This window comes from Oryzias latipes, chromosome 19, assembly GCF_053564925.1.
Source record: "Oryzias latipes strain Hd-rR chromosome 19, Olatipes_Hd-rR_3.1".
NCBI lineage: Eukaryota > Metazoa > Chordata > Actinopteri > Beloniformes > Adrianichthyidae > Oryzias > Oryzias latipes.
Window position 1 is genome coordinate 14,462,557 of NC_136255.1, and position 144,179 is coordinate 14,606,735.

General features: G+C 41.0%; 5 protein-coding genes and 2 long non-coding RNA genes across 35 annotated transcripts in view; 4 read left to right on the plus strand and 3 right to left on the minus strand.

Moving 5' to 3' along the window:
• The first annotated feature begins 3,817 nt into the window (after positions 1-3,817).
• Positions 3,818-27,950, plus strand: si:ch73-127m5.1 (neurotrypsin). 2 transcript variants are annotated; one of them, XM_023949636.2, is made up of 14 exons: positions 3,818-4,243; positions 9,243-9,285; positions 19,119-19,361; positions 19,467-19,605; positions 19,685-19,863; positions 19,969-20,116; positions 21,992-22,170; positions 22,355-22,496; positions 23,019-23,239; positions 23,360-23,501; positions 23,577-23,855; positions 23,962-24,096; positions 24,202-24,470; positions 26,245-27,950. In XM_023949636.2, exons 1-14 carry the CDS (start codon positions 4,172-4,174, stop codon positions 26,730-26,732), a joined length of 2,679 nt encoding a protein of 892 aa, XP_023805404.1. In that variant the 5' UTR covers positions 3,818-4,171; the 3' UTR covers positions 26,733-27,950. The 2 variants fall into 2 exon arrangements, with proteins under 2 accessions (XP_023805404.1, XP_023805405.1); XM_023949637.2 differs by having other exon boundaries at positions 23,974-24,096.
• Positions 10,393-17,877, minus strand: LOC101158059 (E3 ubiquitin-protein ligase TRIM21). Its single transcript, XM_004080582.5, has 2 exons — positions 17,741-17,877; positions 10,393-15,064 (listed from the first exon to the last, which is right to left on the minus strand). The coding sequence occupies exon 2, from the start codon at positions 15,060-15,062 to the stop codon at positions 13,383-13,385; it is 1,680 nt and encodes a 559-aa protein (XP_004080630.1). The 5' UTR covers positions 15,063-15,064; positions 17,741-17,877; the 3' UTR covers positions 10,393-13,382.
• Positions 27,951-34,470: 6,520 nt separating the features above from the next.
• LOC101170226 (calcium/calmodulin-dependent protein kinase type II subunit gamma) lies at positions 34,471-75,761 on the minus strand. 27 transcript variants are annotated; one of them, XM_011488295.4, is made up of 23 exons: positions 75,432-75,761; positions 72,885-72,979; positions 62,289-62,348; positions 56,827-56,881; positions 56,644-56,709; positions 55,749-55,821; positions 54,609-54,711; positions 54,123-54,206; positions 53,092-53,186; positions 52,586-52,708; positions 52,341-52,424; positions 50,614-50,656; positions 49,777-49,839; positions 47,384-47,424; positions 46,727-46,810; positions 44,833-44,877; positions 44,694-44,739; positions 44,411-44,491; positions 41,611-41,751; positions 39,556-39,631; positions 39,370-39,464; positions 38,463-38,699; positions 34,471-36,944 (listed from the first exon to the last, which is right to left on the minus strand). In XM_011488295.4, exons 1-22 carry the CDS (start codon positions 75,494-75,496, stop codon positions 38,467-38,469), a joined length of 1,851 nt encoding a protein of 616 aa, XP_011486597.1. In that variant the 5' UTR covers positions 75,497-75,761; the 3' UTR covers positions 34,471-36,944; positions 38,463-38,466. The 27 variants fall into 27 exon arrangements, with proteins under 27 accessions (XP_011486597.1, XP_011486595.1, XP_078793782.1 ...); XM_011488293.4 differs by having other exon boundaries at positions 44,685-44,739; XM_078937656.1 differs by lacking the exon at positions 49,777-49,839.
• A 6,742-nt stretch (positions 75,762-82,503) lies between these two features.
• On the plus strand, positions 82,504-82,975 carry LOC144987894 (uncharacterized). The gene is made up of 2 exons (XR_013651581.1): positions 82,504-82,635; positions 82,716-82,975. It is a non-coding gene; the product is annotated as an uncharacterized LOC144987894 (long non-coding RNA).
• A 29,312-nt stretch (positions 82,976-112,287) lies between these two features.
• Positions 112,288-115,350, minus strand: LOC144987790 (uncharacterized). Its single transcript, XR_013651456.1, has 2 exons — positions 112,683-115,350; positions 112,288-112,519 (listed from the first exon to the last, which is right to left on the minus strand). It is a non-coding gene; the product is annotated as an uncharacterized LOC144987790 (long non-coding RNA).
• Positions 115,351-134,289: 18,939 nt separating this feature from the next.
• Positions 134,290-137,924, plus strand: LOC144987746 (uncharacterized). Its single transcript, XM_078937063.1, has 4 exons — positions 134,290-134,404; positions 134,659-134,754; positions 134,818-134,975; positions 137,242-137,924. Exons 1-4 carry the CDS (start codon positions 134,290-134,292, stop codon positions 137,803-137,805), a joined length of 933 nt encoding a protein of 310 aa, XP_078793189.1. The 3' UTR covers positions 137,806-137,924.
• A 1,430-nt stretch (positions 137,925-139,354) lies between these two features.
• The window catches only part of LOC101157574 (NACHT, LRR and PYD domains-containing protein 3), a 7,395-nt gene continuing 2,570 nt past the window's right edge, over positions 139,355-144,179 (plus strand). For both annotated transcript variants that reach the window (XM_004080580.4, XM_078937942.1), the window contains exons 1-5: positions 139,355-139,438; positions 139,516-139,643; positions 139,777-139,914; positions 140,738-140,806; positions 140,919-142,707. In XM_004080580.4, coding sequence (XP_004080628.1) covers positions 139,604-139,643; positions 139,777-139,914; positions 140,738-140,806; positions 140,919-142,707 — 2,036 coding nt within the window. In that variant the 5' untranslated portion in view covers positions 139,355-139,438; positions 139,516-139,603. The remainder of the gene's footprint in view (positions 139,439-139,515; positions 139,644-139,776; positions 139,915-140,737; positions 140,807-140,918; positions 142,708-144,179) is intronic.

Consider the following 144,179-nt stretch of genomic DNA (forward strand, 5'->3'; position numbering starts at 1 on the left):
AAGAAAAAAGGTTCAAAGCACTGTGTAGTGGGTCTAGATGACCCAACTCCCAATGTTAAAGTGCCTAGGATAGCACAAGGGTTACATGGAAAACAAGAGTTAGACGCTGCAGGACGTTCATAAATAATTAAATAATTATCAGCCTGACAGCATTTAAAATCGATACAAATATCGACGAATCTCCACCAGTCTCACTGCTTTTGGGAAGAAACTGTTCCTCAGTCTTGTGGTCCTGCTCTTGATGCTCTGTCACTACCTGCCTGAGAAGGGCAGGGAGAACAGAGGGTGCAAGGGCTGACTGGGGTCTTTCAGGATGCAGGAGGCTCGTTTCCTGCATCCAGATTTGTAGATCTCAGTGGTGGACTGCAGGTGAAACCACAGTCCTCTGCACAGCTTTAGCCAGCCGTTACAGAGCTTTTCTCTCTGCCACAGAACAGTTGCCGTGCCACACAGTGATGGAGGAGGTCAGGACACTCTCCACTATGCACATATTGGTGGACAGGACTGAGATTCTAATCACAGCACGCTTGAGCCTAATCAGGAAATAGAGGCGCTGATGTGCCTTCTTCACCAGGCAGGATGGGTTGGTGCTCCAGGTGAGGTCGTTGGAGATGTGCACACCCAAATACCTGAGGCTAAAAACCACTTCCACCTCAGCCCCACCGATGTAAAGAGGAGGAGGAGGGGGATGTCTGTCCTTCCTGAAGTCCACGATCATCTCCTTGGTCTTCTTCACATTGATGCAGAGGTTGTTGTCTCTGCACCAGCCCTCCTAATGCTCCACGTCCTCCCTGTAGTTGGACTCATCGTTGTTGGTGATTCGTCCAAGTATAGATGTATTATCTACAAACTTCACAATCAGACTGCTGGAGTGACTTGCTGTGAAGTCATGCGTGAGCAAGGTGAACAGGACGGGGCTTAGCACACAGCCCTGTGGGAGGCCCGTGCTGAGGGTGATCGGGGGGGGGGGGTCACAGATCTTCACAGACTATGGTCTTTCAGGAAGTCCAAGACCAAGTTGCAAAGAGTGAAGCACAGTCCTATGTGTGCAGTTTATGGATGAGGGTATTTGGGATGATTATGTTGAAGGCTGATGTGAACTCCACAAAGGGCAGGCAAACACACGAGTTCTTATTCTCTAGGTGGGTGAGTGTTGTGTGGACCACAGAGGGGATGACATCTTGTGTGAATCGGTTTGACCTGTATGCATATTGGTGCAGGTCCTTGGTAACACCAATGGATTCTGTGATGTGGGTCATGAACAGTTTTCAAAACATTTTATGACTATTGGAGCTAGGATCACTGGCCAATAGTCCGTCAGACCTGTCACTGAGGATGTTTTGGAGTTTGGGATGATCGTTACGGTCTTCAGGCAGGTAGGGAACACTGCCTGCTTCAGGGGGGTGTTGAAAATGTCTGTTAGCACCTCTGTGAGCTGGTGTCTGTCAGGACCCGTCCAGTGATGTTGTCAGGTCCAGAAGCTTTGTGAAGATTGATCCTCTGGATGGTCTTCCTCACTTCTGCGGGTGTCACACTGGAAGGCTCTCCACTCTTCAGGGTTGGAGTCCTCAAAGCTCAAAGCAGCAGTACAAAAGGTTGAGTGCGTCTTGTAAGTGCGTCTTGTAGAAAGGGGTCTTCGGAACAACTCTGGTGTTGTAGTCTGTGATGCACTTAATGCCCTTCCACATACTACGGGGATTATTGGACGTAAAATGTTGCTGGATCCTCTGAGGGTATGCTTGGCCCTGTTCACCCCAGCGTGCAGATCCCTTCTCACTACTCTGAGTGCTACCTTGTCACCAGACTGGAAAGCAGCATTCCTGTTTTTCAGTAGAGACTGCACTTCTGCGTTAAGCCAGGGTTTCTGGTTGGGATAGTACGTTACAGTCATGGTGCTGGTGAAGTTCTCCATGCACTTCCTGATGTACCTGAGGACACCTGATGTATAATCCTCCAGGTGCTCCTCCACCTAGTGCAAAGCTGCCTTCTGAAGACCTGCCAGTCTGTGTCTTGGTTAGCTGGGGCAGTCTCATTGGGCTACACTGTGATGGTCCTCTGTGTTGGTGCCTGGCATCTGGGGAAAGGGCAGTAAGCAGGAACCAGCACGATTGCGATGTGATCGGAGAAGCCCAAATGAGGACGGGGACAGCTCTGTGTGCATCTTTTTTGTTGATGTCGACACAGTCCAGAGTGTTATTTCCCATGCTGGTGGAACTTGAACAAAGTGTCTGTCAGGTTTACATGGTTTAAGTCTCCTGCAACCACGTAAAATGCCTCCGGGTGCTTATGCTGGAGCGAGCTGATATTGTTGTGGAGCTCTGGCAGTGTGTCGTTAGCATAAGCATTATGCTAATGCTAATGCATTAGGAGGGATGGTGTTCTGTACCTACACAAAAAACCCTTTTTGGATGGATATTAACAAAATGCCTTCTGTTAAGGGAAAGAAACACCTTTAGTGTTTAAGTTAAATTCAAATTTTGAACCCAGGCTTTGGTCACTGGTTCAAATGGGCCTGTGGGGGAAAAAATCCATCAAAAAACATTTTGAGAATTGCTGTTTTCTTTCAGAATGGGGTAACTGTGTACGTCTTCCTGATTTTTCTTCCAAGGAGTTTGGGGATGAAAAATATCTAGGGGTTTCTGTGCACCCACATTTTTAACATGTTGTACAGTGGTTCGCAAACTGGGAGACGTCTGTTTTGCCACAATCAGACATATATTTTTGAAACTGTGAACCCTGGAACTTCTGTTTTTCATGTATGTGGAGCTGCCCCCTTGGGCCAATATTGTTTAAAAACAGGAGAAAATTCACATGAGAGCCCCTCATGGGGTGCTTAATAAGTTCACCAAATTTTAGATTGCTTGATTGACTGGTTAGATAGTTAGCTTTAGCATCATGCTAGCAACAAACAACAAAGTTATTTTGCATCAGGGGGATGAATGATACAACATAGTCAAAGATGGGCTTTGTTGGCCAAAGGGAAGCATTTTTAATCTTGATTTCACACTTGAATTGGAGTAGGCCGAAACAAGCGTACAGGGGGCTACCAGAACAATGCTTTGACCTGGGGAGCTGAAACTTCTTGCATTACGTCAGGCTGTTACCCTAATGCACCATCCAGAGTTTTGAGTCTCTTGCATAAACTGGGCCACCAAGGGACACGCAAACGTTTACAATAAGCTCATCCTAGATTTTCCTGATGAGGTGTTTTCTTTAATTTCTCAGATCTGCTTAGAGTGAGAACTACCAAACTTACCAGTATTGGTTAAAACCTTGTCCTTAGCTACTGTACAAAGTGTGATGCTCCTACGATCACATTTCCCCTCACAAGACCCCAAAAGGTGTTGTTTCAGGACTAGGCCTCAAGCCTCACTTTTTTACCTTTGACATTTGAGTAGAAATTGCCTGGTTATCCTGGCTTTAAAAATGACATAATTTGTTTCAACTAAGTATATCTTTTTTACAATACAAATATTGTCACTGTCCAAAAGTAATTTCAACATTTGTAATCATAAAATATGATATTAAAAAAGTACACACTTTGTCAGGAAAATGTCCCCATTAGTCCAACTTCACACACTGCTATACCCTCTCTGACCACTAGGGTGTCATGGTGAAACACACCTTGTCATGAAAAGTCATCTCCAGGGGACCGATTTTACTTTGCAAAAAAAACAGCACTAGGCATATCAGGAGGCTTTTTTCTATTGATTCCAATGCTTGTGCCTGTGGGGACCGAGCTTCGGTCCCCACGGAAAAAATTGGTACCCACGAGGTGGGTGAAATTTCAGGTCCCGGATCCCACAAGGGTAGAAATACAAACGCACACACACACACACACACACACACACACACACACACACACACACACACACACACACACACAGTTGTGTGACTGTATGTGTGTTAGAGCCAGGTCCATTTTGCAGAGCTCAACACTATTGGATCGCACTGAGTGTTTCCAGTCCCGCTCTTTGTGCCGCACCCTGTCCTCCGCGCGTAAACGCTCCTCCATACATCATCACAGAGCGTTTCTCGCAGCAGCAGCAGCAGCAGGAGGAGGAGGAGGAGGAGGGGGTGCAGTGGCTCACCTCGCTGACAGGTTGGACTCAGAGATGGGAGAACATCGGCGGCTCCTCTGGCTCTGACACGGACACTCCGGCCGGGAAGGATGGCTCTCATCAGCCGGGAAATGTTGTGCTTGATCGGCGCCGCCTGCCTCTGGCTGCCGCTGCTGGCGGAGGTATGTGTCCTCTGAGGCGCAGGGATGGGGGGGAGGTCGATTTGTATTTATTCCCATCATTCCTCTGCTGTCTGACAGTCACGCTTCACAGACTTTGCTCATGAAAGCCGTCAATATTTACATAGATAATTGATAAAAACTGGATCTGTAGGTTTCTAGCCATTTTGATTTTGGAACAAAGCGCGCGCGGGGTCGGGGCGTTAACGAGCTCCTGACCCGCATTTTAACCATTAAACGGCGCCATGTTCTCCGCGCACTGTCTTAATTAGTCGGAGGTGATCACTGAGAACCACCATCCTCCTCCTCCCCTCCCTCCCCCGCGGTGGTTCTCACCCCTCCACAACCACCACCCTCCCCCTGAGGGAGCGGCGTGAAGCCTGCATGCGCGGCTGGCGCGTGTCACAACGATTTTACTCCAAAAAGGAGCGCCAAAGCCAAAGGAAGGAGCAGGTGCTGCTGTCAGGTGAGGATCAGGAGCGTCACATTTACGCTCCTCACTCCTCCTACAGCGTGGTTAGAACCTCCACAAACTCTCAACTTCATAAACATTTTATGTAAATTGGACAACAGGCCTTTAAACAATTTTATGTTACACCTGTATTAACCCTTTTTCCAACAGAAACTCACCAAAACAGGATGATACAACCTTAGCATTCGGTTCTTTTAACCCTCTATTGTAGCTTTTTGGCTGTGGAAAAAAAAGCACAATATTTGAATAAATAACGGATTAGTTTTAGATCATTTCTTTTGGTTAAATAAGTTTGATCTTTTATGTTAAAAATTTTAACATGTCAGATAACTCAGCAAAAGAATGGTTAAAAGTTAATCTACTGTCCATCAATCCACCATTTCACGTTTAACTTTTTTTTCATTTTTAATTCTAGAAATTCTGCAGCAGGACTCTTTTGTGTGTATTTGAAACACGGATTTTATTTTGAAAGGAACTGGGATGTGCGGCTGGTAAAAGTATAAAAAAAGAAGTTTTATGTAGATAAACCTTGTTGCAATTCAATTTTTAGAAAAATTTAAACGCTACTGGTACATTTAATAAATGAATGACTTGATGACCACAATAACATAAATAAAGATTGTGAGTTCTGGAATAAAGTAAAAACAAAAAAGAATGTTTATACCACTTAAATCCGACATTGTCAATTAAAAAGAGGTTTTGCCTGTATATGATTCTGTTAGATTTTGTAAATGTTTTTTTATTTACTTACTGCAAATGTTCAAATGCAGCAATAAAGCTGATCACGTTAACACAAACCTTAAAAGACGACACATTTCCCCTCGTCTTCCGGCTGCTCCCTACATTTTATTTCAATCATTTTAGCAGGAATTTGCAACCATGAATTACCAAAATGAACTGTCCAACTGATTGAATTGAAAGCAGCGACTCTCCTCATTCCAACTTGAGTCTCTTAAGCCTGAAAGTCATAATAAATTGTACAAATCTCCTCATGCTTTGCATTGTTTTTTTATTTTGCTGACACTGACAGTTTGGATCAGAGTGACTGAACTGAAGAGAATCCTTGAGGATTGCTCTTTTGTAAAAAAACGGTTTTAAGTACATTAGCAATACTCCTCCAGACCCATTTACGCAGTTTTAAGTGACACTTATTAATTCTGATTGAGACCAAAAAAAAAAAAGGTTTTTAGCTGTCAGGCTTCCTCTGTTTCTTTGACCCCAGCTTTGTTGTTTTTCTCTCCTGGTTAAATGTAATCACAGCTTCCCTTTCGTTTTATGAAGAAGCTCCTGTGATCCAACTGGGGAGATTCCCACATTTAGAAGAACTAGAAACAGACAAATTTGTCTTTGATTAACTGTAATCACTCAAAAATCGAAAACCTGGTCTAAAGGTTTTTTAAGAATAAATCATTCAAACTCCTAAAGTCTGTGTTTGTGTGAATCTGTAAAGAAGGTTAAAGGTCAATCGATTTAAATAGGCACAAGAATCAGCTAATTTAGTTAAGAGCCAACATAAGAGTCAACAGCAGGAAGATAGAAGGTCTATGTAATTACATGTTATAAATCAGATGTTTGATTATTTTATCCGTTGGATTTATCTATTAAAATCCTCCATAGCAAACATTTGAACAGTTGTTCTTGGAACAGTTTTAAAATACTAAGAAAATTAATAAAAAATGTTGTTTTTTAAATAAAATCCAAAAATGTTACTGATTCACGTGATTACAAGTAAGACTTGTTTGTTTTAACTATAATGTTGTATTTATTTATTCTTTTTTCAAATAAAATCGGTGAGACTATGGTTTAAATCATATAGAAGTAGTTAAAGAGGAAAATGAAAGGTTTTGAGCTGCAGCCCGTCTGCAGTATTTACTATTTTATTACTGCTCTGAACATTATTTAATCAACATGAATACAGTTTGAAATGAGGCAATAATGACTCTTTAATTAAAAATCTGTGAAAATCACTTGATTTAATTTTATATTTTTATATTTCATTTCTTTAAAGAAAAGAAAATGTGTCTGAGTATTTTGTCTGAATTGTAAACACAATTTTCTTGCAGCTCATCTGATGTTGGTGAAAACTGTATTTTTGATATTTGTTTTTTTTTTTTTTTTTTTTTTTTTTTACAAACCGCAAACTGAAGTGAAAGAAATACTGAGAAGTGACTCAGGGCTTCAACATATCCAACCCCCAATACATTTCGGCACATTTACAGACTACAAAGGTTGCTACCTCTATTTTCACACCTCAGATTGTGCTCTTCGTTGCAAAAGGACCTTGACATTATTCTGACTAAAGTGTGTGGATCTTCTAAACTGCATCTAAAAAACCCATTAAGATGAGACACGAGTTTGCCTGGAAGCATCGCTCTTCCTTGGAGCTGGAATGGGTTTGTTTATTGGCGATTTGTTTCCGTCTGCCTCCGCGCCTCCTCCGGTCTGATGTCTGTGTGTTTGCATGGCGTTCTGTGGGCGCAGGTGCTAGAGCGTCAAAGCAGATTAGGGCTTTAATCGGACCATGTGAACGGCACAAATGGAGATATCACGAGCCGTGTTCAGCAGCACGGGTCACCTGCTCCTGCTCTAACGTCATTAGACTCATGGATTCCTCTGGGAGGTGTCTGCATGTTGATTCTGGTGCAGGAGTGTTTGTGCATTAGTGCCTTAAATCAACAGCAGAGAAGGAGCAAGTCGTCTGTGAAGATCACGTCTCACTGATGGCATTCCACACATGCAGTGTTTTTGAGGGTCTGTCTCTCTGAACAGATTTCAGAATTGACAAACTCATGCTGGAGCTGCATGTGTGTGCTGCACATTCACACTCAAACAGACAAACGTCTCAGAAACACGAAAAAGCCTTTTGATCAAGAATAGATTTTTTTCACCTCTTTTTAACCCTTGTGCTATCTTAGATGAGCCCACCCTTACATTGACGTGTTCTCCCTACCATGACAAAGGTGGAGAAAGGTGGAAAGATTTCATGTAATCCATGGACACCAGTGAGGTTCACAAATCATTGAAGAAAAAAAGGTTAAGCGCACTGTCTAGTAGATTACCCAATGGTAAAGTGCCTAGGATAACACAAGGGTTACATATTTCATCATAACCCTTGTGCTATCCTTGGCACTTTGACATTGGGAGTTGGGTCATCTAGACTCACTAGACAGTGCGCTGAACCTTTTTTCTTCAATGATTTGTGATCTTCACTGGTGTCCATGGATTACATGAAATCTTTCCTCCTTTATCCACCTTTGTCATGGTAGGGAGAACATGTCAATGTAAGGGTGGGGTCATCTAAGATAGCACAAGGGTTAAAGATCCACTCTGATGAAAATTGTGTTTTTTGGTGCTTTTATCACGTTCTTTCTCATGATGGACGACATACATAAAGAAAATTTAGCTTAAAATTGCATTTCAAAGTATTTTTTTATTCAAAATGTTGTGAATCAGGGGCAGACGGTAAAAGATGCTGTTTGAAAAAGCTTATTTGTTATGTAGAAAATACACTAGGCTGGCCACAAGCTCAATGCTCCGCTCATTTCTAATGCATCCACTTGTAGACAAATAGATCCATGTACGTCTTGGTTTCCTCGTCTGAGCTGTCATCTGGATAGCTTGCCATTTTTGTTGCGCCAGTAATTTTAAGTTTGGGTTATGAAGGGCTTTGAGCTAGCAGGATATTGCGTAAACCAAAAGAGATCTCAGCAAGGGATAAAGAAAGGGGGGCCAGGGTTGCCCTGCGCCAATGGTCCCGCCCACAACACAGAGTAAAATTTCCAACAAATAACTGTGGCTCTGCAGAAACTATGTCCTAGAAAGCGATGCAGGTATTTTTTTGTTTTCTTCTAAAAACCATATAATCATAATGAAAAGATGTCCGGGAACATTTTTTATAATAGATCAAAATGTGATCAAGTGGGTCTGTCGGGAAAAAGCAAAATGATTTTCTGCATTTAAATCTTGAATAAGCAATAATCTGTATAACAACTTGTCTGGAAAGAATTAATTCAGTTTTTTTTCACGTAAACAAAAGTCAATCCAGACGCTTCTTTGGTTGCTGAAATGTGGGTGTGATGGAAAAGATGGAGAAACTTATAACTTGCACCTTTGCAGCTGGTTGTATAACAGATCAGTCATCAGCGCTCTCACTTTCTGTGAAGATGCTCTGTTCAAACATGCCTTCCATCTCACAACCAGCACGACAGAAAAAAACAACAACACGCTTTTCCCGCTGTTTGGAACTACAGAAAACACAAGTTCTTCAAAGTCTGATTTAAATTCTATAACCAAGACGTAGAGTCATGTGATCTACTGAAAAACGCTCATTACATTTATAAAGTACAGTAAAAATATTTGTGTTTTTCCTATGACACATATTTGCCTTTCATACAATACGTCTGTGCCCCTGTTCTCTGCTTTGTCCTGACATCATCACCACAATTCCCAAGCTGATTTGTTCAAATCTCCCCCATAATTCATTTTTCTCTAACTGAATAAAAAAATGTGGTTTTTATTTTTAATTTGCAGGTGGTGGCTGAGGACAACTATTTAAACGAGGTGCAGAACTCAGGTAGGCTGGAGATGATGCTCTTCCACCTTCATCCACCCATCCATCCCCTCCTCCTACACCTCTTCTCCCTTTCGTTCTGCTTTAACCCGTGTTCTGACTCATGAATCTCGTCCATCTTCTCACTCCTACTCTCATCTCCTTAGCATGGACTCCTCATTTTCCATCCTCATAACCCAGGATTTTTTTGTCTCCTTTGTGAAGAAGACGCACCCACCCCCCATACAGCGAAGCCAGCAAATGTGAACCGTGTCAAATGCTCATTGTGGCTGAGAAATGGATTATAGGAGCAGGGAGACTGAGCGTTCCCATGGCAATGGGCAGAGTGTGGTTGTCTTGGCAATGAGCAGGGTGTGAGCGCTGCGGGTGTTGAGATAATTTACAGAGGCTGAGTGAAATGCGGGGAAGACTCCGAGATGGAGGGTCGTAAAAAAGGGAGGGAGCTAATTTAAAAAGGTTAAAAAAAAACACCAAAATGTTTTCTGAAGAATAAAACAGATGGAAAAAACAGAAAACGTACTAGAAGTATCTAAAAAAATTAGTTCATAAAAAAATTGAAATTTTTCTTATCCGTTTCAAATGAAGCAAATAATCCATTTATTAAAAATTTACATTTCTGTCTCTTTAGGTGGATCACTGTATTTAAAAAAATAAAGGAACTGCAGAAAAACACACACTTAAGTAATTAACATTATTTTCTTCTGGTACTGGGCTGATTAATTTACACCAGTTTTCTTAATAAATTCAATGCAAAGATCTCCAGTTTAGTAAAGATCCACAGTTGAAAGATCAGTGTTTTAACCCCTATGTACCTGAATTCATTTCAAATTATTTGGAAAAAAAATTCAGTGGTGTTTTTTTATTAGTCAAGGTGATGTTAATTTAATTAAAACCCTAGATTCAATTGTACGTTGCAAATTTGCGACATATTGAGGATGAAGAGGTTGCAATGCAGGTTTTGAAGACAGTGATGGAGCAATTTATATGCAAGGAGCACATAGCATATATTCCGAAAAACAAAAGCTAAAAAGAACAGCTATGTAGTAACAATGAATAAAAAAAAAGCTAAAAGGGAAATGGAAAAAAAATGACCAGAATTACATATGTAGGTTTGTTTTTATTTATTTATTTGGGGTGGGGGGGGGGGGTGAAAAAGGTGAGTCAAATATATTGTAAAACCCACAATTATTTTGTTCCATAATTTTCCACATTACCCAGGATATTTCTAGATTAGACACTCCTGGTCCTTCATAAAACATCAACAGTGACAAATCTGTTTGTTGTTTTATGCAACATTTGTTAAAAATTTAATAAAGACATGCTTTAAAGTTTAATTGCAAAGCAACACTAGGTCTTACTCAGCTTTTTATTTATTTAAACTACAACAGGCATAAACAGAAAACATATGCTACATGAGATTATATTAGTTAAATATCAGTACATGGATTATTAAATGTATTACAATGGCTTAAAACATTTGAATTTTACATACAGACTAAACAAAACTATGGCATTTCTTGAAATACATGTAAAAATTATTTAATTAAAAAATAAATTCAAACTGGTTAAATAAAATCTCATGTTAATTGTACAAGGCACTTTGACTCATCTCAAAACAAACAACAGAAATGTTGCTGTAGATTAACGCATACCTTTCTTAAATTTAGTATTAAATAATGTCATAAGGTGCAGAGAATATAAAGTTTTAGAAAACTGTACAAAAGAGACACTTTTTTTCTTCTTTAACATTTATTCTTCAGCACTCAGTGACGTTATATTTTTTAAAATATAAAGCTTCTGCTTTTAGCTGCTCTGAAACTGGGTTTAATTATTTACTATATAAAGTTCTGCTTCGTTAAATCACCCATATGTACTCCATAAAAATGAATAATTAATGAAAAGCTGGTTCCAAACTTAACTGCAACTTTTTGTCTTGTTGTGGAAACCCACCTCTGGTTTTAGGAGATAATGTGGATAAATTAGCGATTACTGTTTGCACTATCAAGCTCAGGTGAAAGGTTCCTCTTTAGAAGATTTGTTATTTTTGCCCGCGATGCTAAGTGAAGCCCATAAAGCCCTAAGCTTCCAGAACAGGAACATGTGACCTCAAGCCTTTGGTGGCGCTACTTCTTCATCATATTCCCTACTTTAAAAAAAAATCACAAGGTTGGGGTTTCAGATTCAGATTTTTGAAACTGCGCTCTCTGTTTACCAATCCGTGCGTACAGATTAACCTTACTCACAACCGCCCTAACGGGGAGATACGGCCAGTCTGTAGGTAAAACTGGGCAAACCTGTAAGGGACATGCATGTGGCTTGCAGGAAATATCAAGTTCGTAGACCAGAGAGAGAAAAATGTTCATGCACATTTTTTTTTTTTTTTTACAATTTAAAATGTAAGAATTTAGACAGTCTGAGTGTAGTTTGTGTGGAATCCTACGGGCGCACTATGGGCACTCTTGTATCACCTGCACACTCTGTGCATGCGGCACTTCTGCACATTCACTAAGAAGCCACCACTTGCACCTCACCAACACTTAGAGCAGGGGTGGAGCAATGGGGGCGAAGCTGTCAGTAGTAGTATCATTATTGACAAAGATTAAGAAATCATCAATTCATCAGATCTCATTTTCCACCCTTCCAAAGTCTTTTGCCCCCCACCCCCCATACAAAATGTTCTAGCCTCTACACTGGATTAGAGTGAGGCATAATGGCACCATACGCCAGCATCACCCATGCGTCCTAAGTGTGTGTAACTTACATTCTCCTTCCAAATCCTTTATGATACACTTACCACACCTTCCATTTTCATGGCCTCCCTTGAGGTGAAGGGGACCTCAGACTAGATGGCGTCCAGACATCATTAGCCGTAAGCGGAAATTCCACAAGTTTTCAGTATTGTATCACCATTTATTAAAACTTCTTAATGTGAATAACGGGTTTAGTGTGCAAGATGGGCTTAAATTGTTAAAAATTGTTAAAAAACAGTGATTGGTTCATTTCTTTCAAAATTGAGATTAACAAAAGAGTTTTGATTTGCAAAATGGTCACCAGAGCTTTAGCTCCATTGTTGACATTCCTTCCACTACAGCAACTTTTCAACACTTAACCCAATCAACGTGAATCAGCTCATTCTGTCGCAGAGAAAAGTGGGTTTGGGTCGGCGTCTGCAATACCATATATTTGTAATGTGTGGCATATCAGTGAAAAGCCTTTTTACTTTGCAAATCAGCAGATTCATATTGATTGGGTAAGAAGGTACGGAATGTCAATAGGCATAGCAGGTTTTGGCAGAAACGTCTCCGGTGTTAAAGGTTTAAACCTTGAAACAGGGGGGGAAAAGGTCATGTTAAGGTTGCCAGTTAAATTAGTTGTTACCAAAATGGGGGGAGAATGGGAACTTCCAGTTTCCGTCGATGATGATGTCTGGGTGCTATCTTGTCTGCAGCCTGGTCCTCTTGTTTGAGCTGACCGTAGGAGCCTCCTTGGGCTTGGACTACCCAGAAACCTACAGCATCCCACGTGCGGACTAAGGAATTGCCTAACCCTGTTCTTTGTTGTTTTGTTCTTTGCACAAACTCTCAAGTTCCTCACCTTAGAGTTTGGACCTCAAAAGTCTGCACCTGGTTGGAGTCCAGTCTCTGTGTTGTCATTGTACACTTAATGAAATAGTATATGTTGATCAGGGGGCTACATAACATACAGCTTGACTGTATGAATATTCTACAGTAAATTCATACCAAATTTAACAGATTTATCTGTGCACACATGGACTCCAAAAACAAGAGAGTAGTTTTATCATTTGTGCACACGGATTGCATTACATTATTCTTTGTGTTTGGATTGCTACATTAAAAGCGCAGTTTAAAAAAACTGAATGATTTGGTAAACCTCCAGCATGAAATTCTTAAGCCTTTTTATTTTTTTAACCTGCCAGGCACTATGGAAATCCAAAATGTCCATTTTTCTTAACGCCAGGGAATCTGAGAATTGAAGCTGTCACAGTGGTTAAGTTCCTATTATTGGAGAAACCTTTAAAGCTTGCCTTTTATGTGAGATATTTCTCACACTGTAAGATTTTCCTGCCATTCTTTAGTGTGCTACTGGTCAGATGCGGTAACGATGACCATTGGATCCAGGTTTGAACCATACTCATTATCACAGGGGTTAAAGTAGGGGTAGAGCTCTTCTGTAAAGAAACACCCAGTATAAGAGTAAATAGGAGTTGCTTGGACTACATCATAGAAGGATATCTCACCTACATCACAGTCAACAAAAACCCCTACCCTCTCCACTTTTCCCACATGCACTGCCATTTCCGGAAAACTGAAGGTTTCAAACTTGTCTTCCAAGAACCAGATGCCCCACAGCCCGGAGTGATGAGTGCGTAACATTGCCCCAGACCGCGGGATCGAGGCTGTGGCCACACCCAGACACCACTCCGTCTTCTGACCCACAAATACCTCAAAGTAAAACTTGCAGGAGGCGAATCCTTGGTCCCCCAGAACTGCGAGCTGTTCCGTGAACATGCTGGGGGTCTCGATTTGTTCTCCCCAGAAATCCGCACCTATGTTGTACTTTACTTGTTTCCTGTCAGAGGAAATGCTGAGCTGGGGGTGAGCCGTGCTGGGGTCGAGCGTGATGCACACCTCAAACTGTTGCATGTATGTCAGAGTGGCGTTGTTGGATAGGTTTTTGCCGCTCGAGATCTTGTTTATTTCTGTGCTCAATTTGCCCAGTAGTGCCTGCAGCTGAGAAAGGGATTTTTGGAACAATTTGCTCATGAACTGAAACTCTCTGTGTCTGTTGTATTTGAATGATGATAGGTCCAGTGTGGGCGGCAGGACAGATGAGTTTGGATACCTCCGGAGGAAATAAGCTTGGTCTTTAGTACTTTTAAGCTCTCTGAGCTTTGTGGCTGCCTCCTGCAGCTCGGAGATCTCCCGCTCCATGTCACTAATAAATAACTTAGCTTCCTCTTCTACCATGTTTTTTCGCTCTTCAACCACTCTGATGAGCTCCGCTTGATTCTTCTTCAACTCAGACACCAGTTCGGTGAAGTCCTGGGTACTATTGGCGATCAAATCTTTGCTTTCTGTCTGGCTTTGTGCCATCGACTGCCTCACATTCTGCACTTTTTGCACTCTTTCTTGGATCATTTGTTCAGCTTTGGCCTGCGCTGTCCCCAGCTCCCTCAGCTTGTCCGTGTACTCCCGTTCCACTGAAATTAAATCGTGCTTCCTGTGAAGTGAGCTGGCACAGAGGTCGCACAACACAACATCGTCATCTCTGCAGAACAGCAGGAGAAGCCTCTTATGCAGACTGCAGACGCTGTTCTCAAAGCTCTCGATAGGTTGGAGCAGAGTGTGTCTTTGTAGTTCAGGGTAGTGTTTGTGAGGTTCCAGATGAACCCCACAGTACGACATCTGACACTCCAAGCAGGATTTGATGGCGTCTTTGTCCTCACAGACGTGGCACATTACTGAACTGGCATAGCTGATCTGCTGCTCATCTTCTTTCTGGCCGTGAGCGCCCATGACACGAAGCTCTTTGAACTGGGACGCCAGCTCAGAAATGAAAGTATTTACCTTGAGGTCAGGCCTCCTATCAAAAGATTCTGTACAGACGGGACACTTGCTGACTGGTATGGCATTCCAGTATGACGTGATGCACGACAGGCAGAAGTTGTGTCCGCAGGGAGTGGACACAGGTCGGGTGAACACATCCAGACAGATGGGACATAGAAACTGTTCCTCAGAAAACAGACTACTGCTCGCCATTTCTAAAAAAACAAACAAAAAACACACACCCAAAAGAAAAATCACATGAACTGAAACAGAATAGTGAAACAAGTCAGTTCTGTTTTTTCAGATGTTTCAACAAGAAATATATTTTTGGTTGTCATAAGAACACTCAAGAAAATTCCCTAAACTACCTAAAGAAAAGTTAATAGTTTGATTTTTAAAACTAAGACCCATTTTAAGGCAGTTTTTCTGGTTATTTTAGTTAAATCATGTTTGTGATATGACATCATGAAGGCGTAGGTGTGCAGAAATAGCTTCTGATTAATGAACAAACAATAGATGGGTAAAAACAGAAAACATAATTCTTTGGTTTAAAGACCAACTCTGAGGTCTGTAAACTTGTTCTTGTGGCTTTGTTTTTAAAGATGGAGGACATATTTAAAGAAAGTTAATAGATAATTGGAGTGGGTCTTTGAGCTTTAGGTGGCTGTCATATAGACCTGGGAGGACTTTGCTACACTGGTGTTTCCATATATGGATAAACAAGGTTAATAGTTGTTAGAACGTGCTCAGTGGGGTTGTTGTTAAATAAAGAATGAATGGTTACCAGCCGATTAGAACAACGCACCCCAGTTTCAAAGGTCAGAAAAAACAAACAAATGCCGTTTGATAAAAATGCTGCTCTTATTACAGTTATTAATAGCCAAAAAAGTCAAAACAGTCTAAAAATATGTTTATTTTCATTGTTACATATAAACATATAAAATGGGCATGTTCCAGAAACACAGTGAACTGCATCTGAGGTTCATTTAGGATCCAGGCTTGAATCCAACAGTAGAAATGAAACCGGAATCTTTTCTTCAGTGGAAATGGCAACTGCTGCCATAAAAATAGTCATGATATCAGTTTCTTGGCAAAGAGAAACGCAGTGAGTGCTTTCCGTTTGATCAGTTAGAACCTCGTAGAGGAGATCCAAACAAACACTCTACAAATGGATCTTTTTAATCCTGTTTCACTTGAAGCCGAGTATTCAAAAATGATTGGTTTGACCATTAAAATCTTTTCATTCCCCAGTGATATATTTGGATGTATCACTGTTGTAAGTTGTAATAATGTTCACTTAATTAGGAATTTGAACTATACAAATGTTTCTGTATGTAGCATTCAAGCCCACCCTAAAAAGAAAAATTCACTTTGCATTACTGATCAAAGGTCTTTCTGGATTGGACTCCCAGTTTTTTCCAATTATAGAGCTGAAAGCAGCATTTCTTCCTCTGCGGATAAATCTTAGCTGCCAAACTGTCATGATATTTGGCAATGTCTGCCTCCACGAGTGAAGCCCCAGATGATCATAGAAGCATTTTCTGAAAGCTCCACACGTCACTGCTGTTCATTTGATAATGTCCTGCATTCGAGATGCCCCAAACATAACTTTTATGGCAAAAAACACCAGACTTTTGCATCATTAAACCCTAACAGATAGATTCATTTTACAAAATGTAGGCAGGCTTTAACAATTTAGACTTGGATCACAGAAGAGAGAACATTGGCTTGGTTTTACTTTAGACTTTTAAGCATTTGAGGAATGTGGGAGAACTCTGCCAGGATGATGTCTACTAATAGGCATGTTGGCAGTTTCGTTGGATTTTTTATCTTTGACTTTCTGCGAGCTTTAAAAAAGATTGTATTTGTTTTTTTCCATCGGAAAAACAAAGAAACCAAAAAATAAAATAAAATTGAGCAAACATTTTTTGGGATCTTAAAGCCATCCAGCTTTTAGTTTCTCCTCTCTCAGGTCCACCTCACTGTCTGATTTCAATCTCTTATAATTCTAAGATCATGCACATCATGAAACCTCAAACTTGGCTGCTCCTAAAATATAAGCAATCAACACGTCTAAGGTAAACAGTGCAAAATGAGGAAAATAATAAAGACAAAACCTAAAAAACAAACATGTTTTATTTCTAGGCAATAAGCAAACATATTTGTTAGAATATATTTTAACATGTTTGCAAGGGAAGAAACGATTACCCATCATGTGCCTGATTGTGCAGAATAAGTCAAATTATTATCCCACAGAAAATTAGTTTATTTCAGAGAAAATAAAAATATAAATAGAAAAAAAAGGAAATTGAATTGTGAGCTAATTCCAAACAGTTCTTTTTTTAAATGCAATTTTACAAACTTAAGCAAAACATTGTTTTAAACTAAAACACTTGTTTATTCTGTGATGATTCAGCTTTAATTAGTTTTAATTCCATAAAAAAATCCTTATTTTTATGCAAGTTCTATGATTGTTTTTCTGTGAAAGTACTGGCATAAGCTTCGCCCTGTACATACAAATAATATAACTTATTAAAGTCCCGAATGCAAAATCATGCTTTATAATTAAAGAAGGAAATAAATAGCCAGAATAGAAAATAAAAGCAACTTAAGCAAAATAAATAAATCCTTTTTTTATTCTAGACACAAAGGTTCCCCATATTTACTTCTACTCCACAATTACCAACCTACTAAGTTAACTTGTAACTTTTTAAGACACTAAACCTGTGAATAAATGTTGTTTCACGACTTCAGCTGGAGTTCCTGTTGATTTATTTGAAAAGCTGTGAGGCTTTGTCTGCTGAAGAGTTGGATTAAAAACAAAACCCTCCGAAAAAAAACACACGTTAGTAATAGTTTAATGTCAATTTGAATAAGTGATACGTACGTACCTCCACCTCTTGAGTAGAAGAAACACTTTTGGGTATTTCCGGGGAAGTCCGTTTACTTTCGCTTTCAAGGCTCTTAAAGAGACAGGACGCTAACATTTGCGCATGCGTGAACAGATAAGCCGCAACTTTTTTTGGGAAGACTTCTAAAAAAGTCCAGTTTCGAGATCGTCTGAGGGAGAACAGACTTCTGTAGCGTATCCAAAAGCTCCGACTCTAGTAAAATTACTATCTTAAAAATAATATTCCTCTAATAAAAGTGAAAAAAAAATCCTTGTGCAAATGTAGATATTTACAGATATTAAAAATATACTATCATCATTAAAAAAAATCATCTTTTTGTTGAACTGTTTTTAGACTGTTGAGAAAGTGTATCTATCTAGGTCATTGTTTGAGTTTGTTAGTTAGATTCACAGTGTTAAAACAAATAATTGGCGACTCCAGGCCTCGACATCTGCATGATGTCCAGATGTCCAAGCCCCACTCATGACTGGTTACCTGGTTCAGGTGTGTCCAGCCAATTAGAACATGCCTGAGCAGGGTTGGAAAACATGTTGGTTAGTGGCCCTGAAAGGCTGGAGTTGCCCATTTGTTACAAATGTAACAAAAAGTGAAAAGTATCTACTAGACAAATACATTAGTTAAATAAGAACGACAAAAAGTAAAATGTAAATAAACCCTTTTAAGAAAATAATTTTCAAAAGTTACCACCCACCTAAGGCGTTTTTTTTTTAAATGTTTTATTCTTTAAAGTTTTGGACTGAAAAGATAATGTTGCTGCGTGACCAAGGTGTGTGCGGCACACAGATAAAGCTGTTGCTGTTAACAGCTCTGCCATTAATCATTGCTTGGTGGGTGCTGAGCTGCAGAAGCCATTGTGCTTTAAAATCCAAGAAACGTTTTTCGCAGAAAGTAAATGTCACACGAGGAAAAACATGCAACTCATTTTTTGAGTGGAGCTGTGATTTTAATATCTTAAAAATGTGTTCATTAAATGCCAAATAAAAGGAAAAATATGACTGATTTGAGTTGTATTAGGGCTCTTGTGCTAAACCCGCAGTTTATGGCCTACTTCTACACTTTGATGTCAGCAGTTTCCCTCAGTCAGTGTAAGCTTTGCTCACTTTCTTCCTTCAGTGGAGAAGATTACAGCCCATATCTGCTCCCCACAGAGTTACATTAGTAGTGGTTGGCTGTCATTCCGGCTGTGGATGAGTGGGACTGAAAGCATTAGACGGGGCCCCGCTGGACGTCGGGTTAAAATCCCTCGTGTCAGCTTTTATTTTCAGATTATAGGCAAATATGGGGATCTTGTGATTGGAAGACTAGTTCCACTTCACTGACTAAATTCATCCATCCATCCTTCTCTACCTCTCTGTAGTGCCTCTGTCCTGCTCTGAGGGGTTCACAGAGTTGGGGTACTACAACGGCACTGTGTCTCAGACGGACTCAGGCGCCCCCTGTCTGAAGTGGACTGAGTTTCCAGATTATGTCATGCAGTACCCGGGTCGGGGTCTAGGGGACCACAGCTACTGCAGAAACCCGGACCGGGAGTCCAACCCATGGTGCTTCTTCCGACAGAGCTCAGGTGCCATCGGCTGGGCGTACTGCGACTGTCACCAGGGTACGTCCTTCATTCCACATTAAAAAACAAACAACCATGAAAACACAAATATGTTGTTGTATGTGTCATAGCTCATAAATAAAGCCTTTGGGTTTGTGTCCTCAGGTGCGGCCCGTCTGGTTGGCAGCTCAATCTCTGGTAGTGGGCGTGTTGAGATTTACCTGAATGGCCAATGGGGGGCGGTGTGTAACTCTCATTGGACAGACAGAGATGCCAGTGTGATCTGCAGACAGCTGGGTTTTGGGTAAAGGAAATAAAATTGAACCTATCAAGCTTTGCAGGTGACGGATCTGGATTTTCTTACAATTCTTTATTGCTTTCAGGGACATCGGCACAGCTTTGCAGCATTCCCAGTTTGGCTCCGGCTCCGGCCTCTTCCACTACGAGCGTTTGGGTTGCCGTGGGGACGAAGGCACCTTAATGAAGTGCCAGAGCAGGACGTTTGTCACCGGTGACTGCAGCCATGGAAATGAAGCGACGCTGGTGTGCGCACCACCAGAGGGTCTGTTAGATTTCCATCCACACATCTTTGGTATTTGTTCAAATCAAAGTCCAGCTTTTCTTGAAACGATGGAGTCATTCCGACCCTTTCTTCATCGCTCCTCAGGTAGTGGTCCCCCACTGCGATTAGTCGAAGGGGAGGAAGACTTTGAGGGTCGCGTTGAGGTGTTTCACGCAGGACGGTGGGGCACCGTTTGTGACGACCAGTGGGACGACAGAGATGCTGAGGTGGTGTGCAGACAGCTTGGATTCGGGTACGTTTCACACCCTCATCGTTCTTGTTGACAGCTTCGTACCAGAAAGATGTCATGGAAAACAGTTTTAATCATTAGCAATGTGCCTCCTCGATTTTGCCTCTTCTAAATTTAAACTTAGACAAAACTCAAGAGATTTAAAATAAACATATCATATTTTCAGTTTCAGTGATGAATACTCGTTTGAGCTTGAGTGAGCTTTCAAAGCAGCGGAGACAGAATCTGTGTTTACCCTGCGAGGCAGATCGATTCTCAGAAGAATAGTGGAATCAAATTCCACTCTTCTGAGCAAAGCAGCAGTTCAAACCACAACACTTTACTTTTAGCAGCAGTTGACTCATTTTATTACCGAGAGACAAACCAGAGGATTTTATTGGTTGAGACATTTGTTTTCTCATTTAACATTTTTGCAGCTGGTGTTTGTCTTACTTATGAACTTGACCAAGGTCACCTTCAAAGTTTTATCATAAATTTGCGCAATTTCTTTAAAATATTAGACACACAAATCTGTGCAACTTCCAAGCTTTTACATTGACTTTAATTATTTTTAGCTCATTGTGGCCGCTAACTTTCCCTTTCTTTGTTGTTTTTTGTATGAACTTTCTAAGAACTCCTACGAAGCTCCAGAATTTTCAAAATAAAACCAAAAATTTCTAAAACACACAATTATTTTTATTTGAACAATGCAGCTTGGAAAAGAAAAGGGAAACCAATAATCACGCTACATGTCTTTATCAAGGTACATACTTTAATTTGCTTTAGAAATCAACCAACATTTTTAAGCCATTATTTTCAAGCATAATTTTCAGATATTTCTTTATTAACTTCTTCTTTTAGACATTTTTTCCAAATCTTATATTGCAAAAAAATCTTTTTTTAAATAAAATTGTAAGCATTAATCAACTTATTTAAATGAACAAACATGTGTTTTTGTGTGCACTAAAGTTAACAAAGCTGTGCACATCTCTGCCAATAAGCCTGTAGGTTACGCCCTCCTGCCAGAATTCATTTTTTTTATTTATTTTTAAAAATACACCAGACATTGTAAAATGAGCTTTTTTCGTGGAAAGAAATCTTTATTTAATAATTTTAATTAAAAATGTTTGTATCGTTCCGAAAAGCACTGTGAAGGAAGCTGTTATATTGTAAAATCTCCTATTCAAGTATTTAATCGAGGCTACTCTAAAATGTCTTATCTGCCAAACTTTATTTATTTTTTATAATTAATTTTACAAAAAGCTCAAAGCACAATTAAAATTGAAAATGTATGTCAGCGTTTTTCAGAGAAGGTTTTTATTGAAAAACGCTGACATACATTGAAAAATCTCCAATTTCTACACATTGAACAACCTTTCTATGCAACATTTTGTTATTTTATTGATTTAAAACTGAATAAAATGTAGAAGGAAAAAGTCCTTCCTGCTTTATGGTGATCTACAGTGATAAAACATGAAGGTGGAAGTAATTTGTTGCAGTATTTTCTTTAGAAGGACAGAACTGATCAGAAATGCTAATTAAGGAGGGAGAGATCACCCAAAGAATAATTGTGTCATTTCCTGTCCTCATTGTGCGATTAAAGGATTTGTGAGCGCTGGTCAAAACAACAGCACCCCTACAAATGCAAAATTATGCATTTTTTTGTGAGTAGAAATCATTTGTGCAAGTATATTTTGTTCTTAACTTCCCTTTTTAATAAAAGAAAACTGTTTTTTAATTAAAATCAAAGACAGGTAAGCAGGGCATTGTAACAAATAGGATTTTATTAGCTGGTATTGTTTCATGCAATACTGAGGGGGAAAAAGGATGAAAGATTTGTTAAATTAGGTTCTTTTTCTCATGAATTGGGATCGTTTTATATTTCTATGAAATTTGTAGCGGTATAGCAAAGGCCTGGTCGTGGGCTCACTTCGGTCAAGGTTCAGGACCGATCCTGCTGGATGCGGTGAAGTGCACCGGCAATGAGCTCTTCCTCGATCAGTGTTCCCATGGCGACTGGGAACAGCACAACTGTGACCACATGGAGGACGCCGGGGTCTCCTGCAGCCCTTACACGGGTACGCACACACCAACTTCTAAATATATCTCATAGGCATCAATAAATCATCACTGCATGAAGCAGCAAGATTGGGTTAGCCAGCTGGGAGGAAACAAGGCGATTTAAGTAACACAAGCTCAATAATTCATCAGAAACTGAAAAAAGAAAGTGGTTTTATAGTAACGGAGGTGGGTCTCTTTTAGATGGTGTGGTTCGTCTGGTTGGAGGAGATAGTCCCTGGGAGGGTCGAGTGGAAGTGTTCCACAACGGTGACTGGGGGACGGTGTGTGATGACCACTGGTCCCAGCAGCATGCAGAGGTGGTCTGCAGACAGCTGGGCTACAGGTACCAGGAGAAACCAGTCACTCATCATCATAAATCCAGAAAAAGGACACTTTTTCTTTCAGTCAACTGCTTTGTTCGGATTCATTCCTGCAGGCTGACCGGATTTATTTCTGTCCAAAAGTGGCGTAATTTTTCATCAAAACTGTGTCAGTACTGTGTGCTTAAATATAAGAAAAAATGTAATGCTAACTTATAAAACAGTTTTTTTGAATAGATTTTTCCTCATCCTAACCTTTCTGGAGCCTCCAATGCTGTTTTTAAACCATGCACATTAAAAGTCAGAAATTATTTAAGTAAAAATGAAAAAAAAGCTAAAGAATCTTACAATGTGGTAAGAAAAAAGGTCTTACCAAAAATGTTATTTTAAGGAAAAAAAATTCTAGCCAATAAGACAGATTTTATTAAACTAATATTATTGTGCTCCTGAAAAACTTACTTGATAAGTTTACTTTATTTTCTAATGATTAAGTTTTTGCTGTGTACAAATATCTGAGCAGACTTGAAGTTGTTCTGCACTTCCAGGGGTCATGCAGAGGTCGTCACAGATGGGTTATTTGGCAAAGGCGCCGGGCTGATTCTCCTGGACGACGTCCACTGCGAGGGATCAGAGACCTCCCTGCTGGACTGTCGTCACGGGATCTGGGGACGGACCGACTGCTCCCACAGTGAAGATGTCGGGGTTCGCTGCAGAGTGAGATCCAGTCAGGAGACCAACGAGGTGCCGGTCATTTCACCTTCCACAGGTGTGTCCTTTGGGATTACAACTCTATCAAAAAATGGGATTTTTTCGAATGCAAACCGTGTTTATTCCTAAAAGGAATTCCAGATCAAACATGAATATGAATGAGTTTTATTTCTGCCAGGGCCCCTGGTGCGGCTGGTGGGTGGCAGCAGCAGGAAAGAAGGGCGAGTGGAGGTTTATCTCCATGGAGACTGGGGGAGCATTTGCGACTCGGGTTGGAACGACCTGAACGCGGCTGTGGTGTGCAGACAGCTCGGACACAGGTTTGTGCAAACATGAAGAGAGCTCAGGGAAAAACATTTCTAGAATGACTCGTCTCTCCCACGCCTCCTCCTCAGTGGCAGAGCGACAGCAGCTGTAGGCTTTGGTCAGGGGAAAGGACCCATCCACCTGGACCAGGTGAGGTGCACAGGGAAGGAGGAGTTCCTGGGGGAGTGCCCCTCTCTGGGGCAGAGCATCCAGGGCTGCGGACGCAGGGAAGACGCAGGGGTGAAGTGTGATGCTACACCCCACGAGGCGGCGGTGAAGACCAAGCCTGAGGAGCTGAGCTGTGGGTTAAGGAAGATGGTGGAGGTGGAGGGCAAGAAGAGGAACCATGAAGAGGAAAGCATGTCCAGGTAGAATGATTTAAAATAAAATACTGAAAAAATGGTAATCAATTATGCATATTTTCTAATATTTAAAGTCTTTAATTTTCAAAGCCAAACAAGAATGACTAAATAGTTCCCCCCCCAGGACTACGTGGCCTTGGCAGGTGTCAGTGTGGCTTCAGTCTCAGAAGGAGGGCGAGGGGCCCCTTTGCAGCGGCACGCTGATCAGCCCCTGCTGGGTGCTGACGTCTGCGTTCTGCCTCAGCAGGTAAATCCCACACTTCCTTCTGTATCAGTTATGGGAAAAGGCTGCTCATTTGGACTCACAGCTCCTTATTTGTAACCCGAACCTCCTCCTGCACGTGTCCTGCAGGTTTGGCAGCGATCCCACCATCTATGTGGTGAGAGTCGGGGCGTCGGAGCAAACGCTGACGCCCGAGCGGCTAGTGCTTCACAGAAAGTTTAAGGGACAGAGCGGAGGTCACGATCTGGCATTGCTGAAGCTGCCCAGCACCAAGGGTCACTGTCTGACCTTTGACCCCAACACCAACGCAGCCTGTCTCCCTGGTACTGATGGGGCAAAGGAAGGGAACATACCTGCTTCTTGTGTTGTCATGGTTACCACTGGATGGGCAGGACCAGGTAAGATTATGATATGTATTAGAAAGATCTAAACAAAATAGCACAAATTCATTTTTATTTTCATTTTCTTTAAACTCAAAATAAAAAAAAAAGCACCAAGATAAAGTTCAAAACTATTGAAATGATCCATTTCTTAACTTCTGCTTCTTCTATCCAACTAATAGATTTATTCACAAACTTAGTAATTGATAATAAAGAAATAAAATGACTTATTAAATGTTTAACACCGTTAGACACCTAATTGCAACTTTGTGGCTTAGACAGACACACAAGCATAAAAAAACAAAAATAAAGGCAAGGCAAGTTTATTTGTATAGCACAATTCGTACAAAAAGTAATTCAAGGTGCTTCACAAAACAGAAAAATGCATTAAAAATCACAATACATCATAGAAATAATCAACAGAAAATTTACTTTAAAAGAAAAAAAAAACTTTTGAAAGTTGATTTAAAAATAAAGGAAGGAAAGGAAAGAAAAGTTCATAAAAACAGGATTATTGATTCTGCTTATCAATCTGTATGAAGGTGAGTGGACAGTGTCTGTGTGGTATCCTCTAAATGACATGCAATTTGACAAAACAGAATAAATTAAATGTATAATGGGTTAAAAAAGTAATTTATAACTGTCTCTATCTAGATTCTCAAGGACTCATATCTGCACAAAATTGAAAGTACAGTATAGTATACCTAGAATAGCATACAAACATGTCAGAGGATTTTCTTTAAACAAATTAAAAATAAAACAGTTTAACAACGCCTTATGTAAATTAATTAACACAACATGAAACATTAAACGAAATTTAAAAAAATAAAATTAAAATGGGGCTTTGCTAATTAGAAGTAATACATTTAAAAACTTTAAATTGTCTAATTTTTTTCAAAACTTCTGATTCTATATTTTTCATTTTTCTACAGAGGCCACATATATTTTTTAATCTGTTTATTTTTGTCTAGATTGGTGACAGAGATTATTTCCTAAAGATGTCACTCTAGTGCCCTCAAGTGGTTGATTCTGGAAATGCATGTGTGATTCAGCCAAAGAGGCTGATGGAAGCACTTGGATCATCTAGTTCAGGAGTGTCAAACTCATTTTCACCAAGGGCCACATCAGCATTGGGCCAGATATAACTCATACATGTAACTAAATGTAATGATAAATAAATGTAACTACTCCTTAATGTTAAATAACTCATTACAGTTGCATAGAAAACCTATGTTTGCTTTTTACTCTAGCATAAATCCTTTTTAATTTGATTCTGTCAGGTTAGATTAAATGGACAAGTCCTAATGTATAGTTGCCCAGTCTGATATTTCAAGTCAGATTCCCCGTAGATATGAATAAATACACACCAATGTTATTTTTTATTCTAAGAAATTATAAACTTTTATGCTCTAACGGGCCACATAAAATGACATGGAGGGCCACATTTGGGCCGAGGGCCTTGAGTTTGACACATGTGATCTAGTCTGTTTGCAGCTCCTGTATTTTTTCTCTCACTTAGATCCTTATTTTATTGACATGGGGTGCAGAAGTAGAGCGTCCGATCGGAAAATCGCAGGTTCAGTTCCCCTTCTTACAAGTTAAAGTGTTTTGGGCAGGACACTTAACCCCACGTTGCTCCTGGCGGTAGAGCTGTGGAGCCGCCATCAGTGTGTGCGTGGGTGAATAGGGCAGTGACTGTAAAGTGCTTTGGGTGTTCTAAGAAGGTAGTGAAATGCTATATTAGTGTACCGATACACTATTTACCATTTGTGTGTTTGCTTTTTTCTCCTAGACTCTGTAGTTGCTTCCTGGGTTCCTCTGATGTCGCCATGGCAATGTAAGAAACGCTTCGGAAACAGCTTCTCCAGCCACGGCACGCTTTGTGCAGCCAGTCCTCCGGACACCAGCCTCCTGCGTGGCGACGGTTGCCAGGGCAACTCCGGAGGCGGGCTGGTGTGTCAGGACGAGTCAGGACGATGGGTTCTGACCGGGGTCGTCTCTGGAGGTTACGGCTGCGCAGACCCGTCCTCTCCTGCACTGTACACGCGGGTCAGCCGCTTCAGGAGCTGGATGGACGAGGTCATCAACCCGGAGGAGAAGCACGAGCACAGACAGAACGGCCACACAAACGCCAACAACGACCTCGCACTCGCAAATGAGGAGCACGCACACAACCACGACAAACACTCACACATCAGTGGGGTCAAAGAAAAACACACATTTGCTAAAAACACACACATGCAGTACACAAAAGATGCAAACAAGCACGATGTGGTGTGACTGATTGGTTTAATTGATTCATTGATGCAATTGGCTGCCAAGTGTGCCGTGTGATCACCTGAGGAGAAAGGATGTGAAGAAAAAAAAACATAAAGCCTCAGTTAAACCTCAGCTGTGCAGATAACGTCCAGCATTGTGGAGGAGAGTCAGAAAACTGCTGCAACTTTAATGTATAGGAGATCTTTCTACAGGCCAGTCAGAACTCAAACTGAAAGACCCAAATACAGTCCAGATAACGCTTAAATCTTCAAAATCATACAATAATTAAAGTTTATTTCACTCATTTGTATTTTGAGTGAACTTTAAAAACAGTTTTTAAAAAAATTTACCATCCGTCAGAATGTTTTCCAATTGATCTGACTGTGTTTCGTCAAACTTTTGTATATTGTTTTTCTTCAGACAGGGCTCATCTCTTCAGGCAGACGTCTCAAACATGTGATGCTCTAAGTGCTGTAGTTAACAGAAGGGAGCTGCTGACCTCGGGAGCAAACCAGTGCTTCAGCAAACTCAAAGTGTACTTCTGAGATTCAGACGAAAGCAAAAATCAGGGCAGGATCAAAAAGTATTTGTATTATTCTAGTCTCATTAATGATTTCTTGGGTTAGATTGTTATTTGAACAGGTTAAATCAAAAGCAAAGTGACGTATACCTAATAATTTAAAACGGTACATCAATAAAATTGAAAAATTACCACTTAAGGTCTAAATAAAATGTTGTGCACTGCTAGAGGAGCGGAGTGAAGCAGTGGCTGGTCCTGCCAGCACAAACCTCTGCTCTCAAAGCCATCAGAAGCTGCCCTTCGGGTCGTGAAGCTCTTTTGTTTTTGTACTGCTTTAGATAGATGCATAGATAGCTGCTGGCTTTAGATAGTGCGTGTTTAAATATTAGCCAGTTGTGTGTCATCTCTTTTCGTCTTTGGGGATCCGTCCAGAAGGTGGCGACCTTGCTTCGTTTCCACAGGGGTGACCTGTTCTTTTGATACAGATGCTGTGAGTGTGTAGATATGTCCCGTGACCCGTCGTGTCGTGAAGCATCATCCTGTAAGCCCCTCCTGCCTGTCCTTCCTACTCTGTACATAAGCCCCGCCCTCCAGACGTCATGCTGTCCCTTGTAAATCCTGTAGGTTCCTGTAAATAAAGGACGACTGGTGGTGCAGAGGCCACCAGCAGCTGCTTCAAGTGTATTGTGCTGAGTCATGATTAAAGCATTTACCTGCCACTGCTGTGCCTCTGTTCAGCTTGGATTTCTCTCCATTTGTTTCCAACTTTGAGCTGCACCAAAGGATGATGCTGGGTGGGGGGATGCTGTTCATGCTTTTATTTGCTCCAAGTAATTGAAAAGTAAATCTGCTTAGCGACTGCTCTGGATCACCCATGAGTGCTGCTAATCGTTTTGGTTTCTGTGAAAAGGGAGGATCGGGTTGGCCCGGATTGGCCTGTCCTGCCCCAGAAATGGCCGTCTGTGATGAGTGTAATGAGGAAGGCTTTTGGGGAAGTGGCTAATTATTCTAAGCTTCAGCTGGAAACAGCCCTCTTTTGTTTAAAATCAAGCCACAACACTTAAAAAGTAAAGATGTTTCTGTTGTGATGTGAGTCAGGACAACTTTTTACTCTTTTTGTGTGTGTTTTTTGTGTTGCCATCAGCCGTTTGGAGATTTCTTCCAAACCAGGACAAGCTGGTTGGAGTTGGCAGAAAAGGTTTGTAACAACAACCATCAAAAAGATTAGTTTGCACTTTAACTCTACATCTCTAAATCAGCGCCACCTTTTTCTTTTTTTTTCTTATTGGCCTCTTTGCCCAGTACCTGTTTGGTCTAAGAGATTTTTTCGAAATACTGATTTCTGTAACCAAAACCAAAATATTGATGCAAAAAGTAGTTTGATAGGAAAACCCGTTAAAATTTGAAGTGATCATTTTTGACGTAGAAGATTCTGTTTGTTTGTTTGTCCTCTTTCTTTGATATGGAAACTACAAGGCCTGTTGGTCTAAAGTTTAACACGTAAAATCAATAAAATAAAAACCAAAGCCAGAAATACATTGTATTGAGTAGGATAAATATGATATTTAGTTATATAAATGCATTAATTTGAGTTGTATAAACAAAAAATATTAAGTTAGATCAACATATTAAATTGAGTCGGATAGACACAAAACACTAACTTAATTCAATTACGTGTAACCAATTGAAGTGATTCATTTAAGTTGGATCAACTTTTTTCTTTTTAGAGTGTAGCAGCTCCACTTAAAGACGTTGGCATCAGTTCCTGCTTCATGTGTGTCATCTGTCCGCACTAAAACCTCATATATGTGATCTGTTCGGAGACAGAATCCAGCTGTAGTTGAAGGAGAGGATCAACTAAATCAGAACTATTGATCTTGACTGGAATTCTCTAATGGACTGGCCTCGGTATCTAGACACGCAATTGAAAGGTTTTGATGAATATCTTGTTGGGGAAAAAATGCGTTTGCTGCTGATGGTCCTGTTAAGGTATGCGTTTAAAATCAACTTGTGTCTTTCAGTTTGTTCAGGATAGATCTTTTAAAATATCTTTCATGTTTAGAAACTAATTTATTAGCTAACGTTGCAAGGAAAAAAAAGTTTGTACAAAGATCAACTAAAATTTTACTTGTCACATACATTAAGGTCAGTTGTAAATAAATGTAATGTTCAGATATGGTACAATCTAATAAAAAAAATCAGCCAGCAATTGTGCGAGATTTCCCACTTAAAAAAATTAGAGAGAGACCTGTAATTTTCATCATGGTTAGAACTCAACACTGAGACAAAATGCGGGGGGGGGAAATCCAGAAAAATCACATTGTCTGATTTTTAAAAAAAATTTTTTGTACATTTTGGTGGAAAATAAGTATTTGATCACCTTCAAACAAGCAAGAGTTCTGGCTCTCACAGACCTGTAACGTCTTCTGTTAGAGGATCCTCTGTCCTCCACTCTTTACCTGTATTAATGGCACCTGCATGAACTGGTTATCTATATAAAAGACACCTGTCCACAACCTCAAACAGTCACACTCCAAACTCCACTATGGCCAAGACCAAAGAGCTGTCTAAGGACACCAGAAACCAAATTGTTGATCTGCACCAGGCTGGGAAGACTGAATCTGCAATAAGTAAGCAGCTTGGTGTGAAGAAATCAATTCAATTCAATTTTATATGTACAGCTCAAATTCACAACAGTCGTCTCGATGGGCTTCATATCGGTAATTGAAAAAGTAAAACATAAAATCGAAAGGATCATAAATACATAGGAAATAGGAAAATACTAAATTGAACTAACAAACTGACTAAGCTAAACTGGCATCCCTACCCTTAGACCCCCCTTCGCGGTAAGGGAAAACTCCTAAAAAAACGGATTCCGGAAAAAACGAAGAAACCTCAGGGGTGCCCACATGAAGGAGGGATCCTCCCCCAGGACGGACAGGCAATTTACCAGAACTCTTAGAGAAGAATTAACTTATCTAACTCTACAACTGCATATTTAAAGTCCAGCAGATGAGCGTCATCCTTCATACAGACCTCTCTCATCTTTTTAAGTGGGAAAACTGACACAATTGGTGGCTGACTAAATACTTTGTTTGCCCCACTTTATGTTTGGATAAAGTACCTTTTGTATGTTTTTATTTTAAGTATTCTTTTATTTTTTAAAGTTTCTTTCTGTTCTCTTTTATTTCCCAGGTATAAGGTCTTTTGTAAGATCTCCTTTTTTTGAAAATGAAAAGAAATAAAATAACTTTAAAAAAAACAGTATTACATCAGCACATTTGTTACGTTTGTGTGTAAATAAGTTGTAGCACGTACTTAAGCGCCCCATGCCTTCTAAGCAACCCTAAAGTCTTCACTCCTACAATTTTCATTAAATATAAACATAAACTAGCAGATAGTGTTTGTCTCATTTTCACACAATGCTTAAGAACTGAGCAAATATTGTGAAAGGAGGGGAAAAGTACCTGCTTTCCCATTTTTAGGGATGCAAAATAGCAACAAAACAAATGCTTTTTTTTTAAAAAAAATAAAAAGAAGAAACCTCAACCTAATCTTTAGTAGAAAACATACATTTTCAGATTTTCAGAGTGTAATTGCAGTCGAAATGCACAGAATCAGGTGAATGGACGCCTCAAAGGCTGAACAGGAAAGATCAAGCCTTTGGATCTTGATGATCTACATCTATGTAGTTGTTTTTCAGCCAGAGGGGGAGATGTTTCTGCTTTAACTAACAAAAGCAGAAAATAAAAAGAAGACTTAATTTCCAGGAAGTAACGCTGTGGTTTACATGATGTTTGCAGGCGCAGCTTCCTGCAGCTGCGTCTCCTCTGCGCCCGGAGGTGTTCAGAGAGCTCATGTTCTATTTATGCAGCGGCCACAGCGACTGCAGCTCCTGGTGAGCTTGCTCCTTCTGTCACGGGAGGCCGTTGTCACTGACCAGGCCTATTTCATCTCAGGGATGGGGGGGGCTGAATCTGGACCAAAAAGATGCAGCATCTGCATCATGGGCATTCAGACTCATAGGATGACAAAAAATGCATTTTGTCCTTAAAGAAAACAGCGTAAAAGGTCAAAAGATGAACTCGCAGGCAGGTGTGCGCTGATCTCCTCGCTAAAAGGGAACCAGTGAGAGCTCATTTGGGTGATTATGAAGAAGCAATCAAGAGAAGATGGGAGGTTGCCAAAACCTCTTGAGCAAGAAAATTAGCAGAGTGCGGCAAAGATGCTCACAGTTAAAGAGGAACCTTTTCAGATCTGCAGCCTTTCAGACGTGAATGACGTGGAGCTCTGCCTTCCCGTGCAGTGGGGAGAAAGCAGGAACCAGAAGAGCTGCAGCCAAACTGTTGGAGAAAAGCTTGATCAAAGTCACCGAGCCCGTAAACAAAAGTGCGCTCAATAAAGTTTTGTAGAAGGCCACCAAAGAAAATTGAAATGGAAGACTTTTGAGCAAAGAGAGGTGAACTCACTGGAGGGGTTTAACTTTCAGGAGCAGGTGGAGGGGAAAGGCAGGGATGAATGGTTTCCAGTTTCAAATGAACACAGCCACAATAGGGCAGAGGGCGTCCATTACTGCGGACAGCTTTGTTCATCCCTAAAAGACGGGGTAACAGAGTTTTCTTTCTGACCCCTAAACCTTTTTATTGAAGTCCCATACATTGAAAATATAACATTTTTATAAAAAAAAAAATCATTGTCCTGTGTGGAAAACAACAAAATTACATCTTTTTCATCTGCACTGAAAGAAATAAAGGGTCAGCAGAGGTAGAGCCAAAGCAAACATGTTTTTCTGAACTGCTGTTTGACTCTGATGAATCCATTTCGAGCTGCTAAATGAAGATGTTGCATGCAGGGACACAGACTTTAGACCGAGGACATCGTAACGTCAATTAGCCATGAGAAAAAATAAAGATTTCTGCACAAAAAGAGCTTCTAGGGGAAATTTTCCATTGGTGGTCACAGATATGGAATAATAAAAGTGCAGGATAGACCTAAACCGTTTTAAACGTCGACTAAAGACTTTTAATACTCTGTAGTTAGTGGCATCTTTTTCATGTACTCATTTTAATTTTTTATTAATTTTATCACCTTTTGCTAATATATTTACATTTTTGTTCTTAATTTGCTCGATATTTAATTTTTCTTTTATCTCTCTTTATATGGTAAAGCACTTTGAATGAAACTTTATTAATGTAGCACTTTCCAACATCATCAGGGCATCATCAAATATGATGACCTGGAAAAATCCACAAAGAACTAAAAGAATAAAAGAAATAAAAAGTCCAAAATTTCACAAAAAAAACATTTTTTAAATAAAAGTTAAAAAAAGGTAAGGATGGAGAAACAGACAGATAGAAAAATAGCCAGACATAAAAAGATAAAAGCAGCGTCATCAGGACACAAACCAGCATCCTACTTGTGCCTGTCCCAAGCCCGGTAAATGCAGAGGATAGTTTCAGGAAGACAATAAAACTTACAAGACAGATGTATGGATAGATGAACTGATAGGATAGCATGGTTTTTTATGCATTTTAGGGGCTCGGAGGGATTATGACACCCCAAACTCTCAGCAACAGCATAAAACAACAGGCAATGAAATACATAAAAGATAAGAACTCAATAAAAGGAGTAAAAGACAATAAGATGCCAACAACTACTTGTTATTAAAAAAACATTACTTTGACAATCTGATGGCTTTGTAAAGCACTATAAATAAAGCTTTTTTCATTCATTTATTCTTTTAGCATATTTTACATTATGAATGGTAAATGGTAAATGGATGAATTGTAAATGGTAAATAGCCTATACTTGTATAGCGCTTTTACAGTCACCGACCCATTCACCCAGTCACACACACATTCACACACTGAATCCCACTCCTGGGAACAGTGTTAGCTGTGTCTAAAATGAATCGAAGGACGCTCTGTGTTAGTTTATCCGTGAGAATAAGCTTTGCAGGGCCGGAGATGATTTGAGAAGACTGTGGAAGGATGGACATGTTGTAATAAATGCTTTCTGATAGCGCTGCAGTTGTGTTTTTATCTGTTTCCCCTCCTTAGAGCTCAGCGCACGTGTAACTTAGGGACAAACCAAAACAATTTATTAAAAGAGGAGGCAGCAGAATATAGGCCAGAGTGGAGACAGATTGTTTACTGGGTAGATCTCTGTCTGCTCTCCTCGTAAAGGTACATTTGTCTGTTGGTCTTTCTTTCCTTTTTGAATTGTTATGATGTCGCAGGTTGTTTTAACCCAACATCTATGAATATACATGCATAGATGTGGTGTTTTTCTAGGGTTAGACACGAGTTCATAAATTGTATTTTTTTAAACTCAAAAAGTATTTTTGTCTATTTGTGCAAAAATGAAAATGTAAAATGTTAAAATCTATTTTATGTTTTTTTTTATGCTAACCTATTAAAAATTTTGGACTAAATTGGGTTGAGGTGATGCTCGGAACACCTGCAGAAAGAAGCTCGGAGGTGATGGACAGGAAAAAGTTATAAGTCCTTTTCCAAAGTCAAAAGTAATTTAGATTCAGGAGAGCCTTTTGGGCTTTTTTTCGTAATTTTCCCGACACGCAGAGGTCAAAGGTCGGAGAGAAACTAACAAGACACGTTCCCCCGAGTCCCCCTCCCCTCATCTCTGCGTCTTTGATAAAGCTGGAGAGAGTGTCAACGCAAAGCAACTGCTGAGCTCTCCTCATTACTCACACGGAGCAGAAGAGCCAGGGGGAGCTGTCCTACTTCCTAGAGACGCACTGGAAGCAGCAGAAATAACAGCCTTCTGCAAACAAGGTGGAGGCATTCCGCTGCAGCTGGAACATGAACAGGACAGAGGAGGGTTGCAGGGACGACGCTGCTGCAGACAGCTCCAAAGGCCGTGCACTCACCCACAGCCTAATCTGACTGTAGGAGATGACAGATGAATATGGAGGCTAAAGGAACCAGAAAATGTTCAGACTTTATCAGGCTGGTTAGTAGCCGCACATTCTTCTAACTTGATTGACAATTGTAATTCAGATTTAGGGCTGGAACGATACATTTTCATCATTTGTGGTTGTCAGTACGGTTTTGAACAATCCGTTTTCCAGATGCCTTGCATTTCTTGCAAGATAATCAAGGGTAAATGAAATGTGCGTCAAAACAAACAAGTATACAAGAACTAATGGCAAATCCGTTCACATTTTAGCTTCATCCAGTTGAATCCACTGTTAATAAATGTCAGACTGCAGAGGCCATCCAGTGCTGAAATAGTATTTTTATTAAATACTTTCAAGATCCAAGTTCCAAGAATAACAAAGCTATGATGAAGACCAACTAACACTCAGACAAACACTTGATAGTCATCAGTTCATGGTTGTATTTCATTGTACATCATGATCATGCAAAAAAATAAAAGAAATTAAAATATCCAGCATTCGTGTTAAAGGCTGGAAGGAGGAGGGGGGGTGGGGTAAAAAGCGCAGCCCAAATAGTATATCATTACAACGCAGGGAAAATGCGAACGTCAAGGGCCTCATACCAAGCTACGGCTCCAGAAACCTTGTTTTTTTTTTTTTTTTTTTAACTCATCTTTTTTGTAATATTTTTTTTTTGTAATTTTGATTTTTTTTATATCGTCATGTCACCTATGAAACATTCTGGATGGAGAAATTTCATATTTCAAAAGATGCAAATACCATATATTAACACTAACTCCATCCTTAATCATGTAGGTACATGGTAGAAATGTGTAACTGAAACATGCATATAACTAAGTTTCCTGCTGAGGTCACATGACCTGCATCCATCTGTTCCTGTAGAAACTGGTTTAAAACCACCCGGGGTAGATTACATCGAGAATTTAGATCCAAACCTATCTTTTTGTTTGACTTCCTCTTTTGTCTTTTTTTTAAAAATCTTTTTCCCTGTGTGCAATCGAGAGTGCAGAACTCCAACTTGGCAGATCGGCAAACAACAAAGTTAACGGCAACGACGACGACGACAAAAAGAAAAACAACAACCAAAAAACAAAAACTCAGTAACAGAGGAACAACGGAGAGAGGTACAAATAAATATCAAGACTTGTCAGAACACGGAGGTGGGAGGGAAGCGAAGAAAGGGGGAGGAGTTACCATCCTGATGGGAGACGGTTTAAGCAGCACGACGACAGCAGCGGTGCGGATATGTTACAGAGCCGAGACGCGCCGGCGGGGGCGCCTTTGCAGGTGATATGGAGGGAGCGTCTCACAGCGTGGCGGGATGAGGAGAGGCAGGCAGGACTTTGAAGGCGGCGGTTAAAGTGTGGGGTTCGCTACGTCCATCCTGCTCGTTTGATCCCCCATCTTCAAAAACAGTCATGCGGCCATGGGGCTTGGGGCGCTGGTTGGATTCCATCGGGAGAGACCAGCAACTTCTGCTTTAGTACATTGTTTCAGATGATGTTGCTCCTAAACTACGGTGGGAGGGGTCACAGAGTCGCAAGGGGGGGGGGGATCCCCCCAAATGCACAGGATGAGTGTCTCTTAGATACATGTACATATATTACACCTTTCTACATATATCTATACACACACTGTATTTACACAGTGAATATTAACAAAGCAGGCCTTGGCAGAAAGCAGAGAAAGAGTGGGAGGAAAGGAAGGCTGAAAAAGCTTAAAAAGAACTCCGCTGGAGGTGGGTGGGGGTGGGGGGTGGAGTGAGAGGCAGCAGGCAAACATGTGAAATGCAGACGCCTCTCCTGGCCTCCCTGTCCGCTGCATATAGAAAACGCACAGGAAAAAACGTGTCGACACAAACCGGCTGGCTTTAAAGTTGCAAATTAAAATCCCTCTTTGTTTTTAAAAGAAAAAGAAAAAAGGCTTCTTTTAAATAGCCTCGATTTTTGAGTCAGTTCGAGCAAAACGTAAAAAAAATAAAACACAACACGCACACACAGATACATAAAAGGCTCCGGTTTTTTTCACAGGACACTAAAACACGAGAAATAAAAAAACAAACGAAAAAATAACAAAAACAAAACAAAACACGGAACCTAACGTCGGATGACCAAATCCCACAACCACATGTCCGTTCTGTCGCAAAACAAAATACACAAACACGTAAAAAGCCTAAAGTTCTACACTTTGGTGCTTCGTGTTGTCAAGTTTCTGGTGATGGAGCAGACTCCATCACTTTCCCTCTTTAATTCACTTGAGGAAGATTTCCCTTCGTCATCCAGATAAAGCAGAACACTGTCTACCAGGTAATCCCTAAACGAGTCCAGAAAAAACTTCACATTCTCTGCTCCCTTTCCTTATCAGATGGTAATAAATGCTAGGTTGGGTTTTGGTGGGTTGAACATCTAGTCATAATTTACACAGTATATTCATAACTCATACTCATAAACTGTTACAAGCTCAACTGTAAATCCTCTCCTCCCCCAGGATGTCTCATCTTGCGCGGGCAGAAAAATATGGCTGCCAGGGGAGGGACAGAGGGCAAAGGTGCGCCCTCCAATCAGGCGCCAGATGCATGCATCATCCCATGGGGGGGGCAGGGTTCTTGGACTCAGCCTGCCCCCATCAGGTCATAGGAGGGACAAGATTGGTTGGTAACACGGAGAGGGACGCGATCTTGCCTGGCCGGGCTCCTGGCATGAGCCAATCCACGCAGAGGACGGGCCTCTTAAACACGCTTGCTGAAAAACTGCCCCCAAAACACACACTCCCGTAGACTGGAGGCTCCAGACCGCTGCGGGGAACAAAGAGGGGTCATTACTAATGAAATACCTCAACAAGAAGAGTAATTAAGCTAACTGAGGCAGCTTCACCTTCTTCTGATATTTGTCATATTTCTCTTTTAGAAAAAGCTTTAAAACTTCTTAAAGCTTTTCTTTTCTGCAGTATATTAAAGAAGAAAAGGAAAGGCATTAAATGAGTGAGGTGTTTTCTGATAAATTCAGGAAGCAAATCAGGAAAATGATGGATTTCCTCCAATTTCATCTTTCAACTAGGAGTTAAGTTGAGCCCTGACAACAGTAAGTTTTAAAGAGTCGCTCCGATGGAAATTGTGTTTTTAACATGTTCTTGGAGCATCTTTGCTTTTCCTCATCTGAGCTGGATCGCTCCAGAATTGCTCGCCATGTTTTTGTTGCACCGTTAATGTTAGGTTGGTGGTGTGAGGCGCTGTAAGCTAGCGGGAGAGCAGATAAACAGAGAATTGTCAGCAACGGGGAAGGGGGAAGGAGGACTTTTTGACTTGGTTGCTAAATGCAATAAAGCTGATGAGCCATATGATGGAGTTTTGGGAAAGAGTAGTTGAAACTAGACTAAGAGCAGAAGTGAACATTTGTGAGAAGCAGTATGGTTTTATGCCAAAAAAGAGCACTACAAATGCAATATTTGCCTTGAGGAAGCTGATATAGAAGTACAGAGAAGGTCAGAGAGAGCTACACTTTGTTTTTGTAGGGTGACCAGAGATGAACTGTGGTACAGTATGAGGAAGTCTGGAGTGACAGAGAAATATGTTAGAGCAGTGCAGGACATGTATGAGGGCTGTAAGCCAGTGAGGTGTGCTGTAGGGATGACAGAGGAGTTCAAGGTGGAGGTGGGATTACATCAGGGATCAGCTCTGAGTCCCTTCCTGTTTGCAATGGTGATGGACAGAGGAATGACCATGGGCTATGATGTTTGCAGATGATACTGTGATTTGTAGCAGGGTGGATGAGAAGCTAGAGGGGGGAGGTTTGTCCTGGAAAGAAGAGGAATGAAGGTTAGCTGCAGCAAAATGGAGTACATGTTTGTGAATGAGAAGGACCCAAGTGGAAGAGTGAGGTTACAGGGAGGATTTGAAGTATCTAGGGTCAACAGCCCAGAGAAATGGAGAGCGTGGAAAAGTGAGTGCAGGCAGGTTGGAATACAAATTCCTCCCAGCAATAATTTGTTTAAAAAAACAAACAAATCCAGTAACTTTGACTTAAAGTGCTTCAATTTGGAAGTCAAAGAATTGATTTTTGGTATTTTACGGCCTAAGAGGACTGCAGGGGCTCAAAAAAAGGGCTTCAAATAGAGTTCAGTGTTTATATCTGTATATGTGTAGCATGTTTCTGATGAAAATCCTGATCTGCTGTCAGGTTTCATCATTTGATCTCAAAGCTCAAGATTTGATGATGTAACCACAAAGTTTCACAAATTTAGAGCCGGCGAACCAGAGAAAACCTGAGAAGCTGCCTCTTCTGACGGACCTATCCTCTACTGTTGGAGCTCATACCGGATCACTGGAGGGGTGCAGCAGGCGCTCCTGAGCAGTGAAAGTGCACGTTCAGCCACTTCCCGTCACGGCGATGCCACACCCTGGTCTCCTCTGATTGGCTGGAACGAGGGCGGCCCATGGAATCCACAAATTGAGTGAGCCGGATGTAGGCTATGCAGGCGGCGTCCTCGCCGATCAGGTGCACGTGGGGGTTGAGGAGGGTGGTGTGCACAGGTTTGCTGTTCTTGCTCAGCACTAGAGAAGAGGACAAGAAAGCAGCTGCATGTAGAAACAGTTAAAGCGCAAAAAAAGAAAAATGACACCTGGGTAAAATATCTAAAATAAATTATTTTAACGAAGAGAATCATATTTAGCTGAAATGTAAAATGAAAGAGTTGTAAATTGTAGCAGACAGAAGGTGCATTCTGCTCCTTTAGAAAAGTAATCCTGATTTTTCTCTAAAGGTATCACCACTCATGTCACCTAATGCTACGTCGACAACAGGTGCGTGATGTGTGTTCAATAACGCGGGTTCTTGAAGGTGTTTTTAATGTTTATACTGGACTGTTGCTACCCGATACTTTAGCACATGTTCTCACAGTTACAAGAAGCTCTGTGCAAAATGGTGCAAACTTCCTGAATCTTTCTATTCCGATTTATATGTCACATAATTCCGTCTGGGAATAAACCCCAATTAATAATTTCCTCCATGACCACATTTTGAAAACGCGCGTTTTGTACAAACAGCTAAAAAAATGGACTTCAAACCTTAGTAGCTGTGTGTGAACATGAGACTTCTGAACACAGAAGCCTAAAGCGCACATATACGTGCGCTTACGTTGACTTTTCATGGGAAGTGGCCGTTTCTGAGCCTGTGTGAACGTAGCATGACAAACAGTGCAATGCAAAGCAATAAAAGCCTCACAGTTTTCAAAGTAGAACTTGTGGAAGTCCATGCCCTCCACCAGGTTTCCCAGAGCCTCCGGTTCAAACGAGGTGAGGCCGGGATCACAAATCCTCCTGGAAAGAACAAAAACGAAACGACCTGTCGTTATTACAGTTCCTATGGCGCCTGGCGTGTGTGGAGTTTTCAGGATCAGCATTAACTCACGTGTAAGCTTCAAAGTCTCCATTGTTGATCGCTTCGATCAGCTGCTCTGTTATCTTAATGATCTCTTGTTTACGAGCTGCAGAAACCACAAAACAGAGACAAAGAGGGAGACAGGTCACCAATCTAACCACTTTCTCCACCCCGCTGATTCCTCCTTCCTTCACAAAGCTCCTCTTTGACCTCCAGCTACGTCAGTGCCTTCAACCCAGACACTGTTTCTTCCTGTAAATACCACAGCTTAGTCCGACAAAAATCTTCACGGAAAGGGCAAATCTCCAGCCTCTCTGCTCTCATCAACTGATAGAGACGTACGAAGCCTGCAAAATGATCGCCATGACAACAGAGCACAGGTTTTCCCTCACTGTGCCACCATTATTCACTGGATTAGCATGAGCTTCAGAGAAAAAAAAAAGGCTTCACCAAAAGACAAAATGCATTTTTATTTATTTCCCATCAAATTTGATGTAGTTTAGAAGATATTTTATATGTTTGTTCTTTAAAACAGAATCATATCACCAGGAAAAACAAAACCCAACTGTAAAACTAGGAAAAAAGAAATGTTTTTATGAGCTGCAACCTTTCTAAATGTAACAAATTTGCTTTGTTACATAAACCAGACCAAATCTAACCCTAATGTAAAGCACAAAAAACAACTCCGTTTTAAATAAAAAAAAAAATCAAATAAGCCTCTTCCGGCTTCACTCACGCCAAGCCATCAAGACAAAGCATCAATATGAGAGTTAGGACAACACATGAAACTGACGAAGCACCTTTCAGACACAGCGTCAACATCGACAGTTTAAACAGCCATTACGAACCGCAGCAGCGGATTATTGTGTTTTTCTGCATGTTTAGGCTAGCTGGAACCTTTAGTCCAGGGGTCTGCAACCCGAGGCTCCGAAGCCACATGTGGCTCTTTTATGTGACTCTCCGATTCAAGAAAATAAAAATGTTTTTAAAAAGTAAAGTAAATCCACTCAAACTTTATCTGACTCATTCACAAACCGCTTATAGACAGTCCTAATCACTCCACAAGGTTGCAGAACATGGTAGCTGAGACTCTCAGGCTCTTAGTGTTTTACCAAAGGCGTGCCAAAAAACAAGACCGGTTTTTGAGCTCCGTGTAACCCAGACAATACGTTTGAAGTCAGTAAGCACAACCAGAATTCACAGTTCAGAGCACCGGATTATAAGGCGAACCATCTACAATTGAACATATTTAAAGATTTAAAGTGCGCCGTATAGTTTGAAGAATGCAGCAGGGGTCACTTAATTAGCTCAGATTTACTTTTAGTGTGTTAGATTCTTAATTTTCGGGGAATTTCTGCATCATAAACAATAAAAAAAAATTTTTTTTCTTTATTACTGTTGACATTACACTACTAATACATTTGCTGCATTGTGATGAGTGGCACAGAGTGTCTTATTTTAAAAAGAACCTTTGTCAAAAGTTATAATCTATTTCATATCATCCTGATTTACTACTGCCAAAGTAACAACAGTTCATATATATTTTTCATAACAGTAACAATAACAGAAAAACAAATCAGTGTCTTTTTTTCCTAACGGGTGAAGTCAGACTTTGTGGTGGGGAGAAATCAACCTGGATGGCTCTATCAGTTTGATAAAGAGCTGTTTCATCTGCTTTGGCTGCTGCAGGGAAGAAAAAAAAAACAGTCATAAGATGTGAGTTTTGAGGTAGAAACCTCCAAAACAAAAACCTAAGAGCCTAGAAAAGACCCACTACAAAATGAACCGCTATTTACATGGAAAATGGGGTCAAATTCCAAATAAAAGTAAAGCTGCTTGTTTTACATCATCTCTTTACAAAACCCATGTGCTATAGATACATGTAAAGGCCAGGATTTTGGATAGTAAGAGTAACGGCCAATATTAAGGTCAACACTTCCTGTTTTGGAGACCAGAGCTTGATTTTTGTTGTTAAACTCAACCACAGCTCATTTAATAGATGTCATTCAGAGAGGAAAGCCTTGGGTGAGCTACAGTGAGAAGAAAACAGGGAAAGCTGGTTAGTAAGTGCAGATGTGGTCTTACTCGGCTTAGTGTTGCTTTTAGCAGCGACAGCGTTGCTCCCTAGTGGAGCAGCAACAACTGAGGACTGTGAGTGGTCAGAGTCGGGACAGGAGCTGTTGACTGTGCTGTTCCATGCCATGCGCTTTACGTCATGCGGTGGAACTGAAACACACAATGGATGGTCAGCAAACACATGGAGGACAACAGAAAAAAAAATGGATGAGCCACACACAAAATGCAAACGGTTCATGCAGTAAAACAGGAAAGGGAGAGATTTCAAAGGAGAAATGTAGGTGAGAGATGAGAGGAATAGAAAATGGACGTGGAATTGAAGTAATGCCAGCGTCTTCACCCTTAACGCTCAAACACATTAACAAGGCTTCCTCTGATGAACATCAAGCAAAGAACAGATCGAAGCCATCCCTGGTTATTAGCTCACACTATGCCTGTGGGGAAACCGCGTGTTCAGGAAGGAAGCTGAGGGGAAAAACAGGAAGGGAGTGAAGAGTATTGTTGACTCTCCCTCAAAGTATGTTAGCAAAGTCCTGCACAGTCATAGTGGAAGGAGGAGCATTGATGGAAGCCATCGAAGAACCATCCTGCTGAAGGCTTAAAGGAGGAAATATGAGCAATGCATGAAGGGAAAAAAACCCAGACGATGCTCTATGGAGGGAATTGTTCAGGAAAGTCAGACCAGGAGGCCGGTTTGGGTGAGCCAGTTCTTCAGCTGGGGCTGCCAGGTTAGGACGACAGGGAGAGAGGTGCAGTTGGCACCAACAAACACACGCACACACATTTCAGGGTTCCCACAGTGGCCCTTATTGACTTGAAAATAGATCCTAATCTACCAAAGGAAGACAAAAAAAACCCTGATGTTTTTGGCTGATCTAAAGGCTGAAACAGCTGTGACTAAACATCTGCAATCTATGGTTTTGCAGCTCACAGAGAGAATGATGAGATCTGGGAACAAAGTGACTAAAAGGTTCAAAACAAACAACAAAAATAGACTCAAAAGTGGGACGTCACCCATAGAAAACGACCAACTTCCGGCTCCAACCAAATAAAGTAAATTCCGTCGCCATTTTTCCGCGTTACAGCTGTCGCCATGTTGGAACCAGACATTGTCAGTAAGTAGTGATAGGTCCAAATATGTCTGAGTCAAAGTTTCCATGGCAACCGCTTTGGCCATTCAGGATCAGGAGTGAGCTTGTTTGAAGTCCACACTCCTTCCACTGAATGCAGGCTACACGAAATCTGTCGAAAAAACATTTTGAACGTTCGATGTGAGACCACAAAGAAAAATTAGGATAAGGAAGAACATCAGAGCAAGAGTGTTTAATGACCGAGTAATAGTTGTATTTTCTCAATACAAGTCTATTGGTTTTTGGGACCAGAGGGTACTTCCTGTTTGGAAGTCGAAGGGTCACTCAGTCCAGTTTTCACATACAGTCAATGGTCTGTCTCACTGTGTGTCAGCTGCCTGTTCCTCATGTATGATTGTGTTCAATGGTCCTCCACAATAACAACCCTTAAGGTATGATCTCTATTTTGATCAAACTGTTGCCATGCTGGACGCTTTCACTGACTAAGTGCAAACATCTTTACAGATTAAAAAAAAAAAAAGCTTTTCCCCCTCAGTTAGAACAAAAGCAAAGAACAGCTGCTGACCAATGGGATGTAAAAACTTAAAATGACAGCAACTACACTCAGTTCTTCAGGACTGCAAAGGATGATGGGTGCAGTAAAATCAAGGTGCAGCGTGGACAAATCCCATTTAAAACTGATGTGGTTTGTCAGAAAACGTGGATAACCACTGGGTCAGTAAAACACCGGATTCTGACATTACTGCACAGACTGTGGGCGGAGCAGCTCGTCGTGGAAACGTGACTATTGGCTTTGTAGGAGGAAGAGGAGGAGGTGACAGGCTGTCTGCTTTGTTTTACCAGCCATAATCTATCACCTGAATGCAACCCTCAAAGATTACTATGGTAATTTAGATTTAAAGATAATGTTTGTATCTGATTTGATCAAAGCGATTTTCACACATAAAGGGCAAACTGGTACTAAATGCCTGTGAAACCCTACAGGTTTGTAAAATGTTGGAAAAACTAACTTGCTAATCACAGAGATTTTTCTTAAAGAGTGCTTGGGGTTTTTGTTTACTCAAATAAAATGTTTTATTGAAATATTATCATTATTTCTAGCATAACCCTGAATAGTTTCGTACCAGTTTCATGAGCACATATTTGTTTTTTTGGTTAAAAAAAAAAATACCTGATCATCCTAACTACGAAGACTAACGTCTGACTCTAGATAGCCTTGGTCCTTTAGGATTCACAAATCCGCAAATATTCTCACTCTAGTGTGAATATGCAGATCCAACAACATTATAATAAAAGTGGAGGAAATGTATGCTGACAAACAACAAAACCCCTCCAAAAGTGAACAGTTTTTTTGTTCTGCTCTTCTGTCTGGAGAGATTCTCCTGTTCCCAGATCTTTAGAATTCAAAAAATGTGTTTCCAAAAGCCTTTCCCTGCAATGCTCCACCTTTATCTGAACTTCCTTTTGCTTAGAGCAAAAATAAACAAGCCAAAACATAAAATAAATGTTCAATATTCCATAAATCTAAACCCAGTGGGAACCCTAAAAAAACAAAAAACAACAAAGGCTTGGCAGGGAAGTGTTATAATAATGTAAAGAAATCATTGCCGATGTCTTTAAGAAGCCAGGTTGGGAGTGAGGGATGGGTGGTGGTGTTAGGTCCTTGCCGCGGGGACGGGGGGGACCGTAAAGCTTTTGGTTGCCATGGATAAACTTACTGGCAGGTGAGCTTTGAGGTGAGGGAAGAAGTGGAGGCATCTCTTCTGCAGCGCTGCTCTGACTCAGCGCCGAACTGTCCGCTAGAACACACACACAAAATGCAGCCAGACTCACGATAAATACCAGCGCACATCCACACGCGACAAGCACACGGTCAAGAGTGTGGCAGCCATGTGTTGTGTCTCAGCACAGCTGCCGAATCACGACAGGCGAATGGACACAGAAAGAGAGCGCGGATAAGGATGGGAAATAGGGAACAAAGTACGCGAGTACCTTTCCTACCTTTCATTTCCTCCTCGTCATTGGTGGCGTTGCTCTCTGTTGATCCCTAAAGCGCAAAGGGGAGAAGAGGGAGTCAATAGGGACGAGATCTGTGATGTCACCCAACAGGGTCAAACTAGCAGAGAGAAAATAACATCACCTTGACTCCATCTGGAGGGTTGTGCACCACTGTGCTCTGAGACTCCTGCAGAAGCAAAGAGGAGTCAGCTCCAGTCTCAGCTTTAAGCACAGCGCCTCTCAACTGGATTTTCAACTTGGTCCATGTTCTTTGATTGAGTCTCATCATGACCATGCTTTATCTGCCCGCTCCTTCAAAACGCAGACTATTTCATTAATGCCCGAGTCACATGCACTGCTGCTGGTTCTTGGGTGGTCCAGGCCCGTAGAGGGTCGTGCAGAGGAGTGGCTGCATCTTAAGGGGAGTGCAGGTGTGTCTTGCAGTTAACTTGAGGTTCATGCAACCACCTTAAGAGCCGTCATGAAAATGGAACATACGATTGTCTAGCGTTTGGTAAGCGTACTGTGAAGTGTTTGTAAGGATGATGAAAGTTGCCACCACTTATGATAAATGGGGGATGCTGTAATACGGTGCAGGACTCTAGTCATAAATAAGGCGCACATACTGGCTCCTTACTGACCACGCACAAATGCTGCACGCATGGGGTGAGGGGTTGATACTTTAGTGCCCATAGGACGTCCAGACAAACTACACTTTGTCTTATTTCCTTATTTTTAAAAGTGCGGCTGCATGCACGGAACGGGAACTTTTCACTTGAACAGAACTAACCCGTGCGCAGTGTGCAGTGTTATCCCTAAATGATGCACAAGTATGACCTGTAGCCCGCAGCCTGCACGTCAGAAAAAAAAAGTGTAAAACCATTTTAGAACTACAAACTCAGCGAGTTGTGTCTGATCTTAAAATTTCATGAGATTTGCCCATTCTTCGCCCGTATCCACCTGTAAGGGCAGTTGTGACTAAGGCATAATGCAGAGCATTTTCCTTCATATACAGCTGTTATATTATGACCTACAAAGTGTCTAACATGTATTAAAAGGAAATAAACGTATACAAAACCTCCATTATATTCAAAACATACATGGAGTTTGCTCCAAAAAATTCATAGAAATGGTGAAAGACATTTTAATTGTCAATATCTGGCACCAAGCACAGTCGTTTACAAAAGCTAATTTGGGGACCCGAATCACCAGTTGAAATGCACTCAAGTGGAACTTTTTAATCCAACCACACTACCAAATGTGATTCAACGCATGCCAAAAAAAAGCATCACAACAAGAAAACATGCTGAATGGCTGAAAGTGAAGGATTAAGTTTGGCAGCATGAGCAAATGGTGATGAACACAAACAGGTTAGAGCGATAGGCGGGGTCAACTTCCAGGGTTAAAAAGAATGACATCAAGATAAAAAGGATTTAAAAAAAATACCCGGTCAGTTACGGGATGTAAAGGATGTTATTCAGAATGCATGAGTTTAAAGGACATCACTACAATTCAAGAGTCAACACTGCTGAATTAGCCTAATCTTAGTGCTCTAAACAAGACCTAGATAGCTTTCAGAGCTACTTCAGGGGGAAAACGTGTGGAAAAACATGTTGGTCATCCTTTGTTTGAAGCATTTCAAGATCTGATTTTCATTGTTTCTGAGTAACATCTTTAAATATTACTGTATTCATTCTTTATACTGCCTATTGCGAGGTTTTTTCTCCCATTAGCAGAGGGGTGCCAACATTTTTTCTTCACGTGTAATCCTCCCACAACTTCATGCCACTTTAAAGTCTTCCCGGATGCACATGTACTGTCTGAAATTCCACTCAGTTATTCAGAATTATGAGTTATCGCCAGGGACCGTTTGGACGGGGAATGATGGAGTGCAACACCTCCTGAATGGCATAATGAAAACTTAAAAGCAGCAGCTAAGATGATGAGGATGAGGTACATCAAGCTATGATGCATCAACTCGGGAGGTTGGGTGGAGTTGCGGGGCGGGGGACTGGCACTGCGGCGGACTACTGTACCATCTGGGCGTTGGTTGCCATGTTGGTGTCTTTCAGGGCATTGATGGCGCTCACTATACTGTTCTTACTGTTGTTGGTAGAAGGCTGGGATAAAAACGCAAACACTCAAAGTGAAACACAAAAGCTACACAAACAGAGACATTCCAATTACACGCTTTTTTTTTTTCCCTTTCTTTTTTTCGGGACAGGGCTAATGTTGTCTACGGCTCCCGGCCTGTTGACAGCTAAACAGGATAAATGAGGGGGTGAGTGCCAAAGAATGGCCTCTAGATCATCCTTTTTACTGCCTCACTAACCCTCTATGCCTGTGCCACTTAACTACACAGTGATACCCCTGAGGCAGAGGAGATGGACAGGGAAGCGGGAGGAAGAGAGTGCGGAGAGATGAGAGGCTGCTCGGAAAGAGAGCAGCTCACATCTGACTCAGACCGAACAAACCCCCAGCAGACGCAAGACTGACTAAAAGTTGAGAAAAGGAAGTTAGAACAAGTGTTTCTGAAATTTGTGGTAGAGAAAAAGGGATCGTGACTCTTAAGGCACACAAATGAATTTGTAAAAAAAAAAAAAGAAAATCCTTAACACAGCTTAAAATAAAAGACAGTGAGATAAACAAAGTTAGAAAAAGGCAGATCTCAAAGAGATGTTTGACGGCCTTACCTTGGCAGAATCCGACTTCTTGTTGAGTAAACTTTTGCATGCTGTGAAAATAAAGAGAGAAAGGAAGAGAAACGGGTAGAAAACTGAGTGATATGGTTGAGGAGAGCATCCTGGCGGATCTACGCAATTCTCAAGGGTCTGTTGAAACCTCGATCTGTGCTTTGCTATATCTATCAAACTCCATTAACTCGGCTTTTGTGACAAAGTAAGCCTGGATGTTTCCACAGAATCACATGCTTTTAATGGATTACTTGTGCCACTTTCAACCGTCTGAAAAGGTTGCTACACCCTGCAGAACCCATTCACATCTTACACCCTTCACTGCCATCTGGGGATAAAAAGGAAACCTGAGAGCAAAGTAAACTTCCTCAACCTATTTCCTGTCTGGAAGACCCCAGCAGATGGAGAAAGAGTTCTGGTCAGATTCGCTCTGCCGCCAGGACCGACGGTGCTGAGATAGGTTAATGTAAATCATCGATTTCCGTTAAGGGCTCCAGTCCGTTTCCTGTCAGTCTAAAGCTCTCAACTCCCCCTAGCTCCCATTTCGCTTGTTTTCTACCGACACAAACACACAGGTTCCCAAACCCTTATCTTGTGTTTCTTACCTTCTACAATGAACTGAGGGGGAGGGGGGGGGGGGGAGGGGGAGGGTTGCAAGAAAGGGCTCAACATTTGACCACAACAGAGCAGAGATAAGGGCCAGAGCATTTACTTCAGCAAACAATATGAAGTGACAACTCATGCTCCCTGATCTTGGTTGAAATGTAGCGTTTATCTTGGCCTGGCCATGCAGCATCCAAAGAAAAATAAACATGATGACAGAGAAACTGTTTCGTTTTTTCAAATTAGGAATAGAAATACTGATTAATCAGAGCATAAGCATCTGCTCTTCATCAAAATGAGTCTTCCAATCGCCTGCTGTGTGACAGTGGAGATGCCTCATTCATGTGCTCTTTGAAGTCATGTGACTTCTTAAGGAGACCAACTTTAGGAAAAAGGTGCAACAGCTTGCTAAAGGATCAACCGGAGCATCTGAATGGGCATCTCCCCAGAATCTTTTTAGAATTCCACTGCACAGGTCACCCACATGCAAGAGGCAGCAAGACAAACAACCTTTGAGAAATATACAGAAATGCTGCATATGAGCACACCCCACACGTTGTACTGAGAAGTCATTGGAAGAACAGAAACACAAGCTTTGCCTTCACCAAACTTCAAAAAGTGCAAAGAAGCGGTTGTAGTAAAGTGCTGGATATTTTGCAGTGATGAGTGACATCTGAATGACAAAAAGCCAAAGAAAATAAAACCAGACCTAGATGAGTTTAAAAAAAATAAAAAAGGAGACTAGTCTGTAATGATGGCACACATGATATTTACAGAAACTTACAACTTGGTCCAGTCTCAGAGGAAGCCCGCATTTGGAGGGCTTTAGCTGACAATCAAAGCACCACACACAACCTGAATCTCATCACAGCATTCACACACACACACAACCTCATCTTCTGGAGCTGTAAGGATCTAGGTCATCTCTTGTTAGAGTTCCCTAAAAAGGAGCTATGGAGACATCTAAGCACACTGTAGAGCAGGGAAGATTCTTTTATCTAAAGGATGACAAAGAATCCAGTCTGCTCCACATTGCCTATCTAATGTTCACAATCCATGGAGCCACCGTTGGAATCGCAGACCTTGGTCACCACCTCCACTTGGCAGGAGGAGAGAAGAGCCTGTTTTCACTACTTTCAATGGATCTTTGGAAGTACTGAAACAGGCCTCGACAGAGGGAATGAGACGCAGGACGCCTCCATTCCAAAGAGGGTTGCTTGATTAATAAAAAAGCATCGCTGACAGCAGCCCTTCATTCCTCCGTCTGATTCAAACCCTCTCCCTGCCTCCGTCCTCCAACCTGACCCAGGTCTGACGATGGCAGCACGCCAACCCAGCTCTTGCCGGCCCCTGCAGTGTCAGTTTCCCGCCCTCAGGATACATGCCCCTCCTCGTCCCCTGCCTCAGTCGCCCTGTGCCTACTGGCTCGAGGGGAGGGGGCACATGGTGGGCGTATGAGTTCAGTTGGAAGTAGGATGGAGCTTTCTAAAGGTGATGTGGAGAATGAAATGTTGAGCGTGACTGAAGATGAATGGCAGTTTAAAGGTAAAAGTGTGTTTGGCAGAAGCTAAACTAAGTAAATTACTGAAGGAGTTTTTGCTTTGAAGCAAAATCCTAAATTACAGAAAATAAGTATGCATGCATATATGTATGTAAATGAGGAGGAAGGTGGCAGAGGCTGCATGCAGGAGTTTGGAGAGAAGAGTAATGGGCCCTGCCCTGTACCATGGACCCATGATGCAAGTGAGTGTGTGAAGAGGAAGTGGATGGGCGTGTCTTCCGGGACGTACCTTCCTGAGCCAGTGAGGCCGTGGAGGAGGCGGCAGCAGCAGAGTTGGTATGCTGCCGGCCCACTATTGGACAGAAACGCTAAAGTTGGGAGGAGCTATACAAAATAGGTAGGTCTGTCTCACGGTGTTCAGTGGTGGGCCAAGAAAACTACAGGGGTGCTGGCTACAGCCCGGGTGCATCCATCATTTGAAGGAAGGAGGGGCTAAGGCAAAGATTAGCACCCCTGTGGATTGCTAGGCCCAGGGTTGAACTTTTTTTTAACCTCTAGACCAATTACTGGTAGACAGAGTACCACTTTGGGGAATGCCAGTTACTCTGAGTGGTGGGAAAACAGATTATAAAAAAACAAACACAAAATCTTAAGTCACCTTTTATAAAACACCACAATTGCCCAAATAAAAGAAACCTAATACAAGTCGAGGCTTCCTTCTCTCAAACATGCAAATGCTCCACACTCACAGGGAAGAAGATCACACACAAACACACAAAAGGAGAGATACATTAGTATGGACAAGGACGCAACTACAAACAACAGATAGACAACAGAACATCACATTTTTAAACTGTAAACATACATTTGTATTTATATATTCCATCAATAAAAAAAAAGTAATTTCTGGTTGAACACAAGAGGAACATCGCTCTTTACTTCAGTTTAATGCTGCAAACAAGCAAACTCCTGTGCACACACAAAAACCAATTGTTATTCTGAGGACGAGTGGGTGAGTGTGCATGTGGTGAGGGGGTTAGAAGAGGTGCAGAGGACTATCCACTCTCCTTCCTCCACTCCCTCTGCATGTGCTAAGTGGGAGGCTGAGGGCGAAGGCTACACCCACCTGAGAAGTTTCTGGACACCAGCATGGTGGTGAGAATGGCTCCCTGGGAGAGGAAGGAGGAAAGCAGGATGAGAGGGAGAGCAAAGAGCTTTGTTGTGCTTTACAAAGACCAGCTACTCCTGCAGAGAGTTTTGTATTTCATTTACAGGAAAATTATCAAATACTGCTGCAGCTGGAGATTTTTTCTTCTAAGTCTCATTTTTAAAGTGCTGAACTTTGAAAGATTTACCAAATGTCCGCTTTTGTATCTTTAAGTCCTGTCAGACATTCCTCCATGCATATTCAGTTAAATACTGTGAAGAAGAGCTGCTGCTTGATCCATCCATTAGTTTGCATGTGTAGCTGTGAATCCAAACTACAGCAACGAGACGTGGCCAGAACTCCAAGTATCGGAATATTGCTTCATACAGGAGAGGGGATGGGTTCTCAGCAATCAATGCTTTTGGAAAATGCAGATGTTCAAAACTGAATAAGCCAGTTTAAATACAGCTTATCTAACACACTAAACATTTTTTGTGATTTGACACTGCACCTGATTAAAATCACACTTTTTGAGGTTTTAAACACCTTAGCAACAATGGAAATGTTGCCTTTTTATATGAAATCAGTATTTAAATCCATGTATTTTTGGTGTTTTTAGCATGTTCTTGTAGCATTTTACTGATTATGAAGGACATATATAAAGAAAATTCAGCTCAAAATTGCATTTCTGAGTATTTGTTTATTCAAATCGTTGTGAGTCAGGAGCTGACAAAAAAAAAGGTTGGAAAAAATCTTATTGTTTACATTAAAAAACCTTGCGCAGGCTAACAGCTCCCTCTGCCTACTGCTACGGTCACATATACAACTGCCACCGCGCCATGGGGAGGCATCAGCAGATTCTTCAAGATTAGCTGCCGCCGCCCGATTATTTTTTTAAAAACTTTGGCGTGGTCATGAATGCAGATGGTGGGAGTCAGTCAGGGATGACTCTTTTACAAAATCAGGCGACAGCCACAGGGTGGTGGCAGCCAGATCGCCGGCCAGCAGCAGCTCTGATTGGACGATGTGTAAATGTCTCCGGATGGCGGTTGTTCAGATCAAGTGCCACCGGCCTCCCAGTAGCCGGGGGATATATAGAAAGCGGGCCATTCTGCAAAGCTGCTCATTTGCGACCCAGATTCTGAGCACACATTATAATCTTTTCAATTTACACATTTTTGGAACACAAGAAAGCACAATGTTCTGTCTTCATATTCTTCTCAGCATCAACCGCAGCTCATCAACACACAGGTCTTAGTCACTGTGGTGCTATCAAAGCCATGGTGAGTTTTGATTGAGTTTTACTTTGAACTTTTCTTAAAACCTCAGTGGCTGCAGCGCTGCCTGTAAAAAATGCCACCTGCTGATTTTGCTGAAAAACTTGCATTTAGGTCACCAAGCAGTGGCATTTGGGCAAATGTGACCATAGTCTAAACAGAGCTCTCAGCAAAGTGGAGGGGAAGTGCTGTACACCAACAGTCCCGCCCACATCTGGCTTTGTTTTCCTCCAGACAATTCATGACAAAAAGTCATTTTGATCAGACTTTCCATCAGTTCAATTATGCTCTAATTGTAGAAATCTTTTAAAAATTATCTTGTTTATGTATTTAGTTTTGCAGGATAAGTGCATAAAAATAACCTTCTAGATAAGTGATATTGTTGACAAGTGAAAAAGGAAGAGGAGGGTACATTTTAGGACCGCCAACCTTGAGCTTTCTGCGAGCGTTGAATTTACGGAGACATTCCACAGTTTCTTGTCTGTGCATCATGGATGCCACTGTAGAGCGGTGCTGCAGGGGAACAGAACCACAGTACATTATAGCAGAATATTACAGGATGCTTTTTCCAAACTACTTTTTGAAGTGGCACGCCATTCAAAATCATGACACAGCTCTTTAATTAAAAGAATTGGCTAAAAGAAAGTCTGAATTTGAACGTGGTGGATACTTACGCAGACCCATGGGTGTTTGAGGGCTTGTTCAGCAGTAATTCTCTTTGCTGGATTAATGGTCAACATTTGATTGATCAGATTCTTTGCTTCTGGAGTCACCGTGTCCCACTCTGGGGAAGGAAACTGGGAACATGGGGAAATATGAAAACATGGAAAGAAACTGTTGAAATTGATTCGTGAAGCCCTAAATCTGTGAGATCGTGGCCAGTTCTTTGCCACCAGTTTAAGGGTACTTTGTTATCCTTTGCATTGAAAAACCTGAGACTACATTTAAAGAGTGTAGAAGAACAAAAATCAACAAGAAAACTGCCACAGAACGTCTCATTTTCCCTCCTTAACACACACACACACACACACAAATCCCTACTGCAATGCGTCAGGAAAGCTCTGATTGGATCAATAACATTGGACCAAATCTCAATTGGAGACTATTAAACATTCAAAAAGTGCTTAGCAAACCTCTGCACTGCCCCCCCCCCCCACACACACACATACAACACACTTACATCGTATGCCCCTGCTTTGATCTGCTGATAGAGTTTGTGTTGATCTTCATCCCAGAATGGAGGATATCCAACTAACAAGATATAGAGAATAACACCTGAAAGAGTAGAGAAAAAAAAGTCTTGTTACAAAACCGTCCCATGTGCTGCACATCAAAGGAAGCATAATAACAAGTGTTTTGTCACATGTGCAGCTCTTTTGAAGAACTGAAACTTCAAATTATTGATAGTTAAGGGCAAATGTTCTATATTAGCTCATTAGTCAATCTAAAACTATCGTTTAAACTGTGTTGCATCACATTTATAGTTACTCTTCATCAGACCTTTTGTGTTTTTATCTAAAATAGAAACTGAAAACAGAGACACCTAACATTGGGAGTGAAACTATGACAGATCTAATTCCTTAGTCATAATTGCCCTTATAGGTGAATGCACGTTACGTCTGGATACTCTCGCGTTCATGCAGTGCTAGGCCAGTTTTAAGTCCGTTTTTAGGCTCTGCGTACAAACCCAGCGGCCATTGAGCGCCTTTGACCATGAAACCAGTTGAACTTTGACCAATCAGGGACCCGGATTTGGTAGAATGGGTAGCATCTTTTTAATTACACGGAAGTGCCAACCATTTGAAAATTGATCATGGAGGAGACATTAGCAATTGCAGTTTGTGCTCTGCTTATATGACACAAAGTCTTTCATTTATCGGAAAAGAGTAGTGGAAAAAAAAGTCCGGGACAAGATTTACACTGCTTCAACATTTCCCTCTAAGCCTCTACTAACTGTAGGTACACAGGCTAGTATCGGGTAGCGACAGTCCATAGTGAACATGGTATGCTAAAAGTGCATTCAAGAACCCGCACACAGCCTGTTCTTGAATGCGCATCACATGCCCAGTGAACATAGTATAACACTTTTAGGCCAGCCCCAGACAGATTAATACATTTCTTAAAGCTTGTTCAATTTATTTAATGTTTGTTTGTGTTTCTTTACCAAAAACGTTAGCATCCACCGGCTAAATGTGTGAGGTTCAAACTCACCGCATGCCCAAATATCCACAGGCTTTCCATAGGGATCCTTCCGCAGGACCTCAGGAGAGAGATAGCCGGGGGTGCCGGCAAACCCTGACCAACAGAAAACACAGGCAAAAGCTAAGGGGCAGAGGGGATTGTAAAGGGATGCTGTTGTGCGGTTATATGAATGGTTGATATAACCGTGGTCTGTTGGACTGTTACGCAAGAGTGGATTATGATACTGTGGAATCACAAGCAAATATCCATTAATCACTTCACCCTGCAGGAGAGACGGCCAAAAACTGTCAGCTCAGCTGTTAGGCTAAACAAAATGACCTAAGCATGAACTATGCAGGAGCCTTTTCAAGCAAGATTTGAAAAAAGTTTGTATTTAGATGCATGAGATGTGGTGACGTCCACGGTGATACTTTGCTGCAAGCTATAAAACAGATTCAGATTAGATAACAGTCCAGTGCATCTGACCGATGTATGTCACCGTATGTGTTTTCTTACCAAACCAAGCCTGCTGGTCTCCTTGCACCTCAATAGCAAGGCCAAAGTCTGCCAGCTTCACTGCAGCGCCCTTCATTTTACTGGCCAACAACAGGTTCTCAGGCTGACGGGCAAAATGTGAAGCAGAATGTGGGACAAGAGATCAGAAAATGTGAGAGACACATAATTGCAGACACTCTTCAATAAAGCTCTTTCTCAGAAATATTTTTATGCATTCAGCACAGCTTGTGTGGGGGCGGGGTAAAGGTGTGATGGAGAGACAGAGCATGGGAAAGGATGGGTGGGCTGAGAATCTCCACAACACTATATATGGACATGGGTTCGTAGCCATAGAAACCACTCGGGAGTCATTTAGGCAGCGCTGCAGACGGAATGCTAAATGGAAAGTGTACTTAGTGAGAGGCAGGATGTGTGCTAGTGTTCTAAATGGCAGTTGTTTGGGCCGTGGGACATAAAGGGACAAAGTAAAAAGCCCAATCAGGATAAAAGGGCAACAAATCAGACAGCCAGCGCTTGAGGTAATAGCACTCTTCTGTTACACAGGAAACATGCAGGCATGGAAAAGATGCACACGTGTCCAGACATCCTTTTACAGGAGAAAAGACAATATTCAATGCATATCATTGCTGGCTAATATTTTATCACCTTAAATTGAGTTTAACTCTAATTTTCTTCCTGTGTTCCTTGAATCTGAACCAATCAGCAATTTAGGACAAAAAAGGCCCTCCCATGTTGCTTGATGTGATGTCACACTAGTTGTCCTGGCAACTTCATTGGGCTTGCCCTGCCTGCGTATGTCACAATAGCTCCCATAACAGTGTGTGTGTTGCTTAAGTCCTTGCCAGAGGTGAGAGATGAACCCACTGCACGTGCTCATGAGTCACCAACTCTGACCACATGTGCAGACACACACAAAGCGCTTTGGTCAAGGACAGACAGGATGACAGATGTGGGAGCAGATAGTGCAACGGAGGGCAAAACAAAAAAATGCAACACAGGGAGGAGGAATAAAAAAGATGCAAGCAAAACTGCAGAGAGAGAGAGAAAAAAAAAAAAGACAAAGCCGAGAGGAGCTGTTGCCATGGCCACGAGCAGAGGTGTGCGAGTGTGTGGTTGTCACGGCAACGGGCAGCCACTCACCTTGAGGTCTCTGTGCACAATATCGTGCTGGTGGATATGATTGACACTCTCCAAGATCTGACTAATGCAGTGACTACAGAGGGAGAGAGAAGAGGACAAAATTGGAAGATAAGAGTCGGCTCCTGCACTTCCCAACAAAATCCTCACATGATTTCTACGACTTTTACACCGGAGCGACAAAACGTTGGCGTAAATGAAAAATACTATTTGATCTTAAGAAAAGACTGATTCGCTTTTTTTTTATGTACTGTATGCGATTTAAAGGATAACAATGGGATAAAGAAATATCCGAGAGCCTTTCACAGGTTTTCCCACAATTCCTCCCACAAGAGACAAAAAAAACCCCCAGAAGCCATTTGGCAGAAAGAACTGAAAACACACTTTTTTTCTAAAAAAATGGCTATAATTGCAATGTTACTTTAGCAAATGCTAATACCAATGTATCCATCTCCCTATGCTCTTCTCTGGTGTGGATGAAGGTGAATATACCCCATCATCACATTCATCTGCTCTGAAGTTTCCATCTGTATAAATCCACTGTTTGAGGATTAAGTGAATGCCATGACTCTGGTAAAGTTAATAGGTCAGAGGGCGGGCTCAGCTTAAGAAATTATCTGAATTTATTCCAATACTGTGTGGATTAGCAGGCGTGTGGAACTGAATGTTTGTGTTCAAAGTACAGCCTTTAATGCAGCTGCTAACAGAAAGAACAGCACCAGAAAGAGTCTTCGTCGTACTTTTTTTTCTCTCAAAACGGAGCATATTTAGCTGCTGTGTGACTTTCTTTGATATACTAGCTAAGAAAAAAAAGGCTTTTTTGTTTAGTTCATATATTTTGTAAATATAAAAGACACGGGGTATTTAACATGACAGCAGCTACACAGGAGGTGCTTACCTTGCATCAGCCTCACTGTAGTACTCCCTGGCTACAATGTCTTCAAAAAGCTCCCCTCCTGTCACACTGGGAGAGGAGGGAGGGAGCAGGAGGAGAGGAGAAAGAGGGTGTTAGCATACAAACAAAGTGCTGTCGCAGGCATGGATAAAATGTCAGTGTGTGCGAGTGTCAGAGAATACTCACAGGTCAAAGACTAGGTAATGAAAGCCTTCCTCTGAAATGCTGTCATGGAGCCTCACTGCAGGAAAGGGCAGAAAATAAGAAAAAAAAAGCAATGAAAACTGCAACATAGAAACAGAATCGTCTGGATTATTATTATTCTATTAAAAGATGCATAGCAGATGAAAAGAAAACATAAAAAAGTCTATGGGGTAAAAATTCAACAACACTTCCAGTACTTTTTGTACTCTAAGCATTTTGGCAGGACTCTTCCTGTTGATGATGTGTTTTGTCTGCAGTTTCTAAACCCCTGACAGTGTGGTGAAACATTAATTGGTGCAATATGTATAGATTATCCAATATAAACCAGAACAAACTCATTGAACAATGTAAATTGTGTTTTGGGTGTGCGGTTTGAAAAAGATTGATACACAGGAAATAGGCCACTTGATCCATTTATGTCTTTTTTTTCCTCGTGCGAGGTGGGATCTGGCTCAGAACTGTATGGTTGGATAGCATCAACGTTGCTGCCATTTTTGTTGCACATCTAAAGTTAGGTTGGGGGTGTGAGAGGCTGTGAGCTAGCAGGAGAGCATGTAAACAAAGAGCTCAGTTATGGGTGACAGGAAGGGGGTGTGGGATTGCTCTGCGCCAACGGTCCCGCCCACAACTCAGAGGTGAATTTCTATTGAAGTTATGTCGCTCTGCAGAAAGTATGTCCTAGAAAACACCACAGGTTCTTTGCGTTCCGCTAAAAACGGCATCCTCATCATTAAAAGACCACTGGGAAGACTTTGAAATTAGATCAATAGATGATTGGGATGCTTCTTTAAAATAAATAATTACCACAAACAACTTTAATTGGTGCTAAAAATGACAGAATAATCATGTAGGTAGTACTAACATTGTATGTACTGTACTAATGTTGTACTATCTACATTGTAATTCACATGTTTTGCAGAAAATATACTCTGTGTAAAAGTGTCACCTACATCTGCTTAAAAACACAAAGAGTGTTAACTTTTTGTTGAGTTTTTAGAACAGATCGGACATGTGCAGCCCTTTTCAACGCCTGACCTCCATTGACCTCTGCAGAGGAATTATGTGGCAGCAGCTGCTGGCATAAGCCATGAATGAGAATGCAGAATGAATGCACGGCCTCCTGGCCAGGTCGTCAGTGTAAATGAGAATCAGTTCTCAACTGACTTACCTGGTTAAATAAAGGTTATATAAAATGTCTAAAGGCTAGAATAGGTTTGTCACATTCCCGTCCTGGTCATCAGGCATTAATCTGTAATCGCTCTTTAGCCTCTGCACAACATTTTAAATCCATGTGGACATAAAAAAAAGCATAGAAGATGACTGTTTCCATAGGAATGCATGTTTTAATCACCAAGGGACATTTCTTTTAGTCCAACTCTCATCAGTTAATATTGGAGCAAAAGTTTCCAGTTTGAGCCAAATCATGTGTGTGCCAGATTTTATAGGCCACCGGGACGCCTGCTGACCTACAGATACACATCACACATATTGTCTTAATTTTTTTGTGATTGAAGATGGGTCAACTTTGTATTAAACTTGTACAACAAATGCAGAAAGAAATGTGTTAATGCAGTGGTGTTTGTGTAACATCAGTTAGCTGAAGACAGAAAGAGCCAGAGGCAGTCAAGTTACTTTAAATTGTAAGTGCATCTACATCCTGCTCCTCAGTCTAAACTCTAGGAAAAAAAAAAAGGCTCAAACCGACAAATGCAAATCGGCGCTAAATGCAGAAAAGACTGATGGCGGGTTGTTGCGTGTCAGTGATGAAACTGGCTAAGGCTTACAAACGCAACATTGTATAACACGAGTTTGGCAAAGCAGCCGCGGCTGCAGAGGAGTCTATTGACTGCAGCAATATTTCCTGGTTTAAACAGCCCACTGTCCAAGTCATTTGCATTGCTAATTATTAATATATTTAAACTCAGTGGAAACCATGCTTTCTAATACATAACTGAGATGTGCTTTTGCCTTACGTAAACGTGCTGCATGTCTGTATGAGGCTGTATTCTCAGATCATTGCTGGCGGATTCTGCAGCAGGCGGTGACACGAACACTTTGCTTTGACTGGACGTGGCTCACATACAAACAGCAATTTAGATGTAAAGAAGAAGTACATTTAAAACATTTTATTGCTGCTAAAACTGTCCTCGATGGCGTTAGGTTGTTCCCCAATTTTTTTGCATTAATGCCAGACAGCAATATTATATACAGAATTATATTATATTCAATTAAATAAGGATTTATTTGTCAAATATTTGTCCTAAAATACATTTGTTATGCTATGATGAACAGTTTTCTATACAACTACCTATTAACACTGAGCAACGGTGGAATTGTTACTGATACAATTATGAATTCTTAATAAAAAAATAAAACAGAAGAAATTTTTTTACTTCAAAGAATACATAAAATGGCTTTATATAATGAATTTAGTAAAAATCAACATTACATTTTCGAAAAGAGGATGAATTCGGTTTTGGTACAGGATCTTTTTGAGCCCAGCATTATTAATTTTTAAAATGGTTGAAATGATATTTCTTGTTTTTACAGAGATTGGCTGAATTAGTAGGAGAAATGCTGCATCCAGAGGTTTTATAATAGCGCAGTGATGTGGTCACCATCCCAGCTTTCCTGTCATACAGCAGCAGAATGACAAAGGGAGATGCAGCGAGGAGGAACCAGAGTATGAGGCTGAAATACAACTTAGGTTTGGCGTCAGCAGATAAGACAGTTATCATCATGTAAAGTGAATATCAGTTGTATAATAGGATGAAGATGGATGCCCCTGCAGCAAGAAACAAGAGCGCCTGCCCCCTTCCTCCTCCTTCGCCTCCTCCTATTTTCTTGTGCTCCTTCCATCTGCCTCATGCTATTTCTACTTTCATCTCTCCATCTGTCTTTTTGTGCGTGTCCTCTTTTGGCCAAAGTTGACATGCTGATGACACGGAGATGTGTCAAAATGTAGAGAAGTGACATGACAAAAAGGGAAGGAAAGTCTATATGAGATACAAAAATGATTAGGTCAGAGGCAAGTGAGTGTTGGCGAGGGGCAGGAAAACTGGGACATGAAAAGAAAAAAGAAAAAAACGGACAGCAGCAGTAAAGATGTCATTGATTTTTTTTCTCCTGTTGTGTCAATCTCCAATAAAAATCTTTGTTTCATAATGTCTTTATTTTATCTAAATAGTAGCATCAGCAAAATAGAAGCTAAAAACACCAAGACTCCATTCAGAAATCTAAAGTTAAAGTAAAAAAAAAGTATCAGAAATAATATAAACGATAAGAATATTTCTCACAAACACCATCACAAACAACATTAGAAAATCTGTTTATCTATCAAAAGGAAGTGGAGGCTGTGAAAACCTTAATGTTTCGTACACACCGGGCTTGTTTAAGAATGGGCTCTTGAACCCGTGTTCAGGATATGCTGTTCACGCTGAACGCCACAGTCAGAAGATGCTTGTCCAAGCAGTGCGAATGTCATAAACTTCACTCTAGGCTTTTCCTCCACAGCTCTATTCTGATATTTGAAAGACTCGGTGTCATATATTTCTGGTCGGCCACAAACCGTAATTATTAATTTCTTGTTCTTTGAGATCACTTTTCAAACGGTTGGTTGGCACCTATGTGAATTATAAAAGATGGCGCCCATACGTCATTAACAAATCCGAGTCCCTGATTGGTCAAAGTTCAACTGGTTTAACGTTACACGCGAGTTCAATGGCTGCATGTAAAGTTGAAGTAATGACTTAAAACTTTTGAGCGCGATAGCCCGAAACGCCAACCATTTAAATAGACTTTCCATTGGAAGTGTCCGCTTAAATACACATTTCAGATACTGGTGTGAAAGTAGCATTAGAGATCTCTTTTTTTGAAAGGTCACTTATATTTAAACCCTTTTTCTTCCTGCAGAATCATCAGTTTTATAATCATACGCACAAAGTTTGTAAAATGATTGCATGTCTAAAGTCCATATTGCTTTTCTGTGAGACTGAGATCATCTGATGTATATAACTAGAAAAGCTAAAGTGCATATTTGTATTCATTCTATTATAAAGCAGCTGCAATTTAGTAAAAAAAAAACTGGTTTAAACCTTATCGAGGCCAATTAATAGGGCCATGACAAATGTCTGCCACTTTTTGGGTGAATTTGTAAAAAAAAAAAAAACCTAAACAGTCAATTCAGAACCTCTTATATCAAATGCTGCATAAACAAGAAGTTCCTTCAAAATATCATACAGTAAATACAATGATTGGAATAATAATAAATACCACCCATCATTGGGATTTTTATATTCAGCACAGCTACTCTATTAACCACAGTTGCATTTTGCAACCTCACCTCACATTTAGGGCTTTCAATAAGGCTTCTAGACAACAGTTCATCATCCTAACAGCACAGCTGCATATTAAATAAGACTTGTAAACAAGACTCCTAAGCCTGAATGTTCACCAAACCCTTCTTCAGTTTCTCCCAGGAGGATGAAACCTCCTGAAGGGAAAGCACATCTGATGTCAATGATTCCATCCTAGGACAGTCTAGAAAATACAGTTACTATGGTAACTCATTAACCAGTATGCATTATAATTGATCAAAAACCGAAAGCCAAAATAATTCAAAGTATTGGTTTGATGTTGTCTGACTGAATATTTGATAAAATGTTGCACAAAATCAGTATAAAGGATGAAACGGAGAACATCAAAGACATTTGGTGTGTTGAGTGGGAAGCAGCATTAACTGAGGAAACTTTAAGTTTGAGTTTCAGGTTTCTTTTACAAGGTTCAACAGAAAAAATTTCACCGCGCACAAAACGGAAAGATAAGAAATCCACACTTATAAAACACACACAAATGAGTAAAAACAAAAAAGCCATAGTCTTAATATCACTGAGAAAAATATATGAAATTAATCTCTGCATTAGGAAACAAAGGCTTTGTGCTTTTTCAGTTCTTAATTCAGCCTTTATGTTTTAATATACTGAAAACTTTATTTTTGTGTCAAATGCGACGCTAAAACAAAAAACACAAATGCACACAGATGCAAAGTTGGCATATGGACTGATCCAACCAATAGTTAAGCAATAACTACACAAACCATGGGGTGCCTGCCCTTTTCTTTAAAAATGTTAATACAGAAGTTCCCATTAGTTAATGTTATGAGAATTGAACTCTGGCCCTACATTGTCTTTTTTTGTTCCTTATTATTCAGACTACAGTCAAACAATCAGCCTCCTCATTTACCTGCTTAGTTAACTAAATTATTACTGTTCTAGTTACACAACAAGCCATGGTCTTCCTTTTCTTTGCACAAAGTAACTTATACAGACGGAAAAAATTCTAATGTAGCAGTTTGGATTTTTAAATAAAGCTACAAACACAGAGGGAAAAGTCCAAAGTATTTCCACTAAATGCTATGTGTTTTTGGACTTGTGTTCAAAACTCACCAATGTTGGGGTGCTTCAGAAGACGGCAAATCCGGGCCTCCCTCTCGAGTTTCTGATGGTCTGAGGGGAAAAAAACAGACATGATGGTTAATATAAGATGATTGTCTTTGAAGACGGAAACAACAACACAATCATTTTAGTTAATTCGTTAACCTGTCTGATAACTTGGAGTCAAATAGCAAACTAAAACTTTTTTTTTTTTTACATTCCTCCATCAGTGCCCATAGAATTAAAGCTATAAAACTGTACAAAATGAATAGTAACCCTGACTTTCAATTACAAGGAAATCTCATGTCAGAACTACAATGGAACTTCAGGTTTCACAAGAATACAAAGCAACTAATAAAAATAAATTTGGATAAAACATGAATGGAATATTTGAAATAAAGATTAATTCACACAATTTAGTCCATTTCCCCAACAAAACTTGAAATAAATGTCCCTGTTAGGCACAAAGTGACCTTTGTGGCTGATGGCTAGGATTTGCAACATGCAGTCATACTGAGTAGAGGGTGAAAAGGCTGAAAATGACTGATAGTTCATAGACTTGTAGTTGGTTGGAAACCATTTAGGCAAACAAACATTAAAGTTTCTATAGACACATGCACTGCGCAACAGGATATGAGGTGCTTTCTGTTCATTTGAAAATGCTTCTTTGCATGTATATCAGTTATGTAGACACCAGTTCCAAACCAGCACATGAATCTGAATACCTGCAGCTCTTCTCACTGCTGTGCATGCATCAATGATATTAGGACCCTAAACTCAAATACTGTTAGCATTTGCTGACCATGGTTTGAGACAGGACATGACTCTTTAGCATGAATGAGAAAGTGAGGAGCTAAACATCATCTAAGGATAAAAGAACCAGATGCTACACAGGTTTTAGGAAGAATAGAATGAAACAGACCATAGGTGACCAAGTCAGCATTAGGGGTCATAAAGGTCTAAAATCAAAAGATTTGAAGAAGAATAAAAGCCTACTTTCAACATTGCTTTTTGCTCAATTCCAGGAACCAATCCAAGAATTAGACACCAAATTATTGCTCAATCCAGAGCTTTACCTCCAGTGCTGACATTCTTTTGGCTACAAAACTCTTCAACCAAGCCTTCTTCAAAGAGCGTATGTTATTTAGGTGCTGCCGACGACATCTCTGGTGTTAAAGGATTTCAACTCAAATTCTCAAATTCACAGCTAGTGGCCAGACTGTCCCAACAGACAAGAATGACAAAAATGAATATTACTTTCAAATTATGGAACTCTAACACTGATCGTTTTCAGAGCTCCATTTACTCTAGCAGCATTACATCAGTCTTACATGGATTACCCTAAAAACTGTGTTGTACATGGCCCCAAACATTATGTAGTAATCTTATTATAAAACAATAAAGTTCACATGTGTAAAAAAAGGCACTTTTTAAATGACATTATATACTTTGTTCAATAATAATAATGCTTGATAAAGTTTACACATTTCTTGTAGTAGAGAAATGAAATATTTCTAAATTGGAGATCGTCTTTCTCCCAATAACCTAATAAATATAAAAAACAGAACAAGTTCACTTCTAAAGATGCTTCTATTGTCACCTTAAATCCACCAAAACTTGAAATTAAACCAAAAACAAGATTTTTCTTACAGCTTGTGGGCCCTCAACTACAGTTTGGGACAAACTGTTCAACTATTAGCTAGTCCTTTTTTTGGATAACATTTTAGTGAATATTGTTCTGTGTGTGTTGCGCAAACTTCAGCTGGGAATTAAACTAAGATTTAGGGTTTCTTCAGCTAACCAATATTTGCTTTTGACGGAGAGCATTTAATCCATTTAAAAACTTCTTAAGACCATTTTCAAGATTTTGTGAGCAAAGATTTTGTACTTGGTTGCCACAGGTTCAGTTTTGTGTCATTTTTCTGTCCTTGTGTTAAACCACTTCACCTTTAATTCAGTAAGCATTAATAATGAGAAATTAAAAAATTGTTGCCACTGCTGGTACACAAGGACACTTGTTGAGCTTCCTGTGGCTCACCTTCAATCTATTCAAAGATAGAAAACTCTAATATCCCAGACTCCTCCTTGTTAAAATTGCCATAGCTTAGCTGCTTGTTTGTCTGAATGTTACATGCTGCTTATATGGACAGCTTTTTTTTCAAAGCACCAATCCTTTCAGTGTTCATATGCTTTAAATAGCAAGCGCTGACTAATATGTCAGAAGGTCATCATGGAGCTAAGCATTGTGGCTGCTGGGCTCCAATCGAATGATGAGTGCTTTTTTTGTGTTCCAAGACCTCATTTGAGTTTGTAATTAGTGCAGGACATTACAGAATGTTGTGTAAAATAATGTCTTTTTTTTAAAGATGAGTGAGAAAATACTGCAGCATTTACACTTTAACATCACCTAATGGGTAAAACCAGCAACCTTAATTGCTGTTTTTTTCTGTACCCTGTTGCGGGTTTTTCTGTGTCTTTTCATAAAAATCATCTAAATATAGTACATTTGTTTCATCATTAAGTGATGCTGCAGTTGTGAAAACATCCTAAATCTTTGCAGATAAGGTCAGAGGTCTGGAGGCAGAACTGTAAAAAGATCCTGCATGACTCAGTGTAGATGTGCGTGCATGCGAGTGTTATCGCTATTTGAGCCAACTATCTCCACAGCTCCATGGCGATTACATGACAAAGAAGCTGACTGGCTAAGATTTGCATTCATTTCCCCAGAGCACCAACACCCTTAAATAAAATCCTCATGCTGTGGCTGAGCCATTAAACGCCACCTTATTCAACTGTTTTTCTACAGGAGCTGCATGCATAATGAAAGAGCAAAATATTAAAAGGAAGTGTAGTTCCCTGCATTGTTTGAGCTCGTCTCTGAATTGTACGTCTTTCATTTCATCAAATCCTTCTCTTTAAATTTTGTCTAATTTGAACAATGGAGTCAGCTGTTTTAATAAACTGTTGTGACGCAGTGCTACACTTTTCCAATCTACCTTCTACTAAGCTCCCTGTTGTGCTCCTGCTGGAGTAGATTTCCCTGTTCTCTGGAAGAAAGCGAATTAACACCAGTGAGAACTGAAGCCCCTAATTACACCTGTGATGCAGGACGGAGGAGCAGACAGAGTTGGAGGGAGGATTACATGCACCGTCCATTTGCTTGAAGAGGATCACAGCTCCCTAGTGTGAGTGTGTGTGTGTTGTACAACTGTCTACCTTGGTGCAGTGTCACTGCAGCACTGACTAATTCATTCAATCTCCTTATTTGTTGGTGTGTGTGGTAAAAGTAGAGAGGAAAGAAACGCCGGAGGGTAATTACTGGCACTTCCTGCTGCTCTCTAATTGGCCATCTGCTTCGCCATGGGGCGGGCCCACGGCCATCTAACATTAGCTTAGGAGGATGGAGAGGACCTGACGTGCACACAAACATTGCCTGAGCACCCACATGAAGTCGGACTGAAGGCTTGGAGAAGCGGTTTCCTCCATAAAAGGTTATCGCTTGCAAATGCTGACAAAAATCAGAAAGCGTCGATACTGATACAGTCACTGAAATTTTAGAATGAAGATGGCATTTTCAGTCTTTCAATGGTTCCCCCATAGATCCATAATACTTATTACGAATAAAAAATACAAACTTGACATAAAAATGTCTATCTATTCATCAAAATTGAGAGTTAACTTCCTTTCGAAAGTTTAACCGTTTTCAGAGTCAGTAGTATGTGAAAACCTTTTATACCAAACAAAACTGGCAGTAAAATGAGAATTAGACAAACATCAAAATGAGATTAATTTGGAAATGAACTTGAATTATGAATTTGTGAATCCAAATCAGATTGATTCAGGAGTTTGACAATGGGTTTAAGCCTCATCATTGATCATATTTACAGTTCTTAAAAACCAAATGGAAAAAAAATACAAATTTCACTCAACAGGCTCTATGGAACAATGACTGAAAAAGATGAGAGCAAAGAATAATTAACATGCAATTGTAGCCTTCAACAAATATTTTGCCCCAGAGTTTACAATAGTGAAGTAATAGGATAAAGTAAATTAAGAGTCAGATGGAGTAGTGGGATTAAGACTTGCATCCGGGCAATAAAGTATTTGTTAGTCAAGAATTCTTCAAGATGTCCAAGTCAAAAAGATGAGAGAGGTCTCATCATGGGTACACTTTAACTGTAGGAACAGTGGAAACATTCAGACAGCAACCTTTCCACCATGACCAAGACCAAAGAGCTATCAAAGGACACCAGGGACAAGATTGTAAAGCTGCTTGTAGAGCTTCAGCTTTAATGTTAATGATATATAATAACAATAATCAAAAACATTATACTGTTTTCAGGCTGTTTTTTGGTATGATTTAATACAAAATGTATTCACCTGGAAGCACAACAAGGAAATGAACCTGTTTTTGTTTTCTCAGAATGTTTGAATTTGAGTTTTTAGTTAGATGACAATAAAGACGTGTTCATATCATATATAAATTAGTTTTATACAATTTCATTAACTTAAAAAAAATTACAAGGTAGAAGATATTTCTGTGTTAAATAGTGTTATAATTCAGCTGGTAATGTTTGGCTGGTAGATTTCTTTTTAATCTACCAGTCAACTTGGACGGTCACTCAAAAATTTAATTTCGGCCACGTCTGGAAGTATTACAATTATTTAAAATCCGACAAGAAAACAGAGTAACTAGCATTGCAAATTGTGCAGAAGGCATGTTCCTTCTAAAACTATAAATACCACCAACTTTTTTTTAAATCACCTGAAGTTGAGCCACCAAGCATGTTCAATCTCAGACAGTCTAAACTAGCTTATTCACAGGATGTTGACGAAACCTTGTCAATTTTATGTTTGTTCTGCAAAACTTGAAAAATGTAGAATTTATTTGTAAAATTAATGTTTTGTTTTTAAATGGAACTGATAAGACAATTTAGGATTCTGTTTATTTATGTTCTCTTTTAAAACTTGAAGCTTTTGTTATAATCGTGTTCCTTTAGTGCATTTTTTATGTTTAAAGTATGATAGGAAATAAATAATTAAATCTAAACAACCTGCTGATGATAACACATTTCACTTAAAAGCAGAGTGTTCAAATTTGACAAATATAGTTATTTGGATTATATCGTGATGTACATAGTTATTGCTTGATATTAAAAAACTAATTCTATATCGCCCAGCCCTAGAACAGGGCCATAGATATAAAGTATTGAGGTGAACATTTTTTATTGAATACATAATTGTTTTCTGTATCTTGACACAAAAACATTTTTTTCAATTTTTTTCTTTTTACAAACTGTTTTTCATAGTTAAAGTGCATCTATGATGAATTTTACAGGCATCTTTTTAAGTGGGAGAACTTGCAGAATCGGTGACTGACCTTTTTTCCCCTCATTGTATTTATATCAAACATCTTGACTACATTAGGCTGTTAATATCTCCGACGTCAATGGTGCAACTAAAGGGCTTGCATTTAAAGGGGACATTTTTGAGATGCACACAGCTCTACACGTATTTTTAGGTTCCCAATACATACAAATAATATTTGAATGTATTGCTATTGGTTCTTATCTTGTTTTTCGCCTCTATAACTTTTGTTACCATTTCCATACAGGAAAAGATCTGGTCCGTTTTTTTTTTTTTAAATGGACTGATAAATAAAGGAAAGTAAAACATTTTCACTAAACAAACTGGACATGTAGGTACAGCATCAGCAGTGTGGGAACTTGGCTGTACTTTGAAGGCAAAACAGCTAAATCTAAGCGGTGTGCTGTTAATATTAATAATAAAAGACTTTAGCTACAGGAGAGGAAAACCCAAGCCCCTACATTGAGGTGTAAAAGCAGAAGACTGCTGAGTGATAAACACAATGAAAATCATTTTAAATTAAATGACTACACAGCCCCGGAGAATGGCAAGCGGCCCTGAAGACTCGTGTTTGTGGAGTTTACGGAAAACACCAGCAAGCACTAATTCAACCTACAGAAACTTGCATATCATCAAAGCACTGTAAAATATGTGTAAGCGTGCATATCACATACAATTTAGAAGTGAGACATCACCTTTATAAAGCTGAGGTCAGCATTAAAATCAGCAACACAGCTACAACCAGGCAATCCTAAAGTCCCATGAGTTTATGTGCACTTTAATGTTTCCTTGTGCTTTGTGCACAACATAAAGACCAGAATCCTCTGCGGCTGCCACACATTTCAATTGAGCCTTCTTACAAAACCCAACCACCATTAGGAGTGCGTGGAACACAGCTTACTGTGCTCCAGATAACAATTACTGCTAAATACTGGAAACTTCACAAGAGGGATGGCGTGTAATTATCCAAGCAACACCATTTTAGATTTTATGCCTAGGTGTCTATAGTTTCCTGTGGTCTAAACAGCAGCAGATGTTATCAAGGACAAAAAAAACCCAAACAAGGCATGAATACAAATGTTCTTGATGCAACCCATTTCTACAAAAATGTGACATTTTCTCCCATCTACTGAAATGATAAATCATTATGTGGGAAGACATGATTTGTGTAATTAGCTGAGTTTAAAGCCTGGATACAACAACTGAGGTTGGAGTGTGTATTGTAAAACAACAGTAGATTCTAGTCAGCGAGTATGCTCGTACCAGTAGCGTAGCATCGCGATTAAAAAGCATCCCAGCACACAGATACGCTTACAGTCTATTTTGTCATGCTGTTGAAGATGAAACGGATCAATAGCCAGAAATAGGATGCAGCAGACAGGAAGAACGGCATGAAAAAGCAGAAACTATCCGTTCGATTTTCAAGGTAAAGTACCACACGTGGACTCTGCATGACACAATCCTAGCCTTCAAAGGCCGCCCTCCTGCTTGTTGACTTCTTACTCTGCCTACTGCTGATTACCTGTATCAGTTACGTTCCACCAATGAGACGGTAGGCACAAATGAAAAGGAAGCAAGATACTCCACAGCTTTGATTGGACACCACGGCTTTAGACAGACTAGTGATTTTATGAATCCCTTTCTGCTGGTTCAGTTCCTGCTCTGCCCGCCCACATGAGTTTAAGAGTCCTTGGGCAAGACACTGAATTTCACATTGTTCCCAGTGGCCTGGTTAGCGCCTTGCATGGCAGCTCTGCTGCCATCTGTGTATGAATGTGTGTGAGAGTGGGTGAAGAGATTTTAAAAGCACTTTCATTATTGAAGGTGTAAGAAGGGCTATACAAGTACACGCCATTTCCCATTCCCATTGAATAATATGTAGGTTGTACAACAGAATATAAAAAAACCCATACCATTCATGCTAAACCACCTCACTGTCACCCACTGTGTAGAAATCTTTACACTGAGTAAATAGTCAGAAACACAAAATGAATATCAAACATATGTTCTGTTAAGAGATAGAAAATAAAGCTAAGCATTCTATCATGTCTATGCACAATGAGTGGACTGATCTCTCTGGTTGAGGTCTGCATTACTTGAAATGTTGAGCCGCCAAAGTATAATCGGTGTGATACAAATGAAGCTATTTTTCATCTCTTTTTAAGGCATGTGCTCTTTAAAGGGCATTCAGTTAAGTGGAAAACAAAAATGTAGAACTATTTATGTACAAAACCCTTTCCTCTTTAAATGGAAACAATATCAGACGGTTACCAAAGCCTCCTGGCCCGAACAATAGGAAAACAAGCTTAGTAAGTGATTTCAAAGTTAAATGGGATATATTTTAAAACTAGCTTCTAATCAATATTTCAAGCTAATATGCAAACTGATTGTCTGTTAGACCAGTGGTCCCCAACTTCCGGGCCTCCGATCGGTACCGGCCCATGGGAGAGCTGGTATCGGGCCGAAGAGAAAAACAAACAAAAAATTTTTCGGCTTTACTAATATTCTGGTTCTAAAGGAAGTTTTATTTTGGAAAACTACTGGATTCTCCTTACCATGTCCGACTCATTCTTGACGCATGTCGAGTCGCTCGGTCATACAGCGCAAAAACATCTGCTGCCTTTTTAAAGCGGCTGCGCTGACCGCTAAATTGAAACTCCAGAGTTAACAAAAAATTTAGAATGTTTTTTTTTCTTTCTGTTTTTACATAAAAGAGCCAGTGAGGAAACGTTGACTTCAAATGAAAAGAAAGCTCCATTTAAAAGACAAAAACCAGGAAACTTTAATCCAAACATACATTTATTGTTGTTCCCACACACTATAATAAACACCATAATAATAATGCATAATATTCAGCAACCGGCTGTCTAATGTTACAGATGCCACGTTTAGTGATGTTTTTTTTTTTTTTTCGTGAGTATTTATTCATCATACGTCAAAAGTCAGACGAGGCTGAAGTTGGTATCTAATTTTTTTGTTTCCACTGTGATAGTTATGGGTTAGGTGAAACTATACCATATTTGAATGGCTTCTATACAATATCTAGTGTACAAATAAAGTTTAAACCAGCTGCAGATATTTTACAGAGGATGAAAATAAACTTTACCTTTAAAAGTTAAGGTGAACTGGAAGCTAAAAAAAAAAAAAAAGTAAAAAAATCAAACACCCACTTGAGCCTCGTACAGACTGCTCCATGAAAACAATTGTCTGACGTAAAACCGGTCTGTGGCCTAAAAAAGGTTGGGGACCACTGTGTTTGACAAGGTTTTGAAAAGGTATTACTGGGGTTGCTGCTAATTACATGTATCCTTCCTGACAAACTATTGCAGGACCAAACACCACAAAAAAAATCTTCTACATCATGTCTTCAACTCATGTTTCTTTCTTCTTTTCCTTACGTTTTTCCTTCCTCCTCACCCCAGCACAGATTACTGCTGTGTTCACCAGAGCTTTGAGAGACTTACCATCCAGGTTACGCATGAGGCCACACTCAGGCCGACAGAAAAACTCACCCAAATCCTACCGGGCAAGCTGCCTGCTCATGCAGAGGCCACCTAGTGTAGCTATTTTGTTTTTGTGTGCCTGCAGGCATATGGCGCATCGGCAAAGCAGCTTTTTTCAAAGCTTCTTGGAAGAAAACTTGAAGTTTCAGCCCCCAATACATCTTCCTCAGTCTCATTTCATTAGTGCTTGGTTTGTTTTACTGCTGCAAAGTGTGACTGAGCTCCACGCACAACTATGCCGATCAAAATCCTCCTCTGCCTTAGCCATTTTCTTCTCTGAGGCAAACAAATATACTAAGGCTGACACTGTACTTCCTGCCTCTGCAAAAAGCCCACAGCTTTGTGCTGAGCCTTTACTTTTCCTTGGTGGGACATTAATGCTAGAAGCTGCTCTATGTGGACACTTTATGGCAGGGATTGAACAATAATAGCATTACAACACACTCACTCAAAACAGACATGCTCCATTAGTGTAACTGCCCGCTCCCTCTGTCTTCCTTTCACACACAAATACCATCAGACATGGACAACAACAAGGTAAACACAGAGGCGCCTATGGAATCTGTGGGGTCTTAGCGGTTGACAAGATGCATTTAGCGTAAGTGGATTAGCCTCGAAACAAACCAATCCACCTTCATAGAAATACGACGGGCAATGAGGAGTGAAGCCACGAAGGAGGGAGGTGTGAAGCTAAGAGAAATAAAGGACATCAGGTGTGTGGAGCAAAAGAAAAATGTACACATACAATCTGGGTGATTCAAAGAAAAGCCAATGACATATCCATGCCTGTAGATAGATAGATAGCCTCTAGTAGAATGACAGACTCACAACATTCTCTCAGACATCAACATCAATCTTTAACGTTCCCATGAAGCGGGAGAAGAAATTAATTGTAAATGGATTTTTCAATGCAACCAAAGAGCTGGGATTGAGAGTGATCCAATACATGATTCACGTTTTATTTAAGGCTTCATTAAACTATCAAGAAGTTGCAGAGGAAAGCCATCAACAGACACGATAACTCGTGAGATTTTGGCCACCACTGGAATTACAGGACAGATGTTTATGTGCACAATTTACAATAAATAAGACCAAAGCGGGAACATGTGCATTTTCCACACAACAGCAGGCTAATTGTAACTTCATTATCTCTGGGAGGCTTTAGAATCTGACGCTGACAGTATATCAGTAATACTGCTTTGAGGCAAAGACCCACTGCGATCATCTTTTAAGCTATAGTAAAAGTGTTCCCAGTGGTCTTATAATGATGATTGTGCAGTTTTTAGCCAAAATCAAAAAATCAGTGTGGTTTCCCAGGACAGTTTTTGCAGAACAGCAGAAGTTAATTAGAAATTTACTTTTGTGTTATGGGCGTGGAGTAAGCCTGGCTTAAATTTCCATCATCCCTTTGTTTAAATGCCTTCCAACTAGCTTACAGCCCCTCACACCCCCAACCTAACGTTACCGGTGCAACAAAAATGGCAAGCAATATTGGAGCTACTCATTGAAAATACTCAGTAATGCAATTTCAAGCTTCAATTTCTTAATATCTGTCCTCCATCATCAGAAAAATGCCACAGGAACATGTTAAAAACACGATTTTCATCGGAGTGAGTCTTTATAGTGCTTTAGCATTTGCAATATCAACCCGGTCGTACTTAAAGAAATGACAGATAGAAAAGTTGCAGACATAATTAAATCACAACATGCATGTGTGTGTTGATGGTAATAACCATACCTCTTGCAGACAGCTTCTTAGTGTTTATGATTTTTGCAGCATATTCTTGTCCTGATGACTTCTTTACACACCTACGCACCACTGAAAAAGCTCCCCTAAGAGAGAACACAAGCAACCAAAAATTAGCTCCGTTTCACACTCACACATAAAAGCACAAAGTGCGACATTTCAAACCTGCCATCCAGCCGTGTGGCAGGGGTTTGTGAATGTATGGCAACAGCTCAGTCTCTCTCTCTGATTCATGCTGACTTTTTTGCGAAAACAATGATAATAATCATCTCAGCTCAGCGTGAAGCCGCAGTTTGACATAAGATGCTGAACTGAAAGTAAATAACCAGGAGCCTCTGGTATTTTTTTGGAACGATAAATGTGTTTTCTATGGCGGTCAAGAAGAAAATCTCTCCATTCTTTAAGAATTAAAGATTTAAATTGCTAAAAAATATTCTAGACTGCATAATTTTTTAGCAACCTAAAATATGATAATTGAGAAATTTCCCTCAATTAAGGAAGGCTGGGTTTTCCTACTGCAGATATAATGAAGTATTGCTACATGGCATTGCTCTCTGCCCCTGCAACTCCCCTGCAGCTCTAAGTCTCAATTATTTAGCAGCAAACGAGAGGTGACAGGTGACACAAGTACAAGTCAGGGCCTCGATGTTAATAACTTGTGACAGAGCAAAATGGATTATCAAATGGATACAGTGACAAAAACAGAAATGTCCAGAAGAAGATGAGGGTGGGGGTTGTTAGTGAAGATCAACTTGTCCGAGCGGCCCTGCCAGCCCTCGCTGCCATTTAAACATGACGGATGCCAAGAAATGTCAGCAAAAGATCTGAAGTTAGCTTGTTCTTAGTGATAATGGTGGGAGGGTTTCACTTGTTAAAGCACATCAGGGGTTGCTGTGATGGAGGAAACGGTGGTCTGATTAGTTGGCCACTTTCACACCAGCATCCGACCCACAACGCCCACAGGTTTGACCGATGAACCCAAAAGCGTCAATTTGCATTTAATTTCTTTGTGTTATTTCTAATCCAGCGTTTACCATTTCACTTTCAAGGAGATATGTGGAAGTCAAATTGTTTAAAATAAAAATGGAATTTTATACTAAAATTGATTTAAATAAATTATGGATTAATCTGTGGCATTGACAAGCCTGTTAAAGCCCCACTCTGATAATCTTTTGATCCATTTTAAAATAGTTCCCAGTGGTCTTTTAATTTTGATTATGCTGTGTTCAGACAAAATCAAAAAAAATGTGTCGTTTTCTAGGACATCGTTTCTGCAGAGTGTCAGTAGTTCATCAGAAATTTGCCTCTCCATTGTGGGCAGAACCGTTGCAATAGAATGAGCCTGACTTCATTTCACATCATCCCTTTGTTTACACTCTCTCCCACTAGCTTACAGCCCCATTAAAAACCCCAACCTAACATTACCAATGCAACAAACAAGGCCGCAATATCGGAGCGATCCAGCCGTGCAGTTTTATTCCAGATGTCAGCTCAGATGAGGAAAACAAAGACGTACGTACATTTACACATTTGCAAATGAATGCATCAGAATGCATGGGTGACTGTGGTCCACCCGGTTTATTTTCTATGTAACACATAAGGTCTTTTTCCAAATGGCATTTTCTTGTCTCAAAGATTTAAATAAAGAAATAACAGTAATGCAATTTTAAGCTTAATTTTCTGTATTAATGTCCTCCATTATGAGGAAAAATGCCACAAGAACATCATGTTATAAACATCAAAACAAGATTTTCCGTTGGAGTGGGTCTTTAGCAAACAGATCCATGTAAATGTAAAGAAACGTAATCATCCTCCCCTTGATCGATCAATAACCAGACTTCTGGTTACCGATGATAATGGGGGGAGGGGGGGCAACTGATCAGAGTATTGAATTCTCACACGTATAACTTCCTGAGTGATCCAGAGGTACGGAGCGTTACTCAACACAGCTACACAAATCATCTGCAGCTGTTACCCCCTAAAAAAAAGGCGGTAGGCCTAGTTAGCTGACGAACACAGCCGCAGATCGAGCACGCCTGCACGGAGCTGTCAGCCCCGCGGGCCGGTGAAATGTCAGAGGGCTACGTCTCCGGCGTCTCTCGGGGCTCCAATTACAGGTTCACGTCAAAAAAATTACAGTATAGGAAAAAAATGAATAGTTTAATATGTTAAATAAACTATTTAAGTGAAACGTAGGCACACTCGATAACAATTCAAAAGAAAGAAAAAGCGCAATGACAGGAGGCTAACTCGGCTAGTTTATCAATATCGGCATGGCAGCGCGTTTGGCTAGTAACTCACTGAACCGTAGTGCGCCGTTACTGCGGGAGCAGCTAGTTAGCCAATAGCGGAGGTGGCTTTACTGACTGCACCACGACTCGGCGTCTGTTTACTGACAAATCTCCGGAGTATTTATCGCTCCTCGACGATAAGCCGTCCCAGCTACATATCACCTGCTAGCTGGCTAAGCAGAAATAATGTGAGGCGAGGTTGCGGGGGTGGGGAACAAGACAAACACGATGCATTTTCGCTGCTTACTTCCCGAGCTCCTCGTACAGCTGATACTCGTCGGTAAACCGGGTGGACGTAGCGGTGGTTGCCATTGTTGGACCGTGTAAAGGGAGGGGGGAGCCCGAGCCTTGGGGCACGACGGCGGCTGGCTGTCGTACTGTGTCCGAGAGGAGGGTAGCCTAGCCTCCAACACCAGGGTATCTTACTGACAGGCAAGCAAGACTGAAGAGGAGAGTCGAAAAGAGACGGAAAGGGAGGGGCTGGGGAGAGGAGAATGGTGATGATAGTGTGTGTGTGTGTGTGTGTTTGTGTGCAGTGAAGGGCATGAAATCTCGCGAGAATTGGCGGCATGAGATCAGTGTCATCAGTTCAATGAAGTCATTGAAATCCTTGTCAAGTTGCTTTTTTAACCTCCTCCACCCTTCTTTATTTTATTATTCATTTTTATCATTATTTTTTATTAAAGGGGTTTATAGTATGATGTAATAACCGGTGCACAATGCGACCCGTACATCCTCCAATTATTGCAGGGAACATCCCTGCATCATTTTACTGCACTGGTTGGGATACACCCAGCCTCTGAGCCAAACTACAATGCAGCAGAAAAATGCTCCTAGACAGGCTTCTGGGGAGAGAACCACATAGAAACACAATAATTCCACTAGAACATCTGCACACAAAAAAAGCAGTCTACAAAAGACGTTTTAATGTGATTTATTCTAGTATTTTATTTATTTTGAACAGGCAAAATTACACATAAGCACAAAAAACAAAAGTATAACTATGAAAGACAATTCCAAAGGACTTTTGATGAAGATTAACTACTTATCAAGTCCAAGCCCTTTTTTTTAAATTCAATCCAAACTTTAGTTTATACAAACAGTATTTTTACATAAATAAAAAAGCACATTTTCGGGGGGAAAAATCACAATAAATCAAAAAAATTGTGCTAAAAAAACACAATTAAATACTATTGAGTTCCTTATATCTACTTATTATAAGAGCCTTTATATTTGCTTAGAGTGTTTTTATGGATGGACAATTTTTTAATGCCTTTTCTGCTGCTAATCTGAACTCTTGTAGAGATACAGCGAAGTTTATCATTTGGTCTCACAGCTGATATAAAAATATTTTATCCTTTTTTTTTCCACGTTTTCTTTTACACATTACTAAAGTTAAATTTGAATTAAAAAACTTTGCTTTCATTCCAACACATTATTTTATTTTTATTCTATTTTGATGCATTTTGGTCTTTTTACATGTCTGTTTCATCATTTAAACTGTGTGTCTCATATTTGTTGATTTAGAGTTTTTTTGGCTTGTTTGCTTTAAAAAAAATTCACGCTGATTTCCTTTAATAGCATGGCATGTTTTGTTGTCTTCTTGTTTTGTTTAACACAATTCACATTTTTACATCAACTGTTCAAACGTTTTGTCTCATTTGACTCTGTCCAATTGTGAACATTTTGAATTTGAAGGCAAGTAGGTTTTTTTAAGGGTTTTTATTTGCGTCATTTTGTTGTACATCACCTATTGTGAAACCTTTTGGTGTCTTTTTTTATACTGTTAACAGTTTAATGAGGTCTTGATTATTAAACTTACTCCTGTGAAAATTATAAGGCAAGAAAAGACCTATTAATGGGGTTTGTATGTATGTAAACACACAAAGACACACTATAGGTATGCACTGGTGTTTTTGCCAGATAGTTTCATAATTTTTAATTAACTGTTAGCAGTTGTACACGCATGAGGGAGGCTGGAATGGGCAGTGGGATCACTGTGGAAGGTTTCTGGTGAGGAGCATGAACCTATGCTTTTCCACAGCATGAGTGTTGTTAGTTTGGCGGCACTAAAAGATGGTCTCCCACAGATCCAGAGTGCTCCACTAAATGTTTAATGTGGCGTGAGTAAGAAGCCATCAGAGGACAGGCCGGTGGGACTGCAGGGCAGAGATTAAGATTTACACTTAGGGCTTGTGTGAGCGGGGCTGCCTGCTCAGCACTCCAGCTCAGAGGATGGGGAGGTAGAACATCACTGAAAGAAAATAAGCCAAATAATGATTTAACATTAAAATTATTATGCGTGGTTGTCAGCGTGGGATCACAAAACACCAAAAAGTTGAAAAATTACAGGTCCGTATCTCCGTATCTGCAAGTGCAGCCTGCTGAATCAGTGATGGAGAGAAAGAAAGGAGGCCAATGTTCATGTGCGTGCGCGTTTTGTGCGCTACTGCATGTGCAAGACAAATGAGCAGTGCAACGCAGGCTACTCCCCCTGCCCTGCTTTTCCTATGTGCTAACCCTGCTGCTTCTCCTCCTCATCCTACACCTCCTCAGCCTCCACAGGAGTTACATAATGGTGAACTCCTCAGCCTTTGTTATTCTCACACCAACCACACACTACGCCGTGCCAACTTGGTATAAGACAAAGGAGCAGAGGAGGGAAGAGGAGTGAGAGAAAGTTGGATCATTTCAATTGAAATTTGCACTTCGCAAATAAGGATCTTTATTTATCTTATAATGTAGAATTGTGTTACACTTTGTTGCAGTCTAACTAAATGAATGTAATGCAATTGTCCTGGGTTTTATAATGGCAAAAGAGGTAGATAATCACAGTGTTTGCAAGCATTTTTGAACTGATTTGAATTTTGAATTCCTGTCAGGGTCATGGAGTTGCATGAGCATGTCCCAGCTATTGTTGGGTGAAGGTGGAGTACACCCTGAACAGTTTGCCAGTCTGTCACAAGGTCACACAACCTCACACACAGTCACTCTTAAGGGTAATTCAGAGTCACCAATTAAGAAGCATGTTTTTGGATTGTGGGAAGAGAGATCCCACACATGCCTGAGGAGAACATGCAAAATCTACACAGGAAAGTCTCAGGTGGGATTCAAACCAAGCTCCTGCACCACCGTGCAGAAAAAATTACAGCTGACTTAATAAATCAAAATCAGCTCAAACATTTTGTTTACATCAGAGCAGACTCAATGTGAAATATGAACTTCAGCAGCTTTGGCATATTTTTGCCTTTGTTGTGACTAATGAGGTTGAATGCGCCATCCGTTACATCATCACAACTCCAGAGGGCGGACAGGGCCAAGAGCTGAGTCATGACACACCCATTCTCTAGCAAAAAGAGGAATGATTTGACTGGGGGAAAATGAAATGAGGAGCACTTTTCCTTCTTTCAGCTGATATTGTCGTGATGCCCGGGAGCAGTAAACTACTGACCCCAGCTTCTCTGAAAAGTTTTGTCAGTGGCGGCTGTCTGGTGCAGCACTTGGCCTGCCTGTGTGAGCGAAGCAGGGTGCTGCTGATTAAATGCCAGTGTGCTCAGGCATGTCTGACAGGATAAATAAATGATGGGAAGTTTTTTGAACATCTCAGCGAAAATCCAGCGTCTACTCAGTTCTCTTTTTACTGATGAACAAAGTTTCTCCATTTTATGGGCTCTGTTAGAAATTCAACACACTAAATACTAGGACTCACTGATGTGAAGTCATCAATTTTATTGTGGACTTATTTATTGCGGACGGCTGCCCCGATTTATGCATGAATGAACAAAATAGTTTATTTAACAAGCTGTTATGACAAAGAAGCAGAGGAGGAAAGAAGAGTGAGAGAAAGATGGACCATTTCAATTGAAATTTGCACTTCGCAAATGAAGATGTTTATTTATCTTATAATGTAGAGTTGTGTTACACTTTGTTGCAGTCTAACTAAATGAATGTAATCATCATATCATATACATATATGTATCATACACATATTAAAAAATGTTTAACCCTGTAAAGCCCACTACATCAAATAATTGACAGAAAATTCAAATTTTTTGGAATCAATGTTTTGTTTTGTTTTTTGACAAAATCCACAAAAGAAATTGCAAAATTAATTTTATGAGTTATAGGTCAATCATGATAAGTGATTTGGTAATGACCATGTCCCAAAGCGACTAAGTGCATTTTTCACATATGAAATTTCGGTAATTCGGGCTTAACATGTGATATACATAATTCAGAAGTTGTTTCTTGCATTTGTCATTTGTCGATGAGCGCAGATGTCTGTTGAGGGTTTTGGGCAAATAGGTCGTACGTGAATTCGGTTTTGAACTGTCCAAAATTTTTGGTCGGTTGAGAATTACGCAGTTCATGCATATTTTATGTAGTTTTTACGCAAATATACCATGGTCCAGGTGAATTCTCGCCTAAGATTGGCTGCTGGGTGTGCATTAAAAAGTGATAATGCACAGTGATAACTGCACGCAAAAACCGGTCACATGGCATAAATGTTTTATATCATTGCGCTGGCTTCTTTAAAACAAACTTTAGCTTAATCATCTGGACAAAATTAAGCAGTAAGAGGTGAACTTTCTTACTGAACTGATGCTGCAGTTAACCCATTGTGACAATCAGCATAGATATCGCTTTCCTTTACTGCTGCACCCGAGGTCCAAATAGTCTGCTTTTTGTGAAAAAAGCGAAAAAATAACAAGAATAAAGTACTAAAAACCGGTTATATATTTATTTCTTTTGTAGGTGACCATGGTATATGAGTGAGTTGGTGGCCTTCAAAGTGTGCATTATCAGCATTAATGCACTTCGCGGACAGTTGCTTCCGCTCCCGCAAAGCGTCAAACGGTTGCTTCCGCGAAGTGCGTTAAATTCTAATAATGCACACTTCGAAAGGCCAATAACCCTTACTTATTACCTAAGTCTTACACAATTGTGCATGATTTCTGGCTTTCCAAAAATTTGTACTGTACTTTTTACACATGGACTCCCAATGTATACCTTTTATATCACATTTATAGCGCACATATGCCATTAAAATTACATAATTTAATTTTGGGCCAGATTTGGCTTTTATGTTCATTTAAGTGTTTTTTACAGGGTTTATTTGCAAAGTTTTCTGTAGATCCTTTCTGGAGATGTTTCCCCACATCCAGAACATGAAAACCTATTGTTATATTTTCCAAAAAAAAATATGACAAAGAACTAGAACAAAGACATATCAGAAATTTACAAACTCCGTATATCCCTGGATCCATCTGTCTGTCCATGTTTCTGAGAGCTGTCTCAAATATGTGTTCAAACCACATTAGTTGTATCCTCTAAATGCAATGGAAGGGCAGCTTACTGAAAGACTGTCCTGAATTCCCAGGTTTCTAACCCCATCTCTTGGGAAGGTGACTCAACAGATCCATACTTTCTGGCTTAGATCCACAGCCACACCCGTGGGGAATCATTTTTCATTATGTCAGGTGCTTCTAACAACAATTAAGTGTCATAATTTGATGAAGCCACCAAGACTGTATCATCTGCATATATGCAAACATGTATTTTAAACTGGAGCCTTAGAAGGTTCTATTAAATCATCAGTTGATTTGCTGATGTTTGACTAGAAACCAGACTTTCTTCTCCAGGATCCAAGGATGAATGCTAAGATAAGAATAAGTGTTTCTAGCTTTGCTGCTGTTGTGACACATTTCAGCCTGGATATGAACCACTACCCTCGTTTGCTAGTTGAAAGGCACTACCCGCAGTTAACCATGCAATGCTGCAGAAACACAGAAGCAGGGATAATCTTTCAGTCTCCTTTGGAGACGGATAAAGATGGATTTTTTTGACTCACTCAGTGACTTTGCTTCCTTAGAGGATGAAATGTTGGCGGGATTCGGAAGATCCTTAAACCATTTTTGTCATCATCCAATGTTATCAAGTTCACATTTACTCGAGTGTTGGTAAGGCTCTGCCTAAGGTGCCTGGGGGTTTCCCAGCAGCTTCTCAGAGGGTCACAGATCCAAACTTTACCTTAGTGACTGCAACAACTTTAGAGCCCGCTCAATGCAGATCAATTTGGACCAAAAATGTTTGTCATTATCTTAAGCGTTGTTTACACACAAAAAAGGGAAAAAAATGTGAAATCAATTTCCGGATTGTTAAAGATGAAGTGATCTTACTTTTTCAAAGCCCTTTTAATATTTCTGGACGTTATCATTCAAAGTTGGAGGAGATGCTTTTTCTGTGTTGTTCAAAATGTTCTGAACTCATTTTGTTAAAAGGGTGTTCTGAACTTCAACTAAAAATCAAAAAAACAGAGGAAAACTTTGACTTTGCCTCCACCGTGTGTTCAACTGGGCCAGTTGCAGTCAGCGGGGCCTTAACCTCATAAAGCATGGGCAGAAGTTTGTGGTTTCACTCTATGCACAATCTATTCACTCTATGCACAATCGTAAAAAACGTTGCTTTTTTTATTTATACCTAATTAAATTTCATTTTGAACAAAAACTGTTTTAGCCACCATAAATTAAGATACTTCAGGTGGAGGTGTATTTATATTTCCAAGTGAACACTTTGTAATTAAACATTGATATATTTTGGATGAAAAATTATTCAGTTTGTTATTGTTTTGTGTTTCACCAGTCCTATACAAAGTATAAACTGAAAGTAAAGCTGGTGAATGCTTTCAAAAATGGTGTCCTTTTTTTCCCAAACCTGGAAACGAACCCCGGAAGTGGCTTAAACCCGGCGGCAAGCGCGAAGACATAGCTTCTGCTAACCGGATGATAAAACTCTTCCGGGACGCAGTTACCGAGAGGTGCGTCGGCCGCGATCAACAACCATCCTTGCAAATGTGTTTTTTTATACAATGCCTATGTCTTTGGTCCATTGTCTATCTCTACTGAACGAGTTTATTGAACATTGTTTCATGTCTATGTAGAATGAAGCATATCTGTCTAATAATTTAAAATAAAACTCAATACAGGAAACGCTTTATCATTTTCACAATAAAGCTGCATTCATTGACTCAAAAAAAAAGAACAATCAATCGGTCAAACAGCTTTTCTTCTTCAACGCCGCTTGTTGTGTCACTCAATTAAAATGATAAAGAAAATGGTATTTGACATTTCATTTTCAAAAAGTTCTCTAGTGAATGTGAAGCAAAATTCAATTAGAAACATCTAATTTGACAGTTAAAATGGATTAACAGAAATGCTTTTTCATTTTCACAATACAAGTGAATCAATTGACTCAAAAATAAAATCAAAAATCAATCTTCCAAAATGCTTTTTCATTTTCTACTTCAACACCGTGTCATGGTGGCCTGTCAGACTCCTCCCCCTCCAGCTCTGCTGCTCATCCCTCTCAGCTGTGACCACTCTACTCATCAGACACCTGCTACTTAAGGAGACCCAGCTTCATCAGTCTTCGCCAGTTCGTTAACCCTGATGGTGCCTAGTCTCCTGAAGCTCACTACGTCTGGCCCCCTTGTCTCGTCCCAAGTTAACCTTGACTGTTTTCTTCGCTTCAGGTCCTCACCTCATGCCAAGAGTGTCACCTGAATCTCACCTCCTCGAGCAACACTCCTCGTCGATGTCACCTGTGTTTGTGAGCCACAGTCTCTGTGCTCCTCTGGATCTCCAGCCACGCCACGAACTCTGTCTGGTCTTCCAGCTCTTGGGACTCTGCACTTACGGTACCGGAGACTACAATCAAGAGCTGCAGCCACGTTACCCACAGCCTCGCCAGGAATCGGCAAGAACTCAAAATAAACTCCTTACTTACCTTTCACTCACCTGCCTCTGGGTTCCAGCGTCTGGGTCAGTTCCATGTACTAGCCATGACACACCGCTTATTCTGTGACGTAATTTAAGTGATAATTGCATTTTCGTTTTCACATCCACCGCGCAAAAACGGTTGCATAATTCATTTTCATTCAGCAGTTACAGCAGGGCGATGAGTCATGTATAGGGAATTCTCACTGCGCTGGCTTTAAAACAAATGTTTGCTTCATCGTCTTGATTAAAAACAAGCTGTGAGAGGTGAGCGTTCTCTCTGAACTGATGCTTTATTCAATCCATCGTGACGATCAGCACATATCGCTTTCCTTAGCCGCCGGAGACGAGGCCCGTCATTCATGATCAGTCAGAATAGAAAGTTTGACAGTACAGCTTCAGTATCTTCAGGGCTATTGAGCGCCTTTATGATTCATTTCTCTATTAAAATTAAAAAAAAAAAAAAATATATATATATATATATATATATATATACACACACAAGAAAAGATGGACTTTCTCACAAAATATTTATTGTAGGATGTAAATGATGAGTCTTCATTGCCAGCTGATATTAATATTAGGCACTTATTCTGAGAGTGATTTATACAGAATGGTCTTTTCTGGGAGCTTGCACTTTTTTGACGGTCCCTTGGCAGCCGTCTCACTGCCGTGTCTGCATTTGGGTCATTCTAGGAAACTGTGCCCATTTGGACATGAAAAAATGTCATTTTTTACCAAACAGTTTCATTTTTTAATATGCTCTGTTATTGGGATTGTGTTTAACTTTCACAAAATAACATTTTCCCATCTCAGGCATGATATTGATTTTATAAATTTTCTTTATTTCTAGTTGTGGTTGAAATAAATTTCCAACCCCGTTACGTAGACTATTGAATATCCATGAATATTATAATAAAAAATTGTTTATTAAAACTTTTTAAATTATTCACATTTACGGCTTGAGAACAATTCTCACTGAAAGGCAAAAAAATCCCAAACAATCTTTTCTTTTAAAATGCATTTGTAGTCAACTCTGTGTTAACACAAAATGATTAAGATACTTGCTGTCAGTTTCATTTGAATGTTTATCACAAGAGTTATTGAGGGCTAACCTTACCGGGAACCTCAGGAACGATTTCAGAAACCTGGTTTTCGGAGGGTGAGAGGCTCCGGGGATCAGCCAGGGAACGATGGAAAATCCTCTGGCCTGCCTTGGATCCCTCAGAAGCGGCCATGGGACGGGCAAAAGTGGCCTCTCCTGGCGCTGACCTTCCACAATGCTGTAACTGACAAACTGGTACACTCTGTCTGCCATCTGAGAACCACCACCGGCCGGATGTCCGGTGAAGCGCCATTCCGGCCAGCAGTAGCGTTGTTTCAGGCCAGAGCCAGCTCCAACCCAGCTGGCCCGTGTCCTGACCCGATCGGAAGTAAGACAGACTGTCTGACCCAGCTGTCATGCCACAGCGTTTTGTGTTCACCATTTTTATTTGGCAAATTCACACAAAAATTAACAAAAGCAAGAATTTTACATAGCCTACTCATTTTCCAAAGATGTCAAAATTAATCGCACAGGGGGCCAAAATTTAAAACATGCTATAGGTTCTGCTGAACAGGCAAAATATTTATTGGACACACTGAAGCTAAACTTTTACAAAGTTTTAGACAGAAAATGATGAGAGAACGGAAACCACAGAAGAGTCTGATGCGTCCGTTTCTACATCAAATGGCTTTTCAGGGTCAGCTTGGGTCAGAATTGGTGCAGAAGAGAACTTGTTTATGAGAAAACTCAATGTTTCAGAGACCAAAACGTATCCAAGAAAGGTGATTACAGGAGAGTGGAGCTCATATTTTCTGCTTTAATATGCAAGAGTTCTCTAGCAAATGCTGCAAAACCAAACAGACATGATGAACGTAGTCGGACTGATTCCTGGAGAAAATCACCAAGTTATACAAAAACAAGGAAGTATAAAAAGCCATGAAGAATGTTGTTCACCATGACCTAAAAGACAGTGGGGGCGTCAGTTAGACCGAATGGCAGAACAAAGCATTTCAAAGGTTGAAAGCTGTCTTCCACTCATACTCTTCTCTGATCCTAAGGTGAACATAAGTGTAACAGTGACAGAAAGTGATGAGCGGGCCGGAAATGACGTCAGACGCAGACCAAGACGGGAGGAGACGGATGTTGAAAAACAGAAAAGGAAATAACGGAAAAACAGAGAGAGAAACTTGTCGGATGGGAAGTCTCAGCTTTTTAAAAATTGTTTGAAGAAAATAACCTGGAGCAGGTTTGAGTGATTTTGAGGCGGCAGTATCTCGCTCGTTACGTGAGCAGTGCAGGAAGACAGCCAGCACGTAAGGAGGAGGTCCCCAGGCCGCAAGCATCGGGATTTCTGAGGCGGGGCGCGGAGTCAGTGACAGCTCCGTCAGCGGAGAAGAGCAGTTCCCGCAGAGTGGCCGTATTGCTGAGCAGTTTCTGAAAAGAGTATTCCCCTGCCATACAGCTAACATCCCAGTGATTCGCTGTGGTAATTCACCAGCTGTACACCATTCTACTGGTCTGGAGAGAAGGTACTGTTTTTTTTTTTTTTTATCTTTCCAAGCTGAGAATTCAGTTCAAGCCGGGAAAACAGCTGAGGCCAAAGAGGCTGGCGCCACTGTCTTTGAACATGTAAGTTTTTGAAGACCATTCGGGATTAGCAACCAGTCTGATTTCCCCGCGGAAAAGTACCGTCTGAAGCTAACTGTCACCAGCTAACTTTAACTGACTGTTACGCCATTCGGGCATTTCGCGCCCATTCTGGAAGGAAACTGTTATCGACGTCTGGAGTTAGTTGATCGGAGGAAGTCAAGAGCCCTACTGTCTTGATTTATTCATTTCTATCTGTTCATTTGTTTGATCACCATTTTATATTGGATCTATTTTCTTGATTTATTGTATGGTTTATTGACTCTCAGGTTTTGTTTCTTGTTTTCGGACTGTCAAATAATTAACCTGGTGTTTTATATCTAAATCTGTTTTCTTTTGAACATCCAAAGTGGAGAGTAATATTTCTTTTAATACTTTAGAGGGGTAACACAAATTAATCCTTGTTCAAATAAATATTTGCTGTTTTCATTGAGCCAGTTACAGAGGTCTAGGTTTTAATTTTTGAAGATTGTTCTGGGTTAGGGGCACTCCATCACTCTGGCTGGTTGTTGTAAAGGCAGGATCTGTGCAAGTTAGCTTCAAGTGCATTGCAGAACGACGCTTCAGCTGACTGTCAGGGATCAAGTTCTGAAGCCTGTCTTACTACACCCATTCACTACCAAAAAGTTTTAGAGTTAGGCCAGGGTGACAGAACACACACCTTCCAAACAAAGGCACAGGACTGACAGGTGCGGGCAGAGACCTGCTATACTGTTAGTCGACCAGAGCAAGCTTAATATTTGTACCCCTATCAGTTAGGATTACAATCCTTTACATAAGCATTGATCCAGCTTTATGGTTGCAATCCTCATCTTTTCATGTATGAAAGTCCAAATATTTGGCAAAGCACTGTAGGGAATCGAACCCTACCCTGCTAAAGCAGGCATACCATTATCAGTGTCTTTATTTTTTAGACCAAACATGAAAACAACCTAGGATAGCCTTGTCCTTCAACCAAGTTTCAGCTTACTGGACTGTCTACACACCCCTCTACTTCCTCCCCTGAGTCCAGACTAAATGGTGAAAATTCAAACAGAACTGTTTCAGAAAGCTGCATAGCTCCTAGTCTGAGTTAGTTTCTGCTGTGAAAAGGACCCACTCTCCAAGCACCACCGACTCCATAACAGTCTAGATGCCATTCTAAGGCTGCTGAAGTCAAACATCTGTGTCTGGCTGCCCAAAGCAGTGCTGTCCATCAAAGTTTTAAACAAAATCAAAGGTGAAGCCATGGAGCTCATTTGGCCTGAGCCCAAAAGAAAAACATGGTGGAAGTAACAGCCATTACAAACTAGTTCATGAGTCCCTCCTCCAGTTCTGGCTCCAGGCTGAGACCCAGGTAAATCTTGTCGGGAGCAATAATTGTATCCTGTAATAAAATGTTTTTTGTTTAAATCGCCCTTAGTCTGGCCCGTCCCCCAGGAGCAGATTACCATGAAACAGCCCAACAGGGCAAATGCTTCCAGCAACACAACTCCTGGGGTCATTTGGGCTCGCAAACCCCTCCACCACGATAAGGTGGCGATTCAGGGAGGGGAATTCATCAGTCACTAGCCAATTACTTACAATTACTGTGGGGAAACCAAAGTTCTCGGAGAAAACCCACAGGACTGCCAGGATTTGTTTGACTTATTTCCCTATAAATTTGGTGACTGATCATTTATTTTATTGGATCATTTTGAAAATTTTTACAATTAATAAGTTCATTTTATAATTGTCACATAATCTTAATACTTTTGTAAAAGTGGGGGGTAACCGAAGCGCTCGGAGAAAACCCACGCAGACGAGGTCCTGTCAGCCAACTATGTTAACCAACACACCAACATGCTGCCCCTGTTTTTAAGGCTCATTTTTTACCACAGAGTCTAGAGAAACTTTTTGGGAGGAAGATTTTCTTCTTGGGTTTGGTGGTACAGACCTGGCAGTCAGTGGCCGAATTGTTGAAGGATTTTTGAACTGTTAAATCCGTCACCTTTGTTTCTTATTTTGGGGAGTGGGGGTGGGAGTTGCACCAGGAACTTTAAGATGGCGTTCCTGATGCTGGAAAGAAAATCTTCTAATTTCTTTATCTTTTTAATTGCTGCCTCGATTTGAGCGCTTGAGGTTTGGTGGTGTTCTTTGTCTATGACAGACTTTTAGGCAGACAACAACAGATGTCAATTTTAAAATCCCTCATTGACGAATGACATGTTTTTTGGGATAATGGGAGAAACCGAAGCCCTCGGAGAAAACCCATACATAGCAGGCCTAAATTTGAAATCTGTTTTCATCCAAACAAATGTCAGAATCAGAATCAGAATTACTTTATTGATCCCACACGTGGGAAATTTGTTTGTTACCATAGCAACTGACAGCAGAGGGGGGAAAAAAGGACTAAGAATAATATAAAAAACAAGAACAAAGAAAATGTAGCATAAATGCAAACAAAAAGGTGGTCTAATTTAAAAGCTATTTACAGAACAGTGCAGGTAAAAAGACGTGCAAAAGAAATGTGCAAAATAGAAAAAAAAATAAAAAAGATAAATAATAAAAAAATGTGCAAAGGTTATCTGTTGCATTGTGAGTTGTTGTACAGGGTTATTGTATTGGGTATGAAGGATGAAGGATTATGTAGGAAATGTGTCTTCAATTCAAAATGTATTGACCTTCAAAAGGAATTGTGAATTTGGAGTAGCTCATCATCCAAGGTTCTTTGCTACTTGTTATCAATTATTTTAGCCAATTTAAAAAATCATGTACCTTAAAAGGTCTGTCAAGAGAAAAAGTCATCCATTCTTCTTGTTCTTGGAGGCATTTCTGGATGGCAGTGCGGATGTTGTTTAGAAAGATTCGATTTCCTTGAAACGTTAAGGTTACTCCATCAAGTCTATACATTTCCTCATCATGAAGTGACAAATCCTGATGCTCAACCACAACATTGAACAGGTCCGTATACCACTTCATAATGTCATTGACTAATGTCCAGCTTTTATCCATCTGATAAGGATAATCTAATCTCCTGCTTTTCCTTGGAATGATGAGGGACAAAACTATTCTCATTTGAGGGTACATTTGTCTCAGAAGCCTCAGGTCTTGTGACATTTGATTTGCAATCTGTTGTGGAGGCATTCGTCCCAATTCTTTTCCTCCAGCGTGGATAACCAAAACTTCAGGGGGACCTTCTTCTTTGGAGATTGTGTGATGAAGGTTATCCACAACTTCCCTCCAGCCCATGTCTGTCATTCCAATCCACTTAACATTGGCGTCAAGATTAAAGTTTTGTCCAAAAAGATGTTTAGCTGCAGGCTGTGCCTGTGAAATATAACTTGAGCCAACGATCCAGACATCAGGTCGTCCCGTGACTTTGTGTGTTTCCATTGGTGAGCTGTCCACTGGAATGCTGTGGTCATTGGAGCTTGATGTGTCCTCTTCCTTCTTCTCAGGTTGGATTTGTGTCACAGTTGTTGGTGGATTGGCAAGACGGCTTTTAAAATCTGGTTTGTGCTGCCTGTGTCTGTCATTTTCACAGATGATTTTTTTCTTTTTGGCTGCGGGCAAATGTGTGTCAATTCTGCTCTGTGAGACGTCCTCTGAACTGACTTTTCTTTTCAGGTTAGGCTTTGGGTTGTCCGGCTGGATTTCTGTCACAAATGTTAGTGGAGTAGCTAAAAGGCTTTTAAAATCTATTTTGTGCAGCCCATCCTGGCTGTCATTTTCACAGATGACTTTCTTCTTTTTGGTTGGGGACAAATGTGTGTCAATTCTGCTCTGTGAGACGTCCTCTGAACTGACTTTTCTTTTCAGGTTAGGCTTTGGGCCAGGCTGGATTAGGCCAGATGTAGAAGGGACACAAAGACATGACTGAGGCTGGTGACTTTGGCCTCTTGAAAATGTCTGGCGGAGAGTTTGCTCAATGGTATCACGGATGGAGCTTACAAACACTTCAAATCCTTTTGAGGTGAAATGTATTCCACCTGGTTTGAAAAGCTGACTTTCACTTTCAAATGGTGTCAGTTTTGGATGCTCCATCACAGCACCATTGAATAATCCGGCGCTGTATAGAATATTTTTGTTGACCGTCATCCTGTCGTCTTCTTGTTTACTAGGATCAAATGTTCCCCATGCTAACCTTGGAGTTATGCAGGAATAGGCTATTTTCATTTTGGGAAAAGCTTGATGGAGGTGTGTCAAGTCCTTGAGCATTTTATTGACAAGATCTAACCCATTTGTGTTTCCTAGGTCGTTGCTGCCAACGTGGAGAACCAAAATGTCTGGAGAACTGCTTTGTTGGGACAACTCGCTATAAAAAAGCTTAAGAACATCCCTCCAGCGCATGTTTACTTTTCCGATCCAACAAATTTTTGCATTGACACCAAGGTTTTCTCCAAAGCATCGATTAGCTGTATTTTCTGCCCCAGTGATATAGTAACCCGACCCAATGATCCAGACCGTGGGCACTTCTCTGTCCTTTGACAGCCTCTGTCTTTGGGTGTTGTCTAATGAGGACTTTACGCCTGATTGGTGTGGGACGTCTTTGTCTTGTGTCTTTGTTGATGAAGAAAAATGTTGCCTGTTAACAGCAACAAATGGATGTTGCAGCACCTGATTGAGATTGATCCTTTTTGCAGGATCCAATGTTAGCATTTGCTTTATCAGGTCAACAAAATGTTCCACATCAGTCTGTTCTGTCTTGGAACAGATTCCTGACTTCTGATGGAGTTTTCTGAAGTCCTCCGGTGAAAAAAACTTGACATCTTTCGGAATATTTTTTCCATATTCTCTGGGTGTCTTCAAAAGCCAATGGTTTGTCCCTCTTTTGGAGAAAAACTCTCTCGTTTTGGATCCAGCATTTAGGACATGGTCTGGAAAGTGACCATGAGTCTGCGTTATGTTCCAGATCATCTCATAATCCCAATAGGCCGTGTAGAAGGGAAATCCCAGAAACATCTCGGCTGCAATACAGGCAAGGGACCAAACGTGGGATTTTTCAGTGGTCAGTGAACCCACCAGTGCCTCTGGGGCCATGTACCACCTCAAGTGTCTGCATGAATCCAGACAAAGGTCCCCAATCCTACTAAAATGTGTGGAAATGATCTGTTGTTCCTGGTTCCTTTCAACAAACAGCCTAATCCTGTCAGGTGTCAGAATTCCATGAGCGATTTTGGGATTCTTAAAATCTGTTGCCACCTGACGCAGAAGTGACTTGATGTCTCTCAGGTGAAAAGAAGAGACTTGCTTTTTATGTAAAATTTCCCAAAGGGAAACTTCTTGACTGACTTGAATTTGATGCATTTTTCTTAGAATAGGATTAAATGTGGAAATCCTGAGTTGGTAAACTCAGTTTATACTGTGTTTTATTTTCCGTAAAACGTGGTTTCACAAGTGAAGCTTTTCAACATGAAAGATCAAGTGATGCAATTCACTTTGCAGGATTTTGTCTTAAGGTCCTATTATTGAAAACTGGACCGATGACACGTTTTGACATGATTATGACGCACTGGCATCATATGACATCAGCAGTCATATTTTGCACTGGCATCGTATGACTGCTGATGACATCAGCAATCATAATTTTGTTGATTACATCACCAACTAGCTTTTTGATGACATCAGCAATAGAATTGGTTTTGATGACATCAGCAATATTTTATGATGAAGAAATCTGCAGTTAAATTTTTGTTGATGACATCAGCAATAGCTTTATTATGATAACATTTGAAATTCAATTTCAATTATCATGGTAGGGAGAACACGTCAATGTAAGCTTGGGGTCATCTAAGGTAGCACAAGGGTTAACATACCTCAAACAACTCAAAGCACTTTACCATTTAGAAGAAAAATAAAACAAAAACACAATATTACAATAAAAACACAACCCACCCTTCATCTTTCCCACTCCCCTCCATTTAAACATAGGACCCATGACCCCACACACAAGGAATACTGATAAAAGTAACTACTAAAAGAAATTTAAGGCTTGGCTCTGCTGTGAGGAAACAGTATTTGGGAATCTCTTCATACCAGGAGCCAGCTCGGCCACATCGCCACAGTGCCCACCCAGTAAAAGGGTCCACTTCACAGCCGTGCGGCTGCAGTGTTAAACTCCAGCTGCTCCAGTAAGGGCAACATCCACGGCAACAACCGCCGACCAAGCCGGCAGGATCTGGCAGAAAAGATCCCCACAAGAAACACTGGGGCTAAAATCATGATAAGATGCTAAAATGAAATACATAGGATTAATACAATAACATAAAATTGAGAATAAGATTAAATTCAATAAATAAAATTAAATACATCAAATAACATATGCTAAAACTAATCTAATACATAACCAGATAAGATAAACTAAAAGCAAAATTAAATATGTGGGTCTTGAGCCTCTTCTTAAAAACATCTACAGTCTCTGCGGCCCTGAGCCACTCCGGCAGGCTGTTCCAGAGGCGAGGACTGTAATGGCAGAACGATCACCATAAGTTTTGGTCCTCACCTTAGGAAGAACTAAAAGTCCAGTCCTGGATAACCTCAGGGCTGCGAGGGCTCATACTTTAAAAGAATATCATTTTAATAAGAAGGCCCAAGATCATTAAAACATTTATAAACCACTAAAAGGATCTAAAAATGAATTCTGAAACGCACAGGAAGCCAATGCAGCAATTTTAAAATGGGTGCAATGTTTTTAAGATGGTAAAATCCTGTCTAAAATGAAAATGTTTTTTTTAACAAAAAGAGAGCTTGAAAAAATTGCTGATTTCATCAATGAAAATGTAAATTTCATTGACAGGAGCCTTGGAGAGAGCTGTGTGGAAACGGTATAAAACTCCTGAAGTAGCAGCAAGTTTTATTGATATTTTTAAACAAACAACTGCAGAGATTTCATCTGCACCCTGTGATTATATTGTTGATCATTTTAATAACAGAAGTCAGTCTTCCGTAGATGCAGTGGCTTCAAGTCAAAAACATTAAGAACCGCTCTTAAAACTCCACGCAATACCGTTGACATTAAGTGTCTGAAGAACTGCAGGAGAGCAGGAAGACGAAATTAACAATTCATAGGGAAATTTTGAAAGAGCAACTCAAAATTTACAATGAGTCAATTAAACAGATCAAAACTTCCTATTTTTCTAATATCATTTCAGACAATAAAAAGAATCCAAAATTTCTTTTTAAAACAATTGATAATTTAATCCACAACAATTTCAACAAGTCCTCCATTCCGTCAAGTAATGCTGCATGTGTGCACTTTGCAGACCAAATCAATGCAATAAGATCTAATGTTTCAACTATGCAATACACTGGTTTTAACAGATCACCAGCATTGTTTTTACCATAAGAAACACTGGGAAGTTTTGTTCTGGTATCCCAAGTAAACACCACAACCTGCCTTCTACGTCCCATTCCCACGTCCCTTTTTAAAACACTTTATGGATTCTTTGAGTCAGAGCTTTTAAATATAGTAAACTGCTCTCTTCAGACGGGTGTCTTCTTATCTGCCTATAAGATGGCGGTGGCAGGGCTCGACATAGCCATTTGTCAGCTGGCCCGGTCCTGTTTTTCGAGCAGTGCGGACCACAAGACTTTACTTTTCACTTGTCCGCTCGGGCCACTAAAATATCTAACGGTTTATATATTCTTCACCTTTTTCAATAAAGTAAATTTTGCGAAAACGTGTAGATTTACCTCGTCTTCATAATTTAGTTTTTCTGCTAGTCCTGTGTTCAGACTTCAAGGGTTTCTATGGGAAACCTTTGATCACTTCTCCTTCTCTCCCGCCTGCGCGTGCGCGGCTTTCACTGCCGAGCACCACGCGGCACGCGCTCACTACTTTTTTTTTCAAACTTTATTGAATGTAACAATTCAATACAAAACAATGTTAAACAGCAACAACGAAGCCACAAGCCAGTGGGTTATTATTACATTTGATTATAAATCCGACACCGTCACTGAAGAGAGACATAAGCATGTCAGAGATGTGGAAGACATGGCAGGAATAGATAGGAATATGTTGGATGGAGTAATGGGTGGAATTAGTACTATGGACAGCAAGATATTTAATGAATGCATTGAAGATGAAACTGTATCCACTAAGCTTTAAGCTGAATGTCAAAGAATCAAAGGCAACTCCAAATACCTGAATCTCAGACTCAAATGCAGTAGAATGTTAAACTACTTAATTTTGTTTTTCTTTACAACACTGTAAGCAGTAAGTATTTCTAGTTAGCTGAATGATCTCAGTTAGACCTGCACAATATGAGGAAAACTCGCGATATGCGATATCAGAGATTAAAATTGCGATAACGATATAATTTGCGGTATATAAACAAACAGCAAAATAACCAAATAACCATTCCCAGTTTAAAAATTATACTCCAAATGACCCACGTTGACATAGGTTACAAACATCTAACATAACAGGGCTCCATCTGATTGGTCAACAATGTGAAGGCGTCCATCCGATTGGTCAAATGCATTAAGGGATTTATTTGATTCGTTAAATGGTTCAAGCTGCCATTAGATTGTTTTAACACATTTAAGGTTTATGATTTATTGCGATATTTGCCGTTAGAAGCACCATGAAAACTTCTGAACTAGTGTTACCTACTACACTGCAGTGCTCTTTTCAAAACATCTGAAACAGACTAGAGCAGATTTAAGTTTGATATGGTCTATTTTCAGTCATTGAAAAGTGTAGAAAAATAAGTGATGTCACCAGAATGCACCAAATTGCACCATATTAAAAGTTTCCGGGGGGGCATGCCCCCGGACCCCCCTAAAGTTGCAAGCACCTGCGGAGCGGTGGGTCCCGCTATGCGCGGTGTCGGGCCAGTAACTTTCAGGCAGGGCCAGTAAGTTTCAAAAACTACTGGCCCTGTGGGCCAGTGCAAATTTCTGGGCTATGTCAACCCCTAGGTGGTAACGCCCCTTCTGAAGAAGAGTCACATAGATTCAAAAACTCTTGATAACTATAGACCTGCATCCAACTTACCGTTTTTAAGTAAAATTATTGAAAAAAGTGTCGCTAATAAACTACACGAGTTTTTAAATACTCAAAAAATTTGGTTTTAGAACAAACCACAGTTCAGAGACGGCTCTTTTAAAGATCGATGATCTTATAATAAATTTTGACTCACAGAAACCTTCTGTTCTGGTGCTGCTGGATCTCACTGCTGCTTTTGATACAGTTGATCACCAGATTTTATCAGACAGACTGAGGAGTCCAGAGGGCCTCTCTGGAAATGTTCTTAAGTGGTTTTATTCCCATCTTTCAGATCTACACTTTTATGTAGGTACAGTATGCATACATGCTCTCCAGAGTCAATGAAATAAGTTGTGGGGATCCTAAAGGTTTGCTTTTTTGGTCCCACACTTTTTAACTTGTATGTTGACTCTTGGTTATGTCATTAGGAGAAACGGCATTGACTTTTACTGCTATGCTGAGGATACAGAGCTTTACATCGCCATGCCTTTTGATGACCTTGAACCTATAAACACTCTTTTAAACTGTATTTCAGATTAGAGGTAAGATCTTAAGCCCGAGCCCGAGTCAGAACCCGACCTGGCCCGAAATTCGGGTCGGGGGACTAAAATGACAATCATTACGTTCGGGTCGGGTCGGGCTGGGCTTCTTTCTCGCTGACTTTTAAAAAAATATATATTTATAAAAATGTACACTAAAACGATGTGTGGATCCTAAACTAAGGAATAATTGTTATAAATAAATATTTTGGTTATTTTGGTAAAGAGAAGGCGCTGTAAGGTAATTACTATATAACTACTACTAAACAGGAAATGCAGACGCAGAGCCAGGGCACGCTGTGCACACGTGTCGTGAATGTAATCTTCCCTCCGCAAGTCTGCATCTATTTTGTTTAGGTATGTTTGTTAAGGTATCCCCAATATAGAGCAGCAAGAAGTCAAGGATAAACTTAAGACAGGGGAACGGAAAAGGCAAACACGCATTTTTCTCCGTGTAATTAAGGGAGTGCGCATCAAGATCTCTCTTTCACTCTCTTTGTCTGGCCTCTTATTCTGTGTTTCAGCGTTATTTTGTTGTGCAAATGCATTAATCATGATCATAAAAATATGTAGAGTATTTTAACTTTAAGAAATCTTGCTTTTTTTCTGCCAAAAATACTATGGGATAGATTGAAATTTCGGGTTTGCTTCGAGCTCGGGCCTGCAAATCAAGTTAATTGGTCGGGGCTGGGTTGGGCTTTAATGCCCGTGGGCCTGGGTCGGGTCGGGCTGGATTTTTTAGGCCCAATCTTACCTCTATTTCAGATATAAAGTCGGGGATGGCAGAAAACCTCTTACAACTCAACCAGGACAAAACTGAAATTGTAATCATCAGTTTTGAAGACAAGTGAGAGAGGATTTTACCACATTATGGGAATTTCTAACTGTCAAGTGTTTCCTAATTTTTTGTGTACTTTTCCCACACTTGAAAAGGGCTGAGTGTCCAACGTTGAAGATCGATTTACTCAGACTGCCACTTGAGATCAATTTCCAAACTTTAATTAATTTCCATTTGATCTGGCAACAATCAATAGGTAAAAACCTTAAACAGACACAATAACAGTAATAAATATTTAAAAATTCAACATACACATTAACAACAAACATTTATGTAATTTAAAGTGCCTCAGTTAATTAGCAACATCACTCATTTACTTTTATAACATTCTTATTTAAGTTCATGTATTATTTCCAAATATATTCAAGAATTACTTTATAATCTCATTATTTAGCAAAAATTCACATTCACAAAGAACTTTCCAGTGTAAATTTACAAAAGTTACAAAGCACACCGACGAAATAAACATCCAATTCCTTAATGCTGAAAATTCCCACTGGTACCTGAAGTACACACAAACATTTGCGAAGCGCACACTCCGGTGCTACAACACACCAAACAAACAAGGAAATAAGTGATCGCGCAATTTTAGCGCTCAGATAAAGTCTCTTCTTGCCGGCTGCTTCTTCAACAGATGAATATGGACCACTCAATTGCACACAGGTAAGAAACAAGCTTTACGCACGGACTGACAAGGCTTGCTTTGTGTCTCGCCGGTGCTTTTTCCTGAATGAAGTGCGTGCGTCGCCATTAAATAAATGACGCAGCACGCTCAGCTGTTCAGTCCACATCACGTGACCAGTCAGATGCTTTGCACAACACCTCTCACTCGAGCTTTATGCGCATGCGCCATAAAGGTCGCATAAGTCAAAGTCCTTGTCAGAGAGTCTGTTCTTCGGCCGGAAGAAGGACCACAAGGCGGCGAACATCCCGATGAAGCACCACACCATTAAACGTCTTGCTCTCCCTTAGAGACTGAATGCTTGGGGTAGCAGACTTTTGCGTTGAATGTGGCAAGCTGTGTCCTGGAGCGACGAGAACATCAACGTCCCTCACGATGCCCTTGTGATCTGGTACTGCAGCCACGACTCTTCTGAGACTAAACTGACCGCGCAGAGTGTTCTGATCACACAGCCACACAACATCTCCAACAGCAACATTCCGCTTTAGCGTGTGCCACTTGCTTCTGATGAAAAGATTTGGTCCAGCAAGTTGACACCATGCTCTCCAGAAGTTGTTTACTTGCATCTCGATTTCCTGTAGACGCTTGAAAGAATAATTTTCAAAACTGAAGGTCTTGACATCTCCACTATGATACGCTCGCCCCACATCATGTTTCACCAAGTAAGGACCGAGCATATGTTGAGGTCATATGAACATGACCTCAACATAGTCTTCTAGCAGGCATATGGCATCTTCCCTCAGATTGTCAGACAATGCAGTGTCCCACGTACTCTCCACTCGACTGCAATTGCCTTTTACTTCCTGAAATGCTCTTCTGACGAGGATTGCGCCTTTTTGTTTAACAGATGTAACAAAGCCGAGAGGATCATAGAGTCCAGAGACTTGACTTAAAAGTTCTCTTCGAGTGAGTGGGTTTGGTGCCTGTTGCCTCACTTCCTCTTTTGATAGATCTTTTCCCAACCTCATCTTTTTACGTCTTTTCGAAAAGTTTACAGACACCATGAGGTGGAATTCATCAGGGACTGGGGTATATCCCATGCCGAGTGCCTTATTGTCCTCCTCTGACAATTGGTTTGGGAGTACAAGGACTGTGGAATCCACTTTCTTATGGTCTTTGGGATGCTTTCTCCCACTTTGACCGGAGCAGATCCAAGGTTTGAATTTGAACCCACCGGCTCTCAGAATCTTCTCAACATTAGTTATTATTTGTTGAAGCAGAGCCCAGAAGTTATGTGAGGTGAGTATGTCATCAACGTATGTGTCCTCTTCAAGCACTCTACGTTCAGCCTTGAGATGAGAAAACTCTGGTAGACTCGCTGTCTCTCTCATAGCGACTTGAGTGATACAGCCAGCAGGTTTATCACCAATATTCACTCTTGTGATGGCGTATTGGCTGATTTAATCTTCCTCTGTGTCTCTCCACAAAAAGCGATGCAGGTGCATTTCTTTGTCTTCAAGCCATACAGAGTTATACATTTTCTTTATGTCCCAGAGCGCAGCATAGACTCCTTCCCGGAACCGTATGAGGACAGCTCGAATGTTGTTCAGGACGTCAGGACCTTTAAGAAGGATGTTGTTAAACTCTGGCCTTTAAACACCTGGCTGCTGTTCCAGACGAGACGCACAGGGGTGGTGACTGAGTGGGGATTAGGAGCGACTAGATGGCTAATGTACCATACAGGTCCATTCCAACTCTTCAATATTTGTTCTGACAATTTGATGGCAGCTTTCCTATTGACCATTTCATGAACTTGGTTCTTATAGGCTTCTTTCCACTTTGGTTCTTTAGCAAGTTGCCGCTCTGTCCTCAGGAAGGTCGCTTCCACTGGTTGCTTATTATTTGGCAAAACCGCAGGGTCAGATGTCCATGGATATTTTGCATGCCAGTGAGGTTCGTTGCAGTGATGATCTCCAGTAACGTATGTGAGACCACTTTTGATTTGTTCAAGCTCTCTCTCTTCAGAAAGACTAATTTCTTTGCCCCCCCGGTTGACACTTCCCACACAGACAGCCTCCACATTTTGGATCACACGCGGCGCCAATGCTATCCCATTTCCACCACTTCAGGAAATCACAGCTGGTAGTTGTGGTGGATGCCAGCGTTGCTTCGGCATCCAAACTTTTGTGAATGACTTCTTTGTATTTTCTAGCAGCTGATCGCATAGAGTGGGCGAAATGAGTTTTTGACAGGTGAGTGGTTACATCAACTCTTTCAGAGAGATCTGGATGAGAGCCTGCCACAGTTTTCCCCAGAGGACCATCCCATAACACAAGATCTCCAACTGAGCGGATCTTTTGAGGCACAAGCCTGCCCTCCTTGTGACTGATGAGAAGCTTTATTTTGGTGGGTCTTCTCAGTTCCTTAAGGGGGATATCTGGGAAGATTTTCTGCAGTTTACTGGGTGAGACATGATGGTGAATCTCAGCAATACTGTCCAGACCATAACAGATCAGCTGATGAGATCTCAACGTACCTTTTGGGGTGCCTACCCGAATCTTCAAGAGGTAACGCTTTGTCTCTACAGTCACCTGCATGCCACCAACTCCATGGACAAAAAGTGTGACATCCTCGCTTTGCAAGTTTAGCTCATCAGCTGCCTCATGGGTTATGTAGTTGGTATCTGATGCCAGATCTATTAGCGTTCCTAGCCGCTGTCCCGCATTAGCAGTGACCTCAAGGATCATCATGATGACAGGAAACTCCTGTAAGCGAGCTCCTTCCAGCAACTGCCTGCTTGCAGCTGAGTTGAGTGTCCTTGCTGCTGTGTTGCAAAACACATTTCGGCATTGCTGTGCCAGTTCTGGGGTTAGTCTTGTTAAGAACTCTTCCTGGTCTTCCGTACACTTTTTATCAACTTGAGATGAAGTCTTGTTAAGAACTCTTCCTGGTCTTCCGTACACTTTTTATCAACTTGAGATGAAGTCTTGTTAAGAACTCTTCCTGGTCTTCCGTACACTTTTTATCAACTTGAGATGAAGGGCTTGGCTTTGATTTCTCCTTGAACGGGCCTTTATTTCCAGGATTTGGACACAAGAGATAATGATGTTTCATCCGTCCTCTGCAGCACTCATTCTTACAGAGAAAAGTTGCTTGGCATTCACCTTCTTCGTGAACTTCAAGACAGTCTTTGCAACCTCCAGTTTTTTGAACTGCTTCTTTCTTTTCTTCCGAGCTGAGAACTCTGAATTTCTTGCATCTGTACAATCTTCGCTTATGCCCACTCTCCCCACAAACAACGCAAGCTCCTTGTGGCCTTTTAGTTTTGATGGCTTTAGTTCTGGCATGCTTTAGCTGTACTTTTACATCTTTCCTTTGAGGTTCTTCATCTCTCAACTGTTCCAACTCTTCATAGATTCCCTCCTGACTCTTCAAAAATGAAAGCAGCATGTCAAATCGGTCCTTTGAGGGTTCCACGCCTCTCTTTTCGGCCACAAACATGAGCCACTCCTTCTTAAAAATCTCAGGTAGCTTGCTTTTGAGGGACTTGGTCATCAATGGATTTTTAAGTGCACCTATATCACCCAACTCAATTAGATCATGTAAAGCTTTTTCAACCACTCTTATGAGATCCACAATCCTTTTTGGTTGATGACCTTTAATTGAAGGGAATGCTTGGAGTTCCTCAACAATTTCCAAAGCAATAGCAGTTTTATTTCCAAATTGGTTCTCCAGTGTTCTAAAAATTTCTTCTGAAGATCCGCAGGTTGACAAACGAAGAACCTTTGCAATCTTTTCTTCTAAGCTATCTAGTAGCTGAAATTTGCGAACCTCCTTTGAACCAGTAGGCTCTCCCTGTGCTTGGAGTGCTTCCCAGTCCTTTTTTCAACTGTGAAAGTGTCTTTTGCAGCCATCAAACCTTGGAAGGGCAGTTGGTTTCAACTTTTTAGCTGGCACTTGAAAGCAGGAAGTTACTGTTCGGATCCCTTGTTGTTCAGCTTTAGATTGAATTACACCAGCCTTTTGTGCGGCTAGTTTAGCTGAGCCAATTTCTAATTCCTTTACTCGATGCTGAAGATCTGTCTTCTCCTGCTCCGGTATCCATTGACTCCACTGGTTGTAGGCCTCTTTGGCTGCTTTAACTTTCATTTCTACTTGGCTTAGCATGAAGTTGTAAGCTTCCAAGTTTATATCAGGAGCTGCAGCAGAGGTTGTGTACCATTCACCCTCAGCCAATTCAAGGCTTAGTGACAGCTCAGGGTGCCCAAAATTGGTCCCAATTACATTCCGAATAACATTTTGCACTTCATCCAGCTTCTCTTCACACTCCTCTGCTGTGTTTTTGATGTCCCAGCGTTGTTCGTCTCCCATTGTCCCTCCATCTTTTTCCCAGGTTTCAGCCAGTGCTAATTCAAGATCGTCATTTACATCTATTACTTTGTCTGCCTCTTCTGAAATTTTCCCAAAGGCATCTTTCAGTTCATCGATCGACATATTTTTGCATGACCTTATAATCTTGTTAGCAAGTCGAGAAAACATCCTCTTTGCAATTGTTCTGTTGGACTTGAGGTGTTGCAGGGCTTTGACTTCCGTCGCTTTGGAGCTGGAGTGCAGGCTTTGGAGCTGGAGCGCAGGCTTTGGAGCTGGAGCGCAGGCTTTGGAGCTGAAGCGCAGGCTTTGGAGCTGAAGCACAGGCTTTGGAGCTGAAGCACAGGCTTTGGAGCTGAAGCACAGGCTTTGGAGCTGAAACAAAGGCTTTGGGGCTGGAGCGCAGCACCTTTGCAGCCAATCTTGGCCGGTAACAGTCTCTGTAGCTTTTTACTGCATCCGGTTTTTACTGTCAAGTGTTTCCTAATTTTTTGTGTACTTTTCCCACACTTGAAAAGGGCTGAATGTCCAACGTTGAAGATCGATTTACTCAGACTGCCACTTGAGATCAATTTCCAAACTTTAATTAATTTCCATTTGATCTGGCAACAATCAATAGGTAAAAACCTTAAACAGACACAATAACTGTAATAAATATTTAAAAATTCAACATACACATTAACAACAAACATTTATGTAATTTAAAGTGCCTCAGTTAATTAGCAACATCACTCATTTACTTTAATAACATTCTTAATTAAGTTCATGTATTAATTCCAAATATATTCAAGAATTACTTTAAAAGCTCATTATTTAGCAAAAATTCACATTCATAAAGAACTTCCCAGTGTAAATTTACATAAGTTACAAAGCACACCGACGAAATAAACATCTAATTCCTTAATGCTGAAAATTCCCACTGGTACCTGAAGTACACACAAACATTTGCGAAGTGCACAGTCCGATACCACAACACACCAAACAAACAAGGAAATAAGTGATCGCGCAATTTTAGCGCTCAGATAAAGTCTCTTCTTGCCGGCTGCCTCTTCAACAGATGAATATGGACCACTCAATTGCACACAGGTAAGAAACAAGCTTTACGCACGGACTGACAAGGCTTGCCTTGTGTCTCGCCGGTGCTTTTTCCTGAATGAAGTGCGTGCGTCGGCATTAAATAAATGACGCAGCACGCTCAGCTGATCAGTCCACATCACGTGACCAGTCAGATGCTTTGCGGAACACTAACCATCCAACTGTGTAAGAAACCTGGACGTACTTTTTGACTCTGAGCTAAATTTTATCCCACACATTAAAAATGTCGTTAAGACAGGATTTTAGCATCTTAAAAACATCGTCAGAGTCTGCCTGTCTCTCTCTCTTGCCAGCACAGAGGTGCTGATGCATGCTTTTATTTTTAGTCGTTTAGATTATTGTAATGCTCTCTAGTTTACCCAAAAAGTCTCTTTCAAACCTACAACTATTGCAAAACTCTGCCACACGAGTTCTGACAAGGACCAGGGGGCAGGAACACATTACACCCATTTAAAAATTGCTGCATTGGCTTCCTGTGCGTTTCAGAATGTTTCAGAATGTTTTAATGATCTTGGGCCTTCTTATTTAAATGATATTCTTTTAAAGTATGAGCCCTCGTATCCCTGAGGTTATCCGGGACTGGACTTTTAGTTGTTGCAAAGGGGAGGACCAAAACTTATGGTGAGGCTTCGTTCTGCCATTACGGTCCTCGCCTCTGGAACAGCCTGCCAGAGAGGCTCAGGGCCGCAGAGACTGTAGATGTTTTAACCCTTGTGCTATCTTAGATGACCCCACCCTTACATTGACGTGTTCTCCCTACCATGACAAAGGTGGATAAAGGTGAAAAGATTTCATGTAATCCATGGACACCAGTTAAGATCACAAATCATTGAAGAAAAAAGGTTCAGCGCACTGTCTAGTGGGTCTAGATGACCCAACTCCCAATGTTAAAGTGCCTAGGATAAAAGAAGAGGCTCAAGACCCACGAATTTAATTTCACTTTTAGTTTATCTTATCTGCTTATTTATTAGATTAGTTTTATTATATGTTATTTGATGTATTTAATTTCATTTAATGCATTAAATCTTATTTTCAATTTTATGTTTGTGTATTCATCCTATGTATTTCATTTTAGCATCTTATCATGAGTTTAGCCCCAGTGTTTCTTTTGGGATTGGGTCCCATGTTTTAATGGAGGGGAGTGGGAAAGATGAAGGGTGGGTTGGGTTTTTATTGTAATATTGTGTTTTTGTTTTATTTTTCATCTAAATGGTAAGGTGCTTTGAGTTGTGTGAGGTATGTAAAGCGCTTGTTTTTATACATAAAGTTTAAGTAAATTTTGAATTTCAGCTGTCATCATAATGGAGCTATTGCTGATGTCATCAACAAAAATTTAACTGCAGATTTCATCATCATAAACCTATTGCTGATGTCATCAAAAACCATTCTATTGCTGATGTCATCAAAAAGCTAGTTGGTGATGTCGTCAACAAAATGATGATTGCTGATGTCATCAAGAATCATACGATGCCAGTGCATCGTATGACTGCTGATGTCATATGATGCCAGTGCGTCATAATCATGTCAAAACATGTCAAAACGTGTCATCGGTCCAGTTTTCAAAAATAGGAGCTTAAGACAAAATCCTGCAAAGTGAATTGCTTCACTTGATCTTTCGTGTTGAAAAGCTTCACTTGTGAAACCACGTTTTACGGAAAATAAAACACAGTATAAACTGAGTTTACCAACTCAGGATTTCCACATTTAATCCTATTCTAAGAAAAATGCATCAAATTCAAGTCAGTCAAGAAGTTTCCCTTTGGGAAATTTTACATAAAAAGCAAGTCTCTTCTTTTCACCTGAGAGACATCAAGTCACTTCTGCGTCAGGTGGCAACAGATTTTAAGAATCCCAAAATCGCTCATGGAATTCTGACACCTGACAGGATTAGGCTGTTTGTTGAAAGGAACCAGGAACAACAGATCATTTCCACACATTTTAGTAGGATTGGGGACCTTTGTCTGGATTCATGCAGACACTTGAGGTGGTACATGGCCCCAGAGGCACTTGTGGGTTCACTGACCACTGAAAAATCCCACGTTTGGTCCCTTGCCTGTATTGCAGCCGAGATGTTTCTGGGATTTCCCTTCTACACGGCCTATTGGGATTATGAGATGATCTGGAACATAACGCAGACTCATGGTCACTTTCCAGACCATGTCCTAAATGCTGGATCCAAAACGAGAGAGTTTTACTCCAAAAGGAGGACAAACCAGTGGCTTTTGAAGACACCCAGAGAATATGGTAAAAATATTCCGAAAGATGTCAAGTTTTTTTCACCGGAGGACTTCGGAAAACTCCATCAGAAGTCAGGAATCTGTTCCAAGACAGAACAGACTGATGTGGAACATTTTGTTGACCTGATAAAGCAAATGCTAACATTGGATCCTGCAAAAAGGATCAATCTCAATCAGGTGCTGCAACATCCATTTGTTGCTGTTAACAGGCAACATTTTTCTTCATCAACAAAGACACAAGACAAAGACGTCCCACACCAATCAGGCGTTAAGTCCTCATTAGACAACACCCAAAGACAGAGGCTGTCAAAGGACAGAGAAGTGCCCACGGTCTGGATCATTGGGTCGGGTTACTATATCACTGGGGCAGAAAATACAGCTAAACAATGCTTTGGAGAAAACCTTGGTGTCAATGCAAAAATTCGTTGGATCGGAAAAGTAAACATGCGCTGGAGGGATGTTCTTAAGCTTTTTTATAGCGAGTTGTCCCAACAAAGCAGTTCTCCAGACATTTTGGTTCTCCACGTTGGCAGCAACGACCTAGGAAACACAAATGGGTTAGATCTTGTCAATAAAATGCTCAAGGACTTGACACACCTCCATCAAGCTTTTCCCAAAATGAAAATAGCCTATTCCTGCATAACTCCAAGGTTAGCATGGGGAACATTTGATCCTAGTAAACAAGAAGACGACAGGATGACGGTCAACAAAAATATTCTATACAGCGCCGGATTATTCAATGGTGCTGTGATGGAGCATCCAAAACTGACACCATTTGAAAGTGAAAGTCAGCTTTTCAAACCAGGTGGAATACATTTCACCTCAAAAGGATTTGAAGTGTTTGTAAGCTCCATCCGTGATACCATTGAGCAAACTCTCCGCCAGACATTTTCAAGAGGCCAAAGTCACCAGCCTCAGTCATGTCTTTGTGTCCCTTTTACATCTGGCCTAATCCAGCCTGGCCCAAAGCCTAACCTGAAAAGAAAAGTCAGTTCAGAGGACGTCTCACAGAGCAGAATTGACACACATTTGTCCCCAACCAAAAAGAAGAAAGTCATCTGTGAAAATGACAGCCAGGATGGGCTGCACAAAAAAGATTTTAAAAGCCTTTTAGCTACTCCACTAACATTTGTGACAGAAATCCAGCCGGACAACCCAAAGCCTAACCTGAAAAGAAAAGTCAGTTCAGAGGACGTCTCACAGAGCAGAATTGACACACATTTGCCCGCAGCCAAAAAGAAAAAAATCATCTGTGAAAATGACAGACACAGGCAGCATAAACCAGATTTTAAAAGCCGTCCTGCCAATCCACCAACAACTGTGACACAAATCCAACCTGAGAAGAAGGAAGAGGACACATCAAGCTCCAATGACCACAGTATTCCAGTGGACAGCTCACCAATGGAAACACACAAAGTCACGGGACGACCTGATGTCTGGATCGTTGGCTCAAGTTATATTTCACAGGCACAGCCTGCAGCTAAACATCTTTTTGGACAAAACTTTAATCTTGACGCCAATGTTAAGTGGATTGGAATGAGAGACATGGGCTGGAGGGAAGTTGTGGATAACCTTCATCACACAATCTCCAAAGAAGAAGGTCCCCCTGAAGTTTTGGTTATCCACGCTGGAGGAAAAGAATTGGGACGAATGCCTCCACAACGGATCGCAAATCAAATGTCACAAGACCTGAGGCTTCTGAGACAAATGTACCCTCAAATGAGAATAGTTTTGTCCCTCATCATTCCAAGGAAAAGCAGGAGATTAGATTATCCTTATCAGATGGATAAAAGCTGGACATTAGTCAATGACATTATGAAGTGGTATACGGACCTGTTCAATGTTGTGGTTGAGCATCAGGATTTGTCACTTCGTGATGAGGAAATGTATAGACTTGATGGAGTAACCTTAACGTTTCAAGGAAATCAAATCTTTCTAAACAACATCCGCACTGCCATCCAGAAATGCCTCCAAGAACAAGAAGAATGGATGACTTTTTCTCTTGACAGACCTTTTAATGTGCAGGATTTTTTAAATTGGCTAAAATAATTGACAACAAGTAGCAAAGAACCTTGGATGATGAGCTACTCCAAATTCAAAATTCCTCTTGAAGGTCAATACATTTTGAATTGAAGACACATTTCCTTCATAATCCTTCATCCTTCATACCCAATACAATAACTCTGTACAACAACTCACAATGCAACAGATAACCTTTGCACATTTTTCTATTATTTATCTTTTTGAAAAAAATTTCTATTTTGCACATTTCTTTTGCACGTCTTTTTACCTGCACGGTTCTGTAAATAGCTTTTAAATTAGACCACCTTTTTGTTTGCATTTATGCTACATTTTCTTTGTTCTTGTTTTTTATATTATTCTTAGTCCTTTTTTTCCCCTCTGCTGTCAGTTGCTATGGTAACAAACAAATTTCCCGTGTGGGATCAATAAAGTAATTCTGATTCTGATTCTGACATTTGTTTGGATGAAAACAGATTTCAAATTTAGGCCTGCTATGTATGGGTTTTCTCCGAGGGCTTCGGTTTCTCCCATTATCCGAAAAAACATGTCATTCGTCAATGAGGGATTTTAAAATTGACATCTGTTGTTGTCCGCCTAAAAGTCTGTCAAAGACAAACAACACCACCAAACCTCAAGCGCTCAAATGGAGGCAGCAATTAAAAAGATAAAGAAATCTTAGAAGATTTTCTTTCAAGCATCAGGAACGCCATCTTAAAGTACCTGGTGCAACTCCCACCCCCACTCCCCAAAATAAGAAACAAAGGTGATGGATTTAACAATTCAAAAATCCTTCAACAATTCGGCCACTGACTGCCAGGTCTGTACCTCGAAACCCAAGAAGAAAATCTTCCTCCCTAAAAGTTTCTCTAGACTCTGTGGAAAAAATGAGCCTTAAAAACAGGGGCAGCATGTTGGTGTGTTGGTTAACATAGTTGGCTGACAGGACCTCGTCTGCGTGGGTTTTCTCCGAGCGCTTCGGTTACCCCCCACTTTTACAAAAGTATTAATAGTAGTATTAATATTATGTGACAATTATAAATAACAAGAATGAATAAATTGTAAAAATTAAATCTTTTAAATTGATCCAATAAAATAAATGATCAGTCACCAAATTTATAACAAATCCTGATTGATTCTCGAGACGTCTTCATCAAGTGTCAACCTTTTATTTACATTTAAAGACCCTGTAAAACTGTATATTAATCATCCTTTGGAAAAACAATTCTTCGGAGGGTCGATAGGGGGCGCTGGTTGCGAGATTAGCTGTTGCGGGCGGACGATGAAGAATACACATTAAAACAAAGATGGCGAAGGGGAAAAACAATGAGAAGCCAGAGTAGCAACTTAAAAGGCGTGCCGGCAGCATTGAAGCTGCATCACCCAGAGTTGTGTGACAAAGCCGTGTCTGTTGCTGGCCTGAAGCCAACACAGCCCGGCGCCGATACCTTATTTCCAGACGAAGCTACCACCGTCTTCTGCGAGACAGAGCAGCGGTATTAACAAACGGAAAACGTTCTCCGTCCACTCCCTGTAGCGCAGTGGAGAACGTGTAATTTCTGATTTTATTTAATGCAGTGGAGCCACGGTTTGACATTTTCTCTCGAAAATACTGAAAAAAGGAACCCTGCACTGTACGCCCAGACCAGAGCTATTGTCAAAATGGAAACGGAAGAAAGAGAGGAATCCCTGCCTTTAGACCCCCCCCCCCCCCTACTCAAAGCAGCGGTTGGCGAGCGGTGTCTTGACGCTGAAAAGCCTGTGGTTCTCCAGAAAAAACATGAACATATAAACATACATTGCATGCAGCTTTTCCCCGAACGTTATGTTCACAAAGATGTTTACTTTTAGATGCACTTTAAGTTCATGGTTTTTATCCCTGGTCATTTATTTTGAAAGCAGGTTATGTCTTAAATAACTTCAAAGAAAGTTCCTAGCTACCTGATTTTATTTTTCTGTGAGAATTATATTTTTGTTTACACCACATTTGCACTAAATGGTGTCATTTATTTTTAACAAAGACACTATAATTTGTTCACAGAATTAATATCTGATTCACAGCTATTTTTATAAATTAAGCAATGGCTGTGGGTATGTTTTTCAAAAGTTAATACCAATGTGCCTGGCAGCTATTGACTTATCCATTTTTTATCCTCTATACAGCAATTTTGTACTAAATAATGGCACTGCTGTTCATATTCTTTATTAATTAAACCACATTTTACAGATATTTCTAAATGAAAATTGTCATTGTCAAAGACAGAGTATTACTGATTTCAGCAATGTTACACAAAAGTCTGCTATTCATGACACCAAATAGGACACAAGTTCTTTATTATCATGGTGTTTAAAAAATAAATGGGGAAATATTTTCCATAAAACAGTTTTTCAAAATTTTTCTTTCTTAAAGTTTGATATATGGTTAGTTGTTAAAGACGAAATATATAAATCATTACAATATCGGCATATCGTCATAGTATCGTTATCATGAGCAATGTATCGCATATCGTATCGTTAGGTACCCAGTGATTCCCAGCCCTGATCTAGACCAGGGGTCCCAAACCTATTCAAGCGAGGGCCACAGCCACATGACGTTTCAATTCTCTGATCAGTTGAAACAGAAAAAGTGTGACAGTCGCAGAGGGGCCTAATTGTAAAAACTGAAAGGCACATATAACCAAATATTAATAACCCAATCTGATATTAAAACATGCCACCCTCTCTAGCTTCTTTACATATAAAGTCAGGAAATATATAGTAACAGTATTTTAGATTTGAGAAAAACAATAACAACCCTTAAATCTCTGTGGGTTGTTCACAGCAATAAAGCTTCTATTGTCCATGCACAATCTTAGGTAAATGTTCAACTTCAGTTGTAAGTACAGAATCCCTTAAATGACTCATATGGGCAGTCTCTTAAGGTCTTTGGGTTCTTTCCTTATAATCCAGTTTTGGAGGTTTCCAGGAGGCTAGCCTAGTAGACACCACTGTTTGTTGTCTCTGATCTGATTCCTAGGTTAAATACTCTGCATTCTGGCTCCATGTTTCCCTTACCTAACCTTTTTGTCATTTTTCCATTATGATGGAGGGCAGGGTCATGTTCAAGTTCTATGACTGGGGCAATGTGACGTTGCAGTAGCAACACTTTTAGCTTGGCTCATATTTCATTTCAAATAAGAATAGATTAGATTAGATAAGATAACTATATTTACCCCACAATAGGGAAATCTTTATGGGAAAGCTTTATTGACGTGAGGAAACAATACCATTTTCCATGCTTCCATGAGTCTCGATCACGTGGCCAGCCAAAAAAAATAATGATGCAAAAAAAATAAAAAATAAAAACAGGGTCTCTCTCTGGTATTGTTCAAATGGGCCCACGGGCTGTAGTTTGGGGACCCCTGATCTAGACTGTTATGGAGTGAGTGATGCTCAGAGGATGGGTCCTTTTCACAGCAGAAACTAACTCAGACTAGGAGCTATGCAGCTTTCTGAAACAGTTCTGTTTGAATTTTCACCATTTCAGTCTGGACTCAGGGGAGGATGTGGAGGGGGTTGCAGACAGTCCAGTAAGCTGAAACGTGGTTGAAGCACAAGGCCATCCTAGGTTCTGTTCATGTTTGGTCTAAAAAATAAAGACACTGATAATGGTATGCCTGCTTTAGCAGGGTAGGGTTCGATTCCCTACAGTGCTCTGCCAAATATTTGTACCTTCATACATGAAAAGATGAGCATTGCAACCATAAAGCTGGATCAATGCCTATGTCCACCTTAGGATTAGAGAAGAGAATGAGTGGAAGACGCCTTTCAACCTTTGCAATGCTTGGTTCTGCCATTCGGTCTAACTGACGCCCACACAGTCTTTTAAGTCATGGTCAAAGACCAACACTGTCTTCCAGAAGCTACACTCCCAGATGTTGAAGTTATTTATATGTCATCCTGGATTTTTGAAATGATGATTTCATTGTTGATATAAAGGGCGGTGACCAATTTTTCAACATCTTTTTAAAAAAATAAAGCAATTCATTAACTTTTAACTTGTTAAAAACCTACTCAGCGCTTGAGGAAAATTAAATCTGCACCGCTATGACTTTCTATTATCTGTTATATCACACTGTTTGGCAGGCATGTGCACAAGAGGCCCTTGGGGTGCTTGTAGGATGTCTGTGTTTAAAATGAAACCATCTGTATTAAATCTGATTCATGTTGAACATGCCTGTGTCACATTGTGCCAACTTAAATAGTCTCCAGTTCTTTAGTGCTGTGATGGTTTTTTAGTCTCTGATAAAGTGAACAAATTCATGTTGACAACAATTTGTGTCAATTATAAATGACAATTGTTTTACATTAACCTACACAGGTATCATAGCTGAGTAGTTATCTATTAGTAGCTAATTTTACATTTTTATTTAAATTTCATATTGCTTAAAGGACAAAAAATTGGTTTTTGCTGCCCTTTTCCGACTTTGAGCCCCTGCCCCTCTAAAATCCTCTGCACGTCTCTGGTGATTGAAACGGCCTGAAACCTGCAACTGCAGTGATGAGGAATCCCAGTGAAGACTTATAAAGTGGTTTCAGTTTTTAATGTTTGAAAACCTAAAAATGATATTCACAATAGCAGGTTTTTAAAAATCATATCACTCTGACACATTTCACAAAGGCACAAACAGGACCCCCTACATCAAACAGAAATGAACTTGTTTCTAAACAACGATGCCAGGAGTCAAACTCTGAAAAAATAAAAAATAAATAGCACAGAAAATAACCTGATTCTGGGTCAGGATTTTGTGCCTAGCAGATCAGCTCCCTCGCTGCGATCTATTGAAAGTCATCCCTTGATCAAAGCTTTTTTCGCTTGGTCACCGATGCAGACCGGGCCTTTGCCAAACCTTTTCCATAGGCCTTTGGGTACCAGGGGAACAGAAGGAAGCTGTGGAGAAGGGCCTTTCTGTTCAGCTCTCAGAGTTGGAGAGAAGCTGGTGACACCGGGAGAATGTTTGAACGATCTCATGAAACTTGAATGGAGACGTGATTACCAAGGTTTTTTTAACAACTCGAGCCAGACGGCTGGATCCAAATGCAGCAGGTTTAATAGCTCAGCTAAAAGTCCACAAAGCTAAATCAGGGTCAGACAGGCAGGAGTCGAGAACAGGCAATATGTTCATCAGAGAAAAGACAGGACGGTCAGGGTCAGGGTTCAGGGTCAGGGTCAGGTATAACACTCAGTAATGAACACAGAGTGGCACAAACAATACTTCACATTAAGCTCAGCTCAATGCAGTGCTTAAGTATGCTGCGGTTGATTGAGTGATTGACAGTCAGTAGTGCAGCATCAAACTAGTGTGGGTAGGACTCTGGAGATGGTTACTGCTGGTGACCAGAGAGGAAGACGGAGTTCTGACTTCTGACAGTTTTTGTAGAACTCTTCATAATAAATTAACCTGATCTCTCAACACCACCTGCCTCGTCCATGCATTGTAAATGACATAAACAAAGACACAGTTCCATGTAGCAATCAGAATAAAAACATTAGCTGAAAGCTCCTCCCACACGCAGCCGCAGCATCAAGCTCAGGAATTGTTTTGTGGAAAAATGCTCCCTTTTATATATCAAGGCTACAGGAAAAAGAAAGGCAGACGGAAGAAAGCTGCTCACTGTAACATTAGTTGTCTTTTGGAAATAAAGTTCAACTATGAAATGTACCTGTCATTTATTGATCAATGCTTTACTGTAATTTGTAAATTATATGACAATATATAATATATCCTATAAACCCAGATTCCATCAATATATTGTGAATGTAATAACTGGTGTGACCTTCAAACTCTATTCTAGCTCAGTTCACACTTAAATCAAGGAGGGCATAGTCTCAGGTTGTTCCCACAGGCACAATTTAAAGGCATTGTAATGCTACAGTCATATAGCATTACAAATATAGACACACAAAAAAAACATTTCAAGAAACAAATGGCAAATAATAGGATTTATTGCTCCTCAAAACACACATACACCTTTAAGTACTGAACATCCATCATGTCTGCACAAAAAGCTTCACAGTCACTTCTCAACTGAAAGGAGAAATAGAAATCACTCTTTATTCACATTTAACTCATGAATCACAGTTTTGGAGTTGCTTGAATGTTTCTATTTGTTCTCTTTTGTTCTGCCTTAACGGTGTCATGTAGTCAAGCATCTTCTTCCTGCATAGAAAAAAAGGTCATTTTTAAAGTAGATACTGTAGATGGCACAAAACAGTGAGTTAAGAAGGCTATATACATTCCTTCCTGCCCCACTGCTGAAACACAAAAACATTTTAAAAATCAGTTTAAAAAAAGAAAATAAAAAATTAATACTAAACTTTACATTTTCTAAATGACCTCCTCTCACATGTAGTTTCAGCTCTTCCCAAAGCCTTTTTCTGGCCTGTATTCTGTCTTCTTAGGACTTTGGTGAATCAATGACAATGAATGCTCACTGTTAAAATTTTACAAAAAGTCAATCCATAGGGTTTTCAGTAAAACATGTGGGAAAAAACTATTTTAAAAGTGTGATCCTATAAAGAGCATTCACGGCGTGGGAAAGTGGGTTATCAGAAGAAGACACCACCATCTTCTTATTTGCTGCTTATTTTCCTATACAAATACACAGTAGGTCAGTTTGTAGGTCACTTTGTCAAGTCAAAGATAGAAAAAAAGAGAGATAACACACAATGCATGCAAAAAAACATCTGTTTTGCAAACGGCAAAATATTTTTGAAAGCAAAAAAAAAAAGGAAAACTTTAAAATTACAACGTTTTGTGTGCAACGTGGTAGCATAAAAATCACTCCATAGTATACTGCTTCAATTATATCTGGTGACAATATTAAAAGTTTTGAAAAAAAAGGATATTTTTCAAGTATGTTGTTACAATGCTGACATCAACAAAAATGTATCTGCAGATTTCATCATCATAAAATATTGCTGATGTCATCAAAAACCATTCTATTGCTGATGTCATCAAAAAGCTAGTTGGTGATATAATCAACAAAATGATGATTGCTGATGTCATCAAGAATCTTACGATGCCAGTGCATCGTATGAGTGCTGATGTCATACGATGCCAGTGCATCATAATCATGTCAAAACATGTCAAAACGTGTCATCGGTCCAGTTTTCAATAATAGGACCCAAGACAAATTCCTGCAAAGTGAATTGCTTCACTTGATCTTTCGTGTTGAAAATCTTCACTTGTGAAACCACGTCTTACGGAAAAGAAACACAGTATCAACTGAGTTTACCAACTCAGGATTTCCACATTTAATCCTTTTTCTAAGAAAAATGCATAAAATTCAAGTCAGTCAAGAAGTTTCCCTTTGGGAAATTTTACATAAAAAGCAAGTCTCTTCTTTTCACCTGAGAGACATCAAGTCACTTCTGCGTCAGGTGGCAACGGATTTTAAGAATCCCAAAATCGCTCATGGAATTCTGACACCTGACAGGATTAGGCTGTTTGTTGAAAGGAACCAGGAACAACAGATCATTTCCACACATTTTAGTAGGATTGGGGACCTTTGTCTGGATTCATGCAGACACTTGAGGTGGTACATGGCCCCAGAGGCACTTGTGGGTTCACTGACCACTGAAAAATCCCACGTTTGGTCCCTTGCCTGTATTGCAGCCGAGATGTTTCTGGGATTTCCCTTCTACACGGCCTATTGGGATTATGAGATGATCTGGAACATAACGCAGACTCATGGTCACTTTCCAGACCATGTCCTAAATGCTGGATCCAAAACGAGAGAGTTTTACTCCAAAAGGGGGACAAACCAGTGGCTTTTGAAGACACCCAGAGAATATGGAAAAAATATTCCGAAAGATGTCAAGTTTTTTTCACCGGAGGACTTCGGAAAACTCCATCAGAAGTCAGGAATCTGTTCCAAGACAGAACAGACTGATGTGGAACATTTTGTTGACCTGATAAAGCAAATGCTAACATTGGATCCTGCAAAAAGGATCAATCTCAATCAGGTGCTGCAACATCCATTTGTTGCTGTTAACAGGCAACATTTTTCTTCATCAACAAAGACACAAGACAAAGACGTCCCACACCAATCAGGCGTTAAGTCCTCATTAGACAACACCCAAAGACAGAGGCTGTCAAAGGACAGAGAAGTGCCCACGGTCTGGATCATTGGGTCGGGTTACTATATCACTGGGGCAGAAAATACAGCTAATCGATGCTTTGGAGAAAACCTTGGTGTCAATGCAAAAATTTGTTGGATCGGAAAAGTAAACATGCGCTGGAGGGATGTTCTTAAGCTTTTTTATAGCGAGTTGTCCCAACAAAGCAGTTCTCCAGACATTTTGGTTCTCCACGTTGGCAGCAACGACCTAGGAAACACAAATGGGTTAGATCTTGTCAATAAAATGCTCAAGGACTTGACACACCTCCATCAAGCTTTTCCCAAAATGAAAATAGCCTATTCCTGCATAACTCCAAGGTTAGCATGGGGAACATTTGATCCTAGTAAACAAGAAGACGACAGGATGACGGTCAACAAAAATATTCTATACAGCGCCGGATTATTCAATGGTGCTGTGATGGAGCATCCAAAACTGACACCATTTGAAAGTGAAAGTCAGCTTTTCAAACCAGGTGGAATACATTTCACCTCAAAAGGATTTGAAGTGTTTGTAAGCTCCATCCGTGATACCATTGAGCAAACTCTCCGCCAGACATTTTCAAGAGGCCAAAGTCACCAGCCTCAGTCATGTCTTTGTGTCCCTTTTACATCTGGCCTAATCCAGCCTGGCCCAAAGCCTAACCTGAAAAGAAAAGTCAGTTCAGAGGACGTCTCACAGAGCAGAATTGACACACATTTGTCCCCAACCAAAAAGAAGAAAGTCATCTGTGAAAATGACAGCCAGGATGGGCTGCACAAAAAAGATTTTAAAAGCCTTTTAGCTACTCCACTAACATTTGTGACAGAAATCCAGCCGGACAACCCAAAGCCTAACCTGAAAAGAAAAGTCAGTTCAGAGGACGTCTCACAGAGCAGAATTGACACACATTTGCCCGCAGCCAAAAAGAAAAAAATCATCTGTGAAAATGACAGACACAGGCAGCACAAACCAGATTTTAAAAGCCGTCTTGCCAATCCACCAACAACTGTGACACAAATCCAACCTGAGAAGAAGGAAGAGGACACATCAAGCTCCAATGACCACAGTATTCCAGTGGACAGCTCACCAATGGAAACACACAAAGTCACGGGACGACCTGATGTCTGGATCGTTGGCTCAAGTTATATTTCACAGGCACAGCCTGCAGCTAAACATCTTTTTGGACAAAACTTTAATCTTGACGCCAATGTTAAGTGGATTGGAATGAGAGACATGGGCTGGAGGGAAGTTGTGGATAACCTTCATCACACAATCTCCAAAGAAGAAGGTCCCCCTGAAGTTTTGGTTATCCACGCTGGAGGAAAAGAATTGGGACGAATGCCTCCACAACAGATTGCAAATCAAATGTCACAAGACCTGAGGCTTCTGAGACAAATGTACCCTCAAATGAGAATAGTTTTGTCCCTCATCATTCCAAGGAAAAGCAGGAGATTAGATTATCCTTATCAGATGGATAAAAGCTGGACATTAGTCAATGACATTATGAAGTGGTATACGGACCTGTTCAATGTTGTGGTTGAGCATCAGGATTTGTCACTTCATGATGAGGAAATGTATAGACTTGATGGAGTAACCTTAACGTTTCAAGGAAATCGAATCTTTCTAAACAACATCCGCACTGCCATCCAGAAATGCCTCCAAGAACAAGAAGAATGGATGACTTTTTCTCTTGACAGACCTTTTAATGTACATGATTTTTTAAATTGGCTAAAATAATTGATAACAAGTAGCAAAGAACCTTGGATGATGAGCTATTCCAAATTCACAATTCCTTTTGAAGGTCAATACATTTTGAATTGAAGACACATTTCCTACATAATCCTTCATCCTTCATACCCAATACAATAACCCTGTACAACAACTCACAATGCAACAGATAACCTTTGCAAATTTTTTTATTATTTATCTTTTTTATTTTTTTTTCTATTTTGCACATTTCTTTTGCACGTCTTTTTACCTGCACAGTTCTGTAAATAGCTTTTAAATTAGACCACCTTTTTGTTTGCATTTATGCTACATTTTCTTTGTTCTTGTTTTTTATATTATTCTTAGTCCTTTTTTTTCCCCCTCTGCTGTCAGTTGCTATGGTAACAAACAAATTTCCCACGTGTGGGATCAATAAAGTAATTCTGATTCTGATTCTGACATTTGTTTGGATGAAAACAGATTTCAAATTTAGGCCTGCTATGTATGGGTTTTCTCCGAGGGCTTCGGTTTCTCCCATTATCCCAAAAAACATGTCATTCGTCAATGAGGGATTTTAAAATTGACATCTGTTGTTTTCTGCCTAAAAGTCTGTCAAAGACAAAGAACACCACCAAACCTCAAGCGCTCAAATCGAGGCAGCAATTCAAAAGATAAAGAAATCTTAGAAGATTTTCTTTCAAGCATCAGGAACGCCATCTTAAAGTACCTGGTGCAACTCCCACCCCCACTCCCCAAAATAAGAAACAAAGGTGACGGATTTAACAGTTCAAAAATCCTTCAACAATTCGGCCACTGACTGCCAGGTCTGTACCTCGAAACCCAAGAAGAAAATCTTCCTCCCTAAAAGTTTCTCTAGACTCTGTGGAAAAAATGAGCCTTAAAAACAGGGGCAGCATGTTGGTGTGTTGGTTAACATAGTTGGCTGACAGGACCTCGTCTGCGTGGGTTTTCTCCGAGCGCTTCGGTTACCCCCCACTTTTACAAAAGTATTAAGATTATGTGACAATTATAAAATGAATTTATTAATTGTAAAAATCAAAATTTTCAAAATGATCCAATAAAATAAATGATCAGTCACCAAATTTATAGTGAAATAAGTCAAACAAATCCTGACTGATTCTCGAGACGTCTTCATCAAGTGTCAACCTTTTATTTACATTTAAAGACCCTGTAAAACTGTATATTAATCATCCTTTGTAAAAACAATTCTTCGGAGGGTCGATAGGGGGCGCTGGTTGCTAGATTGGCTGTTGCGGGCGGACGAAGAAGGATACACATTAAAATAAAGATGGCGGAGGGGAAAAACAATTAGAAGCCAGAGTAGCAACTTAAAAGGCCTGCCGGCAGCATTGAAGCTGCATCACCCAGAGTTGTGTGAGAAAGCCGTGTCTGTTGCTGGCCTGAAGCCGACACAGCCCGGCGCCGATACCTTATTTCCAGACGAAGCTACCACCGTCTTCTGCGAGACAGAGCAGCGGTATTAACAAACGGAAAACGTTCTCCGTCCACTCCCTGCAGCGCAGTGGAGAACGTGTAATTTCTGATTTTATTTAATGCAGTGGAGCCACGGTTTGACATTTTCTCTCGAAAATACTGAAAAAAGGAACCCTGCACTGTACGCCCAGACAAGAACTATTGTTAAAATGGAAACGGAAGAAAGAGAGGCATCCCTGCCTTTAGACCCCCCCTTCTCCTCAAAGCAGTGGTAGACGAGCGGCGTCTTGACGCTAAAAAGACTGTGGTTCTCCAGAAAAAACATGAACATATAAACATACATCACATGCAGCTTTTCCCCGAACGTTATGTTCACAAAGATGTTTACTTTTAGATGCACTTTAAGTTCATGGTTTTTATCCCTGGTCATTTATTTTGAAAGAAGGTTATGTCTTAAATAATTTCAAAGAAAGTTCTTAGTTACCTGATTTTATTTTTCTGTGAGAATTATATTTTTGTTTACACCACATTTGCACTAAATGGTGTCATTTTTTTATTTTATTTATTTTTTCGTTTATTTAACAGGGAAAGTGCACATTAAAAGCATCACTGCAATGCGCCAGAATTAGGCCAAAGGCTTTTTTTCATCCGTAGTCCCCGGACAGGTGTTAAAAATTGTCAACCTAAAAACCTAAAAACATCAATTAAGTACATTAATTAAAAATATACATTTACAATTAAATTATGATCTAAAATACATATACTAAGAAAAACATGCACATAGTGAAAATATAAAAAACAAGTGTAAAAGACACAAAGGTGATAGAGGGGAGGTGGAAGGGCAGGTGTTAATCCAGTTTAATGTGAACATGTTTGCTGTGATATGAGCCAGTTTTTTAGGTTCTTTTTAAACAGAGTGTATGTGGTGATGTGTCTTATGATGTGAGGGACAGAGTTCCATTCCTGTGCTGCTGTTACGGAGAAGGCGCTCTGGCTGAAGGCACTTCTCCTCAGAGGAACTATACAGTCTTGTTGACCCGACCCTCGAGTCACACTTTGGGAGGATCTTATTTTAACAAACTGACTGAGTGGAGGGGATGACAGACCGTTAATGATTTTATAGAATAGGCATAGTTTTGTATACTTGATGAAATTCTCCCAGCTTAACCGTTTGTGTTTTTGTAAAATGTCACAGTGATGATGTCTTATTGGTTTTCTATCCAGTACTTTAATTGTTTGTTTGTAAAGTGACTCCGGAGGTTTTAATGCTGATTTGTTTGCCTGTGACCATGTAGTAAGACAGTATGTCATGTGTGATAAAATCATTGTATGCATGAACATTGCGGCAGCTTGCAGTGACAAATTTGCCCTAATAAATCTAAAATTGGACAGGTTAGACCTCACATGGTTACAAACTTTTTGAATTTGTGTTTTAAAATTGAAAGTTGTATCAATTAAAATCCCAAGGTATTCAAACTTTTCAACAATGTCTATTTTCTTTCCTGCCACAAAAACATCAGCCAGAATATTTTTACGGTTTGTTTTGGAAAAGAACATAGCACCTCTTTTGTTTACATTGAGACATAGACTTGACTGCTCCAACCATTTTGCCATATGTCCCATCGTTTCAGTGAGCTTCTCTGCCACCTTAGATGTGTTATTGCCATGTGAATAAATGACAGTATCATCAGCATACATCTGAGTGAAGACATTTGAACAAACAGAGGGCAGATCATTGATGTAGAGTGAAAAAAGTAAAGGCCCTAGAATAGAACCTTGCAGGACACCTGTAGAGATAGGGAGAGGTGAGGTATGATAGTGATTTATCCCAACTGACTGGGATCTATTTGACAAATATGATTCTATCCATTTTATGGTACTAGAGGAGAAATTGAATTTATGATTTATAGTGTCAAATGTTTTTTTAGATCAAGAAACACAGCCCCAACTACACCCCCCTTATCCAACAGCTGTTTTATGTTTTCTATGAAAAAGCAGTTGGCTGTCTCTGTTGAGTGCTGAGCTCTAAAACCAAACTGCATTGGATGAAGAGAAAAAGATGTATTGTTGAGGTGTTCAATGATTTGTTGGGCAATAAGTTTTTCTGTGATCTTGGACACTGAGGGGATGATACTGATGGGCCTGTAATTTGAAATCAACATGGAGTCGCCATTTTTGTAGATTGGAATCACCACTGATGACTTCCATACGCTTGGAAATATGGATTCAGAGATGGATTGATTGAGAATAGTGGTTAAGGGAGATATTAAGGATGAGCAGAGTTCTTTGAGCACAAAAGTATCCATACCGAATATGTCTTTTGTTCTGCTTGACTTAAGAGACATGATTGTTTGTGCCACTTCAGTTTCAGTGACAGTCATTAAGTTAAGTATAGGCTCGGTCTTATTTATGGAACAAACATACAAATCATTAGCTTTAAAACGAGCAGCAATTAAGGAAACAGATTCAATGAAACCTCTGTTGAAGGCATCTGCAACTGTATCTGGATCATTAGTAGTTTGTCCATTTACCTTTATTTCTAAACCTTTTTTACATTTTGTGTCCTTTCCTTCAAGTTTTTTCAATTGGCTCCATGTTTTTTTGGAATCCCATTTGGCATTCTTAATTATTGTCAAGAAAAAATCTGCCTTGGCCTTCCGTATGCTTTTTACCACTTTATTTCTCAATGTTGTAAATAGATATCTTGAACTATGAGATTTACTTTTGATTGCATTTTTCAGTGCTAAATCCCTCTCTTTCATCAATTTTTTAATGTCAGAATTCATCCAGGGTAGCTGGTTTTTATTTTGTTTGATTTTGATTCTTGAACTGAAGCTTTTAATTATTTCTTTAAGTGTTTTTGTGAATAATTCACAGTCCCTTTCACAAAGACACTATAATTTGTTCACAGAATTAATATCTGATTCACAGCTATTTTTATAAATTAAGCAATGGCTGTGGGTATGTTTTTCAAAAGTTAATCCCAATGTGCCTGGCAGCTATTGAATTATCCATTTTTTATCCTCTTTACAGCAATTTTGTACTAAATAATGGCACTGCTGTTCATGATCACTATTGTTTAAACCAAATTTTACAGATATTTCCAAATGGAAATTGTCATTGTATAAGACAGAGTATTACTGATTTCAACAATGTTACACAATAGTCTGTTATTCATGACACCAAATAGGACACAAGTTCTTTATTATCATGGTGTTTAAAAAATAAATGGGGAAATATTTTCCATAAAACAGTTTTTCAAATTTTTCTTTCTTAAAGTTTGATATATGGTTAGTTGTTAAAGACGAAATATATAAATTATTACAATATCGGCATATCGGCATAGTATCGTTATCGTGAGCAATGTATCGCAAATCGTATCGTATCGTTAGGTACCCAGTGATTCCCAGCCCTAATCTAGACCAGGGCTCCCAAACCTATTCAAGCAAGGGCCACAGCCACATGACGTTTCAATTCTCTGATCAGTTGAAACAGAAAAAGTGTGACAGTTGCAGAAGGGCCTTACTGTAAAAACTGAAAGCCACATATAACCAAATATTAATAATATCTGATATTAAAACATGCCACCATGCCACCCTCTCTGGGTTTGTAACATATAAAGTCAGGAAATATATAGTAACAGTATTTTAGATTTGAGAAAAAACAATAATAACCCTTAAATCTCTGTTGGTTGTTCACAGAAATAAAGCTTCTATTGTCCATGCACAATCTTAGGTAAATGTTCAACTTCAGTTGTAAGTACAGAATCCCTTAATTGACTCATATGGGCAGTCTCTTAAGGTCTTTGGGTTCTTTCCTTATAATCCAGTTTTGGAGGTTTCCAGGAGGCTAGCCTAGTAGACACCACTGTTTGTTGTCTCTGATCTGATTCCTAGGTTAAATACTCTGCATTCTGGCTCCATGTTTCCCTTACCTAACCTTTTTATCATTTTTCCGTTATAATGGGGGGCAGGGTCATGTTCAAGTTCTATGACTGGGGCAATGTGAGGTTGCAGTAGCAACACTTTTAGCTTGGCTCATATTTCATTTCAAATAAGAATAGATTAGATTAGATAAGATAACTATATTTACCCCACAATAGGGAAATCTTTATGAGAAAGCTTTATTGACGTGAGGAAACAATACCATTTTCCATGCTTCCATGAGTCTCCATCAAGTGGCCAGCCTAAAAAAATAATGATGCAAAAAAATAAAAAAATAAAAACAGGGTCTCTCTCTGGTATTGTCCAAATGGGCCCGCGGGCCGTAGTTTGGGGACCCCTGATCTAGACTGTTCTGGAGTGAGTGGTGCTCGGAGAGTGGATCCTTTTCACAGCTGAAACAAACAAAGACTAGGAGCTATGCAGCTTTCTGAAACGGTTCAGTTTGAATTTTCACCATTTCAGTCTACTCAGGGGAGGAAGTGGAGGGGGGTGCAGACAGTCCAGTAAGCTGAAACGTGGTTGAAGCACAAGGCCATCCTAAGTTCTGTTCATGTTTGGTCTAAAAAATAAAGACACTGATAATGGTATGCCTGCTATAGCAGGGTAGGGTTCGATTCCCTACAGTGCTCTGCCAAATATTTGGACCTTCATACATGAAAAGATGAGCATTGCAACCATAAAGCTGAATCAATGCCTATGTCCACCTTAGGATCAGAGAAGAGAATGAGTGGAAGACGCCTTTCAACCTTTGAAATGCTTGGTTCTGCCATTCGGTCGAACTGACTGACACTGTCTTTTAAGTCATGGTGAACAACGTTCACGTTCTGAAACATTGAGTTTTCTCAAAAACAAGTTCTCTTCTGCACCCAATCTGACCCAAGCTGACCCTGAAAAGCCATTTGATGTAGAAGTGGACGCATCAGACTCTGCTGTGGTTTCTATGCTCTCATCATTTTCTGTCTCTGATAACAGGACTGACTATAAGAATCTCTCTTACCTGAAAGACAGCAAATGCCTAAATCCCCGGCACGCCAGAGCAGTGGTCCCCAACCTTTTTGTCACTGCGGACCGGTACAACGCAAGACACGTTTACCGCGGACCGGTGGGGGGGTGGTTGTGGGGGGTTGAGGTGCAGCGCAAAGCACGTTTACCACTGCCTGTTAAAGGCAGATTTCCGGATTTTCCAGATTTTTTAGCGGGTGCAGGTTCCTCTTCTGTCCCTTCATTGGACCGTTTCCCCTTGTTTTTTGCTCATTTTGGTTGTTTGTGTTTAATTTTAGCGGGGTGTATCACATGATGTTTGGTGTGTCGTGACTTTGACGTGCGCAAAGTGTGACGGATGTAACAGAAAGAATCTGGTCACTTTTCAAAATAAAACGTTTTTTTCGAGAAAAACAATAAAATGGAAATTATTTTTTCTTTCTGTTCGTCCCAGTGCCAACATTTCCCACGAGTGTCCCGGGCCGCGGACCGGAACCGGGCTGTGGCCCGATGGTTGGGGACCACTGCGCCAGAGGGTCTTTGTTTCTCCACTGCTTCACTTTTACTTTTTCTTTTAGAACTGTAACCAAGAACCAGACATCTTGTGCCTATCGACAATATTCCTTGGACTCTAACTTCCTTTGTACCAGAACCCATCCTACCTCTCTCTTGTGTCATTGCAGCGCATTGCACCTGGGACACAGAATCAGTTCAAAGTCAAAAACCACTGAACCCTAAGACCAATGCTGTCTTCCAGAAGCTACACTCCCAGATATTGAAGTTATTTTTGACGTCATCCTGGATTTTTTAAAGGATGATTTCATTGTTGATAACACCCGTGGAGCCCTCCTGTTAGTTTAGAGCAGGGGTCGGGAACCTTTTTGGCCAAGAGAGCCATAAACGCCACATATTTTTAAATGTAATTTCGAAAGAGCCATACAATAATGTAGTGTCCCTTTCCCACACTGAGGCACGGAGACTTAACCTCTTTTAGGGTTCTTTATTCTTGTCACTGCAGACCCCTAACAAACGCCGTACAATTAATTCAGCAACTCGTTATTCTCTCCCGCCGAGACGAGAGCGCTTCTCCCAACTTTACATTCCCCCTTCCCGCTCCAGCCCTCCCATTTCCCTTATTCGGCCCATAGCTGAACCCCATTGGTCCAAACTCCTTAACAACAGGCTGAGCGACAGAACTGAGGGCTCTGCTTGATCGATGCGTTCCATGAACTCCAGAACTTTTAACGCGGCCCAACAGCCAAGTTAAACTCAGTCCGCGACAATATGTTTAAAACTAAAAATACAAATGAATGTGTGCATTTGATGTGATTTCAACACTTTTAAAGTACAATAAGTTTGTGGATTCTTTTTAATAACATTGTTATGCTGTTGCTGATAAATGATGAGTATTTCTCGTGGTAGTTTTGCTGATTGTCTAGTCTGGTTGAGACGTGGTGAGTTTCTGCTTCATGCAGGCGTTGAGAATTTAAACAGGATCTTAGGTCTGAATGTTCTTTAGATGTGAGACAGACATGGAACCAAACACACACTCACACGCTGCAGTGAGTGACGGGCAGCGGGTTTACGTTTTTTCCATCCCTGCGCGATTCACCTGCTGCCCCCCCCCCTCTTCCTCACACATCCCGTCCCCGCAACTGCGCGCTCTTCCTCAGAGATGGGAGCGCGCCGTTTTAGGCACAGCAATTCAGAGGTTTCCGGGTGGTACAAATTCTATGAAATAATAGATAATAGTAAACTGATAGTTTTCTCTCCAAGCACCGCTACTACTGCGCGCCTCTGGCATCGCATCGCGCCCGAGAAGGACTGGTCTAATGAAAAAAAAAAGTATTAAAGATTTGTCTGCGAGCCACATGTGACCATCAAAAGACCCATATATGGCTCGCGAGCCATAGGTTTCCGACCCCTGGTTTAGAGTAAAAGGGTGGGTGCTTGGGTTCGAACAATGTCCAGGTGGATACCAGAAAAGGTGCCCCTGATAAATCAAAACGTGTCTTCTAATAAGAAAATAAAGAGACTCCAGAAATTTTGTAAAGTCTTTGTTTACTAAATTTTAATAATTTGGTAAATAAATATAAATTGACACCCCAACAAAAAATATAAACCACTCCAATTAAGTAAAAAACGTATACAATTAAATTACACCAGTTACCCTAAAACATACTCAAAATGTCCCCTTTTGACCTAATTTAAGCAAAGGTAAACACTGGTTTTCAACCAAATTTACAAAATAAATATCACAAAATAATAGTTTTCCAGATATTACCACTCCTTAATTAACAAAGTCACTGTATACAATTAACAACTGTGGAACATTAACAGTTTTAGCCGTTTGAAACCGTTTGGAACCTTTTCTCGTGCGCGCGCGCTCACACACACACACACAGTTTAGTTTACTCACAGTACCGGCACCTCGAAAACAAAAAAGAAAAAAACGTTGCAGGCCCTTTTGCTTCTCTTGCAAAACTTTGAGTGCGTTGAAATAATCCAGCCGGATCCAGGGATAACAGAAAACAGGACTACTTCGCCTCAATGTGATCTATCGTGATGCACACTAGCTTAGCAGCCTCCGCTCCCGCGCCGTCCTCTCCGACCCAGAAAACGGCTCGCACTCTTCCAGCTCACTCGCAGTTCCTCGACTCAAAAACCAAGATTTTCTTCTGAATTTTCTGTTCAAAATTCTTCTGTTGTGTCCCGGTTTTTGTCTCTTCAAAAACTTAGACCTCTTCTCTCCCGCAGATCTGGAGGGAAAAAGTTCGCCGTCTCTTCTCCTCGAACTTTCTCCGCTTCTCCTCCTCCGTTCTTCTTTCACTGACCCCGCACCCTCACATATCCAGAGCCAATCACAATTGGCTAAAACGAGGGACTTGTAAACGAACCAATAATCAAAATCATACAAGGAAATAAACCAAATGAGATTACCCCTTCTTTTTTTTCTTCTTCTTTTACTAAAACCATTAAAAAACAATATAAACCCAAACCCTATTATTTACTCAAAATAATAGTTATATGCCTACCAGAAAAATGATCTTCCCCTTTATTTATTTAATTATTTCAAAATAAAATTACCACCGGGTTACACCTTCCCCCTTCTAGAAGATTTTGATGCCCTCATCAAAATAAAATTTAGAAGACTCTAATAGATTTATAGTTAAGGGTAGGGGCCAGATAGGAACAAGTGAAACACAATGCCATGGGGTGGCACCAGAGAGTTTGACAGGGATTGCTTCTGGAGTCTCTGTAGTCCACTTCCCACCAGCATTCCATGGCTTAAAACATTCACTGGATGATCACAAGGCTTGCCCAGTTCATCGGAGCACAACTTGACTACTGGACGGGAGATTGTTTTTTCTCTAGTCCAGGTATTTTCATCTCAGCTGCAGCATTTTCATCTGGGTTGAGATTGGCTCCCTCTTCTAAAACATTGACTTCTGAATCAGTGTTTGGAGCTCCCTTTCCGATGACGTTGACCTCAGAATCAGCATCGGGAGATAGGTTTGGGCAACCAATAACTGACTCTGTCTCAACCAGATCTTGGGCTGGTCTTTCAGCTCCAGCTTCAAAATTGACTGACTGAGTCGGCTCGGCGGACACATCAGAAAATGGCACCACCCTACTCCAGTCGAGTTTGTGGGAGGTTAACTTCCTCATACTCCTATCCTGAGGACATTTCCTCATCATGGTTGTTGGTCTGATATGGTTCCTTTACCCTTATTTTTTGGGCCCTGGTAACAGGTCTTTGTTGAGTTGGATCCTCACTTTGGTCATCAGGGAGTCTCACCAAATACCCGATGGGTAATAAATGGTTACGGTGTATTGTCTTCTCTGCTCCCATGCCTTTTTCTGGCTGGATCTTGTAGACAGGTAAGTTGGGTAGCTTCTCCACCACAACATGTGGTGAAGACCTCCATTTGCATTTTAACTTTTGTTTGCCGGTAATTCCAAAGTTTCTCAACAGCACTCTGTCTCCTTTGCTGAGAACTTGCTCTTTGACATGCTTATCATGAGCTTTCTGGTTTTTTTATGGTTCTTGTCTGCTGTTTCTGTAGCAAGGCTGTCAGCTCTTTCAAGATCTTGCTTGAGCTTTTCAACATACTGATGATAAGACTTGGTTCTTTGATTGTCATCATTCACACCAAAACAGATGTCTACTGGTAAGCGAGCTTCTCTGCCAAACATTAACAGGTAAGGTGAGTAACCTGTTGCATCATTTAGAGAACAGTTATAGGCGTGGATTAAATGACTGATCTTTAGACTCCAATTTAGTTTCTGTCTTGGGGCGAGAGTGCCAAGCATTGACAAGAGTGTTCGGTTGAATCTCTCTGGTTGCGGATCTCCCCGAGGGTGGTAAGGAGATGTTCTTGATTTGCGAACACCCAGCATTTTCAGAAGGTCTTTGATTAACTTGCTTTCAAAGTCACGCCCTTGATCTGAATGTATGCGGGCAGGGAGTCCGTAATGCATAAAGTAACGCTCACACAGAATTTTGGCCACTGTTGTCGCTTTTTGGTCTTTAGCAGGAAAAGCTTGAGCGTATCTAGTAAAGTGATCTGTCACTACCAAGATGTTTGCGAAACCTTGTGAATCTGGCTCAAGTGACAGAAAATCGATACATACGAGGTCTAGAGGGCCTTAGCTGGTAACATGGTGCAAAGGAGCAGCTCTTTGTGGAAAAGCTTTGCGAGTGATACATCTGCCACAATTTCGTTATGTACTGCTCAACCTCAGCTCTCATCTTTGGCCAGTAGAACCGATCCCTAAGAAGGTCAATGGTTTTGTCCAGGCCCAAATAACCAGACTCATCTCAGAACCATTGGGACAAATTTTTTGGGCAGTATTAGCTGCTTTACTTCAGTTCTTTTTCTCTCCACTTTTCTGTATAGTAACTGGTCTTGGATAAAAAGCTTGCTTGCTTCTTTGCTCAGTAGGACTGAATTTGGGTTGTCTGTGCTTGGAATTGATGGACCCCCACTCAGAGTCTGTTTGACTTGAGCAATAATGGGGTCAGTGTCTTGGGCTCTGACAAGGTCTTGGTGACTAAACCGAGTCAGTGAACCAAGTTCTAACCGAACTGGGTTAACAAAACACTCTGGTAAGCCATCAGGTGACACTCCAAGAGATTCAACAACAATGGTAGACTCATCAAAAGTTTTGCAGCACTTGATCTGCTTGCACAGAGCCTTTACGCTTTCAGGTGGTATACTTTGCCAGCCGTCTTCCGTAGCAGAAAGAGGATTTCGTGACAAGGCATCTGCATAGATCAGGGGTCGGGAACCTTTTTTGCCGAGAGAGCCATAAACGCCACATATTTTTAAATGTAATTTCGAAAGAGCCATACAATAATGTAGTGTCCCTTTCCCACACTGAGGCACGGAGACTTAACCTCTTTTAAGGTTCTTTATTCGGGTTATTGCACACCGCAACAAACGCCGTACAATTAATTCAGCAACTTCTGAATCTCTCCAGCGAGACGAGAGCGCTTCTCCCAACTTTATATTCACCTGCTCCCGCTCCAACCCTCCCATTTCCCTTATTCGGCCCATAGCTGAGCCCCATTGGTCCAAATTACCTAACAACAGGCTGAACGACAGAACTGAGAGCCAATCAGATCTCTGCTTGATGCGTTCCAGAACTCCAGAACTTATAACACGGTCCAACAGCCAAGTTAAACTCAGTCCGCGACAATATGATTAAAACTAAATATACAAGTGAATGTGTGCATTTGTTGTAATTTCAACATTTTTAAAGTACAATAAGTCTGCGGATTCTTTTCAATAACATTGTTATGCTGTTGCTAATAAATGATGAGTATTTCTCATGGTAGTTTTGCTGATTGTCTAGTCTGGTTGATACGTGGTGAGTTTCTGCTTCACGCAGGCGTTGAGACGTTAAACGTGATCGTAGGTCTGAATGTTCTGTAGATGTGACAAAGACTGCTTACATGCAGACGGGGAGCCAAACACACACTCACACGCCACAGTGAGTGACAGGCAGTGGGTTTTACGTATTTACAAACCCTGCGCAATTCACCTGCTGCCGGTCCCCACAACCCCTCACCCCCACCCTCTGCTTTCTTCCTCACACATCCCGTCTCCGCAACTGCGCGCTCTTTCTCAGAGACGGGAGCGCGCAGTTTTAGCCACGGCAATTCACAGGTTTTCAGCTGGCACAAACTCTGTGAAATAATAGATAATAGTAAACTGAAAGTGCTGGCGCAGATTTCTCTCTCTAAGCACCGCTACTACTGCGCGCCTCTGGCATCGCATCGCGCCGAGGACTGGTCTAATGAAAAAAAAAAAAGTATAATTAAAGATTTGTCTGCAAGCCACATGTGACCATCAAAAGAGCCATATATGGCTCGCGAGCCATAGGTTCCCGACCCCTGGCATAGATGTTACTGGAGCCATGCCTGTACTGCAAAGTAAAATTGTAAATTGAGAGTGCAGAGAGCCAGCGGGGACCTGTTGCATTGAGCTTGGCAGTAGTAAGAATATACGTAAGTGGGTTGTTGTCAGTTCTTACGGTGAACTGGGCTTCTTACAGATAGTCATGAAATTTGTCTACCACAGCCCACTTGAGCGCCAAAAACTCAAGCTGGTGTACTGGGTAGTTCTTCTCAGAGGCACTTAGCTTGCGGCTTGCAAAGGCAACTGGTCTTAAACCGTCAGGGTGCTCTTGGTTAAGAACCGCACAGAGCCCATGAAAACTGGCGTCAATATGAAGGACATAAGGCTTGGTAGGATTAGCAAATGCCAGTACAGGTGCATTTGTGAGGCACTGAATGATTTTTTGAAAGGCCTCGGTCCAGGACTGATCCCATCTGTCACCAAAAGGCTCATTGACTTTGAAGTAACTCTTATCTGGCAAGGTAACAAATTTTCTCCTCTTTTGAGTGGGAGGATACCCTTTGCACAACTCAGTGAGTGGCCGAACGATGAGGGAGTAATTTTTTATGAATCTGCGGTAGTATCCACGAAACCCCAGAAAAGACTGCAGGGAAGGAAGATCACATGGTTGTTTCCACCGTGTCACAGCTTCCACTTTGGCTAGGTCTGTGGAAATGCCACGCTCAGACACATTGTGCCCCACATAGGTGACTTGTGGGCGGCAGAACTGGCATTTGTCCAGAGACAGCTTGAGCCCAGCCTCTTCTAGATGAGTGATAACCTTGATGAGCCTTTTCTCGTGTTCCTCTAGAGTCTTGCCGAACACAATCAGATCATCCAAGTAGACGATGACCTCGAGCATGTGCATGTCTCCGACTGCCTTTTCCTCCTCTCTCTGAAAGGAGTGTCATCGCTCAGACGGATACGATGGTTGACCCCCTTTGCTAAGCCAATTTCCCACTCTTCAGTAGAGAACACATTGGCATGCTTGGCTAGCTTCTGGCTGAGTCTCTCTCTCCACTCTTTGTTTATTGGAGAATCACCAACATCAAATAGAGAAAGGTCAATAGCTGGAATGGTTTCCACTCTGGAGCTTGGTGAATCGGTCACCATGTCAGCAACATGTAGGCGAGCGATTACCGTCCCCATTGGAATGGCTGTTTGATTCAAGGATTCATTACGAAGGAGCACCAAGAACTGATTTGAGTCCAACTTCTTGGAGAACAAGACTGTAGGCTAGACCAGCACACTTGGTGGTAGAGCAGGTGAGTGGGCCCGTTCAGTGATGAGGACGCTGTCTCCGATGTTTCGTTTCTGTTTGACTTTACAAATGATGACTTGTTCAATGCCAGGAGGAATAATGAGGGGACCTGGTCCATACCACTTAACTTCAGCTACTGGCAAATTGTCAATGCCAGTTGTGTATGTAGCTGTAGGGACAGGTAAATGGCTTTTCTCTTGCACCTGAACTCTTACTGAGTATACTTTCTCAGTGTCTCCCAGCTTCAAAGCTTGGAGACCCTGAACGTTTGTGCCGATCAAGACAGGAATTGTCTCAGAGCAACGTGGATCAGGACACACCAAGGCCAGGACAGGAACGGAGTTAACTTTTTTGGACTTTAACTTTTTTGGCAGTTCCAAGTCAACTTGAATGTAGCCTTTGTAAGGGTAACTGCTCTCTGACTCACTCAGTCCCCAGATGGCTAAACCAGTCAGAGGGTTAAGTGGGATATCAAGCAGGTGTTTCGTGTACCAGCTGTCGAAAATGATGGTAACTTGAGAGCCACTGTCCATCAGCGCAGTGCAGGGGTTGCCATTGATCTTCACTTGGGCAGTGGATGGTGCTCCAACAAGTCCACCAGGCAAGCGGTTGATTGGAGCATTTACAAAGCTTCTCCTTATGCTTGCATGCGTGGTCTTTATTCTTGTTTCTTCCTCAGATGTCTGGTTTGCTTTAGGCTTTCTCTTAGCTTGCAGTAGTTTCTTTATAACTTTCTGGTAGTTTTCGGGAGCACCACACTTATTTGCATAGTGTCCTTCCTCACCACACCGATAACAGAAGAAATCACTGAAGTCTCTGGACGTTTGCTGCATATGCCTTGCCTACATTTCTTGTTGACACGGCTCAGAAGCGTCACAGTACTTTGACTTCACTGACATTATAGAGACTTTCTTACTGTGATTTAAAACCTCTTTCTTGAGTGCTTGAATATTTGTGTCTTCAGAGGTCTCCACCACGGGAGTAACTGATGGTAGAGCACTCGCAGAAGCAGGACTTGTCTTGGCAGTAGGTAGAGAGAGTTCACTTACTAGTGCTCAAAGCTGATAAACCTCAGCTTTCGACTCTTTCAGTTCTGAGTTTTCGGGGTCAAGCGTCAAAGATGTGTTCTTGACATAGACTGGCTTTAGTGGGAGCAGTCTGCGACGAGAAGCTTCATGTTCCTCCTCCAGACGTATTTTATTTAAGGGTTCAACAAATGTGGGAGGACTGTCTCTACGATCTCTTAATCCGAGGTTTAGGATCATGAGATCTGATCTGACGGCTCCTTTGATGAGTTGATCCAGACGTGCTTTGTCTGCTGCTGATGGAGGTAGTCCGCCACTTTTCACCACTTTGTTAAGAACTCTTTGGATGCGTCTCAGAAACTCGGATAGTCTCTCGTTAGGATGTTGACACAACATTCTGAAAGCAAAATATAGTTCTTTACCACTTTCAGGTGTGCCAAACGTGGTCTCAAGAATGGCAACATAGTCGCTAGAAGTTGCAGCTGGGCTGTTGAAACGTACAGCCTGCAGGATCTCAAGCGCAGAACCCTTCACACTTTCCATGATCTTCATTTTCTTTTATCTTTCTGGACGCTCACTTTCTTCAATTATGAGTCTGGCTTGTTCAACCCAGTTCTCCAACTGTTCTTCTCCAGCAGGTGTGGGTATAACCCCTGAAAAAATGCACAGTCTTCTGTACATGTTGTTGTCGTTATTTGCAGGTTTATTTGTCATTTGCAGAATATCCCCCACAGCCCTGATGATCGCTTCAGGAGTAGATGCTTGCAGTAGTGACTGAAAACTGGAAGCAGATTGTGGCTCTGTCTGACCATCTCCGAATACGTGACTTTGTAATTCTTCCTCACGCTCAGAGGGTCCAAAGTTTCTCCATGCCGCATCAGACCCCTCGGGCATGACATCAAGTGGAGTAGCTGCTGTATTCACTTTCTCTTTGCACTCACATAGTAGAGTTAAACTTTGCGACTGAGGCTCACATATTCTCCCTCTCACTTTGACTCTTCCCAGGGCTTTGATAGTCTGTAGCGTTTCTTCAATGAAACCCATATCCACTTCTGGAGGTACATCTTTAACCAGCAGGGCTTTCATTGGATCCAGGCCTTCTCCAACACACCAGTACTTCAACTGAGCCATCCCCCGGTTGTGCGTGTTACTTGTTAGAATAAAATTTGTAGGCTTTAATTTTAATTCAGCTATAATCTGCTAAAGTTCCAAACAAATGTTTTTTTCTAAATTGATTGTACACAAAAAAAAATGTATTTAATGAGTTCAGACAATTATGCATTATTTTTGAGTTCCTCAACTCAAAAACCAAGATTTTCTTCTGAACTCTCCGTTCAAAATTCTTCTGTTGTGTCCCGGTTTTTGTCTCTTCAAAAACTTAGACCTCTTCTCTCCTGCAGATCTGGAGGGAAAAACTTCGCCGTCTCTTCTTCTCGAACTTTCTCCGCTTCCCTCCTCACATATCCAGAGCCAGTCACAATTTGCTAAAACGAGGGACTTATAAACGAACCAATAATCAAAGTCATACAAGAAAATAAACCAAATGAGATTACCCCTTCTTTTTTTTCTTCTTCGTTTACTTATACCATTAAAAAAAAATATAAACCCAAACCCTATTATTTACTCAAAAGAATAGTAGCATACCAGAAAAATGATCTTCCACTTTATTTAATTATTTTAAGGAAGGAGGAAAATGAAATCTGCTGTCACGGTGCCTGTCAGTTCACCTCCCCCCCTCCTACAGCTCTCACCACCTTGCTGATTGGAACCAGCTGATCCTCATCTTCTCATCATCCTGCCGGTCTTCTTAAGGGAGCTTTCACCAGAATTCTACGCCAGTTTGTTATACTCACTCCGGTTCCTACCTTGGTCACGCTGGTTCCTCCCCTCCACGCTGGTCCTGCCGTCCTCGGCATCCACGCCTCGTTCCAAGCTGGTTTCCGCCGTCCTCGGCGTCCACGCCTTACCTCAAGCCGGTCCCGCTGTCCTCAGCGCCCAAGCCTCGCTCCCTCTGGATCCACAGTTCGACGCGTCCTCGTGTCGCCCCCTCCCCTTCATCTGCATCAGCTCAAAGGAAACACCAAGTTCAATCCACGGAGGAGATACGTCCACATCCCCTCAGAAACTTATTTACCTCTGGTAAAATAAATCCATTTAAAGTCATCCTTGCTGTTAGTTTTCTTCCGGGATTCAGCATCTGGGTCTGCTACGTCTACGACGCCATGACAGAACAAACTGGCCAATACCCAGACCCAGCTGACCCGGAAGATCTACGTCAGACCGTCATCCAGCACGGACTGTTTCTGGACCTCCTCTACAGTACCATCACCCGGGTCACCGCTATTCAGGAGGACCTTTCTCGTCGCCTGAGAATAATTTCTCAAGCCCAGATGAATTCAATCGGACAATATCCAGCTAATGCTAATACCAACATTGCAGCCCCTACAGCCGGGAGCTTGGACATATCCGCTGCCTCTGGGATTCCTGAAAATTTCCGGCTTCAACCGGAGTTTTTTCAGGGGGACGTTGAATCATGTGGGGGTTTCCTTCTTCAATGCAGACTTATTTTTCAGCAGGCTCCGCGATATTACCAAGCTGACCACAGCAAGATCACCCTCATAGTTAACTCCCTCAGAGGCAAAGCGCTCAAATGGGCTCAGGCCTTTCTAACTGCTAACCCCATTTCTCAGATTTCTTTCGAGCGTTTCTTAGGTGAATTTCAGCTGGTCTTTGATCAACCCCGCAAGACAGAGGAGGCGACGCGCCACCTTCTAGGATTAAGGCAACACAGCCGATCTGTAAGTGAACATTTAATTGACTTTCGAATACTAGCTGTGGAAGCTGGATGGCCGGACGTTGCCCTAAAAGGGGTTTTCTATCGATCACTTAACAACCAGATCAAAGACCATCTCTGTTCTCAGTCTGAAGCCAGAACGTTCGAGGAGCTCGTTACTGCAGCTCTTCGCTCTGACGTACGACTCCGCGAGCGTCAGGTAGAAAGAGCACATACTGAGAGGAAAACTGTAAATAACCCTGTGTCTAAAACCCCCATGCCAGAATCTCCTTCCATCTCTCGTGAACACGTCACCTGCTCCTCTGAGGAACCCATGCAGATCGGACATTCTAAACTCACACCGGCGGAACGCCGCAGACGCCAGGTAGAAGGTACCTGTTTCTATTGTGGACATTCTGGGCACCATGTGCAGCAGTGCTCCTTACGTTTAAACTCCAAAGCCCCCCGCTAGAAGACAGGCCGCGGGAGGGTTCCTCCACTGTTATTCAGGAAAATAACTTTCTTTATTTACCTGTCAAGCTATGTCACCAGTCTCATGTTCATGTATGCCAAGCCCTCATAGACTCCGGAGCTGAACACAGTTTTATTGACAGTCACTTAGTGTCCAAACTCAGTCTCCCCACAGAACCGCTGGATCATCCTGTCAAGGCAGCTGGACTAGGTGGTCAGCTGCTCACTCGAATCACTCACCGGACCAGACCCGTGCAACTTGTCACCTCTGGTAACCATCATGAAGTCATGCAATTCTATATTACTCAAAAGCTTCAATCTCCTGTTATCTTAGGCTTCCCATGGCTCCGCAGTCACAATCCCCAGTTCGATTGGGTGAATCTTCACATAACTAACTGGAGCACCCATTGCCTTGCCAACTGCCTCCGCTCCGCAGTACCATCAGTTTCTCCCAATCTGGAGCCAGCACCTGATGATATTGACCTCTCCAAGGTACCCTCATGTTATCATGATCTCAGGACTGTTTTCAGTAAAAGCAAGGCAGGAGCTCTACCTCCGCACCGACCTTATGATTGCTCCATCGAGCTATTAAACGGGGCCACTCTCCCCAAGGGACGATTATTCAATCTGTCAGGTCCTGAAAAACTCTCCATGGAAAAGTACATCCATGAATCTCTTTCCTCGGGTCACATTCGTCCTTCTTCGTCCCCCGTTGGTGCAGGTTTTTTCTTTGTCCAAAAGAAAGATAAGACCCTTCGGCCATGCATCGACTACCGAGAATTAAACCAGATCACAGTTAAGAATAAATATTCTTTGCCTCTCATCAGCTCCGCCTTGGACACCGTTCAGGAAGCGCGTGTATTCACTAAATTGGATCTCCGTAATGCGTACCATCTAGTCCGTATGAAGGAGGGGGACGAATGGAAGACTGCTTTCAACACCCCCCTTGGTCATTTTGAATACCTGGTGATGCCCTTTGGGCTCACCAATGCCCCTGCGGTCTTCCAACACCTAGTTAATGACGTCCTCCGAGACTTCCTTAATAGGTTTGTCTTCGTCTATCTTGACGATATTCTCATTTATTCACCCAATCACGATCTCCACATCCACCATGTTCGTCAGGTCCTTGAGCGTCTTCTTGAAAATCGACTCTTTGTAAAGGCTGAAAAGTGCGACTTTCACGTATCTACCGTGTCTTTTCTTGGGTTCATTATTGAGGCTGGCAACATCCGCCCCGATCCAGCCAAGGTTTCCGCTGTCGCCAACTGGGAACCTCCCGATTCACGTAAACAGTTACAACGTTTTCTCGGATTTGCCAATTTTTACCGTAGATTCATACGCAACTACAGCAGTCTCGCCGCCCCACTCACTCAACTTACGTCTGTTAATACACCTTTTGTTTGGAGCCCAGAGGCCCAGGCCGCCTTCGATAAACTCAAGGGGATGTTCATCTCAGCTCCCATCCTGATCCAACCTGACCCCCAACGTCAGTTTATCGTAGAGGTTGACGCCTCCGATACCGGAGTGGGAGCCGTCCTTTCCCAACGTGAGGTTTCCTCAGGGAAACTCAAACCCTGCGTTTTCTTTTTCACGTAAACTGTCACCTGCGGAACGGAACTATGACGTTGGGAACCGCGAACTCCTTGCCATAAAGTTAGCTCTGGAGGAATGGCGTCATTGGCTCGAGGGGGCGGAGCACCCTTTCGTGGTTTGGACGGATCATAAAAATCTCGCTTACCTCCGTTCTGCCAAACCCCTAAACTCCCGTCAGGCCCGCTGGTGCCTCTTTTTTGATCGGTTTTCATTCATCATTACTTATCGACCCGGAAGTAGGAACGTCAAACCCGATGCATTATCTCGCATCCACAGTAATCATGACCTAGAGGAGGCCACTCCCATTATTCCACCCACCTGCGTGGTCGGTAATCTCACGTGGGATATCGAAACGCGGGTCCTGCAGGCTCAGGATGAGGAACCCGATCATCCTCCTCCCCCCGCTAACACTCTATACGTGCCTTCCTCTCTGCGTTCGGACGTTCTGGTTTGGGGTCACACTTCTCGTGTTTCTTGTCATGGGGGTGTCCAAAGAACGCTCAGTCTCATTAAGCGCAGGTTTTTCTGGCCCACCCTAGAACGGGATGTCAGGGAGTTTATCGCCGCTTGTGATATTTGCGCCAGATCCAAATCTTCCAATTTGCCTCCGGCTGGTTTACTTCACCCTTTGCCCATCGCTACTCGCCCTTGGTCCCATATTGCCCTAGATTTCGTCACAGGGTTGCCTCCGTCACAAGGCAACACTGTCATCCTTACAGTCGTTGATCGCTTCTCTAAAGCGGCTCAGTTCATTCCATTACCTAAACTCCCCACCGCCGCTGAAATGGCGGACATCCTGGTCCATCAGGTTTTCAGAAACCACGGGATCCCCAAGGACATAGTTTCAGACCGGGGACCTCAATTTGTGTCCCAGGTCTGGAGAACCTTTTGCTCCGCCCTGGGTGCTACCGTTAGCCTCTCCTCAGGTTATCACCCCCAGTCTAACGGCCAAGCGGAGCGTGCTAATCAGGAGCTGGAAGCTGCCCTCCGTTGCCTGGCTGCCCAGAATCCCTCCACCTGGTCCAAGTTCCTAGTATGGATTGAATACGCTCACAATAACCATCCCTCCTCTGCCACCGGTTTATCACCATTCGAAATATCCCTTGGTTATGCACCTCCGCTGTTCCCCTCACAGGAGTTAGATTTGGCCGTTCCCTCTGTGCAGCATCATCTGCAACGTATCCAGCGTATCTGGCGCCAAGCTAAAGCTGCCCTTCTGCGCACTCGGGAGAGCAACTGCCGTCTGGCTAACCGTCGTAGGAGAGCGGCCCCAAATTACCAACCTGGGCAAAAGGTTTGGCTTTCCTCCAGGAACATACCCCTTCAGGTCACCTCACGCAAGCTAGCACCCCGTTACATTGGTCCTTACATCATTGACGAAATCATCAATCCTTCCTGTGTTAAACTACGGCTCCCGGCTGCTTTAAAGATTCATCCCTCGTTCCATGTTTCCCAGATCAAGCCCTTTCAGGAAAGCTCCTTGTGCCCGCCGTCCGCTTCCCCACCACCCGCCCGGCTCATTGACGGCGCGCCTGCCTTTACGGTCTCTCGTATTCTGGACATTCGCCGCCGGGGCCGTGGTCACCAGTACTTGGTGGACTGGGAGGGTTACGGTCCGGAGGAGCGCTCCTGGATCTCCCGCTCCATGATCCTGGACCGTTCCCTCCTGGACGACTTTTTCAGGGCCCACCCTGACCGCCGTCCTGGACCGCCTGGAGGCGGTCGTTGAGGGGGGGGTACTGTCACGGTGCCTGTCAGTTCACCTCCCCCCCTCCTACAGCTCTCACCACCTTGCTGATTGGAACCAGCTGATCCTCATCTTCTCATCATCCTGCCGGTCTTCTTAAGGGAGCTTTCACCAGAATTCTACACCAGTTTGTTATACTCACTCCGGTTCCTACCTTGGTCACGCTGGTTCCTCCCCTCCACGCTGGTCCTGCCGTCCTCGGCATCCACGCCTCGTTCCAAGCTGGTTTCCGCCGTCCTCGGCGTCCACGCCTTACCTCAAGCCGGTCCCGCTGTCCTCAGCGCCCAAGCCTCGCTCCCTCTGGATCCACAGTTCGACGCGTCCTCGTGTCGCCCCCTCCCCTTCATCTGCATCAGCTCAAAGGAAACACCAAGTTCAATCCACGGAGGAGATACGTCCACATCCCCTCAGAAACTTATTTACCTCTGGTAAAATAAATCCATTTAAAGTCATCCTTGCTGTTAGTTTTCTTCCGGGATTCAGCATCTGGGTCTGCTACGTCTACGACGCCATGACATCTGCACCGCTATGATTTTTTATTATCTGTTATATCATACTGTTTGGCAGGCATGTGCACACTATGCCGTTGGGGTGCTTGTAGGATGTCTGTGTTTAAAATAAAACCATCTGTATTAAATTTGACTCATGTTGAATATGCCTGTGTCACATTGTGCCAACTTAAATAGTCTCCAGTTCTTTAGTGCTGTGATGTTTAACAGTGCACACCCAGAACTAGGGGATTTTAACGTACACATTGAAAATCCTTCAGAAATGTACGTTTGGGATTTTGTGAACATTTTAACAGCTTTGGATTTTGTCGAACATGCCAATGTGCCCACCCACAACAGAGGTCACACTCTGGATCCCATCATTACTCACAGCTTGAAGGCCTTGGTGAGCTCTGTTGTGGATGTAGGCATTTCTGATAATTCATGTGTGATTTTTAGAGGTCATGACTGCATAATTGAGAGGCTCCCTGAGAAAACCATTAGAAGGCCCTGTATACACCCTGAACTGGCTGCAAACTTGATCTGACATTTGGAAAACCAGCAACCAAATCTTTCGTATCCATCTGTGGATTTTAACTCAGTACAATTCTGAACAGAAGTAAAATTTTAGTGAGTAAAAATTTTAACTCATGACAAAAAGTGAAGTGACTTCCTTGTTTTTATAAATTTCTTTTCCTTTTTAACTCACATCAGAATTTTAATCGACATGCGCCAAAAAAGCATTTCTGTTAATTTTTAAAGAGATTAATTACGTTTAAATAATAATAATAATATCTCAGACCGGATTTAACACATGAAGCACCGTACATATTAGACTTTAATATTTTACTTTTGTGGCTTGATCTGTAATTATAAAGAAAAAATAATGTTTTGTTGTATAGGAGCAAAGTTCTTCTTCCACTGCAAAAAATTTGTCTGAAAGAGAGAAAAAGAAAACATAATCTGCTGAACTGTGGAGATTGAAGCCATTGTGGTTTGGCAATACGTACAAAAAGACTGCAGACATGAACTGCTGCTTCCTGTTTTCTCATTAAAATGCAGACAGGAAACAAAGACTTTTGCATCAGACACTGAGAGAATCAGATGGCAGTTCACATCAACGTTTGGTAAGTATTTTCTCATTTATTTATCATCTGCACTAATGTTTTAGTCCTGTATTCAGAGACGTTCGATTTCTGTGCAGTGTGTGCGACTGTTGCTCTAAATGTCAGGAAGTTGGTGACTGAAACCGGGTCCATCCACTGACTATGTAAGGGTGTTGAAAAACCCAAATGGAGTGTGTTGCTGAACAGATACCTGAGGTGTTTCAAGGTGAGTTGGAATCTTCTGTTACACAAAAAAGAACAGATACAGAAAAAAATACAGAAATTCTTTTGATTTTTCCCATTCACTGTATTTTATCCTGTAACCAAGTGCTAAAGCTGAGCTTGGCTGTTTTTTTTAGAGCCCGTTTCCTCAAGTCAAGCAGCAGTTCATCATTTCCAGCCCATCTTTACTGCTTATGGAGGCAGCAGTATACTTGCCCCGTCCATTATCAATTCCACAGTCGGCACCTTCACCATCAACTTTCAACAAGACCAAGGTAGATGAAGAGAAACATACAATTTACAGTAGAAGTATTATACATAAATGGTTCCACACACTAATAACAAAAATAAAGGATTTTGGGGGGATTTAGGGAATTAAATACAAGTTCTACAGAAAGTAATTGTATATTTTATTTTGTAAATAGTTTTACCCTCTTCCGTTATTTTCACCAGTGAGCAGAATCTGCTTCAAATGATCACATTTGGGTTTGCCTGAGACCTTCCAGGCAAACCTTTTGTTACCGGTGTATTCCATATAATCAGAAACTCTTAAAACATAAACGTTTTAAAAGCTGGATTATTTCTGATACATTGATGTTCTGGCAACTGGGATTCAATTATTGGCCTTTTTTGAGTTAAAATCTCTAAATATTTAAAAAATAATTCATTTTGATTTATAATATTCGGAACTTTTTGTAGTAAATCACTAGATAATGGTGGTTTTATACTTCTTTTAGGGTCATGCTGCCACATTATGATGCTCACACCTCCATGTTTTTTTGTTAGCACCATGCATTATTGCCTGAATCAGTTTTATGCAAAATAACGTTAATTTAAATCAGTACTTTTATGTTCTTTGACTTGATTTCATTCTGTAAAAATTCAAGACATGTAGAGAAAAAGGTATTTTTTCATTGATCACAAAAAAAAGATTTTTGATTTAGTTTTTAAAGTTATTTTGTCAAGTAGATGTAAAAAAAAAACTTTTTTTTTATTCAAGGGCGCATTTTTTTCATTTAAATCAATGTGATTCATGTTGCAAATATTTTTAGCGTTTGTAAATCAAACTGCAATTTGACCTCATGGCTTCTTTCACAGGTTTTGCTGATGAACTGAATGAAGAATCCAGTCAAGACAACACAGCCAATTGTAATACAGAGGTGACCGGTGAGGGAATTCTGTTCCTGAAAACTGTCAATAAAAATGAGAAAACGCAACTTGGTTGCTTAACATCAGAAAAATGTAACTGTTGTTCCTTAAATTCTTTCTTTTTTCACAGATAACAAGTTTGCAGAACACCAACAGAAACTGAAAGTGGTCTTGAAGAAGAAGTTCAGTTATTTGCACGAAGGCCCGACGAGCAGTGCAAGCAAAACCCTTCTCAACCAAATTTACACAGAGCTCTACATCACTGAGGGAGGAAGCTGTGAGGTCAATAAAGAGCATGAAGTTCGCCAGATCGAGACGGTATCCAAAGTGAGAGCCACTCAGGACAAAGTCGTCCACTGCAATAGCCTGTTCGAGCCCCAACCAGGAAGAGACTGCCCCATAAGAACTGTGGTGACGAGGGGGGTGGCTGGCATTGGAAAAACCGTATCCATCCATAAATTTACTGTAGACTGGGCAGAAGGGAAGGCCAATGCCAACATAGATTTTGTATTTCCGCTTTCTTTCCGGGAGCTGAATTTTCAGAAAAAGAAAACGCTGAGTCTGGAGGATCTTCTGAAAGCGTTTTACCCGGATATTAAAGAAGGACAAATCTTTGCAAACAATGAAATCAAAAAGCTTTTCATCCTGGACGGTCTGGATGAGAGCCGGCTCTCTTTGGATTTCCGCAACAGTGAAATCATTACAGAGATCACGCAGCCAGCAACAGTTGCTGTCATTCTGACCAACCTCATCAGGGGAAAGCTTCTGTCTTCGTCTCTGGTTTGGATCACGTCCCGTCCCGTAGCTTCCAGCCAAATCCCCGTGGAATGCATCGACCTCCTGACCGAGGTGCGAGGGTTCAACAACCTACAGAAAGAGGAATACTTCAGGAAAAAAATTGAAGACAGGGAGTTGGCACAGAAGGTGATCAGCCACGTGAAATCCTGCAGAAGTCTGCACATCATGTGCCACATTCCGGTCTTCTGTTGGATAGCAGCAAGCGTGCTGGAGAAAAAGTTGCCAAAAAAAGACAGCAATGACACGCCAAAGACTCTCACACAGATGTACATCTATTTCTTGTCGTTGTTTGTGGAGAACATGAAGAAGAGGCTGCCAGAAAGAAGACAGTCAAGTGCTGAATGTGTCAAAGCTAACCTGCTGGCTTTAGGTAAGCTGGCTTTCAAAGAGCTGGAGAAAGGTCACCTGATCTTCTATGAGAGTGACCTCAAACTGAACGGCATCGACGTCGCCCAGGCGTCCATGTTCTCTGGAGTCTACACACAAATCTTCAACGAGGAGTTGACTCTCTGTCAGGAGAAGATGTTCTGCTTTGTGCATCTGAGCATCCAAGAGTTCTTTGCAGCGTTGTATGTTTTCCTCACCTTCCACAACGACAACAACAACGTTCTGGTTAAAAAGTCCTCCTCCTCCAGATGGTTTCCATTCAGAGAATCGTCAGAGCTCAACCTGTACAAAGCAGCCATAGAAAAGGCATTGCAGAGTGAGAGTGGGCATTTCGACATTTTCCTGCGCTTCCTTTTGGGCCTGTCGATGGAGTCCAACCAGGTGCTGCTAAAACATCTAATGACCACCGACAGAACTCACCAAAGGACAAGAGCTGAGGTCCAAAAACACATCAAGGAGAAGATCAAACTGAGCCAATCCCCTGACAGGTGCCTCAACCTTTTTCACTGTCTGAACGAGCTGAACGACCACTCTCTTGTCCAGGAGATCCAGAGCCACTTTGTTTCAGGACGTCTGAAGTCCGCTGACCTTTCACCTGCTCAGTGGGCCACTCTGGTTTTTGTTCTGCTGACCTCAGAGGAGGAGCTGCAGGAGTTTGACCTGAGCAGATTCAGCAGGTCGGAGGAGGCTCTCCTTAGGCTGCTGCCAGTCATGAGAACAGCCCAGGTGGCAAAGTAAGTTCCTGCAGGTTCCTTGATAATCCTCAAGGAACCTGATGAATCAACAGCCAAACCAGTACTCTACTCTGGAACTTCAAACCTCTAAATAATTTATTCATAGGTTTTACTCAATAAAAAAACATATAAATAATTATAAAAGATTTAGTCCTCTAACATGTTTACATCTGAAAATGTCAAAATCATCCCTTGGCTTGATTAAAACTGCAATAACTTTAATAAACATCTTCTGAGGCGTTTATTGTGACAATAATACAATCCACCATAGTCAGATATAGGTATGGAACGGGGGGGGGGGGGGGGGGGGGCATGTCCCGCTAAATGCCAGTGACCCCCCCACCACCACCCACCCACCCACCAAAATGTGTTGGCTTGCAAAATTCCACAGCTTTTGTGTGACGCTTCTTATTAAATTTAGAAGAAAATGTCACATGGATCAAAAGAAATGATTAAATGAATTGATATGATGATTTTCAAAGCATTTTAGGGGATCTGATGGATTTTACATCCTAAACTCTTAGCACCCCCAGACCCCCCCCCCCCCTCTGAAATTCTACCAGATGTTCCTGATGTTCTATGGGGGCTGGCTAAATCCTCCTTCGTAGTGGGAAAATTCACATATTTAAGTATTTGTTTTTACATCAACCAAAGTGTGGGGGGAAAGTACTAGTATTTCTTAAGTGGCAACATTTTAGTTTGCTTTATTGAATTTGGTTTTTAAGACCTGGAGACCTGGAAAGCTGACCCTCAAAGGGCTTCTCCTGAAAACATATTTCTGTGACGCTGAAGGTGTTTATGGTGATTTGTGAACCTGGAAAAGCCTTCTTCACAGCACTGAAGGACAGAACCTCAAGCTGGCTCATACATTTACAAAGAAAACAAGCCCAAATCATAATTCCTCCACCTCTGTGCTTCTCTACAAACACAATTTGATACTTTCTTTTTTCAATTTCTTTAAAGACGAATTCAGTTTAGGATAAATATCTCAATTTTCCTCATTTATTTTAGAATTTGTGGTTATAACTTTTGATTGATAATCTTTTAACCAAGAGTTAGTCGTTATTCGTGCATCTAATGTAAACTGCCACATTTTAGATTATGTCATTTACATAATAAAAGTAAAGTTGTTCCTTTTTAATTGTTGAGGTTGTTAAATGGTATCATTTGATAAACTTGTGATAAGCTGGAAGATGAACCTTTTTAAGAGAAGAAACCTTCAGATGTACAAGCTTCTCTTTTTTTTAGTGTCATAGTGAGTCTTTACCTTTGTTGGCTTAATGAATGCAAGTCTGGAGAGAAAATCCACTGAATGCATGATATAAATGTAAAATATTTACTGAAGCAGGGAGTTCAAACATAATTATAAACTAATGCAGCCAGAATTATTGCTGCTTAGTTGAGGAATAATGACCTATTTTATCCTCTGAAATTCTGCTATTAGTGTATATTCTGCCTTATTAACTAATTAT

Excerpts from the sequence above, each read along its gene's own strand:
- si:ch73-127m5.1 (XM_023949636.2), top strand. The coding sequence starts at position 4,172 with ATGGCTCTCATCAGCCGGGAAATGTTGTGCTTGATCGGCGCCGCCTGC. Across the intron at positions 4,244-9,242 it reads GGCTGCCGCTGCTGGCGGAG|GTGGTGGCTGAGGACAACTA; the intron begins GTATGTGTCCTC and ends TTTAATTTGCAG. Across the intron at positions 23,856-23,961 it reads GAAGAGGAAAGCATGTCCAG|TTCCCCCCCCAGGACTACGT; the intron begins GTAGAATGATTT and ends ATGACTAAATAG.
- LOC101158059 (XM_004080582.5), bottom strand. The coding sequence starts at position 15,062 with ATGGCGAGCAGTAGTCTGTTTTCTGAGGAACAGTTTCTATGTCCCATC.
- LOC101170226 (XM_011488293.4), bottom strand. The coding sequence starts at position 75,496 with ATGGCAACCACCGCTACGTCCACCCGGTTTACCGACGAGTATCAGCTG. Across the intron at positions 52,425-52,585 it reads TCAAACACCCATGGGTCTGC|CACCGCTCTACAGTGGCATC; the intron begins GTAAGTATCCAC and ends GTTCCCCTGCAG. Across the intron at positions 49,840-50,613 it reads GGTGTCCAGAAACTTCTCAG|TGGGCCGGCAGCATACCAAC; the intron begins GTGGGTGTAGCC and ends TCTGTCCAATAG.
- LOC144987746 (XM_078937063.1), top strand. The coding sequence starts at position 134,290 with ATGCCAGAATCTCCTTCCATCTCTCGTGAACACGTCACCTGCTCCTCT. Across the intron at positions 134,405-134,658 it reads CCGCAGACGCCAGGTAGAAG|AACCGCTGGATCATCCTGTC; the intron begins GTACCTGTTTCT and ends GTCTCCCCACAG. Across the intron at positions 134,976-137,241 it reads ATGATATTGACCTCTCCAAG|CATCATCTGCAACGTATCCA; the intron begins GTACCCTCATGT and ends CCCTCTGTGCAG.